This window comes from Anarrhichthys ocellatus, unplaced genomic scaffold (assembly GCF_004355925.1).
Source record: "Anarrhichthys ocellatus isolate YVR2014 unplaced genomic scaffold, GSC_Weel_1.0 scaffold19, whole genome shotgun sequence".
NCBI classification, from domain to species: Eukaryota; Metazoa; Chordata; class Actinopteri; order Perciformes; family Anarhichadidae; genus Anarrhichthys; species Anarrhichthys ocellatus.
In genome coordinates, this window is record NW_022280049.1 from 2,645,789 (window position 1) to 2,771,137 (window position 125,349).

General features: G+C 41.7%; 10 protein-coding genes across 14 annotated transcripts in view; 6 read left to right on the forward strand and 4 right to left on the reverse strand.

Moving 5' to 3' along the window:
* The first annotated feature begins 35,885 nt into the window (after positions 1-35,885).
* On the forward strand, positions 35,886-47,682 carry eda (ectodysplasin A). Of its 2 annotated transcripts, none has more exons than XM_031858147.1 (8): positions 35,886-36,332; positions 42,503-42,608; positions 44,584-44,622; positions 44,936-45,106; positions 45,452-45,486; positions 45,615-45,666; positions 46,144-46,274; positions 46,560-47,682. In XM_031858147.1, the coding sequence occupies exons 1-8, from the start codon at positions 35,925-35,927 to the stop codon at positions 46,818-46,820; spliced, it is 1,203 nt and encodes a 400-aa protein (XP_031714007.1). In that variant the 5' UTR covers positions 35,886-35,924; the 3' UTR covers positions 46,821-47,682. The 2 variants fall into 2 exon arrangements, with proteins under 2 accessions (XP_031714007.1, XP_031714008.1); XM_031858148.1 differs by having other exon boundaries at positions 46,144-46,268.
* Positions 47,683-47,926: 244 nt separating this feature from the next.
* On the forward strand, positions 47,927-50,513 carry LOC116389444 (tumor necrosis factor ligand superfamily member 13B-like). 2 transcript variants are annotated; one of them, XM_031858128.1, is made up of 6 exons: positions 47,927-48,149; positions 48,275-48,362; positions 48,487-48,543; positions 48,627-48,739; positions 48,830-48,974; positions 49,750-50,513. In XM_031858128.1, the coding sequence occupies exons 1-6, from the start codon at positions 47,964-47,966 to the stop codon at positions 49,863-49,865; spliced, it is 705 nt and encodes a 234-aa protein (XP_031713988.1). In that variant the 5' UTR covers positions 47,927-47,963; the 3' UTR covers positions 49,866-50,513. The 2 variants fall into 2 exon arrangements, with proteins under 2 accessions (XP_031713988.1, XP_031713987.1); XM_031858127.1 differs by having other exon boundaries at positions 48,627-48,974.
* A 248-nt stretch (positions 50,514-50,761) lies between these two features.
* Positions 50,762-53,631, forward strand: LOC116389405 (transforming growth factor beta activator LRRC32-like). Its single transcript, XM_031858073.1, has 2 exons — positions 50,762-50,884; positions 50,997-53,631. The coding sequence occupies exons 1-2, from the start codon at positions 50,795-50,797 to the stop codon at positions 52,857-52,859; spliced, it is 1,953 nt and encodes a 650-aa protein (XP_031713933.1). The 5' UTR covers positions 50,762-50,794; the 3' UTR covers positions 52,860-53,631.
* Positions 53,632-56,061: 2,430 nt separating this feature from the next.
* Positions 56,062-62,384, forward strand: LOC116389372 (uncharacterized). The gene is made up of 8 exons (XM_031858016.1): positions 56,062-56,447; positions 56,903-57,038; positions 57,460-58,591; positions 58,783-58,916; positions 59,064-59,227; positions 60,424-60,578; positions 60,884-60,969; positions 61,099-62,384. Exons 1-8 carry the CDS (start codon positions 56,328-56,330, stop codon positions 61,173-61,175), a joined length of 2,004 nt encoding a protein of 667 aa, XP_031713876.1. The 5' UTR covers positions 56,062-56,327; the 3' UTR covers positions 61,176-62,384.
* Positions 62,385-62,662: 278 nt separating this feature from the next.
* Positions 62,663-67,059, forward strand: LOC116389326 (gap junction beta-1 protein-like). 2 transcript variants are annotated; one of them, XM_031857952.1, is made up of 2 exons: positions 62,663-63,104; positions 63,947-67,059. In XM_031857952.1, the coding sequence occupies exon 2, from the start codon at positions 63,961-63,963 to the stop codon at positions 64,786-64,788; it is 828 nt and encodes a 275-aa protein (XP_031713812.1). In that variant the 5' UTR covers positions 62,663-63,104; positions 63,947-63,960; the 3' UTR covers positions 64,789-67,059. The 2 variants fall into 2 exon arrangements, with proteins under 2 accessions (XP_031713812.1, XP_031713811.1); XM_031857951.1 differs by lacking the exon at positions 62,663-63,104 and adding an exon at positions 63,119-63,640.
* Positions 67,060-67,105: 46 nt separating this feature from the next.
* LOC116389325 (gap junction alpha-3 protein-like) lies at positions 67,106-70,489 on the forward strand. Of its 2 annotated transcripts, none has more exons than XM_031857949.1 (2): positions 67,106-67,657; positions 68,368-70,489. In XM_031857949.1, the coding sequence occupies exon 2, from the start codon at positions 68,392-68,394 to the stop codon at positions 69,472-69,474; it is 1,083 nt and encodes a 360-aa protein (XP_031713809.1). In that variant the 5' UTR covers positions 67,106-67,657; positions 68,368-68,391; the 3' UTR covers positions 69,475-70,489. The 2 variants fall into 2 exon arrangements, with proteins under 2 accessions (XP_031713809.1, XP_031713810.1); XM_031857950.1 differs by having other exon boundaries at positions 68,374-70,489.
* Positions 70,490-74,287: 3,798 nt separating this feature from the next.
* Positions 74,288-76,425, reverse strand: vma21 (vacuolar ATPase assembly factor VMA21). Its single transcript, XM_031857953.1, has 3 exons — positions 76,241-76,425; positions 75,830-75,939; positions 74,288-74,505 (listed from the first exon to the last, which is right to left on the reverse strand). The coding sequence occupies exons 1-3, from the start codon at positions 76,294-76,296 to the stop codon at positions 74,366-74,368; spliced, it is 306 nt and encodes a 101-aa protein (XP_031713813.1). The 5' UTR covers positions 76,297-76,425; the 3' UTR covers positions 74,288-74,365.
* Positions 76,426-82,070: 5,645 nt separating this feature from the next.
* mtnr1c (melatonin receptor 1C) lies at positions 82,071-91,070 on the reverse strand. The gene is made up of 2 exons (XM_031857961.1): positions 90,776-91,070; positions 82,071-83,647 (listed from the first exon to the last, which is right to left on the reverse strand). The coding sequence occupies exons 1-2, from the start codon at positions 90,984-90,986 to the stop codon at positions 82,788-82,790; spliced, it is 1,071 nt and encodes a 356-aa protein (XP_031713821.1). The 5' UTR covers positions 90,987-91,070; the 3' UTR covers positions 82,071-82,787.
* Positions 91,071-94,297: 3,227 nt separating this feature from the next.
* neurl1b (neuralized E3 ubiquitin protein ligase 1B) lies at positions 94,298-104,006 on the reverse strand. The gene is made up of 6 exons (XM_031858150.1): positions 103,726-104,006; positions 99,653-99,897; positions 99,233-99,566; positions 97,305-98,045; positions 96,275-96,400; positions 94,298-95,514 (listed from the first exon to the last, which is right to left on the reverse strand). Exons 1-6 carry the CDS (start codon positions 103,754-103,756, stop codon positions 95,267-95,269), a joined length of 1,725 nt encoding a protein of 574 aa, XP_031714010.1. The 5' UTR covers positions 103,757-104,006; the 3' UTR covers positions 94,298-95,266.
* A 19,971-nt stretch (positions 104,007-123,977) lies between these two features.
* Positions 123,978-125,349, reverse strand: part of dusp1 (dual specificity phosphatase 1) — a 3,583-nt gene continuing 2,211 nt past the window's right edge. Inside the window, exon 4 of the mRNA XM_031857956.1 lies at positions 123,978-125,251. Coding sequence (XP_031713816.1) covers positions 124,896-125,251 — 356 coding nt within the window. The 3' untranslated portion in view covers positions 123,978-124,895. The remainder of the gene's footprint in view (positions 125,252-125,349) is intronic.

Below are 125,349 nucleotides of genomic sequence, written 5' to 3' on the forward strand. Positions count from 1 at the left end.
AAAATACATTTGACATGTTACAATGAATGAGAGAACTAAAGCCATCATTTGCAACCCTAAGCACACTTTGAAGTGCCAGAAAGACGACGAATCTTATATAACTAGTGTCTAATTGGTTTCTTGTAATCAATACGATCAGATTACTCTTCATCCTTCTGCTGCCAGATTTTCACTGGTTATATGTGTTCAAGAAATTTTATTAGATCTATTCAGTGCACTGTAAGACACTGCTTAGTAGACTATAGCTTTTATACTGCTGTGAGTCACTTATAGTGACCTTGTACTTGTTTTAAAACACAGATTGATCTTATTGGAGCGAGATGCCATTCAGCCCAAAAAACAATTACAAGTGTGTTGTTTGTACTCTAAACTCTGGTGCTGCTGCCACTGTCTTCTGAACGTTTAATGGGACTCATGAAAGATGAGAAAATGACCTGGTTTGGCTTTTACGCACTACAGAACCAGGTCATAGTTCACACTTCCAATACTGCCAAGAGTGGGTTTTGTATGACAAAGAGTGTGTAAAGCAAAGTATTCATGTTTGAGTAAAAAAAAATAATAATCTGTTTGTGATCTCCAGTTTGTAAAATATCAAAGGAGCACTGACTCACTAAGGTTCGTCTCTTTTCAAACAGTCTTTCCCTGAAGTCTAGAGTCATTCAAGTCTCCTGTACATGAAAGTAAAACCAAACAAAAAGGGTAATTCAATTGTAGATTAACTGCAATCCAATTAAAGGATAACAGTAATGGCTTTTAAACTAGTATTTTGGATTACCTAACCATTTTCTTTAACAATTGCACATTTTACAACGAGCTGTGGTCTGCTTTTAATTTGATTTCCTTTAATGAGCATTACTGTGTTTGGTGACTTCACTTAGTAAATGAAAATTAAAAATATATGAATACAACGGAAAATAGATTTATACAAGGTTATACCAGGGAGAGCCCTGAAGCTTAGTACATTTCCATATTGCTGTAATAATTTCCTTTCTTTCAAAACGACTGTGATTCCATAGGATTTAGGAAGGTAGTTATCTAATCACCTGAAACTACGGACAGATAGTTTTATATATATATATATATTAAAAAAATAAACTGACAATGTGAAGAAAAGTAAAGAAGGAGCTGAGGACGATGTGTACATTCAGATAAATGAGGATTATTTATATTACATGATGAAAGATTGGTTTTCCCTTTTTTTTCTAAGAAATTGCATGTGAATTCAGTGATGCTTGACGAGCTCTGCTACTCACAAACCGACTTATGGTTAACGTCCAGCCCAGGTTATTCTTTTGTGAATGAGTTTCACATCTTTTCTTTTTTGTATACGCCTCACCTTCTGCAACAACAAAAAAAAAACATAATCGCCGGGCGTAGTAGTGGGTACAAAAGAGCAAGAGATGCATGCTTCATTTGCTGAACCTCATTAGTGAGGCGCTGTACAGAGAATTTTAATACATTTTTGTAAATAAAATGTACAGAAAGGATTCAGTGTCTTTGTTGATGTCATTTCACAACACTATCTCAGTGCTCAGGTTAAACACACAGCATACTTTAACTCCAGTATGGCGGAGTGTCGGTAGCACCTCTGCAGACAAATATACAAAGTAATAGGTCCAATATTGAGCCGTTAGTCTGTGGAAGTGTGTGTGCATGTTTGGGATCAATAGTAAGCACCATCTGCTTCACTCTAGGTCTCCTGCCTTGCCTCCACTGATTGAGGGCTCCATTGACAGCTTCATCTGGCATGTAATCTTTCTCTCTCTCTCTCTCTATAAAATGTGACACGATCAATAATGCATTATTATAACCAACATACTGCACATGGATGCTGTGTCGATTATAATTCCAGCACAAGTTATAATCTTTAAAAACGATGTTTTAGGGAGGATGTTTTCATCAGGATTTGCTTACAGCAGAGGGGACAGTTAATCATTTAAACCCTGCTTATTCCCACAGTGTAAATGCTCACATACAGGCCTTCAGTAAATGAGCACAATGCTCAATAGATTGCCCAGACGGTCTGTGTCATTTCACTGGTCTCTGGGTCTGCATTGTGTGGTAAAATGAATTCCTCCTTCCAGAGATCCAGCCTGCCACAGCTCAAATAACAAATCCAACAAATGTGGCAAAAGACCAGTGGGGTTTTTGTTGTTTTTCTCTTTCATTTTTTTGGATGCAGACACTATGATTTAGGATTTATTCACTGCACCAGTCCTGTAGAACAGACACGGGCTGTATAAAATGCTACTGTACGACCAAAACAACCCATTTCTGACAAAGCATGAAAGGATATTGCTTTTTTGTTCTTCCTTTGCTTCACTGGCTTTCCTTTTGTGCCTTTTTTTTTGTCTTTGTTATGCCTGGACTGCTTTCAAACAGGAGCAAGACAACGTGGGGGAGTGGTGCGTGAGGATGGCACTGCACTGCAGCACATGATGCTCATGAGACTATTCTCTGGAATTAGTTTAGGGTGACACGGTGGCGGTGTTTGTCCTGCAAGAATGGGAGAGAGAGAAAAAAAGAGGCACCGAGCAGTTTGGATTAGGCCTTTCTTTGAGATAGTGACACAATGAGAGGATCTGTTAATCTAATCACAGGAGCAGACGTAGAGCTCACTTCCTTCCACCAGAGGACAACTACTCATCCAACATGCATGTGTCGAACTGTTCAACTGCCGACTGGCTCGTTGTGCTCGCTGCCTCCTCAGGCCTGTGAAAGCTAATCTGATCTAACATGGGCTCTGTCACTAAGCGGACAGTATGTGTGTGTGTGTGTGTGTGTGTGTGTGTGTGTGTGTGTGTGTGTGTGTGCGTGCGTGCGTGTATAAAAGAGAGAAGAAGGGAAAGACTGTGCTTGAGAGAGAAAGAAAGAAAACTCAAAAGGCTGAAGGAGGACATGTCATGGGGAGGATACTTTGATTACCGCCACAGAAAAAAAAGAAGAAGCTTTCTGGTTCACCAGCTCCCTCACTTTCCCGCATACTGCAGTCTTTCACCCTCTCTCTCTCTCTCTCTCTCTCTCTCTCTCTCCAAGGACACAATGAATAAATCTGATTCCAAGTCACTTGTTCCTTTTTCCTCTTTTCTCCACTTTAGCTCCTTAGCTATCTTCAAGTGCACCTGGAGAGACCTGCACTTGACATTCAAGTTCAGTTGACATTGATCAGCCTCCCAAACATGTACCCTGTTGTGTAAAATTTCAAAGAAATCTAAAGCGAGGGATCTCCGTCTGTCAGCGTGTGTACGGGCTTGTCCTTTGCACAGCTGGAGAACTGTTCATTTCCATCTACTTCACGATTCTGGGGTGCAATGCTGGGGACCCAAGGACGTGGAGTGTCGAAGTTAGTGCAATTTGCCCAGATGCTGGCGCTGTCACAGCAAAATTTCATTTTGGCCTGTAACTTTTAAACCGTATAAGTCTCGGAAACAAAAGTCTGGTCCAGACGAATCCACCCCATAAGCCACGTCCATTTGCTCGTCCAAGTGTGGAGGTTGCTGCAATTTGGACACGTGACACGTTCAATATTTATAAACTTGAATTAAACAAGTGTCGACGCCTATTTTAATGAACTGCATAGATAACAGAGATGTGGAGAGATGACACATGGAATTTATATGTGGAGCCTTTAGGGCATGACCGAAACGATGAGATATGAAAGAATATATTTGCACAGAAACACAATTAGCATTCTGCATTGAATCAGCGATAACGGTATACATGAACCGGGGCCCAAGATATACTCTTTAACATCATAACTGTTAAATAAAAGATGTGTATTTGCCGTTTTGTCGGCATGTCTCCTATTTATGCAAAACCCCACTTCTTCAGACTGTGACTAATGCAGGTGTGACTCAGAAGCCGCGCAGATAGCGAGAGGAGATCCTGTTACTGTTTGACTAAACCTGAACGGGCAAGACTCATGATTCGACTTTGAACACAGCTTGATTGCTGGCGATAGACGTGCCAGATCCAGAATCTGCAGAGACAGCTGTCCTTGTGGGAGGTTGGTGCACCACAGATTCAGGGTCTAGAGCTAATAGAGAAGGAAGGCTGCAATACACAAAACAGATTGTTCTGACACCAGAAAAACAAGAGAGGTCAGACGAGAATGGCAAGGGTCGCCCAAGCTTACAGGCAGACCACACTAGTGGCACCTTGTACAACAAATTCTTTCTGCTGAAACCTTCTAATGAAACAGTAAACCCGCACTTGATCTTTACTTGTGATTAAACACTATTGTTTTGCATGTGGACTTCTTCATGGCCGTCTCTGTCAGACGCAGCCATTGACTCATTGACTGAACCGAAAATGTTAATGAGGTAAAAGTATGTAAGTATAAGGAGGAAAAAGTCCTAAAGGTATTCAAAGAAAAAGTGACTGTGATAATTAGATTATTATTACTCATGCATTCATGTAAAAACAGCATTTTACTGTCGTAGTTGTTTGACATCCATAGGACTACAGCCAATGATTATTTTCAATGTGGATGAATCAGCTGATTTGATTTGATTTTCTCATTAATCAATTCATCGTTTGGTTTAAAAGAATTCTGAAAATAGTGAGAGGTGCTGTCACAAATCAATTAAAATCATTGAAATAATTTATCACAGTAACTCATCACATCTGAGAAGCTGGATCCATGAAATATCTTTGCATGAAAAATAACTTTAACGACCATTAAAATAGTTGCCAATTAATTTTCTGTCAATCAACTAATTAATGAATCTACTAAACTTTTCAACTGTACTAGTATACTGTATACTGTTGAAAAGTTTAATTTATCACAAAACATCATATAAGCTCCTTGTGTTTTTTGTGAGCAAAAACCTTAATTTGTAAAGCAACTAAATTCAGATAAATAAAGAGCAGTACAATATTTTTCTCTGAGATTTAATGAAGTAGAAGAAGAAGTGACCTGAATAGAAAAGACTAAACTACAGTATAAGTACCCCGCATTTTTAGTACTCGAGTAAATGTTCTTTACATTCACTTCAACCAGGGTAAGGTCATCACGTCACAAAGCAAATGTTCTCTTCAATTTTGCGACTGTAGCAGTGGATTAAAGACGCTTCACGTCTCGCTCTATAACATATTTTAAGAGTTGTTTTCACTTCCCCTCCACCTGCCTCAGTGATGCACCCAAGGTCATCATTTCCTACATTTCTCTCATTTCCATCCAAAAAAAAAAAAAGTGAAAGTTGTGCTCAGGGAGGCTTTATAGAACATGTTGAACCCATTGCTCAAAACACAAAATATCTTCTGGCTGCATTTCATTATTGATTGTTGAGTCTCTGTGGAGGAAATGGTCTGTCTTCCTCTGCAGCAGTTTCTCTAAGTATTAGTGTAGGAATCCTTTGCTCTGTGATTCTGAGGGACAAGCAGTAAATCCTGACGGTTAAACATTGCTGTCAGATTAAAGGTCAATGTTGCTGTGCTGTGAGTTGATCGTTTTACATTACATTTCCCTCTTATCCAGGACACCAAAATAATAATACAAATGTTCTGACAATTGCTCCTCAGCTTTGGCTCAGGAGCTCAACGGGACTTCTTTAAATTACAAGGTTGCTGTTTCGATCCTCGGCTCCCCCTGTCCACACCTCTTAGTGTCCTTGAGTGAGACACTGAACCACAAATTTGCTCCTTGGGTGATTCCCCGCTGCCCACTGCTCCTAAAAGAATGGTTCAAGTGCAAAGGTCAAATTTCATGTTTCTGACGATTTCAAATAATGTAAACCTGTACCTACGAGACCCCTGAAACAGCCGGATGAACTGTCTGCTTCGTGGTGGGATCGTGCCAGTCACCTGGATTGGTACCAGCTCGAACATATAATATACTTAGAGAGTGCACTCTGACTCAACAGACTCTGACAGATCAGATCAACCTCCCCTGTGGTCATAAGACGCTGAATAAGACCTTCTTCAGCAATCAAAATATTAATGAACTGAAAACACACCGTGGAAGAGTTCAAGTTGTAAGGTGAAATTACGGAGAACTCGCAGACCGGATAATGCTGTGGTAGCGGCCACACCCTAAAACATACACTGCTTTATCGTCTATTTGACTCTAAATGGACCATATCTTACTAAATGGACATCATGCTGCTTTGAAGAAAACTTTGAACTAGAGATTGAGAAAACTCATGTTTACAATGTTTACTGAGGTAATAAATCATGTGAGAAGTAGGGTCATTTTCTCATAGACTTCTATACAATCAGACTTCTTTTTTCGCAGTAAGAGGAGTCGCCCCCTGCTGGCCAGTAGAGAGAATGTACGTGAGAGAATGTACGAGAGAAGTTGCTGGCTGGTTACACTGAGCTATTCTACAGATGCTGGCTGTAGCCTTATATTTAATGTAAGGATACAAGAGTGGTATCAATGTTGTCATCAAACTCTCTGCCCGAATTTCCCAAAACTATCTTTTTTAACAGTTAACAGTTACGACATACTTAGGTTGATTCTTCTTTAAATTGTCTCCAATGGTTCCCAGATCTTAACCAAACAGAACGCCTTTGGGATGAGATGAAAAAAAAAGATGTTCACAACGTGGATCTGCAGATTCCGCACAATGGTCTCAAGTCAGCGTGGACCAACGTCCCTGTGGAGCATCTCCAGCATCTTGCTGAGTCAGCGCTTTGACGATTTCAGCTGCTCCGAAACTAAAACGAAGTACTAGCAAATTCTAAGTGAGCCGTTGAGTGCATTGAACTGATTTATGGCAGCTTTGATTGTTCATGTATGTAGCTATGTACTTTCACGAAACATGTGGAGGACAGAGGACTGGGCCGAAGCGAATGAAGCAGCGTTGGATCAAAAAAGAAATGAAGAAAAAGTAGCAGGGGTTGAAATCCTGCAGAGCTTCATTAATACGCCCCATTAGAAGTGACAAGTAGCTCCGTGTGACTTCACATCTGGACATCGCACTTCTTCGTTACAGCTCAGGGCAGCAGGCTTTTATACAGAATACTTAATAGATTTGCCATACAGCTGACTGCAAAAATATTCCCTTTGAAATATAATTCATGGTGACCCAAATATATCGCACAGTCCAGAATAAATGTATAATTTGAAGCGATCGTCAGTCATCAGCTGCCACCGCGCTGTGAGCTGTTTTTGTTTTTCCCAAGGAGGAAATTGCTTTGGTAACTGTCTGTTTGTTTGGGCTGTGCTGGTCACTGGTCTTCAGCTCGGGCTTTTACAGTCTAATGTGTAATTCAAACATCGGAATAGATTTTCTACGCCGTTGTAATTGCTCTCCACAATAACAAAAGGGAGTATGAGTCAGCTGCGGTCCATCCCTAAAGAAACCCTTGATTGGCTTTTGATGAGAGTTCAATTGTATGTTGTTACTCAACTGTTACTGTCCTGATGAGGGGGGGGGGGGTGATACAAGATGTTTTTTTACTAAACTGTGGCGAATGATGTGTTCTCTCATTCTAAATAAACAGATCAGCCCATAGAAAGGTCACTACATCATTTGTTGACTCATCCGTGAGTCATATGAAATAATGTCTGAGACTGATCTGGGGCATGTTTCCCAAAAGCGTCTTGAAGCTAAGATAATTGCATCACATGACATACAATCATAGATAATCGCAGCCTTGAAGGAGTAGTTTGACATTTCGGAAGATAAGCTTATTCGCTTTCTTGCCGAGCGTTAGACCCCTTTTTACGATCGATCGATTTGTAGGGCGAATAATTCACAACATTTAAATAAATTCACTCCAAGATTGATTGTTCTCCTGTTTTTGACAATAAGGCAGGTTCAGCCAATTCAGGGATGTTACACATGGCAACTTAACCATATTATTGACTTTTGACAGAAGCTTGCGTTCTTGTTTTATTTTAGGCTAAATGGACGATAAAGAGGTGCATATGTAGCCTATACTTATACCGTAGTTATAGAGCAGCCTGTCCTGTGAATGAAAGTACTTTAACCATCTTCTACATAATTCAAAACTAGAACAGTTGTGGGTTTGCCAGTGGCACAGCCTCTGTGGATTTTATGACTGAAGACAACATCAGTTAGCCCAGAAAGATGGAGCCTTTCCACAGTAGATCTGGGCATGTCTCTCTCTCTCTCTCTCTCTCGTCCAGTGGCACACTTACCTCTCATAACAGGCACAGTTCATTAAAGAGGGGCTCTTCTCAAAAGCAGGGCTTGCAACAGACATTATTAAACTCAATATCATCAACTTTTAATTGATTTTTTTCTTGCAAAATCTTGTTTTTTGGCAGACCTGTCTTTTTAATAGGAATTGCGGTAGATGTGAGCACACTACACACACGTACTACAATTTGTTTTCAGTACGTTACTCTCTGCAGCACAAATACATAAATGGACAACATTAAACAATCATGGCATGTCAGTGGTGTGTGAGGAGGGAGGAGGTCAGAGTCCTGATGGCTAAGGGGGAAAAAGCTGCTTGTGAAGCGTTTAGTCTCAGTGGACCTGTGCGCCTCCTCGAGGGAAGGACCTGGAGAGGCGATGAAGAGGAGGTGAGGGGTTGAAGATGATCTTCTTTGCTGACTTTACAGTATATAAGAATTCAACTGTGGGAAGTGGTTTGCCTATGATTTCGTATGCCTTGTTAAAAATCTGCTGTAGTTTATTCAGTGTTTGACTTTATCAAGAGGTTGTTACTTGATCTAGTTTTTTTCAAGCTTTCTAAGAAAGTACAACTGTTGTTAATTTTTTGCTTAATGTTAATGTGATTAACTGGGGAAAAAATGGATTCAAGCAGACGTCAAGCTCTTGCTGTCGCTCACTCTTCTCATCATAGTCCTTGCAATAAAGCAAATAAGCGTAGCGTCAAAAGATGTTAGGTGCTCAACAGATAACTGGTTTGATTTGATTATGGCAAATTATGGGGGAAATGCTGCATAACCGCATTTCCGCCCTTTCCCCAACTGTTCACCTTGAACTATGATAGGAACAACAGTCTTCTTGTTGCTTTGTTCTATGTTTAAATTAGATAGCATTAAATGCAATTATGTTTTTGTCTAATTGACAGTGTATTCCTGAAAATCTTTTGATATTAGGATCATTTTTGAATATGGTTCCTGAAGGAGAAAGTAATCTACTGATTATATGTGATTAGATAGTTAGAACTCAACTTCACACACTTACAGTTAGTTGATATAGACTCTTCTTCTCAGCATTAGAGTCGGCCAGTCCGCTAGAAGTTCAGTGTGAAAGCAAAATGTTCTGTCAGTACCTCGACAGTGCATGAAGTCCCTTCTTTGTTTTAAAATACCAGACTTAAACTAACACTCAGGTGCAGGCCTAGACATGACTTGAATATCAAGGATGAGCAGAGTCAGAGAAGTAATTTCTCCGACTGTGTGACTGTGAATGTGAGAGTTAGAGGAAAGGACGTCGTAATATCCTGGTTGTTTGATGTTTCTATTCATAATTGACAGTAGTTACAAGATAATATAGCAGTGCTTTTTTTCGAATTTGACAAGCCCTTGAACAAATAAATAGGATGTACTGTCTGAAGGTGAGGATGTAATAAACAAAACCTGAATCAGGCAAACACAGAAAGGATGTGCCCAACTCATTACTGTCAGGAAGTGTGTGTACAGTAGATGAGCGACATCGTCCGTGTCTTTGAACAGAAAGTGATGCTCTGTCACAGCCGCTCCTCTGGAACCTAATTAGAGCTCTAAAGGCAGAGCGGCTCTTTCTTGTCAGGCCAGGTATGTGTAGGTGTACCTCAACACACCTTTGAGCAATCATCAAAAGTCGAATCAAAGCTTCCATTTGAATTGCTTCTCTTCGCTCCCTTTTAATGACACTCACTAAGTTACAGTAGATTAGATGCAAAGTGCAAATGCCATCTGTGCTTTTGTGTTTTGCATACAAAACAGTCACTAATGAATCTCATTGCAAGCACATGCATGAAAAAAAAAGGATCTATTACAAAGAATGTCTACATATGTGTTTCCAAAGTCTGCTCTGCCACCATTATACAAATACACTGGCTTACACACATACACTGGTCGTCTTTTAATGAGATATTTTAGCCTCTGCAGGAACGTTGCTTATTGCTAAAAGGCCTTTGTTTTTCAACAGGAAATTAATGAGGTGCTGCTTTATTCTCACATTTTTAGCAAGTGACGGGTGTTAAGGGGCTTTTACGTCTTACCCTAATAGAAGCTTTACAGTTCTGTATCTCAAAAGCGTCAGAGGTCAGGGTAACAGTGTTCGCCAGGAAATGTGTGACTTGAAGGGGATGTGATGGAAACACTGTAGAGTAGAGTCATCAGCATATTTTCAAATTCACCGTCATTTCCCTCATTGACCGTAACAGCAAAAAACACTTCATCTGCTCTGCTGCTTGACGGGCACTATTCAACAGGGACCGGCTGAATAGAATCAGCGAGCCTGCAGGAAGGCCTCGTCCAATCACGGTGCACGGACAGGTGTAGCAGCCCGAGAAAGAGAGAGCCAGAGCAGCGGGGGAGATGCCGTTGTTCAGAAATTGCATTGCAGGAATATGTGATATAACAATAGTAATAGGTCTGGCTGGTGTGCTTCTCTCTAAATGTCGGAGAGGCATTCTTGGTTACCTCATGCAAAGTTAATAGTGTAAAGAGTTTAGAAGAAATGAGGCTGCAGAAGGTAAAATGTCTGCATAGCAACTACTTCAGCTAACCTTACATACGATAGAGTTGCAATCCTTTCTCTTTTTCCTTAACACAAAAGCCTTTCCTGCACTAATGAAGAGAGAGAAACATATCTTCAAAGAAACAATCCTTTAGGAAAGAATGTTTTACAGGGGCCAAATTTATGGGATTTTTCAATTGTCTGCTCATAACACCCATGTCTTATATAGGGAAAGCTATATGTGAGCCATCTCCCACAGCAATAGCTCAATTTAATAGAAGAGCAACGGGATACTAGCCTAGAACACTGTTCAATTTGATTACGCAGTTCATGGGGACTGCGGACTTTGATAACGGATTGATTTATTTTGCAGGGGGCTTGAAATAATAATCCTCTGCTAAACCTTCATGGCCTCCAGGCTCAAACTTTTAATAACGTTATGAGAGAGATGAGAATAGTGCATCACTCCAGGCCTGGTGCAGCTCTACTCAGCCGTCTTGCACAATAGGCTCTTCTCGTAGCTGTTGGTGCCTCTGCATGATGGGTTGTTTGTTTTTGTTTGTTGGTAGGCGTATAAGCCATCCAGGAATTTGCCCTTGGGCTTTATCTTAAAAGTCATATACGCACTTAAATTGCCTGCGCCATGAATCATAGTGGTGTAGAGTGTTTACAAATACGGTACTTCTTTGTAAAGGCTACACGGTCCCTCTACTAGTTGTGGAGTTTATTAAAAAACCAGAAGAGAACATAGGGGTTATAGGCTTCACTGGCTGCAACCAAATGCAAAATTAAGAAAGGCTGGGATGAGGGCACATAAGGGAGGTTGTGATATAAACAGGCTGAAACCGCCTTGAACTGACACTGGGGGCTCATAAAAACTGAATGGAGACTGTGCTTTGTGTGAATTATTTAAATTGATAGAGCAAAGAACATACGGATGCTGCATTCTCAATGAGCACATGTGGACATAAACATAATTGCTGACATGACAGTCAACCTGTAACTATAGAAAAGGTCAGTAGAGTCCCAGTGAAGACTTTGTGATTTAAAAGCGAAAAGATATTTAGATATGTAGGTTAATTCTGGGTACTATATTTTAGAAGATTAAAACAGAATTTAAATAGTTAACATGCTGTTAGGATATGCTTCACATCAACAGTCATCTGAAGGAATGTTTCGACATTTGGGGGCGATGCGCTAATTTGCTTTCTTGCTGAGATTTAGATGAGCACATTGATCCCACAGACATGAAGTCGGGATGATGAATATGAAGCTACGGCCAGTAGCCGCTTAGCCTAGCTTAGCATACCATAAAAAGTGAATGAATTATTCATGTAAATGTTGTTGGAACGACAATGTAAAACCAAATCAATGAGCTAAGCAGTGGTTGCCTAAGACAGGGTTGTAAACATTCCGTCACAATCTATTTTTTACGTGTCATTTGTATTTAATTATTTTTATTATAATAAGACATAAGCTCAATTTAAATTTACTATTTAAAGGCAGAGTCTGTGATTCTAATCCAAAACACTTTTTGTCAATTTCAGCGGAGGACTGAAACTGTTTTTTTTAATGATTAATATACAGAACAAGCTTATAGAATATGAATTTATAAGGGCATGGTGAGGAAAACGATTTACAGAGACAGGACAACAGCCCTGTGGTTATTTTTCCTGTTAACACAGGCAAAGCAAATCAATTATTATTTTTCTGTATTTGCCTTGGTCAGCCGACTTCTTAGAGCTGTTTTAATTTTGTTCTCAAGGCTGAACTTGCTGCCACAATGGAGACTGAACTGCATTTTCTCTACGTGGGATTTCAAAGATCCTTCAAGCACCTGCTACACCGGGAGGAAATTCCGCAGCATGTGCTCCATCTGTACCAGGGGCATAGCTGCATCGGTACTGCTGTATGCATTGTGTACTATTGATGCGCTCCAAGGCCTCCGATCCTTAAAGGGGAGAGACAGCCTTCAGACTTTTCCGTCTTTGTTAAAAAAAAAACTTGGTTAAGCGACCTCTGGGACTGAGAGATGCTACTGCTCAGTAGAGCTGAGACGGACTGCAGAGGGTGATAATTCTCTGTGGGTTTGTCATTGCAAGTGACCCCTTCATTGTTACACGTAGTCATTTAATCCATTGTTCATTTAAATATATTGATTATAGCCACTACAGGGAAATTAACTCACATATGACTTGAGACTGTCAAATGAAATATCATGTAACTCAATTCAAAAGGCATCAGTGTGCTGATCGGACCAGTGCTAAGCTATGAGATACTGTTTGCCCATACTACCGCCCCCACACGTCATATCATTAGGTCGGGGGATGAGATAGGTGTCTGGCCTTATATCATCAGACCAAGATGTTATTATTTCACCACCCGGCGCCCATCTCCCACAACCACAAAAGCTCATTACGATTGATAACTGATAGCATCTCTTAATCATGACTGGACAAAGGCCATGGCCATCCAAACAAGTCCCCCGATTGAATTAATGGTATGCATTAAGCCCCAATGAGAGCCTTTACAGATGCCGCGACCTTATCATGCCACTTCATCTTCTTGGAGATTGACTGAGGTAAAATACAAGCTCAGGGAGGGAAAGGAAGAAAGAGAGAGGGAGATTGAGATTAGGGGAAGATGAGAGAATGAGCCCCCGGAGAAAAGAGAGAGGAAAGTGAAGTATAACAGGTGTTCACTTCACTGCAGGTGGATTGCCATGTTTCCACGTGGGGAACGGTTCCAGTACAGATAGTCGCAGAGCAGATTACCATCAACGTTACAGAGACTAGAGCATGCTTGGACTAATGGCCCTCCGATGCCATTTTTCATCAGAAGTCTCCTGAAACATATGTGAACAACATTAGACATTCCTCATTAATAGGACTAACCTGAGGCATTATATCCACTTGGCCTTGAGTTAGAGGACATGATTCGGCTGCTGCTTTAAAATCAGCACTAGCATGAATGTGCCTGCCTGTAAAATATGAATAATTTACAGCCACGCCCCGACTGCTTGCTAACACGCTGCCGTGCTCTCGGACTCCCCGAAGCAACCCTGAACCAGCAGCTCAGGAATACACAATGATTTTGACCCCTGAGGTCCATGCACAGAAGAGATGTTATGTGGTTATGGCAGCATTGCACACTGTTCACCCCATTGGTGGGGCTGGGTGTTAGGTCGGGGCCGACTGCACTCTTCTTCTTGTGATGGCACTTTGGACTTGGTTTAGGCTCTGCTGGTTAGGACAGATGCACTGCAAGTTCTGTGGTGGTCTTGTCACAACTGTGCTTTGTGATCGCAGGAAATGGACCTTTTGAGAGCTCAAGGCAAAACCAAAGATGTCTAATTCTTTAAAAATGTACTCCAATGCAAGTTTGTTTTTACATACAAATGATCATCCTAATACTGTGATCTAAATCTAAATATTTCTACAAACTCATATTTTTACAATAGAAAATACTTTATGAAATGCCCAGTTTCTTATGCATTACAGTTGTGAACTGCATTTCCCATGTGAACCTTGCTTGGAAAAGCACAGACTCTGGAAAGTTTACAAGTTGGCCCTTGTTTTTGCAGCATTTAAATTTTTTAAATGTTATGACCCATCCCCACAAAAAAAATTAATTATTCAATTGACCCTTCGCCCCTCGCCCCTCAAACGCAGACTGGCCAATCATAGCATAGCATCGGCCAGCTCTGACCAGGGTCCGTCAACTACTCCATAAGTTCTCATGCAATTGTTTCAGGGTTTTTTTTTTACCCCGAGAGGTTAGGAGGAGATATACGTTCCTAAAAAATGCACGTTTCTACGCAAAAACCTGTGGAGTTAACATTAGCATCGTATGTTAGCACTTCTATGCTACGCTAGCTACTGAAGGTAAACTGAATGTATATACGTGCTGCTTTTGCTTTTTTCAATGATCGTAACAGTGAAAAAAGACCTAACAGGCTTTACAGGAACAGTGGTGTTCCTAAATTTCATTGTCTTTAATCTGTGATATACATAGCATTAAAACATGAGGCAGGAGGGCGAGTGATTACGTATACAATCAGCTTCATTATTAGTCTAGTGGCTCTAAAAACCACTCGAACAATCAACAAACGCCCACAAAAACATGCCATCATCACCGGCCACTGTGTGTCTCAGAAGCGAGTTTAAATTGGAGACATCTGTACTTGCATTGTTGCACATTACACCCATGCTGCGCCTCTACACTGGAAATACAGGGTTAATTCAAATGAGTGTGAAGCACTATGCGCCACACATTTGAGGAACCTCTCGCTGCTGTGTGGCACCCTCTGTTAAAAAAGTGTCCCCGCTCTGCTGCCTTTGTTTGAACAGTAATTCTTTGAAGTCAATAAATTCCTTTTTTTATTATGCTCTTGATGTACAGAATTTCACACATGAGAACAGAGAGGGAGCATGTGTGTGACAAACAAGCACACAAGTCTGTTGAGTTGCAGAGTGTGTGTGTGTGTGTGTCTGTGTGTGTGTGTGTGTGTGTGTGTGTGCGTGTGTGTGTGTGTGTATTTACAATTTAGGCTGACACTTAAATTCTAGATTTAAAGTTCGTGGACAAATTGCCCAACTGCTGTACACTATAGTCATCCATCATTGTCAGCAGTCAAGTCCGTGCTCAAATGGCACTCCCCCCTCGTGAAACATATTGTTGACTAATGCATGTATGGTAAACACACCATTTCTTTCATTTAGTCACAGCTCAGTTTGTAATTACACAGAGGGATAGCTATCAGAGTAGCACTCATTGTATAAAGCGTTAGTGGGTCATCTGCAGTGAGACAGAGAGGGAAGGAGGGACAAAGTCCTGTATAAACCTTTCAGGGTATCAGATTTGCAAGCAGCAGGGAGTATGCAGAGGGGAAATGAAAGTGTGCGAGCCCTGTGCGAGCTGCTGAATGTGTTTGTAATTATCTACTGAGTGGCCAGAAAGCTGTCATTAATAAACAAACATGCTTGGAAAAAGTCAGTCATCTCTGGGTGCAATTTTGTGGAATTTTATAGTTTAATCCCTTTTTCATGCACATGAAAGTTAATGAGTCAACCTACCGTTTCTTAAGAGGCTCTGAAGTTCACGGGTCAACCTACTTTATTTTTGCCCTCTCCCTTTTTCTCTCTTCTTATTCGCCCTCCTCTACAGAGACTGGGTAAGACAGCCGCGAATCATCTGTGAGCCTATTAATTAGTCCAATCACTGGCAAACAGGCCTGTGTTATCACTGCAGCACGACAGTCTTTCAGAGCTGAAATTAAACCATGCACACTACTGTTCCAGTGCCAAGGGGAGTAGAGATTTAGCTCCACTGGCGCCGCGCATGGATAAATCACCACCACTAAGCAGCCTGTAGCACTGTCATGGCAAAAAAAAAAAGGAGAGGGCAAATGAAATGTGCCGCTGTTTATGACAAAAAGACCATTATATGTGATGACAAACTAGTGATGAGCACTTTGGTTCAAAGAGAAATCTGTCTGCAGCTTCAAAAAGAGGGCATGCCTGTCAGAATAAAAGTGGACAGACAAAAGAAGAAAAAGGAAAAGACCGAAGAACGTGTAACTGAGAAGAACAGAGGTGCCAAAAAAGATCGTCGGCAAACAAGGTCTCCTTTTATTGAGAGAGAAAGATGAATAGCAAAAAATGTCAGAATTAAGTGACAGAGAGAATGACAAGGAATGGGAAAAGGCAGTGATTGGAAATGTGTGCAGTGGTGTGTGTGTGTGTGTGTGTGTGTGTGTGTGTGTGTGTGTGTGTGTAGTAGGCATGTTAGTGCATTGGTGTCTATGCGCACAGCTGTGTGCATGCCCAAATGTTTCTTGCCCAGACTTTGGCTTGTGGGAGTATCACGAAACTGTGTTTCCCAGCTTAGGCCCTGTTTACTCTCCTTAAAATGCAGATGTTGGCAATAAATCCTGCGCTTGCTCATTTATTTTGGGGGACTGCACCTTGCTTTATTAAAGCCATCTATCACTCACAGCTCCTGAATCAATGAGATGCAGAGGAAAGCGGTGTCAGCACACAGGCACGCAGGGAGAATACCATCAGCCTGTACCAGTCGGAGGAGCGAGGAGTATTGAAGCAGGAATAGATCAAAGCATCTGTCACACATTGGGACTGTGTGGTGACAGAGGTCAGGTTCTTGTGGGCATTATTAAAAGAAAAATGTGCTCATGCCATCCACGATAAGAAATATAGTTTAAATATTGTAAAAAAAAAAAGGTGCAGTATGTACAGTAAATAAAGACCTAAATTCAGCCAGGTAATTAATTTCACTCAATCTGCATTTAGTATTCAGATATGCAGTGTTATCCCTTGTGGGCTCATTGAGGGGAACCAGGGGTGAACCGCTTCAAACCGAGCCCATCTGGAGGCTCCCTCCCTGGGATTCACTCTCCTGTGGTAGAGAGGGCCACATCAACCTCTTTTCCACAGCTGCCACATCCACCGCCCAGCCTGCCAGGCACTTGTTAAATAAGCCTGTCTCAGCCCGCGGACCTGAGCAAAAGGAATATGGAAGAGATCTGGCTCAGCAGAGGGAGATTAGAGAGTGGGGAGAGAAGAAAGTTGGAGAGCAAAGTGAGAGTGGGAGGGGAGGAATGGGCGGGAGGAAAATATATGGTTTGCGGTGAGAGGCGAGAGAAAGAGTTGCTGCGAAGGGGGACATCAAAGGCTCACGATTGTTCTGTACTCTTTAGTGTTGCTGCTAATCGGCTAACGGAGAGACGCAGCCGCCTCTTCAACTGGAGGATGTTAGGAAAGCCTCCCTCCATAATTCCTCTAAACTGGGACTGAGCTGTCCATCGCTATAGTCAACGGTCAGTAATCTGTCCACCTGAGTCTGCTTGTTTATTTATCCAGAGTATGGAGAGAAACAAAGAGGCGCACACTTTCACCTGAGGTGGAAACTTGAGACTACACACTCAAGTCAGACGAAATATGCATTAATAATATGATTGTCTTTTTTTTTTGCTCACTAGGGGGTGGCACAAAAAGCTGTAAACACAAAATTGTGATATAAACGCCTTCTGAAGTTCATATGATGAACATGTTGGCAAACAGTTCCACATCCAACAGACAGAGCAACATCAACATTCATTTGGAGTCGTGTGTCTGGTCAACTGAATGTAAGTCCAATATTCACTCTCTTTTTAATCTCTTGTTTTAACTTCTACGATCTCCTGAGGGAAATAATATGCCTCATATGCTCCGCCATGTTTACCAGCTAGTCGCTAACTTTGTTTGTCTGCCGTTCGGTGCTGGGCAGGTAGCGTACAGTTGATTTGTCCTTTCAAGCAACTGCTCAAAACAATAAACTAACTGTACGCTCAGCCCTGTCTCCTAAAAATTGCGTTCCTATACAACGAAGCTGCATTATGAATTACCTTTAGATGGAAATGTATTTTGTCGTGGATTACGTTTGCTTCTGCATATCAAAAATACGTTTTAAATGAGTCCGTAAAAGTCTGTTAAAAGGAGCAGGTCAGGGTGGTGAATGAGTCAAAAAACACAAGCCCTTCACCCTGTGACTGCTGTTCCTGTCCCATGTCAACCAGTTGCTTTTGTTGCCTGAACCCAACCAAGTTGTTGCATTTTTGTGTCATTTGAAGCCAAACCATGATGTTTTTAGCTAAACCTAACAGAAAGATTTTGTCGTATTTTTGTTTTGATTCGTTTCAATTTACAACCTTAACCACTATGTTTGAGACTGTTTAAAACTGTGACTGTCATCTGGGAGAAAATCCATTTCCCTGGAAACATAATTGAGAATACAGTTTTGTTGTATGGCAACGTAATTTTGTAGGAGACCAAAACAAAAATATTGAGTCAAAAAATGCTAAGAGCTCCATAGAGTTGTGGGGAACTTCCAAACTTGGTGGTGTCTCTGTAGGTTCATCACTACAAGTAACAGTAACGTGGAGTCAGTTGAGCCATGGTTAATATATGAAAATATTGATTTGTGCAGGTTAAAGTCACAAACTGAGTCTCCCACTGTTGTGGGACATGCTATCCGAAGATATGGACAGCAAAGACATTCAGACCTGAACAATTTTGAGGTGCTTGTAGTCTACATTTATAGGCCAACCATATTATTAATACTTAATCTATTTATTTAGATTCATTAATATGTGCTATTAAAAACTATATGTAGTCTACAATCAGTTAAAAATATTCTGCATTGATATCGATTGACCTACGAAAATGTAAATATTATTAAATATTATAAATATATTTCTGCATCATTGATAACAATCTAATAATACTCGGTGCTGCATAATGAGTACTTTTGACAGTTAATTACATTTTGCCGTTACACAACTGCAGACAACAGAGTCATGTGGTTGTTAGTAAAAGGCAGCAACTGTGGAACAAACTTGGTGGGAGGTGTAAACAGACAAGTTCATCATCATCTATCAGCGCCAACAGGAAAACTCCGGGGCTTGTTGCAGAAGCCACACACACTGGGGCTGACTGGGAGGTCTGTGTTTATCGAAGGGTCAGCACCCTCGTGGGATGAGCTCACTGGAAGGTCAGTGCACACGTCACTCCTGTTACTCTCATATAACCATCAATCACCGCCCTAATTCAAGTCTATTGCTGGCAAGTCAGGCATTTACGACAGCCTAATTGCAGGTAATGTCAGTGAAAGCCCAAAGTCAACCAGAGACATGCAACAAACTGAGGACTGAATGTGGACTGAAAGCAACATGGTTTACAACATGGTTCCTAATGGCTCTGTACAAGCATTTGGTAAATATTCAAACAAACAAGCCACTCTTATCTTATACCTCCATGTTAAACACTTGTTCAGTTGAGTTCCGACACATTCAAGAATGGCCCAGTGAGAGAAGCAGTGGAGTGCCCGAAAACAAACATTTTGAGAACGGAGACAAAAGCTCTAATTTCAGAATTTCGAGAACTTCTATTTGGCGGGATGGTCTTAAGGTGCCATGACGCTCATGCATAAATCATGCAATCATCATCCATGCATATTCAGCGAGGCTGCATCGCTCTGCGTCTCTATGGGAGATTAGAGGGAGCCCGGACTGTGACAAAACCCAGCTGATTGTAATGAGCTTTTTTGTGGCTTCCTGCGCTGACAAAACAAGCCTAAATTAATCATGATACAACCCTCCTACTGCGGCAAGGGAGCCTTAAGCTTTCATCGGCAGTCCCAGTTGTATATTGGACCCTGAGACAGACATTTTCTTTGATGCAAAGTGAATTAGGCTTCAAAACCGCTTTGATTTAAGTCATTCACAGCAAATCGGTAAAAGAATATGTTTTCAATAATTGGCTTGCCTTTATGAAACATGACTCAAATTGGTGGCAGTTTGTTTGTTGCACCATCTGCAGTGAAAGGCGTTAGATAAGTGAGAGGGATGAGGGAATAAACAGAAGCAGAAATACACGCGTAAACCTACAGCTGGTATCACAGGAAGCTAAATGCCGTGTGTGTGTGTGTGTGTGTGTGTGTGTGTGTGTGTGTGTGTGTGTGTGTGTGTGTGTGTGTGTGTGTGTGTCTGTGTGTGTGTGTGTGTGTGTGTGTGTGGTGCGCTGAAATGTGCGGGCAGAGATTTATTTTGCATTGACTTTCCATCTCCTTCTGACAACTTAAGCTCCATTCATTACTCCAGCATAAATGTTGGATTTTCAGGTAATGACCAAAGTAAAGTATTGTAAATCTAACTTCTCAGGTAGAAGTCATCATCTGTTGGTCACTTTGAATACTTTAGTTTAGCACATATTGCTTCATATATTGACTTAATACACTGTTTGTTAGCCCCGTCCCTTCGTTACTGTTGCTACGCCTGTCAAGCTTTTCGTTCTCACAAGACACAGAAGGCAGTTTACAGTGATCAAGGTGGCAGATTTACCACTCAGTTCTCAGTAGGTTTTGAAACAATGGCTACTTGATTTTAGACTTAGGTAGACAAAAGCAGGCTTCTAATTGATTTCATTGATTTTTGCCGGCTGATACGATACTGCTGCCATCAGATTTGATTAGCCAGCTAGTTAATAATCTAAAGTTAGCTCCATGAGTTGGTGGAAAACACTGTCTCCGACTGACTTTCCAATGTTTCTTGCTGACTTCCCCTGAGTCCTGTAGATGCAGAGTATCGCTCTTGCTACAGGTCGCATGCACACTGCATCAGCATGGGGAGAAATCCAAAGGCTGACGCACCTGCCCTGCCTAGGTTGCTAAGCCATGACTGGCAGTACAATCACTGATCGTGGGAGGGGGTTTAGTGAATGGTCAATTCACCAACATTTTGATTTGACGCCAGTGTTGCCCAGCTGTGCGACAGCAGAATCTCGTCCAAAATAAGCACCGACTGCATTATATCCTGCCAATAATAGCATTCAAATGCAAACACAACTGAAAACCCTTGACAGCATTTTAATTGCACTATTAAATCACTTCCTAATTGTGCTGCAGGGAGTGAGAACTGATAGTCCAAAGTTAAAATGACGGCAGCTGCTTTAAATTTGTAAAATGTGTTATTTCTTCGAGAACATCATCAGATAGGTAATGACATTACCATATGGGCTTATTCACCAGCTGGAGGTGTCCTCCTGGTCAGGAATGATGACACTGCGGGGGTTAGGATTTGACAGGAAGCCAAGGACACGTCTCATCAGACTCTTTAGTCACACTGAGAAGAGACGCTCACATCCTCTCTGTCTAACTACTTGCCTCATGATTCCATTACCTGGAGTGCCAGAGGGCGCGTGGGACAGGAGCCATCTACACGGGAAGCCAAGAAGCAAGTGAAGGCAAGGACTGGATGAAGGCAGGTGCTCTGTGGACGAATGGAACATGAATATATCAAAAATATTTGAATGTCTCCTTCTCTGGCAAACAGATTGCCTGGGTTGGGTGGATTTCATTCCAGCCACATGCCTCCAGGACAAACTGGGTCTTCTCATTTTAAGGCACATCTTCCCGTTTGTGCATGTTCAACATTTTGTGATAATAGAGAAACTGGGTCAAACTAGCACTCTCTCATTCCAATCACATAATTTCAATGGAGGGAGAACTTTTGAGCATTTTGCATTGGGGTGATGGAAAGAAACGAGCAAGTTTTAATTCAGCAAGTGAACTTTGGTGACTGCTGTATTCCCACGGGATATGGAAGGATTTCGTTTTTGACCACTTACACAACCGGTATGGGAATAGAAGGAGGGGAAAATAGTTGTACGGATTACTGAAGACCATTGCCTTGAGGACAGGTTATCTAATCCAAAATCTCACAATTGCTGCACAATTTGCTGTGCTCAACACAGAACAAAAATAAGAGAAATATACACATCCTGCTGGTTCAATATGAGAACAGGGATGCCCCGAAGTAATTTTCTTCGAATGACCTGCACTGTAGCACATGAATAATGTACAAAAGCCATAAAATGGCAAAAAAAAAAAGAACTTTAATGGTTTTACCTCGTCTTATACAAACTATCCCAAGAGATGTCACATTACCAAAAAAATCATATGGAAACAGCAGCTACCCAAGCAATATAAGCCATAATAAACTCGCTGACTGCAGTAAATATGACTCCCATCTCAGCATACAGTTTAAGTGCTACTGAAAGGCACTGAACTGTAGACTGGAAGCTGAAGTGTCAAGGAACTCGATAACCATGTTGATCAATGCAGAATCGTTGTGGTTTTAACAAAGATTTCCCAGAAAGAGGGAGCAGGAGTTGGGGAAATGAGTGGATGTGTGGGGGGGGGGGGTATGTATGGAGACAGTGAAAACATGGGCACTCGGACTGAGCCATTCTAACTGAGTGAAAACTATAGGCAGCTATTTGGATGGCACCCAGACACCTGGAGCTGTTACCAGGTTGCGGTGAGTTGGGCCTTTCAGAGGGTTGTGAATGGGAAGCCGGAGCTCAGCACTAACAGGCCTTTCAAGGCTCTTTTCCTCTGATAATGGTGGCGTTTTAAAGCAGGTCAAGCTGACAAGGCAGCAGCCGGGACCCCTGTGGTCACTCCTCTTCAAGGAAATTTGACAGAAGGGACAACTGGACTGTTTAACCGCTAGCGCTGCTCCTGGAGCTGGAGGATTACACAACAGAACAGTTTGTTCCAGCCAGTGATACATCTGCAAGCATGCGCATCAAGTATAAACTGTAAAGAGACACCTACAGTAAATAGCTGTGCAAAACAAACATAGATATTCTTTCCTTCTTTCAACATTAACCAATAACCATGGCGCGTGGGCACAAAAAGTTACTCACGGCACCAAATATCCCCTGCACAAGTATACGTTTTATCAGGTCTCTTGAGAATTAGACTGCGTTCACACCAAGCTCGAATTCGCGTTTTGTGTGAGCACGGCTTTAGACAAAATACCGGTGTAATACAAAACAAAATCCACAAACCACAAACCTTCGCCAAGCAACGTAACATTTTCACTAACATCCTGATTCATTTGTGGCTTTTAGTTCAACATTCTACAAAAACAGCAAACAGTTATTGATGCTGGCTAAACAATACGTCGGGGCTACTGAAATATGGGTTTACTAAACCTACTCAAGACCTTACAGAAGAACCAGAAACACAAAAGGCGGACGATGAAAAAAACGAAACGGCAAGTAAAATTTAGGAGTGAATAGAAGCAGGAGTTAAAGTGATTAAGAGACTGAGAGAACAAAGTAATAGTACAAAAAAATAATTACATGTCTGCATTCTGTTAATGTCTTTTCATTTCCTGAAGTGTCACAGTTAAGTAAGTTTGTGTTAAGTTGCGTTAAATTGCATTCTCTGCATTTATTTACATACGTAAGTATAAGACTAAAAATGTACTTTGGCCACCAAATGTAGTGGTTAAGTGCTTAAAAATATGACTTGCTTTCTCTGGTATGTCTTTCTGGTTTGCAAAGAATAATTCTGGTTGAAGTTGATGTGGCAACATAAATTAAAGTTACTGCATCAAATGAAAACACCATATTTAAACACAAGCCTTTCAGGAACAAAGTAAACCTGTCCTGTTGTAATGGAGTTGTAGAAAAAGTGTTTAGATCTTTTATTTTAAGTAAAAGTAGTGATACCAGAATGTGAAAAATTTGGACTTAGGTAACATTACTCACAGCAAAAATGTAAAATACAAAAATAACTTCCCCTTTTCAGTGTGATATTATTATGAATAATATTATTGATAATTAACTAATGGCGATGAATGTGCACAAATATGAAATCCTTGGCCCAACAGTGATTCCAGCTAAAAAGGACCAGGCACAATGAAAGCCTGGCAGTCATTCATCTTCAGCTGATGCTCTGGCTGAGCACAGCTGGAGGGGAAAGCAGAAGGAGGAAGGGGAGAAGACGGAAGATTTTTTTATACTACTGAACATTTGTCCTTGGTTCTGTCAGTCAGTGCTGATCCAGCCTTTTTGTTTCCGAGCTCATTCCTCTTCTATTCCTTCTGAAATGCTAATATGGCAAGTTAGTGCGCCAGCGTCAGCCTTTCTCAGCCTTCGCCTCACGCCTCAAATCATTATATCTTCTGTATGAGATCTCTCTCTCTCTCTCTCTCTCTCTCTCTCTCTCTCTCTCTCTCTCTTGTTCGGTCCCAATGTCTCCTCTTCTGCACAAAAGCAGAGTTCGGTTCTGGCTTGTTTGAAATATCTACAAACTTAGGAGAAGGTCAGCGGTCATGTAAATCTTGCATCTTCCAAGACGAGAGCAGAAAAACAACAGCCACATACTGTTAAACACTGCTCCTCGTCACATTTCGCCAACGCAGTGACCTTTCTTTGTAGCGTTCTGAAAAGAACCAATTTCAGGCACCTTTTAGCCGCATTGTGTGTGGATGAAAGCTATAATTTCAGCTGTTTCTCAAAACTTCCTTTGACAGTTCTTTCAGTGGTACCTGAATCCCCGAGGTGCTCACCAGAATACGAGAGAGACTAGTGCCTTCATAAGCTGAACACATGGTGCCGAATTATTCCTGATGGAGATGCACATATCGCTCACATCCTCCTGACAGATAAATCAAACTGTGTCAGTCATCCAAGAAAAAATGAATGTGGTTTCAAATAAAAAGTTAAAAAGCCTCTGTGTACGAGTCAAAACCAATATGCACAAGGAGGGGCGGAATCAAAGATCTGATGGGGCCGCTATCTAAACCTAAGATCTGACTGGCCGAGGAACTCTCAAAATTACACTTCACGTTATGATTACAGTGTGCCATGACTGCACTCTATCGGATATGCTCTCTGGTTGGCTGAGTCCTTTCCCAGTATCTATTCTAATAAGCGGGAGAGTTAATCGAGAGCATAGACCAACACAGCTCCCCCCCCCCCCCACCCCCCGGGAGCAGCCAGGCAGTGCTGCTGACTGTAGCGCTGACAGCCAGAGAGCATTAAGCACAGGGGTACTGCCGCCCAGTGCAGGCGCTCAGTGAACCATGACGGTGTCATTTCTTTTAATAGGGCTTCTTTCTTTCTCGTTCTCTCGTTTTCGTTCTCTTAAAGTCTGTTTCCTTTTCTCCCTTATTTTACAGCTATAGTTCCTTTCTCCTCTGTTGTATACTGCCAGCCGTGAACCCTTCCCAGCCTCCTATAGACATCCTCTTTGCCAGATCGCTCTTCCTTTCTTTCTTTAATCCCATGCCCTCCTCTCGCCTGTTTAGAATGCAAGACGTCGGGATGCGGTTGTTGCCGAAAAACCCCAACGGCGTGTGGGGAACTCTAATTGGTTTGCTTAACCTTCAGAGCACAATGAGCAGGCTGTAATGAAGGCTCGTGATTCATGGCCAGGTAATAAAGCTGAAGAGGGCCGTTTACCCAACACAACGCACACACACATACCTCAAGATGCTCTGAGTAATACACAGCTGCATATGGGGTTTAACACAACATCAGGAGTGTGTTGTCAGACAGGCGTATGGTCCCTAATAAAGCCCTAAGCTATTCTACTGAGAGACTATTGAAAGGCATTCCTCCTTGGCAAGTGATTTTCATCAAAAAACGTGCAAGCAACGTGGCAACCAGGTGCGGGTAATGTGAACGCTGGATACCAGAAGGGAAAATTATCAGGCCGTGTGACAGTTGATGACATAATGTAAAAGTTTGCGGGGTCAGCGGCTCTGCTTGTGACAGACCAAAGCTGCACAGGTTGCTCGCAGGTTGCCGACGGCACACTCTTTCCATATGTACAGTAAATGTCTTGTCTCGCGGCTGAAAGCCAGGCTAAATTGAACGCGGTATGTTCACACAAAGGCCTTTCAGGGGAGACGGCATTTAGATTGTGCACCCTGATTAGACACAATACACGAGAGCTAAAGGAAACTTGTTAGCACGACAGGGCAAAGCTTCACAGAAAGCTGAATTAGCTTGTGCGTGTGTGTGTGTGTGTGTGTGTGTGTGTGTGTGTGTGTGTGTCTGTGTGTGTGTGTGTGTGTGTGTGTCTATGTGTTGGTGTTGTGCATGTTTGATGAGGTTTTTTAATGAACTGGCGGACTCCTGGTGGATATTGCTGTGTCAGGGTATAGTCTGCCTTTTAAGGGCCTCTGAATAAGTTATGATATTTGAAGAGATAATGAGATGGAGGGAGGGAGATAGAGGGTGTGAAGGAGCTGAGATCATCAGCAGAAAAGTCTGAACACAAACTGACAGCTGGAGGTTTGAGGCACTTTTCAAGGTTAAACTGAGATATCCAGAGCAAAAAACTTGCCAAGATTCTATTTCTGTGTTCAATTTCACTGTTTGTTACAGGCTTTGAAAGGCACTGCTAGGAAATGTATTGATGTCTTCTTGTCAACGTTTCTCGTTACCTGCTCCATCTAATGTCAACATATTTGCATCTGACCTAACCCCAAAAGCATTTGAGCATACAGCACATTGCAAAGACTGCATGACATCAAAGCCCACTTCTATTCGCTAATGACTTTATAACAGTCTGACTGCTGTGCTTCCACCTGAGCATCAAGGCTACATTTCAAATTTACTCCCCTTCCAGCCTGCGTTTCCACAGACACACTGCAAATCAGAGGAGCCCCGATGCTCTGGTGCACAGATGTGCTGTGTCATATAGGTGCAATGAATTATGGTCATTGTAGTGTAACAGGCTTTCAGGGCTTGGCAGCATTAAATCTTGATAGTTTGAAAACCACATCATTGGGAACCTCAGGCTTCATGTATCACGGCACCTGTAATAAATCCAAAACAAAGGTTTACGTATTGGATTGTTAATTTAGCTGGTAATACATCCTGTGATGCATATAGTCGTCTATAAATAACCATGCCTTTGCTGGGTCAGATTTAATAGACTACCTGTTTCCACTAATCAATACCTGTAAAGAAGAATGTAGAAGTAGCCTGCCCTACGTAGTGTGGGGTGATCCGAAACACTCGAAAACACCTTTGGACAATCGACACAAAGGTGAGATTTATGCTCTCTTTTATTATTGGGTTTTAACTGGCTGTTATTCGGTTTTAGAAGGGGGCAGAGTAACTGGTTGGTTTGGAAAAGGTAGGTGTGGTTAACTTCCCTACCTGCAACAAAGAGCACTGCACGGCCGCTTCCCTCAGCTTTTCTATGGAAACCATCCAGGACTATTTCCCATGCAGTGGATTAGTTGGATGAGACAGCCCAAAACAGTTCTGGGGGATTTCTGCTTGCTATTTTGAACTTTTTTTTTGTACAACAAAAGTCATATGGCATTGTAGCTGGGCAGTTCATATGTATAGCCAACACATACTCACCCCAAACGTGTCAAATAACGTTTCTTGGTCAGTCTAAGCTTCAATCTATGACGCTCTGTAGCTTCATGTATCTCTGCAAAGCTTTGACTAGTTGGTTTGCGTACAAGCAGTGTACAACCAAGTGCACAACACACTGAGCTGACCGTAAAGAGGCAAAAGGCTGTGTGGCTGTGTATCGCAAACTGCTATACATTTCCCAATTAAGTGCATATTCAGAATGGGCTGTCTACATGTACAAAGAATGCTCCTAAAACCCGAATAATATCGACATATCCCACATGTATTAATCAGAGAGAAAAAAAGCATCATTCTGTCCACTACCACCATAATAATGAAATGTATTCCTCATTCAAACAAAGTGCCAGAGAGGACCTTATAATGCTAAAGTCAAAGGTTATTTTAGGACCTTTTTGCATTTTCATGACAACATAAGTGGTGACAGTAGGCCATATAATATCCAGGCCTTGAACTTGTCTCATTGTTGGAGATGTTCCTGTCTTAGAGGAGGTATTTTATTTATTGGAGTCAATGGAATGACTTCACAATGATGAAAAACCTGTTAAAAAGTTTAATTTCCTATGTCTTCATTACCAACAGCTTTATTTCTGGGCAGGTTAAACCTCATGCGGGCCCACAATGCCATGTTGTCATACTAATAGCATGCACCTTGCTTCTTCACAGAATTTATCACCGACTACAAATAATCCATCCACTGGCTTTTGGTTGAACCCCAGACTCCATTCTTGCCCACCACATTTCTTCCCAGACACTGCATTTATGAGTTTCTTAGCGATGCATACAAACAACATGGAGAGACACCAGTTGTGAGGCCAGTGGTTTTTAATTGTAACCTGGTGCTTCTGAGGTAACTGGGGATTTTCCACTAAAAGAATATTCAAATTTTAGCCACGCTAGTGGTGCGGTGTTTTCAGTCCACCACTTTGGTCCAGACTGAAATATATCAACAACTATTCAATGGATTGCCACAAAATTCTGTACATGTGTTCATTGTTCCCAGAAGATAAAGTGTACTGATGTCGGTGATCTGCTGATTTTCCTTCTCGCCCAACCAGCAGGTTGACATTTGTGGGTTTGAGTAAAATGTCTCGACAACTACAGGCTGGACTGCCATACATGTTGACACATCCAGGGAACCCATCCACTCTTTGTCTGACGATGATGAGCGCTATATTTCTGGGGATCCGGTGTAGCCAGCAGATATCCATGTTAAGACTTCCTTTTTCCCGACTGCTCATTGTTTACAGTCCAATTAGCAGCTTCAGATGCAAGACTAGAGTTGGAAATGAGAGACAACACGTACCGGATTGGTTCAAAAGTAGCCAGTTTACAAGCTAATCTAAATCCTCATCAGACGGTAGCCGGTGGGTTCCCAGATTGCATTTTGACAAATGTGTTCCATCTCGTTTGTGCTCCACACGAACTGTTTACCTGCATTCAACTAAAGACTGCTCGATCCTGATTAGTCACAACTACTCAGAAACAGAAACAAGAACACTTCCGATGCCAAAATGATGTCCCTTTGCCGACAAATCCTAATATAAATCTAGAATCTTTTGATAGAGATTACATTCAGGGTGAATTTTGAAAACTTTCTGGCTTTTAATTTATCAAGTCAAAATTCGTGGTTTACGACTAAATGCCTGCACAACAGCTGACATTAATTTCAGCCTCAGTTGTATTTTGTGTTTAGTGCTGATTAGCAAAGGTTAGCATGCTAAACTAAGATGGCGAACATGTTTAACGTTAGACCTGCAAAACATCAGCACGTTAGCATCGTCACTGTGAGAATGTTAGCATGCTGCATTGGGCTTCAAGCACCACAGGGCACAGGTCCAGCCTCACAGGGCCACTGGCATGGCTGTTGATTCTTCGTAGTCTCTTTTTATTAACCAGTGTTGAAACTAGCATGCACCAAAAATTATAACTGACAGCAATAACTTTTGAACACTTAAATAATAAGACCTAAGTTGTAAAAAAAAAAGTTATTTTATGTGGCTGTGGTTCATAATCTTGCCGACTATAAACATAGTATGGGAAACTGCCATAAGCCCTAGAGAGAGGCATTTCTCTCTGTGAGAACCTGTTAATGTATTTTAAGCACTCACTGGATTTCTTTTCTGGCCAAAGCAAGTAACAACAAAACCTTTGAGGTGAACACAGGCCCTCTACAAGATATCTGAGCAGGAAAAGCTGGACTTACCAGTGTTGGATCCATCCCCTCCATTGTTCCTCTGGTACAGTATATAAAGCATCACAGGTGAGCCAAGCTTGTAAACCTGAGAGTGTTGTGTTTAGTTTACATTATATAACATGATGTCTGGGTATCGAAGTACACATTTTTAAATGGTTGTCTCTTGCTGACTTTTAAAGTCACTAAAGTGTGAAGGTGCCTGGTGCGGCAGCTTTATTAATACTGCTCTTTGTGTCGAGAGTGTGAGACTCAAAATACCTGAGAATTCATGTTTTAAATGAATTAATGAGTTCATTCTGGCTGATTGAAGCTGTGCCACATCTGCCTGGGCAATTTGATACGTTGCTCTCAGGTTGTGCTTCAAACCACTTCTTTGTAAGTTGTTGTCATTCTCTCTGTTGAACACAACAGCAATTACTTTCAGTGGTTGGCCTTTTCACACCTTCCATTCACTATTTTTTACCCTGCCTATTCAGCTGTTTGGAGGAAGGAGTGGATCGTTGTGTTTAACTGCAGCCATTTCCCAGTGTGAGTGCTGGAGTCGTTCATCGTGTAGAGTACAGGTGAACTCGCCCCATGAGGGGAAAAAAGATATGAACACTGACCTGAGCATATTTTTCTTCCCAGCAATGACTGTGCTGGGAAGTTGAGAATAATAGTGCAAAGACAAAAAGAAAAGGTCACTGGGTCCTGGATAGGAAATGGAAAACCCTGGCATATGAGAGTGTTAGATTATCATGGCACGATACCGTTGAGTCAAATCAAGGAGATGACACTGCAAAAATATTCTTCCAATTCCAAACCAGGAGAAAAAAAATAAGCAAGTAAAACACAATAGAGAGAAATAACAAACAGAGCAGCGCAGAGAGAAAAGGCTGATGGGTAGATTACCTCTGGGTTCAGCCCAGGAGTGCCTCTTAATCATGCTGTTGGTCTGGCTTAGAGGTTTCGATACGGGTAGTGACTGTTTATTGAAGCTGGCACAGGTTGTGCTCTCGGAGATGGCGCCTCACATGAGCCACAGGAACAAGCAGCGTAAAAAAAACATCCAGGGAACAGGAACTTTTGGCCTCGATGCTCCCAAGCCATGACTCAGGCCTGCAGCGAGGGTTTTCTGTTTATTTTGAGTGCGTGTGTGAGACTCTGGGTGCACAGTGTATTGATGTCCGCATGTAATAAATGCCAAACTGTTTTTCTAATGCCTTTGTGGTATATTTGTCAAAGTCACATTCATGTTTTGGTAAGAGCTTAAAACACAAGATAAAAGGACTTAATAAGAGGCATAGACCTTTTATTTTACTTCCTTGATTCTATTGGAGGCACCGCCAGTTATTTCAGTTTTCATAATAAGGGAACAAGAGTTGTAAGAATAATTATATTAATGTACAAGAACAGGTAATCGCCCCATTACGTTCAAAACTGTATAGCCAGGGCCCCGCCCATAGTACTACTACACCTATAATACTATATAGCTACATGGGACGGCTGTTATATGAATGGATGCAGTAAACCATCATCCTGGCACATATAAAGGCTCATATAAACATGCATCTCACTCATATTTCACCTGTTTAGTGGACTTCATACCGTAGCACATCCGAGGTATACAAGTGTCTGTAAGAAGATAGTGTAATTTCTCCCTCTATCTCTGTACCTGCTCTAGGTTACTGAGCAATTTGATGCCCAAAAACCCCAAAATATAGGCATTCTTTCGATGATGGAGCTGGCAAGCACAGCATGACAAATCTGAGGCTCAAAGTATTCCTATTCATATCTTATGAATGCTTTCCGTTGACATACTTACCACTGTCATTTTCTAAATGGATACACAATAGAGCCAGATAAACTGCCTTTGTGTCAAATCTTTTTTTGAAATCTGCCTTTTTTGTATGAACCTTTTTTTCCATTTACGATGTTGTTAACCACAACCTAGCTTGTAAGTTAGCCAGTATACTTTACTTGGCAAATATTTTAGGTGGCTTTAATCAATACTTTTATATTAACAATGGATGTGAAAGGGTCACTCATGAAGATGAACTCACGGATAATTATCTCTGACTTTCCCCTCAGCTCTAAAATGTCTCTCAGCACAATGTTTTGTGTTTTTTGGCCCTCATCTTTCCTGTTTTGGTTCACTCTCACGGCTGACGCAATGGCGCTTTCGGCTGCAGCCAGCAGTGAAAACTCTCTGATGAACACTCTGTACGCTTCAGCACCAAACAGCAGATGCAACGTTAACAAAAATCTGGTGAACATAGTGGAGCATTTAGCAGCTAAAGTGCCAGATATTTACCTCCATCTGGCATTGAAAAAAAACAGAGCTAAAAAGAGACTAAATATTGGTGTTGCATTTATCGGGGGACCAGAAACACGGCTAAATAATTGTTACGTTGCTCCATATCTGCTGGACGTTTGAATAGGCATCTGTTTGCTAACAAGTGCTAACAACTTCAACAACTCAGTTATTGCAGGATAAAATACTTAAAAGCAGAAGTAATTGATTTTTCTAGCCACCTGGGGACAGCATACCAAAAAAAAAACACAGAGAAATGATCACCCTATTAAGTTTGTACGCAAACAGTTGCCTTTGTAAGTGTAATGCTGATGAATATAATGTATTCTTTGGAAAAAAAATACACTATAATTATTAACTATTTTAGCTAAGCATGAATAATGCATTTTAACCAATAAAAACCTACAATAATTCCTAATCAGTGATGTGTTACTTTTGATTCTTTTGTGATCCATTATGTAGTTGATCCATAGCCTGTCTGTATTCCTCTGGGGTTTCCTCAGCTCGTCACTCCATCATGTGAGTGTTCTGTATGTCTCTCAGGTCCCCTCCTTTCATTAATAAATACAATTACAGAGCCGTGTCTCTGCTGATGGTGCTGCAGTGAAACAGACAAGGTTGCTCAAAGATGAGTACTGCTGAGCTTGAGGCAAGGCAAGAAATTACAGCCTGTACAGCAAAGCATCACTATTTAATAAATTGCCTTAAACAGTGAAAAAGTGGCACAGGGGGAAAATAAAGATTTAGGGACAGAAACTTTCAAACTTCAAGTATGAAAAGAAAGTTCAGATGTTAAACTTGTGCAATTTGTCCAAATGACTATGTGTAATGTGAAAGGATAACCAGACTGGTTATCCTGTGTTCACCACAATCCTACAGGGCAGTTTAACAACTTTCTGCTCGTTGTTTTGGTTTTAAGGCCAGAAGCTGCTCTGTTTTCAGTCAAACTGCTCTCATCATCGTCACTTCCAGCAGCAGCAAGCAGCTGTTTTCAGAGAAAAAGCTCTAGAAGCCACTGATTTGAGGCACTTGAGCAGGACTATTTCCATTTTATGGTACTAAATACTACAACTCCACCTTTTAACTGGAAGACACAGTGCTTTTTACCCCCGACATTTATTTAACAAGCTACCATATTGTTTGATTTCAATTTTTACATATAAAAGCGTTATTATAGTATAATGCATATATTGTATATGCCTGTGTTCCCTGCCTGTCCCTATTCAATAAAGACAAAAAGCCCCCCAAATATAATATTAAAACAAAAACAGTTCATGAATAAGTGCAACCCTACAATGGTTGTTGTTTACTAATCAAAAATCAATTAACTTTACCCAAAGTGTTTCTGTACAGAGTTCCACACAACAGTCAGCAAATAGATGGAAGCAGAGAGAGCAACTTGAGGGTACAGAAGCAGCCCAGTGCAAAAGGAAAGGCAGGGAGAGGACTCTCGGATCTTGATAAGGACTCCTCGTAAGATAGACACCCACGGCGAGAGTGAATTCATCATTGTCTGGGGAAATGGGAGACATTGTCCAATTCACAGGAGATTTATAGGTGAATCAAATGCCACAGCATACCAATTAGCCAAGGTTACACCTCCGCAATTCAATGTGCAGGGACAATGAGGTAATGTAAGGGGTGGAGAAGTCTGAAACAATTTATTGTAATATGTGACGGTATTATTCTGTTAGTTATGAATCATTTGAGCTCTTATTTGATTCCTTATGATTGATATTGAACGTTTAATTGATCAATGGTTACAGGAGAATGGAGAAATTTACAGAGAGCACATCTTTATTCAAGACCAAGCAGCCATCATCTTCCAACAGCTTGTAGACGTCATGAGCCTCAGCTCTCCATGGTAAAATATAAGAGTGCCTATTCCTCCTGCAAAACTCTATCATCTGGCAGGGAAAGCCTGTAAATCTTGTTATAAGCTCAGAGAGGATAGAGTGGCACACCATTTATGAACGCTGCATTGAAGCCCGGGGGATGTTATATGAATTATTCCTGCTTTTTTATTTTTTTTTTGTCGATGCCAGAAAAACAATCACAACAACCAAACTGGTTTTAATTGTCACAGGCTTGAAAGTTGTGTTGTCGGAAACGAGGCAGCAGATTCAGAGGTGACTCAGACAGCATTGTTTGACCTTCGCCTCAAACAATGCCAATAACCTCCTCCTTCACACAAAACAACGACAAATTATTTCAAATTTGATAGAGTAAATAGCCTCGAGCCCCTATATATATATATATATACAAACCTAAAAACATTTTCCAAAAATGGCTTTTTGAAATCATTGGCGATGCATGTGCCTAACTATTCCAGTCCTGAATTATCTGCTTCTCAAAGTCATTGTGCCTGCTGCTTGGAAGAAAAGCGTGGCAAACGTGCTTAGGCTGAGCCCTCAGTCACAGGCCCTATGAGGGTTACTTTGAATGTCTTTCTCTCTCTACGATTTCACTATCGTATACTCTAACAATGGAGAAATGACTTACAGAGAGAGAGAGAAAGCATGCTTAATATTGATCAACACTCCACAGAGAAGTTATGTAAAGATACATGCAGAATATGAAAATAAGATGTTCTTTAAATGTCATTATTCACCCGATATGAAGCTTTTTAAGTTGGAGATCATCAGGACACTGGCACGCCGTGTTATTGATTTATGGCTTGGCGATGCTGCCCTTCAGTGGCAGCTGACTAGAATAACTTTTTTTCTGTAGATGAGTTGGAGGAATGAAACATATTGCGCGGAGGAGAAATAGGCTGTGATGCAGTGGTAGCATGAGCAGAATCAATCCCAAGAAATATAGCAATACATTCTCACCTCCTTATAGCAATCAACTTTCATGCTGACAACATTTCACGGTGATGAAATACCCATATTCTGATCCCCATTTTTCTCCCTTATTTCCTTTCACAATGTCAAGTGAGAACCAGCGATTAGTCAGTGTGACAGGGTGAGCTCATATCATGAAAGAGTGTACCTCCCTGTAGGTCAAGTGCACTCAGATGTCAGGTTTTGTCCCAACGAAATAAAGACAGATGTTTTGTGGCACTTGCCTGAAAACAAATCTAAGCTGGTGATCCATCAAGCCCCCAAGTTTCAGCCCCGCTATGTGCACCTGTTTCATCATCACAAGACTCAAGGACGGACTTTATCCACAGGCTACCTCTGGTTCCTTGCCTCAGAGATCAAAGTGTCTCCATTTCAAAAGAACTAAATGAATTTTGGCTTGGCATGCTGAAAACGTAGAAACCAAAGTGCCACAGTCAATCTTCTTAAAGCGTTGTCCTCAGCCGGCCTTTTGGTAAATGTCAAACTATTCCCCCAAGTCCAGCTGAGTGACAGGTGTTTAGAGTATTTGATGGTGTTGTACACAGAGTGATGCTGAGCTCATTGGGACGTTGACTCTCTTCCAGGCCCGCTATCATGCTGCTCAGCCTGCCCCGGGCCCAAATGCAGATAAATGTAATAAAACATGTGTAGTTTGACTATGATTTGCAATACTTTTCCACTCTTTGATGAAATGATGAAATCATCAACCGCTTCAGTAACATTGCTGGACAATATTTACCGGGGTTCTGAATGAATTCTTCGCACAGGACCACCTCTCCGTGTGCCACCCACATAACAAAACAAAGGGCCAAACAAACTACACATGGAAAATAGCATGCCCAAAGCCTAAAACATGCATAACCAACGTACATTACATAAGTGACCCTTCCCATTGAGACCCACATCAAAATAAGACGCAGGAGAGGGTCACCCACGAAATGTGTTTTCCTGCCTCAAAGTGCTGAGTAATAATGACACAACCCAAGCAGATGTAAAGAGGGGAAGATTCTCACACACAGGTGTTGCAGCTGCCCATTTTGTCCATTAGGTGTCACTCAACTACTGCACCTGACGCATCAGGCTCCTCACCCTCTGGCCCGGATTGTCTGGGTTCGTAATTGCCACCGACCAATCACACGAGAGGTGGGCGGGTCTCTATTGTTACTACAGATACTCGAAGAAGTTTGCGCCGACCTGACGCTGCTGCACCTATGAGTCTTCACGTTAATGAATAGCCGCGGCCCGCGCGAGACAAAACGAGCCGATTATGCCGAGATAAAGAGCATCTTCACTCGCGCTCGGTCCGATATAATGGCACGCGATGGTTCACCCGCGGAGGATTTCCCGGACAAAGTGATGCCCAGGGCAGCTCCATGCACGTGCAGCAAGAAGTGCAGGAGCCGGAGCGGCAGCGTTGTCTTCCTGGGATTCTTCCTGCTGTCGCTGTCTCTGCACGCTGTCACCCTCGTCTGCTATTTGGACCTGCGGTCCGAGGTCAAAAGGGAAATTATCCACCAGAAGCGGGATTCAATATTGACACTTGCGGGGAGTGACCTGGCTGACCCGGCGGCGGTGGTCTCACTCGGACACCCGCGACTGGACTCCCGCATCAGCCGCGGCGCAGAGGGTCATGAGGTAAAACATTTATTTTTTTATTTTTGTAAGTTTACAAAAAAAAAACTAAATAAAAAGCCACAGCAGCTCATTTGCAGGCGACATTGTTTTCATTCCTCACACGGAGGCTGTTCGTGTTCACTCACCTCCGTGCAGTCCTCCTGTTCCCGGATCACGGTGTCGGGTTCTGTGTCTGTGCTCTGTTATGGCTTGTTTCTGGGCAACTTATTTTACAGTAGCCTGTCACGACGTTTTGCCAGCTCGGTTTCCAGACAAATATGTTTGAATCAGCGCTCCCGTTGCGTGATTCAGCCTTCTTGGACGAAGATGCACAGGAGGTATAAGCTTTAAAGTCTGTCACCTGGCCAAAGTCTCCTGTTCAGGTAAACACACCCAGGGAGGAAGTTGGAGATGTATGGTGCCAATTGTGCCTTTTTATAAAACAAGGGGGAAAAAAATCCCACAGTGATCTAATTTACAGACATGGCTTTATCTTTCCCTAATCAAACCACATTTAACCCAATTCATCTTGTTTCCAGAGATCCCCAAACACACAGAGGTTGATGCTCAATACTTAGCCTGCCCAGTTGGATTCCCGGAGACTGGTCAGTCAATGTGCTGGAGCAGGTGGACGGAAAAATGAACTGGATCACCAGCAGGTGCAAAGCCCAAGGGCTGATGTAAATTCATCAGGACTTAGATGGAGCAGTTGGTACTCGGAGCTGAGCCAGCCTCGCCTCACATGTGTTTTCCTTTCTGGCAGCGGGCTGATTGAATGTTCGTTGTGTTGTCTGTGGCTTTGGCAACAGCTGCCGCCCTCTCCATCCCCGCCACCACCACACAATCCCCTAATTTCATCAGTACAAAGGGCCCACCCGTAGGTCTGAACTTTGCAGTGCTTGCTCAATTAGCTCACATGTCACCCGGTTGTGTAACCTTTTTTTTTTTTGTTGTTGCAGAGAATATGATCCTCTGTGCGGGGGCAATGGGCTGGACATTTAGCATTCATTTCTCTGTAGGAAAGATTATAGAGATCACTTGCTGGTATTGGTGTCTGCTCTGCAACATTTTCCTCTCAGTGGGAAGCTCAGCCCATTCATTTAGTCGTCAATGTGTCCGTTGCTCAGCTTATTTTAGTTTGGTTTCCCCAGTTAAAGCCGAGCCAAATGGGCCCGGTATTCAACCCAGATGGTGACGCTTCATGAGGTGAAAGACTGTGGCCCAGCTGTAAATATTTAACAGCGCTGTGATGCTGTCCTTGCCAGATGTCTGCATTAAACAACTCTGATTACACATCCCACAGTTTACATAGTTGGGGAAACGGGAGCATGTGGCATTTGGACGCAGCGGCCGCACTTGTTAGTTTTTCGGGCATTTGCTTTGAAGAATGTCTTTTGGAGGGATCGAAACTGTTTGTTGGATTTCATCAAAGCAACTTCAGCAGCATCCGTGCGATTTGATGCGATGTGCAGGTATACAGACAAGTGTAAAAGACATGGAAGGTCTTCAGAGAAGACCGAACAACCAGGAACAAACATACACACCGCATAGACATGCGATACAGCAGACGTGGGGAGCATTATGCGCTTAGTCGTGGTAAACATGTAGTACCAATGGGGAACCTCAGGTCGGATGGACTTACTCGGCTTTGTGGTTGAGTTTTATTTTGACAAAGACAAGTGTTCTTTGTGTAATAACAGCTTTGCACACCAAATTAAGTGTGTGTTTTTCAGTCTTCAACTGGTTCTGGTCAGTGTCGAACGTCAAACATTTATTTTTGTTTCGTGGCTTCTTGAGTCAAACCGAATGGAAAGAACTTTTGATCAGTTTGATCAGACTGTAGCATTGAGGGAAAACTGGGTTTGTTTTATCTGGAAAAAAAAGAGTTTGAAGATGTTGATATCTTCTCTTAAGTGCTCATGGAAACAAGCAATGTTGTTTTTCTTTGTTTTAATGCTTAAATTTCATTATGAAAAGAAAACACCGCCCTGTGTTTATTCTGGCACCACGTTTATTTTGAATCTAGTAATATTGTAGTTTATTTTTTCATCCAGGTTTAAGTTTGGTCACATTTTGGATGCGTTTCTATCCCATCGACGTCATCTTGTACTTGTATTACATCATTTTGTACTGAAATGATATAGATCCGCCACTGATATGAAGACGGTGATCACGGCTATAACTCCCAGCGAGTGATCGAGGCGACACAAGTGTCTGATCGGTGTTCAGAATCTGTCTGTGAACAGAGAGGGGTCACTGCGGTGTGATCCGAGGCACAGAAAGAAAGTAAGGCAGTAAAAATGCTGTCATACCATATTTGTAACAATATAACACAATTTGAGCCCATAAATCTGTCAGCGTGTCTATAAATTTAAGTAAATAGACGGAAACAATATTGTTGAAAGGTTTATATATCTCAAGAGATTTTCCCAGCAACAATATGCAATAAAAGGAGGAAAGGTTTGGTGAGAACTTTGATGGAGAAATGCACTCATTCCTGACCTGCACTTCAAAGTAGCGTAACATTTCACACTCTTTCCAACCCGAGTGGTAGCGTCTAAATGAGAGCAGATAATCTTGCCGAGTATCATCTGGGACAAGACAAACAGTCCTCCCCTCAACAGTCACAGTTGGTATGCCCTTGAGCAAGGCAGTAAACCCCAGCTGTGCTGCAGATCTGTGAAGTTCCCAACAGTATAAAAAAAAAAAAAGCCCCTCCCAGGTGTGTGTAGCTCTTAGGTCTGAAGGGTGTGATGCGGGGCATTACTGACTTACAGAGCAAGTGTTGCTCACAGCCAGCCTGACCCTCATTCACCTGCCCTAAGTGAGTGACGCGTCGTAAAAGTCAACCCGTGGAATACTTAATTGTGTTATAGCTCTGATAGCGTTTTATTCTTCAGCCCAACATTTTTCTTATAACCATTATATGAAATAATTTTCTCCTCTGATGTATGCCTTCAAAGTCTCCCAGAGAACAGATGCTGAAACATCTGGAGCCTAGTTAACGGCTATTAAAAAAAGTCAGTTTGATGGGACACAAAGTCCTCGGCGGCATACAAGCTGTGGGGCGCCGCGGTGGGCTGTCACCCGCATCTACTTTAAATTGTGACCAGTGCAGGATTAGTTAAAACAAGCAGTATCATAGGTACAGATGGGAGCGAGCCTCCGTGGCATGAAAAAGCACAAGGCAAGAGGAGGTTGAAACATCAGAGGTACGAGGCCTCAAACGTTTCCATATAAGACTGAATTGTGTTGACAGACGGACGGCGTAGACGCCCAGTAAAGATCGAGTCCACAGTCACAAACATCCACCGAAATAATGAATGCTCAAAGCATTCAGCGAGGACTCGCTTTGCCAGCGGTGTTGCAACAATCCGAGATGTGATTGGCTGCTGACAGGCGACATTTCCCTTAGGTTGTGTGCTCCACAGCTTTCAGATCGCAAGTTATGGTTTGAAACACATGGCCTTCCAGAGAGCAGTGTCTGATATTGGCTGAGGAAAGAACACTCCTTTTTTTTTTTTGTTTGGTAAATTGAAGAAGAAAACACGCCGTCTCATTTCTCAGCGGTCCGCATGCCGCTACAGTTAGTAATGCTTGTACAGCCGTGATGGGCACCCGAGTCCGCAGCATCTGGCACCCACAGCCACCAGCCCCGAGTTTCACCTCCTCAACTTCGTGACTCCACGATCTCCACCGCAGTTCAGTCATTTAGACGCTGCTAGTCTGAGCTGTAGAGGCGTTGCTGCAGCCAGCATGCTTTGGAAACGGTATTGGTCAAAAAATACACTTGAGCTGGAGCCTTTTTTATTTTCATAAACGAGCTTTGAAAATGTCTGAATGTCTGTGGTATGAGTGCAGAGATGGGAAGAGATACAAGCTGTTGTAATAGTAAGTACTAATGGGGCAAAAGACAAGAAGTCTTGTGATCGCTAAATTACACATCCCTGGGGTGACTGAATTTTAGTCATATCCTCACGGAGCAACGGGGAATCGCGTCGTTTGCGCGCAACAGCACACCCCGCGCTTTGAAGATTTGAAAGCCCTCTAATTAATAGCATTTTCCCCTTGTGCTGAAAAAGAATGGTTTACTCAATAGTTGGCACTTGGCATACATACCAACACGTTGTCATCCTGATTTACTGTAACCCTGCGTGCCTTTGAAGGCAGTAAATGGTGTAATGAAGTGAAATGAAGCGAACAAGGGCGCAGAACCATTTCTCATAGTCGTATAATTGAATAATGTATAATTATTATTTTTTTTTATTAAAGATCACTTTGTTGCCTTCACGTGTGACAACAGACACACCAGTTGTGGTAGTAGCCTAGCAGATTGCTTGTTTGTTTTTTGTCATTCTGCTTGAGCTTAATCCCGGGCCAGAAATTGGCTGTTGAATCGTGTTTGGCTGACGAAAGTGCAATGCCATATGCCTGAACATACACCCAGAATCCTTTGAGAGGTAAAAGCCCCTTATATGCCAACAGCTGGAGAGGAGATGTGGAAGACACCTGTGCACCAAATGAATGGCAAACGTCGCTGCTCGCGGGAAACATCTGGCCGTCTGTGTGTCGATGAACCGCTCCAACACGTACTCCTCCATCGGGATGGAATTCCCGTGCTTATACGGTCAGACACGGCTGGCAGCTGGTCGGCGATGTAGACTTTAGCTACTTTGAGCTTGTCCAACACAGCCAGCGGGGGGGGGGTGTTTGACATGATACTGCTCATCCCTCACCACAGGGGGGAGGGATCCCACATCTGAGACGAGGTATAGAAGAAACTCGAAACATAACTTTCCCTGTCTGTCTTCTTATGGTCTTTCAGTGGCTCTGCTTGAAAACCACACAAAGAGGCACTCGGAGTTCACGCCGCTTTGCCGGAGAAGGAGATTTCTCGCCGTCGGGGGGGGTTTGGGGTAAACATAACAACTATGTTTATTTGAGCGTCACAGCTGGAAACATGGAGTATGTCGTCTTGTACCCAACTGGGATTTGGCCCCCATGAACAATAAGAGAGGTCAAAGTGTCTGTCAGTAAGCTTGTCTGATTCGTTCCCAGCAGTGAGAATGAATGATCCATCATTATTTATTATCTCGTGATCCATGCTAAGGGCCTGCACGTGTCGGTGCTTTGGAGATGTCAGTTATCCGAACTCCGAGCAGTCCGGCACAATTATTGGTCGTCTGGTCGTCTGTCCTCAGCCGTCGAGAGCCCGCGAGCCTCACACTCTGCCCATTATTCACGCTGACACTCCAAAGTGTGACCGAAAGCGATCTCATGTATCGCGGGGCTCGACGAAAGGAAGGCTTTGGGTGGTCTCGGTTGTGTTTCCAATGTCGAGTTTCTTTGTCTATCGGATTTTGGGAATCCTCCAACGATGTGCTCACAAACTGCCTGTTCAAACAGAAAGCCACTTTGAAACAAAACTGCGTTTTTAAAACTCCTCAGCACGAAACATTTTTGTTGTCGGGGGACCGGGCCCCGTCTCCAGCGTACTACAGTCAGGTCAGCGCGTCCTACAGAGTTCATGTGAATGTAGGTCGACCAGAACCAGTCACATGAGAACACAGGCATGCAGTTTGTCCCGCCACTCACTCGCCCATGGGAACACCCCACCACTGTAGCATAGCTTTTCCTGTTTTTAGGGATGAGCTCAGACCAGCCTCATCAGATCGTTTTCTTTGACTTTTTTGTTGCTTATTCATCTTACCTCTGAATAGGGCTGGGGACCAGGTGCCACATGAATGGGTACTGCTCTCAGATTAACCACAATCCCCCTCCTTTTGTATAAAAAGGTGAATTTCAGAGCAGTCGTGTCGAGGTGACCGTCTCAAACGTCAGAAACGCAGACAAAAGTGACTTGGGTTACAGGATGTGTTACATCCCCCAATGGGACAGACAATGACTAGGCCACAAATGAATGTGCTTGCTGATGGTGTCTCGCATCTTTTCAAATGCCCCAAGTTGTGTCTGTGCAAACATTATAGCCCAAGAATAGAAAAGGCCACTTGTAACTTGGGTTTCCCTCTCAAATACTTGTATCGCTCATTCCTTTTGTTTGCATCACGGGATTAATATAAGGTGGCATTCATGTACTGGGGAGCGTCTCGGTGTATGAAGCAAGTGGCCCTCTTGAATTTCCTGCCATATGAATTTTCCATACTCAATATTTTCTTTTGTTTCTTCGCCAGGACAAGTTACTACCGGTACACAGAAATAGTGAATTCCATGCCACAGAGGATAACAGGGGCATAACTCAGCGGGCGAAAAGAAGTCCCGGCAGGCAGTCAGAAACAGGTATGTTTATTTATCATAATTTACTAATGCTTGTCTTGTCCTTCCACCTTGATACAGAAGACGTGTACTGGCCCTTTCATTGTCTCCCCGCTCACCCCTCTGTATTCGTCAGGCTCAAACTCCAAACTCAGTTCCCTTAATGACAAAAAACACAATTGCTTCGCCATTGCTTTCGGGTGCACCTGCATCAGTCTATTTATTGGATATGTAATTGGCGAAGGCCTCGTCGTCTGTTGAGCAATAGTTTCTGTAAGTCTTGTTTGTTTGGAGGAGATCAGGTACAGTGTAAATAACCTTCGGTGGTCTTAAAGTTAATACATTTTCAAAACAGTTTGTTAATGTTTTCTCACTTTTTGTGGAATTGATTTTATTTTTTCTTTACCGCTTTGTGCTTACTTAACAAAGCAGCTCCACCACATAATGTTGCAGAGTTTATAGAGCAAAGGATTAAATGGCATTGGATTGATTATTACTTGGAAAGCAAACAAGGACAACATGGAGTTTGGGAGGGTTTCACCAATTTGAAACAGACAGCGGAAACCCGCGTTGATTTTCCCCGTCTCGAAATATTATCAGGTCCCCCGAAATATCCTTTATGTCTGTCAAATAAGCAGAACTAGATCTTCAGCATCCAGCTGTGCTCTCAGTCAAGTCTGAACCTCTAGAAAATAAGACAGAACAAAATCACTTCATAGTACATGCATTCATTTTAAGGAACCAGGTGACCATTTCTCAAAGAGGTTATCATCCGCGTCTTTGATGGCTTACATTAATTCCACCGAATTGATTTATCGTAATCAATGGCTCCGCAGAAAACCATATGTCCAATATGTCTGAATTAGCTTTTGTAGTTTTTGTTTAGAATGTGAGCTATGCAAATAAAAAAAGCCAAGCCTTTGAAGTTTCATGTCTGAGTGGAACAAGTGCAGCATGATCACAAGGCATTCCAACGTCTGTGGCGTGACACTGAATACTTGGGGGGGAGTTTAGTGATTGTGTTTGAATTAGAAGAAAAAACTCACCTTTGAGACTTTCTACATAAATCAGTAAAGTCCCGAGCCTCTAAACACTAATCATTCCCAGGTCTCTCCTCTGCGCTCAGCGCACAGACAAAAGCTTTTGTAATCTCAGCCTTAGATGTGTGTGTGTGTGTGTGTGTGTGTGTGTGTGTGTGTGTGTGTGTGTCCGTGTGTGTCCGTGTGTGTCCGTGTGTGTGTGTGTGTGTGTGTGTGTGTATATGTGTGTGCGTTCTGGGCACTCCTAACGGGCACCAGATCCCAGATAGGGCTGCTCGTTAAGAGAAATCTATGCGGATGCATCCAGTCATTTAGCCAGAGGAGAAACACTGGCCATATGTTTGAGGGGGACTCAAACTGTGAGGTTTTAAGGTTAAATGGCCTTTGTAGTTGTAATGACATGGTAAACACAAGAGCAGCGAGACGGCTTTTTGAAAAGGATTCTTCAGCTGCACACGGAGCATAAACACGGACACACGCACACCAAGTGCATTTTGTCTTTCAAACACTGACATGGATGCCCCACCAAAATCCATCCATCCATGCATGCATGCACACACACACACACACACATGGTTGTAAAGCATGCACACACACACACACACACATGTAAGCACACTTTCATCTGCATTCGCCATCTGGGCTTAATTCAAAGAAAAGGATTTTGGCAGGATAAAGTATCTCTCTAATGATCTTCTCCAGTTCCACTGCCTGTGAATGCTTAAGGCACTTGTTCATACAGAGGAGGTGAAACCACACTTACAAATTACTACACTAGAAGATACCACAGACTGACATACCTCCACTCCAGTGTTCAGTGCCGAAACCCTCTGAATCTGTTATTTTAGCCCGTTTAGGATACCTACATGGAATGAGCTGGATAGTCCAGACGTTATCGGAGATGATAATTGTTCAGGAGACCATTTCAAGCTTAATCACACTGTTTGTGTTTCTCACAGAATCGACTGGAAGGGAAAGAAGGAAAGAAAAGAGAAAAGGTAATGAATAATTCCGACTAAGTTTCAGTGATCTTGGTCATAGATTCGACTGCTACCTGCTGCCTACTTTCTGGAAGTATCTTTGAGATGTCGTCCAAAATACAACAACCAGGTTGAATTAAAGCGATTCTATATTTGATTCTGTATGTCGGCACATTATTCCTGCCTCTATCCTTTTAATAAAATAATTTACATTCTGATTATAGATTTGTGATGTCGAGCTATATAAATAAAATTGACCCGACAGTCAAAAGATGTGTTTAAGTTTGCCAGTTTTTTAGTTTGCCAACCATTTTGCTTTCTCTCCTTACAGGGAAAAAACGGTCTGTGCCGGGGCCCCCTGGTCCCCCTGGTCCCCCCGGCCCACAGGGGCCGCCAGGCATCCCCGGAATCCCCGGTATTCCAGGAAGCAACGCTGTGGGGCCCGCAGGACCTCCTGGACCCCCCGGGCCACAGGGACCTTCGGGCACTCAAGGTCCAGCAGGTATTAAAACCGAAAATAGAAATGACGCGATAACGCGCTGAGATAGCCAATAGTCAAGCCAGAGGACTGGAGAACACCCACGAGTTGAGAGATCTGTTCTTAGATTTCAGTTATTTTCCCACTTGTAGACACGTTCCCACACTAGAAGGGGGCTCAAGTTGTCAAAATCAATGAACTCACTGTGAGAGTTTCTGATGCAGGATGTCAAACACGGTGTGGGAGATCAGTGATCGTTCTTTAAACTATGTCAGTGTTTGTTTTTGTTTTAATCATCATCATCTCCTTTGTTTCCCAGCAGTGTTGAAGGCCAGAAATTGATCATGTCTCTCTCCCTTATTGTTGCAGGGGTTCCCGATAAGACCAAAACAAAAGAATTCCAGGTAGAGCATGTCGGCTATTGAAATTCAATTTTACCCCACACACAATCCCTGATGAAACAGCTGTTCTCTTGTTTTAATGTGTGTCATGTATTACTCACAGACATCTTTTTGTCTCTTTTGCATTTCAGCCTGCAGTGGTTCATTTGCAAGGACAGGAGACAACCATCCAAGTGAGAGAAGGTGGGCCTTCTGTCTATTCTCTGTCTCTTGTAGTTGCACCGCTTGTCTTTGACACAAAATGATTGACATGTCAACACCCTTAAGACAAAGAACTGGGTCTGCAACTGTTCTACTATACACAGACTTCCACCAGAATAAATATCTAACATTTGATGGTTTAGAATGTTGCTACCAATATTTACTTTAAGATTATGTACGATTTTTAGTTACCCTAAAGTCATCTTATAGCTATTACACGATTAGTTTAGCAGGCTTGTATTATAAATTAGACACGCGTTAACTCGGGTCAAGAGCTGAACCCTCGCATGCTAGCAGATTTAAGTCATCCTGCATCACTTTGTGAGTCTAAAAGGAGTGTAAGCATCATTAGAGGGTTTATATAGTCTGCCAGCACTGAGCTCTGGTTGTAGTTAAACACTGCTGAAAGCTGTTTATGTTGACTGTTTGCCTCTTGTTTGTTTGCTGTGACATGTTTAGATCTTTCTGAAGGCATCCTTCGGAACTGGAAGATGGTGTCCATCCATCACCGCGTGTTTAAAATGCACTCTCGCTCTGGAGAGCTGGAGGTGCTGCTGGACGGTGTCTACTTCATCTATAGTCAGGTAGAAGTGAGTACGGTCCTTGACGTAACTCTTATAATTTACAGTTCAGAGTCAAAAGAACTGGCCGTTTCGCTGTAGCCAAGCGTAAAAGCCGGTTCGCTTTGCTTATGTTTGAGTTATAGTATGAGAAATATTTCTTTTCACTCTCCCTAAGTGAACGTCTATAACTCAAAGCCTTGTTTGCTACTCTGATATTCCAGCTGTTCGAGCTTTAAATAAGCTCTTAAATCTCGTGTTGGATTTGTTTTGACTACCCCTCTCAGTCTTCTGTGAATTTTATGTCTCCACCAGGTGTACTACCTCAACTTCACCGACATTGCCAGCTATGAGGTGATGGTGGACTCCACCCCGTTCCTCCGCTGCACCTGCAGCATCGAGACGGGCCAGCGCAAGTTCAACACCTGCTACACGGCTGGGGTTAGCCTGCTCCGCGCCGGCCAGAGGATCTCCATACGCATAGTGTACGAGGACACACTCATCAGCATGACCAACCACACCACCTTCCTGGGAAGTGTCAGACTTGGAGAGGCTCCATCTGCTGGACAGAACTGATAACTACACAACCACCTGGCCTCTACATGAAATGCCCCTGTCTTGCCCCCTGTTCAGAGGAAACTTAAATCCTCCCGAGTTGTTAACATTGAGGAGGCCCCTGGGTGACTTTTTAGCTCACTTTCACAGTTCTGTATTAAAAAGGACAATATAGACTGTTACACTTACCCCTCACATTGGTTCTGTGCAACGAGATCAGCCTTGATGAGCTTCACCAAACAAAAGTTTCTATTTATAGTCAACACAGACGGCATCTCTCTTTATAACCAGGAAGGACAATGCGCTGACATGTACTTAATATTTACATGTTGTCAAGTGCTGTTGAATGATAATATTGTATCTCCAAAAACACCAGCTATTCAGAATGTTGTAGTTGCAGTTTGTATACTTGGCCATTTTAATTAATTTAATTATATTAACAGTTATAAGTAAGTGGTTCAACATGCGCTTAAAGCACCATATGCCCCGAGGTTTTTAGAAAAAAACAAGTTCAAAGCAAGTATAAAGGTATCTATGCAAAGCTGAGAAAAACCCATTTAAACTGGAGTTATAAGGTATTCACAGAGCAACGGCACTATATATTTTGCACACATTTGCACTACAGCATCCCCGCAGAATATCAGTGATATGTTTTGTTACAGTGCTATTGTTTAGGTACCGTATGAATGAATCCATGTGGAAAAATGATAGTTGTTTATACGTCTCTGTACATATTGTATATAAAAAGGGATATACTTTTGTAAATGGAGTTGATTGATGGATTAAAATGTTTCATTTTCTGTCTAAATACATGTGTCTGTCTCGTGTTTGTGTAGCGGGTGGTATTGATTTAAAAGGCTAAAACTTCTCTCCCATATTGGACTCTGCTGGCACGGGATTTGACAAGAACGAATGATGCTCTTTGAGGCCTTTGGCTTTATTGAAATGTCGCTTTTACTTTGTAAGTTTCACAATACACTTCAACTTTGGCTGTAATCTTCATACTATCTAAATGAGTTCCATCTTGAGAGGCAGAGAGAGAGATAGTTCCTCATTTGGAAACTAATTTTGAAACTGAACATTTGGGTTTCCGGGGTTAACTGATGTGTGACCTCACCCGTTTGAGTAACTTGAGGACATCCAGTCTGTCTCTCCAGTCTCACCATGCTTTACAAAGCTTTATTATCACTAGCAGCATTTATGTTTTGTCTTAGTCTTTTCCTGGTGCACAGAGCCAGTGTTTTAGAAAGTGATTTTCGCAAACTCCAAGGGGATATAATTCTACAATTAAATCAGCCACGTTCTGAGGGAGTCAATGGGAAAATGGCCAAGATGTCTCAAACAAGGGAGGTATGTCACTGATTATGGAGGATGGAGTCATCTTGGACATCATACTACTGAGATTTATGCCATTAGTGAGTATTCAGATAACGCTACAATAATAAGTTTTGTCCTAATGCTTTGTTTTCTCTTAGGACATAAAGCCGAGTACTTTGCAGAAAGCTCAGAGTTCTCTGAAGATATCTTCCAGGAGAGTGAAACGGCAACAGGGCAGCTGCAGAGGTGGGTTGGAGCAGAGAACTGAAAATGTGTCCATTAGTTACGGTCTAATCTGGTAGTGAGACCATAAACACTATATGCTAAGTTAATTACATTAAGTATTATGTTTATTTCTTCCTCTTGCCAGCTCCAACATCATTCCTGCAGTTAACAGCTAACACTGACAAACAGCCAGACATAAGAGGTAAAACTAAATGCAAGTGTTTGACTGTAGCAGCGCACCGTATGCCATTATTTTGAACAAGTGTGTCTTGCCTTCTCCCAAAGGAAATATAACAGTGATCCCTTGGACTGTTTCTGCGCAGCAAGGAAATGCAATTTCACAAAAGGAAAACAGAATTATTGTCCAAGAAGATGGATATTACTTGGTGTTTGGACAAGTATGGTGTCACTGTAACTCAAGCATAACTAAATTGATATTACATCAGATTTGTTCCAACTGGTCCGCTAATGTTCTCCTTAATTCACAGGTTTTGTTCAGAGGCCCAAGTACAGTTATGGGTCATATCATTCGAAGTTTGGGTTCCACTAGAACAGGGACGACATCAACAGAGCTCTTGCGCTGTCTGCAGGAGATGCCCAGTGAAACTCCGGCCAATACATGCTACACTGCAGGTCAGTGAGGCCCTGCATTGTGGCCACTTACAGATATAGTCTTCAACAATTAAAAAAATGATACGCTTATTTGCTTTCTTGCCAAGAGTTAGATAAGATCATTGATACCACTCTCATGTCTACACGGTAAATATAAGGCTACAGCCAGCAGGTTAGCTTAGCTTAGCACACAGACCAGCTAGTCTGGCTCTGTCCAAAGCATAAACAAAATAAACACCTATATTCCTTGTTTGCTTAATTTGCACAGAAACCTGGGTGTAAAATTGACACCTTGTGGTTGTACGGTTGATTTTGCTAGTTTTTGTCCAGAAGTAGTGATTTCCTGGAGTCTCATCATCACCCTGAGGTTTCCCAAACTGCTTCTGGACATTTACACTTTGTTTTTTGTACAGATTAAACAAATTAGATATTATGTGCATGAGCTTTAGACGTGTTGGAAGTAGGATTTAGTTGCCTTTGGACAGAGCCAGGCTAGCTGTTTCTCTCTGTTTACACTCTTTGTGCTAAGCTATGCTAGTTAGCTGCTGGCTGTAGCTTCATATTTGCCATTTAGGCGCGATTGTGGTATCGATCTTCTCACGAGCGCTAGGCAAGAACTTGTGTTTGTGTGCATTTCCCAACCACTATATCTTTTGTATACATATGGCTTTCATCTCTCCAGAGACTATGCCCAGAAGATTTAAATCTGGCCTCACTAGGAATCATTATGTCAGTTTTTCCTTTTATTTGTCACCCATCTCCTCTGATGCCTCCTTCTACGTATCTTCTGCTACAGGCATTGTGCGGCTGCATCAGGACGATGAGCTGGAATTGGTGATACCATACAGGCCCCATGCCCTCATTTCTATGGACGCAGAGTTTACATTTTTTGGTGTCATACAGCTAAACTGAAACAAGACAGTATGAAGATGATAATCATGCAGCTTGTTCCTGCAGGATGTAGGAAACTGACACTGAGCTGTGTGAGGGGATGCTGATAAAGGACAGAGTGGCTGACAGCAGCAGGAAAACCGAAGGGACTTTTTTAATGAACTGCCTATCTCTACTACTTTTAAATGCCTTTAGCTTTAAAGCATTGTAGTGTATTTTTCAGGTAGTCCACCTGGGCTGTCCCCGAAGCATTGTTTATGTGTGCTTCCACCTCCTTTCATCAGTCTATTTTAACATGTCTCTTTATACATTGCTCCACCTCCACTTTGTCTGTTTATTTGTTCCTGTCGTCTATTTTAGAATGGTTTCCGTTTTCCAAAGACTATGTCAGAAACAAACAAAGGTATAAATTTATATCGCTCTGCTCTGGGGGTGTTTTCCTGGTGGACACAAACTGCTCAACGCTTTAAATAATTAAAGATGTCATGATGGAATTTAAGTTGTTATAAATGGGATAACATGCCTTAGTACAAATAAATTCTCATTAAGGTAATTTTGAATGTATGAATCCGTATAACTGGCTGCATTAAACACAGAAATATGACCATCTTTGTCTAAAAGCCTGTTTTTATCCAAATGAAAAACTATTCAGATGTTTTCTTAATATAAGAAACCAGAAACCATTTTTATTGTCATATACATATACACGAAATTTGCCTTCTGCATTTGACCCATCCCTGTATATAGGGAGCAGTACAAAGTGATGTATAAGTGGCCAAGCCTTTATTGTCTAAATATAGAATGCCCAGTGTCTATCTGGTGTCCACAGCTGTTTTCTCTCTCCCTTTTTTTTCATGAAGCATGGCTATAAGAGGGTGTATGTGTGTGTATGAGCTCTGACAACAGTGGTAGTACAGTTGAACAGCAGCAGAAGCAACAGCAGAGGAAGGATGGTCAGACATATGTTCTCTAATCTCCTGCTACTCTGGTCAATCGGCCATGACCTTTGTATAACTGGACTGACATATGACGAGCCGAAGGTAGGCTCAATATATATAATTGAAATGTTGTGTAATATCATTGCAATTGTTTTCCAAGTTTGGTTTCCATGGTTCACTCTTTGATTATGATTAATGTTCCTTTCATTTCAAGGAGCAGTCCTGGAACAACCACAGCCTCTATTCTGTCCCTCTGGATTTGGATGTAAGGCTTAGGAGACTAGACCTGTCCAATAACTTCATCAGACAGCTGCACACACTTGCTTTGCCATACTTGGAGCAGCTGGACCTGAGCTCCAACCAGCTGGATCTCATCTCCGAGGGCGCTTTTGAAGACCTGGCTCGACTTGAGGAGTTGAATTTGTCCAGAAATGCGCTGAACGACGACATTGGCAGTAACGGCAAAGCCCTCCAATCCATCAGTAGGCTGAAGAGTTTGGACATATCAATGAACGACTTGAGTGACGATGCAGTGGAAGTGTATCTTCGAAACAAATCGTGTCTTGATCAACTTAAGATGACTGGTAATGCTTTAACAAGACTTTCACACAACTTGTTCAAAGAGAGTAAAGGTTTGAGGGCCATTACTATTGATGACAATCAGATATCGGTGATAGAACAGGGGACATTTGAACCATTGAGCCAATTAGAGGTGCTAAATTTGGCCAGAAATAACCTTGCGCATATCTGTGATTTTAAACTACATCAAGTTAAATATCTGAATCTTAGTCGAAATTCAGTTGAGTTCTTTGTTACGCGTGAGGATGACCAGTTGTACAGGCTTGAAATTCTTGATCTGAGTCACAACAAACTCCTTTATTTCCCAATTGTTCCAAAAATGAACAGTTTGAGGTATCTACATTTACAGAATAATTTGGTCGGTGCCTTAAATTCAGAGGCTACAATGGTATCGGAGGCCAATGCTCTTTATAGTGAGATTATGAGCGAGAAAACAGTTAGAAAAAATATCCTACACTCAAACTGGAGGCTGATGCCACTGATTTATATCGACCTGAGCTATAACCACTTCAGGTCTTTCCCACTGGAGACTTTGAGCCGTCTTACATCATTAGAGACTCTGAATTTTAGTTTCAACTGTTTGCAAAACATCACCTGGAACGTAAGAAATGACGACGAATCAGGATTCCGTCGGCAGCTTTTCTTTCCCTCCTTAAAGTACCTTAACATGCAGAGTAACGGACTTGCATACATTTCTCCACTTTTTCTCAATGCGCTCACACAAATAGAAACATTAAATCTACAAGACAATTCTGTGCAGCCTTGTGCCTCAATTGACCAATCAACACAGCAGATGAATCTCAATGCCTCCTGCGTTGTCATTGGCCAGCTAAGGACGCTGAAACACCTCAATCTTAAAGAAAACAACATCAAAATGCTTCAACCAAACACGTTTCTAAAAACCTCTTTGGTTTCTCTGAACCTTGCAAGAAATTCACATATGGTAGTGCGAAGGGACGCATTAGAGGGTGTGCAAAAGACTCTCCAGTCCTTGATCATTAGTGAAATGAACATGACCAGCTCTGATCTGTCTTTACCCTGCATGCCAGCATTAACTGAGCTGAACATATCTAACAACCACCTCGATGTGATTCCCAGCAGTTTGAGCTGCTCTCCTCTGACAGAAATAGACATAAGAAATAATCATTTTGAGTCTTTAAACAATTCTTTGATCCTTGCTTTATCGGAGCGCCTTAATCTTATGTATATAAGTGGAAACTATTTTAACTGTTGTGACAGTAAGTGGCTGATAATCCTACATGAGCTGAAGATGAAACTGCCTGATGTCAATGACGCCGTATGCTTTACAAGCGATAGACACATTGCGATGACAGAGTATCTGAAAAACCCTTCAGGGTATTGTTTGTCTCATACAAAAGCACAGGAAGTTCACTTTGGAACAATGATCATCATTGTTTTATTCGTATCTGTAATATCGACAGTGCTCCTCATATTTACCAGGAAAGGGTGTTGCACACAGAGATCATTCATAGTGTGATATGTTAAATCTGTTGTCATCGGTTTATTTTGGACATTGTTCTATCTACGCACATGGGTTACATTAAGTAAGCAACTCAAATACAATAGTGAGAAACTGGATGGCAAACTAAAGTAACTGAAATTAATTTGAGCTTCATTTTGCGTGACTTTTAGTTCGTAAAATTCAGTAGAATCTTCATCGTCTAACACAATTATTTTCTCATCTCCATTCAAAGCTTTCTTTTATGGCTCCTACTGCACACTATTAATCTTGTAGAACATGCATCACGCTGTGTGACCTGTGCAGCCAAATTGCTGTGATTAAAATTGACTCCCAAGGTATTTGGTTACGATATGTGTGCCAAATCGCTAATCAGGCAGAGAATTTTTGCCCATCCTTCATTGTGAAACGTTTGCAAGCAACTAAAAGTTTAGCCTTGGCTCAATTTTTTATGACGTCTCTGAGGCCTTGCACAATGTTCCCAGAATTTGAACTCCTGAACAATTCAATAAAACGCCAATAAGAGACCTTGTACACTTTAATATATTTCACTTTCTGCATCTGTTTGTGTTTTGTTATGTATAATCGGCTCTGGCCCTGGTAATGAAATACAATGTGGCATCAGTTATGCTGAACATAATAATAAAAATGCTGTACCTAATAACTAGAATATGTTGAGAGTATTCATTTTAGAGTACAAGTACACCTTTTCTATACCTGCAAAATAAATCACTGTAGTTCAGTGAGGATGAATTGTGAATTTCTGTTTTTAGTTGAGCAACTATTGTAGGCTGGGGCTGTTTTTGTTTGTAACCACTGCAAATTTGAATAAAAATATATTGGAAGAAAAAGAGGTTACACTAACAACACATGAACAATCTTTGAATTTCATCCCACAGTGCTGCTCCACAGACGATGAGGTGGGCTGATAGTCTGGTGAAAAATGTGCAAAAGCCTAATGACATGTTGCAGTGTCAACTTAATCAGTAATTCTAAGGATTTTATTACACTCTGAAATAAAGTAGCTCAAGGTTCACCGGGGAGAAACTGCTGTTGCAGGAGGATATCCTGTTAAGCAATCCTCTTATTGTCTTCTCATGACACATCCTTCTCCTTTGAAACTGATACAAAGCGTAATTTTGCAATTCTCGTGCCCATTTCCACTTTGTCCAGCAGGTACAGCCAGGGCTGCGATGCCAGCGTATAAGTGCCGAAAGAGCCAGGATGCCTATCAATCTGCCTCTTGAGCAATATAACTGTAGGAAATGTCTTTGTTGCCCCACCCACAAGATGTTGGTACTAGATCAAGTAGCAGCTTGACAAGTTCAAGCAAAGAGCACTCTGGAAGAAAAGAACACTGTGTGGTTAGTATTAGGTGTAAAACCATAGGAATGCAAGTAGCAAATTACATTCATTCTTCTACTTGGTGGTTAATGGTAGCTGGCATGTAGACATTAGCAGCAGCTTGTTTGTTAGCACATAGAGCAAGTATTAAAAACTATGGCTGTCACACTCTCACTCAAATTGTATTTCCAGTAAAGCCCATCCTTACAAGTAAAGGATTGTCATCATTGCCCAGTTATAAGCCTGAGACTTTGGAAGTGTCTCTTAATAAGGATAATTTTATCTTACATCAAATGTAGCATAAGCCACTGGCATTGCTATTAATGTTTCACATATCTTGTTAAAATCAGAGTGAAATCCGTTGCTGTATCAGTTCTTCTGTAAACCCATCCCTTGATAAAGTTACTATCTAAGCATCTAGCTGTTTGTTCTGCTCTCCTTTTCTTTTTTGTGCTATTCATAAATCTGCTGACCTGGAATTGCAGTTTTCTTAACAAATGCATTGTGCTCCTCTACCAATGTGGGCACGGTCCATAATGCAGTAATCCTCATAACAATATTATTTACAATGCACATGCAACTTCTTTGAATGCATCAGTACACACTTCAAGGTTCAAGGTAAATCTATTGTCATTCTACAACATAGGGTTGCACAACAAAATGTAGTTGAAGTCCCTTTATGCTACATAAGTAAAACAAAAAAAGCAAAACAATTTGTTGTGGTGCAGTGAGGTGGATAAGTTGATGAGTCTCACAGGAAGTCGCTCTGTAGTCTGGTTATAAAGCAGCTGATACTTCTGTTTCTCTTGCCAGACGGCAGCAGGGTGAACAGGCTGTGGCTGTGGTGGGTTTTGTCTTTTAATATCCTTTCAGCTCTTTGCAGGCAACTCTTCTCACCAATATCACTGATTCTCAGTATGGGTAGCAAAGATGTTCTGGGAGGTTTTATCTATCGCTGTAGAGCCCTCCTGTCCTGGGCCGTGCATATCCCATACCACTTTGTAATGTTCCCAATCAAAATGCTTGATACATGGCTCCTCTGTACAAGTTAACAAGAACTTGAGAGGGACATTTTTCTTTCTTAAGTTTCCTTAAAAATACAGTTGTGTTGTTGTTTTTTTCACCAGGATGGAGATGTGTGATGACCATGTCATGTTGTCTGTGATGCGGATTCCCAGGAACTCTAAAACTTGATTTGTAATCCCTTGTGCCCATGGGCCCCTGTGCTTGTAAGGCCTGTTAAGTAATTCATACATGTCCACAGAGGTCCCTGCAAAAGATGCCTCCAAGAATCGATCATTGTATCAGGCTAAGCAGTCTTAAATGCGACCCATGACATGACATTTCATCTGTACGCATTCAACCATGTGGGTACTTTAGGTTACAACCCCAAAAAATGGCACGAATCATGCAAGTAACAATATGTTACATCACCTTCATCAGATATGCTGAACTAATGTTGGCCATACTTATTTTTATTTGATTGGTTTATTTAGGGACAGTGCACATTATTGAAACATTCCTGTAAATGTGAGTTAGCCAAGAGGCTATTTTTCATCTGTAGTCCCTTGACAGATGTTACAAATTCACATTGGCTTAACTTTAGGATCCCCCACTGTTTTTGAATAAATTCAAATTTAAAGTTTGAGAATAGGTTGAGATCGTTTGATCCCCGAGACATCTAATCATTGGCTTTACCAGATAAAGATAAACTCAGCGCGCCAGCTATCCTTAAGTGCTATATTTAACATTTTAATTAAACTGGAGGATTTTTTTAGATACGATATTGTTTTTGCATTATTTTGCATTACATTACACTTTGTATGATTCTTGGTACACCGGTCTGGCAGCAGCCCTCTTCAACGTTTCCAACATGGCGGATGCTGGTTCGTCTACGTCTGTCGGAGGCTGAAGAAGGAGCGGGACACCTTTCACCCACAACCGCGGCTGGAATTAGAAACCATCGAGGACGAGAAGAACATGAACCCCCAGTGTCTGAAACCTAACGCTGTGAAAACTGGTAATAGCTAACAACGTCATTGACATTTTGAGCCTAGCTAACACTAGCTACACAATTAGCTAGCTAGCTAGCGTTAGCCACCAGACGTGCAGCCCGGCGGCTCCAGTCCGTCCCAGACGACCATGACTCCTCAGCAGCAGCCCTTCATAATCACCCAGAAAGTGCAGTTAACTTTCAAACTCTTCATGCTGGAGATTGCCCGGAATACACTCGAACAAGAGCTTGTTAACCTCACCAACAAGGTAAGTTAATGTTAGCACTAGTTCCACATCTTCAGGTTATCAGCACCTGTAGATTCATTGAAGCAGCTAGCTAGTGCACAAGCCACATGGTCAAACCCTGCTAACGTTACCCATAAATGTACTTCGTTGACTGATATTGCAACATTGTAATGAAACAAAGCACTGATGAAAATTGCACGAAAGTGTTGCCAGAGCTACAATCAAAGTCTATTTTCAGTATTGTTGAATACTTTTCCAACTAATCGATGAGTGTTAGCTTAGTGTATGTTAGTGTAACATGTCAGAAATTAAGGCCGTTAATGAGTTGTCACCGTTTCTCAGAGCCCAAGTTTTTTGGTTATTAAATTGTCAATTGATTACCAGAAATGTGTTTATTAACTGATTATGTTTAAATTAAAATTGAACATGTATATTTTTTTTTGCTTACAAAATCACTTGTTTCCCTTTTCCCTCAGGCCTATGAAGACGTTCAAGGTTTCTTGAATTCAACTGTTCCCACTGTTACTGTCTTCAGTGATCTGGTTCAGTCTTTGGATGAAAAATATCAAACCATTGAGAAGCTCAACGGTTTATTAAAAGACCTCGCAGTTGGTAAGTCAAGAATTAATAAAACAATTTAAGCTGCAACTGTGACATCCTGTATTCACCATTAATCACAATTACAATAAAATAATATAATGAAAAATAATATAACCCAATTTAGATAAGTTAAAAACAGCCATAGCTAAAATCAACCAGGATTTGACTAGATCTCTGAATTCAAGCTTCAAGGTACAATTAATTCCAAATGCATGTTGCAAAGAATCTAAAAGTCCCGTAAGCAGGTGTTATGTGTTCCAGCTCTCCAGCCAATAAGTGACGTCGGATATAAGTTTTAATTTCTGGAGAGGCCGTTCATGAATACATAAAAGCAAATGCTGGTCTCCTCTAATAGAACGAGAAGGCCAACCCACCTTTTGATAAATAATACAGTTTGATTTAACTCTCTTTTCTGCTTTTCCCATCTCTGCAGAGCCACACGTTTGTGTCCAGCCTTCTGTCAGAAATGGAGCGAGAGCAAATCAGCTCCAGCCACTCGGAGGCAAAAAGACCCTAACGACCGATGTTCTCAAGTTTGGGCCTATGTTGCAGAACTCGCTCATGGCGAGCTCCATAGCCAAAGCAGTCCAGGTGCTTGGAGCCGCGCTGTCCCACCAGCAGTTTAAATATTTCCTCATCTCCCAGCCTGCAGCGGTCCAGCAGGACGACGTGTTATGCGGCCTCTCGTCCCGCTACAACAGCGCCGCTGCGACTTTGAGCTCATCCCCTCACTCGCAGGCTGAAGAAAAAGAACACTCTGTTATTTCAGAGGAGAAACGCCCATCAGATGCTGCGATTCTTCCACCTGCGATTACTGAGAGACCCGAGAATAACCCAGAGAGGCCAACCCTACTACTGCCTCCCATACAAGCTATACTCCCAGAGATCTGTAACCCTAAACCAATGAAAATACCCCCGCTAATGAGCTGGGGATGTGAGGAAGATGTCCAGGTGCAACACCAAAAACAAACATCCTCTCAGCTGCTTCACTTCCTCAAAGCTAAAGCTAAAAACATGGGTGCACTAGATGTCACTGTCATGGAGTGGAGTAAGAGTATGTGCACGTCAAATTTGCCACAGTGGCCTACCATCAAAACACAAAGCTACCAATTCAGACACGTTGTGGCCGACGATCTGATCGATGCACTAGCGCCGAAAACATTATGTGCAGACTTTGAAAACCAAGCCCCAGTCTTCAGAGTAAAGAGAGTGGAATCGAGTGGCTCTCTGACCTACACTTGTGTGATCGCAACAAAGACTGAATTGTGGGATATTGGAGACATCTTAACAGAGGTGGGACATGGAGAGTCTAAAGCTCACTCCATGGATAATAAAGACGGCCCAAATAAAACGGCTCAAGAGGACTCCTGTCTAAACATCCAGTGGAAAACCCGACCTCTGCAATGCACAGAACCTGAACCAGCGATTAACTGCATTACCATTCCTGAGTTCCAGATCCGGAGGTTTGAAGAGGCTGAAGTTGTGGTGTCTCATATTGTCAGCCCAGGTAACTTTCACATACAACACGGGGACTCCACCGTGACGCTGCAGGCCCTATTCGCAGAGTAAGTCCTTCAGCATGGATTCTGATCTCAGCTTTTTTTAACCCTCACTGATTCCCTGATCACATTAACAGAACGTAGAGAGAGCCACTTCTCCCTTTTTTTGTTCATTACTGCTTTCTTTGTAGATTTTTATTATTATTTTTTAATAATCCACATGTTTCTGGTTGTCATTATTTCTTTCTCATTTGCAGCAGCTGGAAAGCCAGTAGTTCATATGCCGAGCAGAGCTGCATTCCAGACATTGGAACTAAAGTAATGGGTTGGTTTCCTAAGCAAGAACAATGGTGCAGGGCTCAGGTGACGAAGATATGCGGAGTAAGCGGAGGTGCGTCCTGTTTTGTGTATTGGAATGGTTTTGCAGATGCGTACCTCTAGGTGGTAGCAGTGTCACTTTGCTCGCCTGCAGCCACTTGGGAATTCCTTCCTGGATTTTTTTTTTTTTTTATGCTCTCTTGTCTCTTTTGGATGTCAGATAATAATGCCGCTGACGGTGCTGGGAGTGGGATTTCCATCAAGATGGAGGTGAAGAAGCTGGACTACGGGGACACAGCCTGCCTGTCACTGTTGAACATCAAAGAGCTGACTCCAGAAATGGCTGTCCTACCACTGCAGGCTGTCGAGGTCTCGCTGGCAAATGTGAGCGGTTTCCTCCTGATACTGTTTGGCACACCTAGCGAGAGTACCACCAGCGTTGGGAGGGTTGAATTAGAAATGTTTTCCGTTTACAGCGGCGTGATATTGGAAAAGAAACGGACATTGCAACCTTTCAAAGCAAACGCATCAGTGTGGTTCACTTTGAGAGCAAATGAAGAGGTTAGATCTATTAAAAAACATTGTGCTCTTTTAACCAATTGTGTGTGCTAGTAAATAATTTATTCTTATACACATTGGGTGTATAGATATGACTGGTGATGACACACCCGCGAGCCAACCAACAGCAGGGAAATGCCCAAGCTGGGGAGACAGATTCTCTCCCCAGCTTGGGCACACGTTGCAGTGTGGACGCTGCAATGATTTATCCTGCAGCTCTACTTCTGATACTATTACTAATGTTAAAAGACGGCTACCTAATCCAACTATCACAATATTAAAGTGATTTAACTTTCTGTTACTTGTCATCACAGTGCAAGTTATGCTTTCTAGCTGTGGAAATGAAATTTGGCACATTAGTGTTTCCTCATGTTACTTGGAGCAGCCGCATTATCCATGTAAGTTACATTAAATTAACTTGCATGCAAATGTCCCCGTTGGTCCTGTGTTACGTTTGCTGGACCAGACATTTAAAAGCGATTCGCTCATTGCCTACGAACCGTCTTTTCACTCGCCTCTCGACATGTGATAACTTGCATTGTTTAGTCTTTTCTACTTTAAATATACAATATTAGTGAAATTCCACTATGTGAAATAGTGCTAAAAGTCCCCATTTTTACTGAATGTATCTGTAATCTTTCTTTTCTGCAACTCTAATGGAACACAGTGGCCTTTCTTTGGTATCCTAATTACATCACGCAGTTCAATGTATTCCGTCACTCGGACTGGCGTGCAGATTTTCAATCAAATGTGGCTTTATTGGCATGAAAGTTTCCAAAAAAACAACTATGCTAAAGCATCGAAATTATCTTAATATGAATAATAACGTAACATTATTACGTTATTGCAGATTATCCCTCTCAGAGTTGCATACGTGAAAATGTTTCAAAATCCTGTGCTCTGCTGTGAGAGTGTACACTCAGTTACAGTACTGGCGTTTGTCCACATGATTAGTCACAGCCTTATCTATTGGGCAAAGGAAATAAGTTCACGGTATTTATTGCTTGTTTCCTTCCCCCTAGGTGACGCCTGTGAATGGGAGTGAGTGGTCCGAGGAGGCAGTGGGCTGGTTCAAAGCAATGGTGCACAACAGAACGCTCTATGCCAGACTGTACCCACAGGGGCCCGAAGTTACAGTCGAGCTGTTCCTGGAAAAGGGAAAGCTCGGAGCAATGAGGTAATTAATTAGGAAGCAATCAGTTAATTGTGAATTATACATTTAGAATTAACAGCAAGTATGCCCCTTACGTAATATTTTATTTTACTCTGTAAATTGCTGCTGCTACAAACTAATTTCCCCCTGGCGATGAATAAAGTTTATATCTATCTTAGTTGTATTTTACCTGCTAATGTTGTACAAATGAAATGTTTTGTTGCATTAAGAAGTAGAACAGGGGCTGAAAAATGCTTGTGTTGGCCTTATGTGTACGTACTGTACGGTCATGAGGACAATACTGTACAATGGTATTATGTAAATTTCAGGAGGGGTGCATCACTGTCTTTGAGACTGGCCCAGAACGGACATGCAAAACATAGCAAGCTGAAGAATGTTGGCCTTGTGAAAAGAAGTAAGTTGACTTACAGTTTGGAGATCGTTTACCTCAACTTGTGCATCTACAGTAGGTGGCAGTGTCTCCTCTGTATGACCAGAAGAGCACTCGTTATCACTGCAAATCTTGTGTTTTGCTTTTCTTTAGGCACAATTCAACTTAACAAGAAGAAACAGGAGTGGGAGAAGTACCTCATCTCATGCTATACTCAAAGTAAGAAGTAATTCAGAGAGTAGGGAATGTTCCTGGTTTTGTTTATGTGGTTTTGTTTATGTTGCTTTGTTTGGCCATGTCATGTCAAACGTAAATGCAAATTGCAGAGCTGCCATGAAACACAAATCCAAACATAGACATGTAATGATCCTTAGATCAGAGACAAACATACGGTGGTCTGTCAGGTTACACGGTGACAAGCTGCTGTGATTTTCACCTCGCAGTACAAGGATAAATCAAGGATATTTAAATCTAATGTAATATAAACATTGAATTAAGACTGAAGGCTTTTGATTGGATCAGCTTTCTTGTGTATTTTTACGTCTTACATTGCAATTGATAAAGTCAAAGCTCTGTGTAGTGATTGTGAGTAAAGCTAATGTGACACTGTTTACACAAAAAAGTTGGTAAACTCAGTTCGTCCTTGAAGCATTGTTAAAAATGTGTTTATTTTTTATAATTTTTTTTAAATGCATGTATGCTGTGTGGGGACATGAACGTTTCCCTTTGTACTCAATACATTCATATACTCTAGCATTTCCTAAAAACAAGGAAGTGTCGCAAATCCTGTTTTTCCTGCCGCTAGACGGTGCCAGTCCAGTTTAATTAGCTGCCCTCTATTAAGTGATACTTGATTTGTCTGTGTGCCACATGCAGTAGGTCTGTTATCTTTGATAATAATCATCATTAGAGCCATGTTGCCTTAGTTAGTATTGAGCTCTTGTAAAATGGCAGATCTATGGTTTTGTATTTACAGTGTGCGTATTTGTCTCTACTTTCATAATAAAACTGTTCTCTACAAGTGTGTGTGCTCTGTCTGTATTGTAGATGAACGTGTTCTCCATAGAGGGAATATAAATGAGGTTCAGTTCATTCAAAGAATTACCAGAACGCCCAAACCCTCCCAACTGCAGTGAAGCTCACGGCCGGCATAGTGAACTGCTGTAGGTCATCTGATGCATGACAAATGACCACATTGTGTTCACTTGCATTCACTTTGTTGCTACTGTAAATTATTGTTTCTACTGTTATAGGGAGGCGTCTGACCACAACAAAATGTGCAATCTCAGCTGATAACGGCAAAATGAAAATTGTCAGTGTGTTCAGATGCTGTACCGTAGATCATTCATAAGCACGCGTGTGATTTATAGTAGCAGGCAAAGTCATAACTGTGCAGTAAGCTTTAATGACTGGATATTTATTATAAAGACATTTGTATTTGTGCCCACAAAAGGATATTAAATCAATGGAAGGAAATTTGAAACAAAACTAATTATTGCTCAAAAATAGTTTAAGCCAAGTTAATGAGTGACCATGCAAGAAATATATATATATATATATATATATATATATATATATATATATATATAATTGCTTATTTTACAGTATAGCAGCATTTACATTATTAGTTATGTTACAAAAATCAGCTTGATCAAATGAGAGTACTGGTTTAGTTAAAGCATGTGTATAAATAATTGTTAGACTGCCTCTCATTTTCTACCACATTGGTATTTTGCATGTGTGTTTTGTGGATGAATCTGCAAACCTGTTGGTGTCTCTGTGCTCTGAATGACAGTGACTCAGGGCAAAAGCTTCCTTCACTTCCCCGCCCTGCCAAGCACAATAACTAATGTGGCAGGCTGAGGCCTTTTGTGTCCACACAGATTCCTCCCTTTGCCCGGGGTAGGCGGAAGTCGAGGCGTTTGATCTGAATTCTAAAGAGTCTTGTTGCAGCCCAATAAAGGCCGCCATTGTATGTAAATAGTTTATATAAGAGCATATGACCGCTACGGTGCAGGGCACTGGCTAGTGGCGGAGGAATGATTAGCATTTTGCCAAATGCATGCTTCTCAATCCAGCCTTCTGGCTCGCTAAAAAAAACACAATATTTTAATTCATTTCTTCTTCGTACACATTTTTGTGTACCACCACAGCTGAAGGTAAAATGTTCTCTCATTCAATTCTGTTTTATACTAACATTCAGATGTTGTGTGTGATGGCTGACATGCCCCATTGCCTTGACTCGACAAATACATCATTACCATTTATAGTAGTAATATTTGAATGAATCAGCTTTTTAAGTGTTTATTCTGGTGAGTTCTGTAGCCTTTCTTCCAAACAATGGAGGTCTCTCAGTTCACCTCATAATGAGATGCATGTCTTGCTTGTTCCTTGGAGAAATGTGCTGGCAGTGTGTCAGTCTGTCTGCAACTGGGCTGTAGGTCAGTTTGGGAGTACGGTATTAATACAGGGTGAGCGAATCACGTGGCGCGGCCAATGTTTGGTAATTGGTTTCGTCCCGTTGCGTCTTGTGACGGTGCGCGATGGTAGGCCATCTCCCCTGCTCTTATACGGCCAACTTGCGACTGGGCAATTCTTTCCTGTTGCTCCTCACTCTGCCAGCTTGATGCTCAGGCCGCACTTCAAGATGGTCACCTTTGGACCCGGCGCTGCTTCGCCTGGCTGGCTGAGCCTGGTAAACCTCTAAGAACTACTGTTACAACAGTTAGACTTTTTACTAAATTACTAAATTGTTGTGGACGACGACAATAACTTAAGTTATTTAAACTGATAATCCATTGCTACAAATAATACTTTTGCTAAATGCGCAGAGCTTAAAAGTGCATGTTTTTTTTTAAGAAAATGGGTCATTTTATTTTTCCTGAGAGACATTCTGATAAAGTTAACTTAAATGTTGATATCATTATAATTGGTTTTAAGAGTGGACCTTAAGCTATAGATCTAGCTTAGCCTTCATCCATGTAACCTTTATTTTTTGCAGACCTGGAGTCGAAAATGAACTGGGGGAGCTTTTATGCCGTGATCAGCGGCGTAAACAGGCACTCTACCGGCATCGGACGCGTTTGGCTCTCCGTCATCTTCATCTTCCGTATCCTGGTCCTGGTGGTCGCTGCCGAGAGCGTTTGGGGAGATGAGAAGTCCGGCTTCGTCTGCAACACCCAGCAGCCCGGCTGCAACAGCGTCTGCTACGACCAGTTCTTCCCCATCTCGCACATCCGCCTGTGGGCGCTCCAGCTCATCCTGGTCTCCACCCCCGCCCTGCTGGTGGCCATGCATGTGGCCCACCGACGCCACATCGACAAGAAGATCCTGAAGAGGACGGGCCGCAGCAGTCCCAAGGAGCTGGAGCACATCAAGAACCAGAAGTTTCAGATCACCGGAGCACTGTGGTGGACATACATGATCAGTATCATCTTCAGAATCCTCTTCGAGGTGGCTTTTCTGTACATTTTCTATCTGATCTATCCTGGCTTTAAGATGGTGCGTTTGGTAAAGTGTGACTCGTACCCATGCCCCAACACAGTGGACTGTTTTGTCTCCAGACCGACAGAAAAGACCATATTCACCGTGTTCATGCTGGCGGTGTCCGGGGTGTGTGTGCTGCTCAACCTGGCTGAGGTGGTGTACCTCATAGGCAGGGCCTGTAAACGGTGCTTCGGAGGCCCCGAGGAAGAGTCCAAAGTAGCTTGGATAAGTCAAAGATTGCCGACTTATAGGCAAAATGAAATCAATCAGCTGATCGCAGACCATTCTCTCAAGTCTAAGCTCACTGTGACCAAAAAGAGCCCAACTGAGAAGGGGGAAAGGTGTTCCGCTTTCTGAAACTCTGCCTCTCCTCTTCAACTAATCAACAGCAATTGGACCATGGGTCATGTTGCTCTGCATGAGTGTCACATATTCTGTACACATTTACACCATCTATTTACATATCATTCAGACAGACGCTTAGTTTTTTCTTTTACTGACACAAGTGCTAGTTGCTGTTGGAACTCGTCTATACTATTTGGAGCCTGTCGGTAAGGTAAAGGACCACACCGGTGTTGTTGCATGTTTTAGACCATGTTGACTTTGGTGTCAACAATCGGCCAAAGCTCATTTTAGTGGTTTTCATTTGACTACAGTGTGAGAAGCAACTTGCAGAGATGCAAAGTATCTTTAGCTGAAGAAGCCATGCCTGTGTGAGCATCATTTTTTGTCAAAGTTGTCATTATTGCTTGATAATACGGTTCAAACTATAGATTTGTTATAATCCTACACAGTTGTATTTACAAGATACAACTGTGTGATGTTTGTAAATCATGCTCATCAAGCAAACATTGATTTCCAAAAGATATTTTTTAATGTATTCGGCATAATAGGTGGTCTGTTTGGGGAGAGAACTTGATTCTTGGATGACATTTTCTCACCGTCACCAGACTTTTCACATTCAGTTTCCTCAATCATCATTGCAGTTGCTTTATCACGCGTCTATAATGTAGCTTTGACACAAAAAAGGGAAACGGGCTGCTGTCCGGTAGGCACGAAAAACATTCAAACTGAAATACGTAGTAGTAGTAGCGGCATGATTTCTGATGATTAAGCCAAAATGTGCAAAAACACCAGTGTGGTCCTTTTTAAAGGTGCAAAGATTACAGTAGAGATTAAAATGCTGGATAGAAAGCAAACCTTTTATTTACATCAAACATGTTAATATGTACCATATCTAATTCCACAAAGCAAGGAACTGGACAGGGCAGTTATGTGAGTAAATGCCATTAATTTTCAGTAACAAGCAGACAGCTGTACAGTGTTCTGTAAATCTGTTCATTATATCATAACTAGTGTTGACTGCAGGGTTTTCACAGACTCGTTTTATCCAAACATTTACAACTCCAGAGCGTTGTAAAGTCCAAAAGTTTAAATGTGTTGAAGAAAGAAAGAGGTAATCATTTCCAACATTCACAGCATGAAAGAAATATGATTCTTCAGTCCAAATTTTCTCTGTGGTCAAAAAGCTGTTTACTCTCCGGCTTGCCGCGGCGCACACAAAGAAAAGCTCACCCTGACAACATCTGCTACACATTCATAAATAAAATAATATGTAAGATAATGACAAAGCTCTTCTGCCCTAACAATGCAGCATAAACACTTTTATAACTGGGATATAGGAGCTCTGCTGAGTGGAACAGGACTCTGAATTCAGCAGAAGACCTCAGTAATGTATAAAGAAGTCTGTTTTGTCAGGTTATAAATATTACCAGTGAAAGATAACCAATAGTGATAGACGGTGAGTCTGTAACACAGCAGCCAGGAGAAATATCCTTCTGCAAATTCCGTTACAATATTATGAAACTGTCTGAGAAAATTACGACTAAAACATGAACTAAAATTTGACTAAAATTAAAACCAAGTTCCAATGACTAAAAAAAATCCCCAAAGAATACAATGTGACTTTAAACCAAATACAATTTACCTACAAGTCAGCAGCTGAGGCAAAAACTAAATTTGCTATGGAAATATTACAATATAAAATACTGTCCAGATGTGGACAGCTGTCATTAAATATCATTCTGCAAAGGATGAAAAACTAAATTAATTTGAAAACACAAATTTTACACAAACATATCTTTACTACTGACCTGTTATGTTATCTCAACAGTAGTCAGAATGGTGGACAGAGCAACGGTTTATTTCAGTAAACCATGCAGAATCTCAGTACTGTACTTATGTCTTTGTATATCTTTGTATTCAATTGTAAGTACTGCCTACTTCATTATAGCTTCTGTTTGAGGTGATCTTTTTTTGTTTATGAAAAATGTTTGCGGTTGACCTACTGTTTAACAGAGACAGTCACACGTTCTTTCCTCAATATTACTCTGTATAATATTATTCAGTATCTCTCTGTGTGTCCCATACGCTGGTATCTGTTTATACAACTGCTCTATTATACAGTTATACACATTGTAGTGCATTCAAAAACCCTGATGTCAATATTTATGCCTAAATCTACATATATGAATTTACACCCATGGTAAACAACCCAGATAATGTATAACTAGGGTTAAAACTGTGTATATTATGTAATATACTGAAATAAAGTGCTTGATAATTTGACATTATTTGAAGTTACTTAGCTTAAAACAGAACTTGTTTCCCTCCTGTCTCTTCCTTGTAACTTGAGGATGCAAATGGCTCCTCATCTCCAAATCATGCCCCCCATGATAGGAGAGACCCTCGTGCTATATTTAGACCACTTGTGGCCAGACAGACTTAGCGGACACCGTCATTGGCCAGCTGCCCTGTCACTCACTGTAACAAGCGAGTAGAGGTGCTTTAACAGTTTACATTAGAGACTGTACCCTGTGCCAAATTTAACCACAGAGGGGAGCGGGGTGTTTGAGGGAGGGCAGGCCGGACATGGTTCAGAGTGGGTCCAGCAGGTTATGTGTGTGTTGTGGTCAGTGGGAGACCCCGAGGCCTGGATCCTGATTCCTGCCTTCGCTGTATTTGGAAACGGAAGACTGAGTCGGTGGGTTTGTCGGTGTGGAACAGAGGTTGTGGCCGGCAGAAGTCCACTTTTCCTGTCCATTCAAGGGCATTGCTGGGGGCCCAAAGATCAGCTTTGCACTGAGGCCTGTCGGCGAAGCAGGCGGCCTCATGGACCCTCGAAGACGCGTAGGGCTTCACTGCATGGGATGCATAAGCTGACAAGGTGGGTTTATTCTGTAAATGTGACTTCTCTGTGAAGTAAAACCTTTGTGGATTGAGGTGTTTTCGGCATTATTTATTTGTTATTTTCTGATGTTCATCATATTATTATCTTTTGTCATTGAGGATTACAATGTCTGAGCGGTTTGATATCGTTTGTTTAAAATTGCAACCCAGTCTACAGGAGTTAAAACACAAGCTAGATTTCTTAGTGGTGGCTCCCTAAACATCATTTCACCAGTAAACAGAATACATTATCCTTCGCGGTAGCATACTATGTGTGCTGAATGTGCTGCCCTGCTAGTGTACAGTACAGCCATCAGAAGTATATATATATATATATATATATAAAATGATGAGTTACAGTAGCTGATGGTACCGATATGACTCAATTGTTTCTAGTTCGCACTTCCCCCACCACTGCCTGGTGTTTCATTTCACCTTGTGTGTGGATCATGTTGCTGTGGCCCGAGCCATGCAGGCCAGGAGCCACAGAATCGTGACTGGAAGGTGCCTTCCCCCCTGTCCGCACTTGCCAAATATATACCCTCCTAAAGTAAATATAATCCTGTCTGTGTCGTGGGAAAAAAATACTACCTGCTCAGCAGCAGAGTCCCCCAGTCGTACACTCGGTTAGCAGCTCGGCTCCTTAGAGAATCGTTTAGTCTGAGCTCTGCTGAACTATTTTTGGCCTTTTTTTTTATGTATCTCAAGTCACAGATCTGAGCTCACACAGCCATGGGGGACTGGAACCTGCTGGGAAAGCTGCTAGAAAAAGCCCAGGAGCACTCCACTGTGGTGGGGAAGGTGTGGCTCACCGTCCTGTTCATCTTCCGCATCCTGATCCTGAGTGCCGCCACAGAGAAGGTGTGGAGCGACGAGCTCTCGGGCTTCACCTGCGACACCAAGCAGCCGGGTTGTGAGAACGTGTGCTACGACATCACTTTCCCCATCTCCCACGTCCGCTTTTGGGTGCTGCAGATCATCTTTGTGTCCACGCCTACGTTGATCTACCTGGGACACATCGTCCACCTGGTGCGGATGGAGGAGAAGCACAAAGAGAGGGACGAGCAGAGGGAACTCGCAAACCATTCAGACAAGCAGGCCCTTGTTGTGGATGCTAAGCACAAGAAGCCTCTGGTGAGGAACCAGAAGGGTCGAGTGCGCCTGCAGGGGGAGCTCTTGCGCACATATGTGTTTAATGTGGTCTTTAAAACCCTGTTTGAGGTGGGTTTCATCGTGGCTCAGTATCTCCTGTACGGCTTTCAGCTGAAGCCCATGTACACATGTGACAGGCTGCCCTGCCCCAATGTGGTAAACTGCTACATATCACGTCCCACGGAGAAAACCATCTTCATCATCTTCATGCTGGGAGTTGCTAGCGTGTCTCTGCTCCTCAACCTTGTAGAGATCTACCACCTGGGCTTCACCAAGTGTCGCCAGGGCATCACCTTCAGGAGACGTAATCGGTCCCCTGTGAGTCTCCCCAAGGAGCCCAAAGAGGCTGCGGTGCCATATGCGCCGTGTTACGAAGACTACTTCCACCAAGTCCAGCCAGCATACCCGCCTGTACCGAGCTACAACCTCTCCCCTCTGTCTGAAGGCACAGACTCGTCCTGCCACCCCTACCACACCAAGGCGGCCTACAAACAGAATAAGGACAACTTGGCGGTGGAAAGGAGCAGCAGCAAGCCAGAGGAATGTGACCTAAAAGGAAAGAAAGGAGCGGGATCAGCCCCTGGTTCACCTACGCAGGCCAGGCCCGGCCGCAGTGCCAAACACAGCAACAACAAGACTAGAATAGATGATCTGCAGATATAAGGGGGTTTATGTTTCGGTGAGGGTGTCTTAAAATGCTGTGAGGGGATCATATGTTGTTTGGAAGCATTCGTACATGCGGAACTGACTCCCCTCTTTAAGATGGCACACGTTTGACTCATTCCAACTCAGAGGGGAGTGACATTCAACAGAGAAGCTGCAGGTCTACAGTAAGACTGTAGGTCTAATCAAATATCGAATGAGCTCAGACCTCTTGAAGGAGGTTCTGCTCCACTGAGAAGTGTCCCGTAGCTGGCTGTTCTTTTGAAAAGCTTAATTGGATTTCACATTAGACAGTAGCATTAATGATATGCGGTACACATTTTGTGACAACACCATATTTCTCAGTCAGTGTCTCCACTATTCACTATTGTCACAGAAAATAAAAACAAATTCAACAGAAAGATACAGTCTGCTCAGGTTTTATATGAATGTGAATGAACCTGCACTTCTGCGTATAAAGTTGTCCGAACTTTGGAAATAGAATCCAGGACAGAAACTTCTTCAGCTCTGGCTTGACCTCATTTGAGGGAATCAGATAGTTAAATTTAACTTCCCTTAACTGTTTTGAGCATAGTTCACTTGCTTAGACTTGAAGTGGAAAGTTGTGCAATACCTGACAACACATTGGACACTAGGATCTGGTGTACCTAATTCCAGGAGACGTCTCAAAACACATTGCACTGCTCTCCGGAGTTCTGCCTCTTTTTATTGCGACAGCCATGCAAGTACATAATTCTAAGCACATTGTGTTCATCCTTGTTTGTATCTGTGCTTGTGCCGTTTGTTTTTCTGTCAAGCACTTGGTGACAACCATATTTGTAAAACTGCCTGAAATAAATCTGTCTTAAATTTGCAAAGTAAACAGTGTGTTTATAATAACTTCATCAGGAAAATGGCGGATCATCTCACTGGGACTCATGTTGCCACTGTTATTCATATTTCTCAAAAACAAGATCACCTCAGGAGTAGAAACAATGACATAGGTAATATTTAGGTTCAGTAGCTACAACATGTATATTATAGCTCTGCATCTGAATCTTTTTTTATTTTTGAAACACTGAATTTCTGAAATTAGAATCGCCCGGGTGTACTTTGAGTCATCAGTATCCACCCACAAACATGTCACCCTGTTCAAAACGGACGTGCTCGAGCAGGAACAAACATGTCGTGTTAAGTCTTTGCTGTCTGCATATCCCCACACACGCACATCTTAATTTTACACACACGTGTGCCGGGAAAACGCAGCACACGGGCACCCCTGGTATGGAAACCTTGAAATGAATGACATAGCATGTTCATGACGAGGAAGCTGTCTCATACCTTTTGACTACATTCATCATTTTGTGTGAATGCTTAATGTGCCAAGGGAAGAACAAATATACTTTTTATTTAACTTGTATTAAAGCTAAAAAGATAAATGACTCTTTTAGCTGAAGTTTAACGATGTGTTGAGATATGTGTGAGTGTAGTCTGTGCATACGATTCCGTACTTTAGTGTGTTGCTGGGCCATGAAACAACGTATGTCAGATCTCCCAGACAAAACTGTCGGGAGTGTTATTTGAAATGTATGGCCCCATAAATCAGGAAGTAAACCAGAACCTCTAATTCTAAAGAAATGTCACATAACAAATGAGAATAAAACACGATTACCCAGAGTTATTTTAAAGCATTCATCATCTCAAGATGTAATAAAGTGATCATCTCTGAGAAAAGGGATTATGAAATGCTGACAGATGAATTGATGTGAGTTATGAGTAGAGCTGCATATCCAGCACTTTGAAATACAATCCTTTTCGTGTAAGGCCAGCATTTGAAATTGTAGTTGCTTTGTAATATAAAGGTTTCTATTTTGACTGAATCACGGAATGAAAGTATGTGATATGTTAGCATTAGATGACATGATGTCGTTTTCTTTGTAGAAAAGCTGCCATGATGTTGATCAATGGTGGCTTTCTTATTACATAGCTCTGCAAGTGAAATTAATAGCAGCATCCTCAGCTCTGACACATTTTCGACTTTACAAGAATAGTGATCTCACAGGAGTTTGGTGGAGGGAGGGGCTGAACATTCTGTTTTCAATATATGCTATCAGTGTTTTCTTTGTATCCTCCCCGTGACTTAGAGAACAATTGCAACACTCTCCCCACTATATACAGTAAAGTTAGTGAACACTTTTGAACTGGTTAAATGAATTGTGTCATTAATAAAATAATTTAAGACATGGGCCTTAATTTAAACCATAATATCTTAATGAATTAATCATTTTCACAAAACCACCAAATCGCATTATAGAATTAACAATATAGACTATTAGGACTACTCTCTCACTTCAGGAAACAAAAAGTATACCCACATAACCCTAAGAGATAAGGAGCTAATTAGATAGCCTTCCAATTACCTTTCAGTTAAATTAAAAACTTGAATGCGCAAAATAGATTATGGCATAATAAAAAACAACACAATATACAATGCGAAATTGAATACAGCAAAGCACCTACACAAACAAAAAAGAATTAAAACTCTCAATGTCAGTTATGATGATGATTCTATAGTATATGGGGCTTAATTAGATATATTTAAATACGCAGTGTAACTATTTGTAACCTAATCAAGAGAGTCCAGACTGAGGACACTTTTAACTTCTAAATGTCGATACTTTTAAAATACAAGCTGTACAAAATATTTAGCGTTTGATGAAGTTGTTTCTTTTGTGCTGAAGCCATTACTTATCCTCTCAAAAGCACCCGGGCAGAGTTACATGGCAAATAACAGCACAGATTATTACAATGAAGCGCTTCCTTGGTTATGTGTAATGTAATAAATGCATGTGCCCACATGAGAATTCTATAACTTTATGCGGTTTTGTTCCCTCTGGTGCAATGCTTTGCATTATCTTCCACTAGTTGAAGCACAGTCCTCTACTGCCCTCTCTCTTTACTTTTACTCAAACACTGACATGCTGCTCATCTGAGGGTTGTATCTGCTGTGTACGCCATCTGCTGGGCAAAGGGTATCCACGAAACAGAGACACTTCAGTTTTTTGTAATGCATAAATAACTGAGTGCATACAAGTGAACATATATTATGATGCATTACTGTATATCTGTCTATTTATTTTCAATTAGGATATATTCATTCAAAGAGTCTATACTGAATGTGGAATGCATTTTAGGATAAGAAGGGCACGGAGAATAGAATCATCAAAATGTTGTAGTGTTTATTTATTGCCTGATTCAAGTAAGTTCAGCACTCTCTGGCCTGTTTTTTCTTCATCACACTCACGCTATCACCCAACCTGCTAATGTGTGACAACTGACAAAGAGCCAGAAGCAAAGCCTGCCCTTGCAGCAACACAGCTTTAATAAATATCAGCCAAAAGGCAAATGAGGCCTCTGATGTTTGCTGACTGAATCAGTCTGATTGCTTGCAGGCCTGTCACCTCATCACCAACACCAGCCTAGTTAAACTCAGTGCTGACTGCACAGCTCCAACAACATACCAGAAAACACAGTATGTGAGCTACACTAGAGAGCATGTTGAAAAGAGACTCACAGGGATCAGAGGGAAAAGAACAGAAACATCTGATTTCTGTTCTTTGTTTCCTCCAGCCTCGCTCCTTTTACATCACATGCTCCATATGTCTTTATGAAGCAGGTTCATTGGGCAGCTTTTCCTGCTGAGTTGCAGACACAATTAATTATTTCCAAAAAAACAAACATTCAACTCATGAATGTGTTGAGTTAAGAGGCACAGTGGTGGACATACTGCGCTTGTTTGAAATAACATGTAGAAGATAACAGCAATTCCACAATGCCATCTTCTATGGCTTGCAAACTTGAAGACTTTTACATTTTTTTTATATCCCGAAATGCTCTCCCTATGAATTTTCATTATGTTAGTTGACTTAATATAGATCGTCTTAAGACATTGCTCGCATTCTTGTTTACTTATCATTTCTGCTGAGCTGCTGGCTGGCTCTTCCTACAGGTTTGAATGAAGGTATGACATACTGCTTTTCTGAAAAAGTGTGGGGTTCACATCCCCTGTGTACCCCCCATAAACTACGGCCTTGAGACTGCTTGTATTATAAACTTTAAAAGAAATAGCATATAAGAAACCCGAATTCCACCACATCATGGCATGTTTGTATCATTAATGTAACGTATTCCTAAATTGGAATATCAATAGTAAACGTTTAAACATTTCGATGCACAACTTGACACGTCAAAACATTAAAAATCTGCATTGTGTTTTAGTGAATTAACAAAAAAAAAAAAAGGCTTTCGAAAATATGTAAACTGTGAAACTAAAAAGTTACATTTTCAAGTTTATTTGAGCATGAGAACCTTTTCATCTGCATCACTGAGAACATCCTCAAATCTCCAAACATCTCCGAGTACAAACCATTCCTTTCAATACAAATTGATCTCGCAAGAATTTTCGGATTCAAAGTTACAAAAATTTCACTGAGCTACATTACACACACTGAAAATTAAGGACAGGACGTCGTGCAATCTTTGCTCCACAACACAGCGTGAAAGTTAAGCACATTACGAAGAGTCCTCTTTAAATGTATGCTGATAAGAACTGAAGTCTGAGGACTGAATGATGAATTCAGCACTGCAAATTCTCACAGAATGGATGTAGAGCATTTTGGAATCAGATTCTTTATACATGAACATGACAAGGACATACAGTGCGTGTGCGTGTGTGAAAACGCATCATCCAAAACCAGATCCCCTAACTGTCTGGTTGGTAGAGATGGCGCTTTGTTTAGTGCTGGAGCAGAGAGGGGGGGGGGGGGGGGGGGGGGGGGGGGGGCGGGGGGCTGCGGATCCATGCCTCTATCTGCCCATCTCCTCCAGTCTTATGAGCTGATAAGCACATGCCTTAATCGTCTTTGCCCTTCCCTTTAGGTGTGCCTTCGTTCCAGGCCACATAAACAAACAAAGCCAAAACCACATGCACAGCGAGCACTGCAACGATGGCCGCATAGAAGTAGCTGTCAGAGCTCGACATCTTCATGGAACCTGGGAAAAGGAGTGGGAGAAGAGTTAACAGGGATGAAGAGCAGCTGCAGTACAGTGACAAACGTGTCTACATCGTCTTACATGTGAAAATTAACTCCAATTTAAAACTTGATTTTATGGCCATTAGAAAAATAAGAGTAAAAGCTGTTTACTGTTAGAGAGTTTTCTATATCGTTTATGCTGTGCTACCTCAACCTTTAATATCTCCAGTTTTATAAGGTCAATATTATAAACCATTGAGTACGCTGTCAGACTTGGATTTATGGATTTAGGCATGTCAGTAAATAGAATACCTACCTATGATCCCTAAACATTTTGTAATTTGCCACAAATAGACTCTCTCGTCTGGTTAGATTATATTATATATTTATATGGTTTCTCAATCAAATGTCAGGAAAATGTACTGTAACCCAACACACTGGTGGACTCGGGGGTAAACCGCTCCTCTTGGTGCCCCCGTGTTTGAAAAACAACGCTGCACCAGTGCCCACTTCACACTTCTCTTGATGCACGTGTGTGTGTGTGTGTGTTCCGAATTGCACTTATAAATGAGCCCTTCTCTCTTGATTTGCCTCAGATGTTTTCTTTAGATACAGTTACTTGCAGCTACCTGGATTGATGTCCGTTGCTTTGTCGGGTATTCTGTGTCGAGGTGGTGCAAGTATTCTCATACATGTCTAGTATCTTCACTGTCACTTTATACATCAATAACACTATCTATAATTACTTTTTGTCCACATCACATAAATTAGAACAACTAAATAAAGTTATCAATGAAATGAAAGCCACTATTCAGACGATGAAGTTCTGCGTATGATTGTCTTGATTTGTTATTGTTCTGATGACAGTTTCATTAACAATGCAGGGACGAATCATGCAAACCATCTCTTTGCCTTACTGTTGCTATTGGAGCCAATAAATTGGCTTTACTATTGGCTGATATTCGTATTTTAGGGCATTTTATGCCGTGTACGATGACAGGAAACGAGAACAGAGAATTTTTTGTGATAATTTACAGACAGTAATGCCATTATAGTTTTTCCACCACAAAGCACTGTTTTTAAATTCCCATAGTTATGTTTATATATAGCGGAAATATTGTAATTGGCTTTTAAACTCCAATATCAATATCTGTATTGTCCTAACTAAAAAAAAAAAAAGAGAATCCACATCAGTCAGACTGTGGGAATTACCTGGAACGAAAATAAGAGCTGGAACAAAGTGAAGAGGGCATATCCTTCCATCTGAACTAGTGGAACAAAATAAAGGTTCGAGAGCTGACTTTGCTCTGCTGACACAAACAAACCAGTGTTGCAGACCTTACCCTCAAAGAGGTACGCCTTTGTAGCAAAGTAGAGTCCAATGGGCAGCGTCACCATCAGGAACGTGAAGAACAACAGTGTCTTGAGGGCTGAAACCAGGGAGCTTTCATTTCTGCAGGAGTACAAGATCTGTCAGTCAGCGCAGAGAAAACCCAGATAGTGACAGTACTGTGAAGAAGCTACGGGTTACATGCTAAACACTGATGTGGGCATGTCCCTTGGTGGTGATTAATGCACGTGTTCAAGGATTACACCACATGGAATACAAGTATTTTGTAAACGTGGGCACATGCTCAACATCAAGCGGCACAGGGGGGACGGGTGGTTTTTAAAACAGGCGTCACTCCGCGGAAGCTAAGCTAGGAAGCTAGGTTAGCTAGCTGTTGATTTAGAGTAGATTACGGTTTTCTCACCCCCGGGAATAAGCCGGCGGTCCGGTGTCCGAAGCTGCTCCGACAGATCCGTCCATTGCTGGGCTGATCGGAGACGAGGTTAAGATGAAAAACGGGAAATATAATCGGTTAATGTTAGCGTTTTCCCCGTCTGTGTTGTGTTGTCACACTAGCTCAAATCCCTTCTTCCGCATAGGATCACGGGATTGTCACATGACCACGTTTGACGTCAGTTTGTCTCGCGCGACCAGACTTCAGTGGCAATAGTTGAACCCATAGATTTAGCCTGGTTCATGTCCTGCAGGAATAAAGGATATTTTGGGATAAAATGTATTTCTTCAAAATATGGAACTAACGATCAACTTTCAAGCAATATGTACTTCCTCTGTTTTTGTAGTTTCCTGTGAGGGCTGCAATTTGAAATGTGATATTCAGTGATAAAGTGTTCGGATCCTTTACTTCTAGGCCGAGGAGTAGCAATAAGCCTCAATAAAGTAAAAAAATACTCCATTACAAGTAAGGGTCCAGCATTCAAAATGTCACCCAGGTAGAAGCAACCAAAAGTACAGATGTAGGCTACACATTATTATCAGAATTTCCCCTTGAAAAGTTATATTGTTGTTGCCCATATAGCTATGTTGGATTATTATTAATCCTGCACACATTTATAATAACAAAAACAATCAGATTTTTAAGATTTTAATAACTTTTGTTTTATCTGTAAAGTAACTAGAATAGCGTACAACACTTAATACAATATTACATCCTACTTAAGTACAGTAGACATACAAGAGTAAATGTACTTAACATTTACTAAAGTAATTTTTAATAGATTAAACAGATTAGATTCTTATGAAACTGTAGCCTATTACAACCCGGGGAACTACATTTACAAGATCAAGCATGAATGTATTTCTTGCATTTCAAAAAGCCCAACAAATGTTTAAGGCTCTTATAAATGTATTTTTACTTTCTGTTTTATTTTTTACTCTGTTTGATTGCTTCCTGTATCATAATGCTGCTGAACAAATTTCCCCTTACAGGATTAATAAAGTATCTATCTATCTATCTATCTATCTATCTATCTATCTATCTATCTATCTATCTATCTATCTATCTAATGTACTAGCAAATGATCAAATCAGCATCACATCCCAATTCAGTCAAACTTTGATATTCTTTTTCACAGTTTTTGAGTGAAAATGAAGTCTACAGCTTTTAGAAACGAAGTCAGCAGCTGTACATTCATAACCATTGTCTTTGCAGTCAAACACATCTTATTTAGCTTTTTTAACAGTCAAAACATATTATTCACTGTTTAATTGGTTCCCATTCCCATAACCAGGCTCCAAAAATAACAGCAAAGAAAGGATGGATGTAAACTTGCAAGTTCGTCATTCAACAATCATTTATGGATGCCTTGTGTCATGTAATGTGCTCCTACATTCCTGAATAATTCAACACCGTAGACCACTTCTTGTTTAATCGCAGATGTAACAGAGAACCATTTAGTCCATTTCGTGCCGACTGTATACATTTAGTGTCGTGCTCTGTCTGTGTTTCTGTTTGAAGTCTCGCTGCCGTGGTGTCAAGGAGTGGCACTTTCTGCTCCAGTTGGCTTTGTTCTCACCGGTCCCTCGCTCAGCAGGTTCCCCAAAACACATTTCATTTGAAAAGACTCTCACTACTGATGTGTGTTCAAAATGATCATGTCACTTTCTGTGGCAATTTCACTCCCAATTTGTTACCCAACAAAGAGCACACGATGACATAAACAATGCCTCATTGAATAGTATTCTCTAATCTGTTGCTGGATGAACCACTGAGTGCAATTTTATAAATACAAATTCTGCCTTTTTTTCTGTTTCGTTAGACAGTGAGCACGAGAGTTGAGTTGACTTTTAACACTTAAAACCAAACACAGGTCTTTTTGTTAATCAGTACTGTATGCAGACATCACGAGCACAGATGTTAAGACCTCTGTTCATATCAATATCACAATAAAGGCACGGTTTATATAGAGTAGTAGGCCTGCTGATAATATTCTTAGGAACCTAAAACTTCAAAATACAATATATTTAGATCAGGGAATTCTAAATTAATTTAATTAGATGTTAATATATATACAACATGTACTTCACAAAACAAAGACCTTTTTTTTACAGAAGCCAAGGCACATTATAATGTATGTTTTGTGATTGTACAGACACATATCTTAATTTAATAATTGATAAATAATCATTAAAGCTGGCAATAATTCTAAAAATAAACAGTGACCTTTTTTCATAAACAGGTCATCCCTAATTATTCCAGATCAAAGTTACACTGGACTTTTGTTTTCTCTGGAAACAAATGCAAAACCCAAAAAGTAATTAAATGGTGTATTGCTGTGCGCTTTGGGAATAAAGCATAAACCACAGAAGACATGTTCATCCCGTTATGGTAAGATTATGACATTTAATTAAACTGCATCTAAAATTAAAGCTTGGAAAACGTTTCATTCTCAGTGGAATAACAATGTTTATATCTGGCCAAGTGGTCTTTTGTTTTAATTTCAATACGGTACTAAATGATCCTTCCTCAAGGAGATTGACCTCTGACCTTCCAGAAGTATTTCCCATGGCTCTCTCTGTTTCATTCCATGTGTCACCAGTGCTCTATGTTAAACATGAGGCCCCCCCACACTGCACACCACACCTGTTGTTTTGACCAAGCGACAGTGTCAAAGTGTTGTAACTAAAATGTAAATGAAGTTTCCATTCCAAATGAGAGTACAAATAGAAAACACTTTAAAAATAGTGCTGTGCTGTTCTTAGCTTTGTCCTTCACTTTTACAACTGCTGCTAAAAGTGAGAGGATTGTTATTACCAAGTAATCATGTATTCTTTTAAGTACTGTACTTTATTGTACTTTTTATGCACTTTATACTTCAACTTGACTAAATTCCAGAGGCAAATATTGCAAAATGTACCATTTGTCTATTGCATATATTTAATAGTTAGAGTTACTACGTGCTTTTCAGATATAGTAAGAAATGTTTGATGAGCTACGAAAAAGACACTGTCAAGTGAAAAGTTCAACATTTTGAGAAACATGCGTATTCACTTTATTGCTGAGAACTAGATAAGAAGATTGTTACCAATCTCTTGTATGTATGGCTAACTTAGCTGTATGCTAAACATGGCTAACCTAGCTTAGCAAAAAGACAGGGGGGAAACAGCTAGCCTGGTTTCTGCAAACGTCACAAAATCTGACAACCAGCACCTCTTCAACTCAACAATGAACACATTGAATCTTGTTTGTTGTTCTGCTTTATGGAGGCTTATCCAGACTATTTCTCAGTCAAGACCAGTTGCAACTTTAATCCTCTGTAAAATGTCAATTTCTCATTTTCACACTTCTGTTTGTTGGATTAAACAAACAAGATACAAGATGTAAATACGCTTTAGAGGTACTGGTGGACGCTGTCTCTTTTGGACAGAGCCAAACTAAATAATGTAATATTTAATCAAAAATATATATTATTCAGGTGACATTTTTCAGTGGATGGAGTACTTTTGTTTTTGGCACTGTATATAGCTGATAATATTGTCTTTTTCGAAAGCAGGACTCTTACTTACTTACTCGTAATTAAGTATCTTTTTTGTTCATACTTTTACTTATAAGGTCTCAGTAATTATTCTCCCGCTGGTATCATGGCAAATTAGAGGTCACTGTCAACAAACAAGGAACATTTTGCAGAGTATATCCATAATCTATAATACCCAGTGCTGTATACTATTCAGACTAAAAATAAATGAAAGAAATCTGATACAATAATCACCACATTTCCTGCTGTCATTGGCTTCCTTGGACCCACGCCACCTAAAACCTCCTGGTAGTATTGTGACCCACAGCCCATTGGGACATGTAGGAACGCATCATATGCATGAGAACACAGGCAGCGCTAAACCCGATGCACAAATCCATTAGGAGACTTGCTATTGGGGCAGCAGGCTCACTGTGAGACCCCACTCTGTAAAATGCAATGATGTGCAAGAGCTGTAGAAATTCCTCTGTGCAAAGAGGAGCTGCGTCTGGCTTCATCGAGCGAGACAAAAAACCATCACGGCATGCTATCGTTGGGCCATGCGATGCCTCACTCTTCATGCATTGTGGAAATAATCCTTATCTCACATACCTCTAAGAAGGACAATAAATTATCTCTGCCATCATGTGAATGCTGCAAGGAGCACTGCACATCTCTAGTTAACAAAAAAATGACATGTCTTGTATCTGACATCTGACAACATGATATCATTTGTGATTCCGACACATGTCTAAATGACAGTAAGGATTTATATGTGGCTTGGCTGTAGAAAACTTACCTGAGACTCAGGGTATCGACCAAAGCAAATGGAGCTGACGTTACAGAGAAACTGGGGAGACAGTGTCACATATGTGAAATTGTCAGAATACAGTCACAGCGTATAGCTCTGTCCCTGAACATACCAAAAAAAAAAAACCGTCTCCACAAGCCATTGCCCTTCATATTAAATCACAGGCAAAATGACAGACAGTGTGGGTGGATAGACTAGTCATCTCAACTATTCATCCTAGACTCTGGTTTGTATTTTAGATGTATCCACTGAGCAATATGTTGAGTGTAAACATGACGACTATTCATTTACAGAGACACATATATCTTAATCATAAGGTACCCAACATTGCTAGAATTAGTAGGAAATCAAATGTATTTGCTAAACAAAGTCTGCCTTGTAGTTTGTGGTTCAAACTTTTTTTTTATAATGTCAAAATGGATATTTTGAGTAGCATGAAAAAAAATCCTTTCTGCACTTCAATGCGTAATAATTTACACTCGATATGTCAGACTATTTCCGGGATTTCTGTCCCTCTGCTTCCAGTCTTTACGCTAAACTTAGCTCACTGTCTCCTGGCTGTAGCTTCATAATTAGTGGACAAATACGGGTATCGATCCTCTCATCTTACTCTCGGCCAAGTACCAAAAGAACGTATTTCCCAAAATGTCAAACAATTCCTTGGGAGATAACAGGATAAATAAATACAGATAAAACAAGCATTAAAAGGAGAGAATGAAGAGTGGAAGGTGAGAGGAAGAGGAAGAAGGATGGCCCCGGCATTATTCTGTGACTCGTCGGTGTGGTACAGCCGACTCTGTCATCTTCCCTCGAGCCCCTTTAGCCGCTCATCTGTAGCTGACCTTGCACTGGCATGTGGGCTGCTTCTTTCTTCCACATCAGAGTACTGTGTTGTAAGATTGCAAGCGGGATTGAACAGTTTTGTGCTACATTGCTGCTCTGCAACTTGATAGCCCCTGATCCATCAAGGATTGAGATTCTATAATCGTCCACTGAGGGTTTTGATTTAGTCAGACATCAGGCAGCCTGTCCACGCTTATCTGCAGCAAAGCACAGCAGGAGGGAAAAAAAATCACAAAACTGATATGAAAGTAAATGTTGTGCTGAACATATTTATGAATCCTTTGAATTAGACATGGTGAATGTGCAATCGCTTCAATATTCCAGCCATGCATCATATCAAGAATGCGTCACATTGGCATCTTGGAGCCTCCCTGTGAGGTGAACTGCTCACAGTTTGTTTGCTGGGTTGAAGTTATGCTGGGAGGCTGTCAGAGCTCATCTCAGCTAGGGTGACATGTGCTCAGGCGCACTTGCACTAACACGTAATTACATCTCTGGCTCCTGATGCGCATCATGTCCCCCAGCCATTTCATAAACAAGGAGGCTAGCTGTACTTATCATCTGTTCATCCCCTCTTCAAAATATATACTCTAAATCTTTCAGGGTCTGAAAGGGGACGCCTGGGGCTTTGATCATTTTAGTCCGATAAATTGATCCATGCAATAGTTGAGGCAGTTAAAAGACAGTTTTGTTTACCAGAAAAAAATGACTGAAACTGAGAGAGAATAAAACTTTACAGGCAACAAGGCACATATTCTTCCATTAACACACAAAGTCCGTTTCAGACATTTCTTCACACTGTTTTTTTTTATGAGGGCATCATCGCTCAGAAGACAAGCCTGAGGGTGAACCAGCATCATGGTGAATTAATACAGGCTACATTCCCAGTGAGGAGGAGCCTGAGATATTCATACGCACTCAGGATGAAATACGGAATGCGAACTTCACCTTAGCTTTCACAGAAGCTACAGTGTGTCAGATACAGGGGTACTTTGAAGGAAAACAACCAACCGTTAGAATCTTCCACCATTAATGCTGCATTTAAGATAACAAATAACAAGCTATCCAGTGTGAAGTGACTGAAATACAGACAATTTCTTGCTTGTTAAACAGGTGGTCTGTCTTTAAATAGAGTGCAGGATCACAAAGAGAGCACAATGTAGTGGTGATCAAATGTTTTCCTCTTAACACGAGGGAATGGTGTGTCATGTTCGAAAAGGAAAATGAAATCTTTACAACTAGAAAAATCACACAAATCTTATGAAAGGCACTGGATGAAATATGGCACACATCCACAATGAGGCTCCGCAGAAACTTAATCGAAGTTTCCCAGTAAAACTTCAAGATTATACATTTTTCTCTGCTACATTATTGTTTGTAAAAGCTGGCGTAGGCTTACTCTTCAGTCCCTCTGTGGCACACCTGGAGGTCTCCACGAGGAGCAAACGTGGGAAGCAAAGAGCAAGAAGAATTGTCTTGTATTCTTTGCGGAAGTTTTGGTTTAGCAGGCCATATATGACGGCGTTGAGGCAGCTGTTGAAGTACGCCATGAAGTAGCTCATGACAAAGAGCCACTCAGGTATGTTGGGTGCAACTTTCACTGGGTTTATAGCTACTGCCAGACCTATGAGGTTCAGTGGAGCCCAGCACACTGCAAACAACACAAACACCATAAACATAGTCAGGAAGTTCCTCACATCACTGGGTTTGGTCCTTTGCTCCGGTTTAACTCGATGTTTCACTTGAATCACCAGCACCCATATCCTCATGTAGCAGTAGGACACCACCAGCAGGGGGATCAGAAAGTGAATGACCACCACTGAGATGGTGTAGTATGAGCTGACCGTCTGGGCGAAGGTGCAGGAGTAGATACGTGGGTCGTACTGCAGCGAGCCAACAAAGAAGTTGGGCACTGTGGCGAGTGCGGTCAAGAGCCAGGTGAGGCCCACGTAGCAGCAGGTGTTCCTCAGACTGTACAACCGGTCGTAGTGGAGGCTGTGGCAGATGTAGCAGTACCGGTTAATGGCGATGGCCGTAATGTTGAAGATGGAGCCGATGACGCTCAGGCCCATGATGAAGCCGCTTGCCTGGCAGTGCAGGTCACCCATGGTCCAGTCATCATGGAAGATGGCTGTCAGGACCAGAGGGTAGGGGTACAAGGCCACCACCAGGTCTGCTATGGACAAACTCACCACGAAGATGTTGCCTGGAGAAACAGAAGAGGTTTAGATAACAGAACAAAACATGACCCAAACTGGTGAATGATTTAAGCATACAGCAGTCCCTTTTCACTTTCTGCACCGGGTTAGAATAAAGTGGGTTACTGGAGGTTCGACTGTGTTTACCACCATAAAAGAGCAGTTTCATTGTGCCCTCGGTGGCTCATTTTGATGAGGCATTTACCATGTCCTCTCCACTGCACGGATATGGATCCAGGTACATTTGTTCTCACAGTAATTGTTTTTAAAACGAACAGCATTTTTATTTATTCTACTTCTATGGATGGCAATGGTGGTCTGCGGGTCGGTCAGTCTACCACTTTGGTCCAAACTGAAATAGCCTTAATTTGGTACAGATATGCACGGTGCCCAGAGGTTGAATCCCACTGAGTTTGGTGATCAGCTTTTTCTTTAGCGCCACTATGAGATTCACGTTTATGGTTTTTAGTTAACTATATCTTGGGTGGATGACCATAATTAATTGCACTGACATTCATGTCCCCCTCAGGATGAATTGTAATAATTCTGGTGATCAGTTCACTTTTCATCTAATACCATCAGGTCATCAATTTAATATCTCCAATACTTTGGTTTAGGACCAAATACCTGCAAAACTAACAACATTACCATCAGCCTCAGCTGTACTTTGTGTTTTGTGCTAATTAGCAAATGTTAGCATGCTAACACGCTAAACTAAGATGGTGAAGGTGGTATTTATCAAACCTGCTTAACATCAGCATGCAACATGTTGACATTATCATTGGGGGCAAGCTAGAGCCGCTAGCATGCTGTAGAATATACTCTGGTTTCTAAACTATGAATGTGTTTCCCAACACACAAATATATTGTGTCACAGAACAGATTTGTTGTATTGACAGAGTTCTATTTGGCAGGTCGATTCCAATAAAATGCATCAATCAGGCTGTTAAGTTGAGCACATAAAAACCAGGACATGAATGATTTTAGCGTCAGATTACATCCAAACAAGTTCCCGTTCTCCTGAGGCCAACGCTGATGGTTGTGTGACACTGGATGTCCTTGGAAGACATGAATCATAGAAAATGACGTCTAATGTTGTTACAGTGCAGCTGCTCTGGGTGTGGGTCTGGGTGGGGGTGGGGGTGCTGGGGATAAAACAATAAATCAAATTGTAATGCGTAAGATAAAATGATAGATAACAAGAACATGCAGTACAGTGGAGCCACAATGCAATTTAAGTAGTGTTTTGCAAAAGATGCATCAGCTTCCCGTAAATTTTGAGTTGACATTGTGCAATAGAGGGACACACAGGGTGTGTGTGAGTCAAGATTTGTGATGAAGTGGAGATTTTGCCCAAATAAAACCAGCTTTTTCTGCCATTAAATACAGTTAACCCAGTTTTTTACTGATGGAACTCTTTTATATACTTATACATATTTATTTATGCAATCTCCATATAGTGAGTAGCATCAAGCAGATCAAAATAAACCAGTCCAAAAAGTTGATAAATGCTGTTTGTCATGACAAACTCTGCCAGTTTCTCGTGCATCATTACATCACTGGTAAGAATATAAACATTCATGCTCTCTGTAAATAATCTGTAAAGGATTATATATAACGTGCCTCATTTTATCAACATTTTTGTCAGACGTTGAGATTAGTCAAGGGCGGATATACCATAAACTACCTTCTGAAGTTGAAATCTGAAGACTATTGCTCATTCCCACAACAGCTGAAACAACAGCGTTGATTGGCAGATATGATGGAAGTGGATTTAAAACATGTGTTGGCCATCAGTCCTCTGCGTTCGAAGCTTGTTACAATCCCTGCACCCCGGGGAGAGCGCCGCTACAGAATGTCCAATTAGAATTTACTTGACTGAACTTGATTCATTGAATGTGGTAACAAAGAGAATAACAAACAACATACAACATCCTAATTATGTCATTCTATTCCTACCTTCCTGACTGGGGGACTTTTCTGATATGTTTTATTTTTACAAGAAAGTCAGATGTTGGTCTCATGACATATTATTATATTATATTATTATATCAGCACGAGCCATCTCTCAGGCCCACTGAGATAAAAAATAAAAGCATTTTCTCTTTATCCTCGAGTCAGCTCAGTGGACAAATCTGTCAGATTGTGTTTGTGACGCTCACACTGCTCGCTGTGTGCATTTGTCATTGTGCAAAGGTTTGGATCCTCGCTGACATCATGCGTCTCAGTGCTATCATGTGCTCTGGCTGGACAGGGCCTGCTACAGCCTCATAGCTCTCTCTGGCTGAACCCTCTCACCCCGTTATCATCAGGAGGATGAGGTAAGTGCTAAAACACCGCTGAGAGGATTGCTGTGAAGCGGCCAGATGACTGTCTTTGTTTTGTTGGCATCTATTATTAAAACATTGGCCGAACCACTGCCTCTCGCTGTTTAATTAAACAACTTGGCCGGCCCGATGCTTATCACACCCAAACTCACAGCACTGACAACCATTATTGTTTCAGTGTAAAACAGCTGAACAACAACGGTCTCGCCTGCTGACATCTTTGGGAGCTATTATTATCAACGAGTGTGGGTTTAATAGAGCTTAACCTGAATGCTGATTGCTTACAGGCCGTCAGAGACAGCTGACTTGCATCCATCAACGTTTCTGACACCGTTGGCTCTGTAATCATCTGATCTTACAGTACACTCTCACAAAACAGTCGTGTGAAAAGTTGCATCAAGTCAACTGAGTCTTGCTTGAAAGGGTCTCCTTCCCGAGAGTTGAGCGACCACCCTGTGAATTCCCCGAGTGAGTGTCTGTCACATACGAGATTTTGTGGCATATGAAAAATACATCACAACAATACATCAGGGAACTTTTCAGCTCAGCGTGAATGGAACAAGATATGTATGTCACCAGAAGCATGCAGCACACACCAAAATATATCAGACGGAAACAACCTCCCACCCGGCATATAGAGCTGCATATTAATACAGGCTCGGTATACAACATATTTATGGCACATTGCGTTATTTTAGCTGAATAGTTCTGAATAATAATAATAATAAAAGTAGAAGTAGTAATAAAAAAGGGCGTGATGCGGGAGCACAATTAATGAAGATGTATGTGCAAGAGATAATCAAAGCAAAAGGCGAAACAAAAGGCGAGTCATTGTTCAATCTGGTGAGTTGCATGGCTGTGTGCACAACTGTATCTCAAAGGCTTAAGTTCCAATGTCAAACCCACCGTCTGTATCCCATTACTCTCACTGCTCATACAGGAAACGTGATATACTGCGCTTTGATTCACCGGGATATATTTATACACCTTTGAAAGACAGGTGAATTCATAACAATGTGTAGGAGGGATGGAATCACTTGGATCCGGCTGAATATCAGCAATGTGAGGCATATTATGGCCTACAACAAGTGCATAATCCAAAATTTGATTACACTCGACTCCGTCAGTCTTATCATAAATAAGCAACAATAACCTTTCAGCAAGGGCATTAGCGCTGATGAATTAATAGTGACTACTTCATGAACTCGTCTTCAAGGGGCCAGAGAATGTATTCGAAGAAGACTAACATTAAAATGACACAAGCTGCCTTTTGGTGATGCGGCCCGCTATGAGCCAAAAACATCATTGTCATCGTCAAAGGCCGTCTACCAATCAGATCCCTCGTGGCTGAGAAAATAAGGCCCTGAGAGAAAGCAGACCATCAGGACACAAGCAGCATCTGGTCTATCAGCGCTTCACTTGTTCGGCGCAATTCCGCAAAACACGAGGATGATAGTGAATTATGCAAATTCGAAACAGAACAGCCCCCAATTCAAAGGAGAGATTGGATGTAATTTAAACATAACAGTGCATTTACCTTATCTATGTATGGTTTAGTCAAGTAGTCCCAATCTGATAAATTCCTGCCTCCATGCTGACCACATTAGAAAACTAAATGTCATATACTATGTTGTTGTCGGGAAAAGAAGACATGTTTAATGTAGTGTGCTAAGTGATATTCCCCCTGGATCTGTGCTTTCAATTTAAACTGGCTTCTGGTTTGACTCACTAACTCCACTGACTGAACGAACCCCCCTCTGGACACACCGTTTTATAGGTTTTATTCATGATTGTAGAGTGACTGAGGGGATGCGGCCCATGATTTGACAAAATTCAATCTCCAATCCTTACAAACCGCACAGCTCCTGAGATGGAGGTGCAAGCTGCACACACACACACACACACACACACACACGCACACAAGCACACACACACACAGTCAAGCTCATTCTTTCGTTATTACCTCCATCTGCTCCCCATCATCTCTCTCTCTCTCTCTCTCTCTCTCTCTCTCTCTCTCTCTCATGAGTACATTTTCAGAGTGTATTTTTAGTATGCTTAACCCCATTGGGAAACTCTAATGTTAACACCCCATTGGCAGTCCTATGCCATGCTCTACCCTTTGAAGATTCACTGGATAGATCCTTTTACATTTGCACACTTGAAAGAACCTGCAAACCTTTGAAAATGGAACACATGGTACCAGTTCTCTGCAAATACATGAAGATATCAAGGACAAAATCCATCACTCAGATGATGTAGCAGCATCTTAAAACAATGTGCACACATGCATGTGCATTTTTGGGGGGATAGCGGAGGGATATATGGAGGCCCGGCGAGTGTGTTGAAGTGAAGCAGAGTGGAAAGGTCCTGCTGCAGTGTGTGTAGAAGCAAACCAGCAGTCTGAATGGTGTGTAATGGAGAGAGGAGATGGGATGCTTTCAGCACTCTACCTGACACACAGGATTCCACAAAAATATACGTCTGAGTGTAGCCTTTACCTACTGTAAATCATACATTATACCTCAGTATATCACTCATGAGTCCCAGATATGTTATTGTACTCAACCCTTCACAAAGCAGCCATCCATCACAGAAACAGATTTTTATGGTGAACATATCTTCTACAGCTGTGTCCATGCTTTCCTTTCATAGTCTGTTTAAACATTCATAAAGAAAGTGAGGCAAACCTATAAATAACTTGTTAAGAACAGAGAGGAGATTGATAGATTGATTGAAGTATTTGAAATTGTAATTAAAAGCTCATTATTCCAAACACTTGCTGATCTAATCCCGCTGCCTGGTTCGCATGTGCTCATTAGCATTATGTTGTGATCACTGGGTTTATTCTTTTGGCTCAGCGGCAGGCTTTCTTGACTTCACTTTTAATTGTAGAGAGCTGCATGGGTTTAATGGTACATGGGGATTGAGCTCCCGTACCTTTATGTGCAAAGCAGCACAACGTCAAACTGTTTTCAGCCTCTGAAGATACATCTCAGTGTTCTGTTCAATTATTTTTGGAAAAACAAAATCATGAGGTTTGAACATTTAATTGAAATGTCCTTTCTTTTAATTCTTGTGACTAGAGAATAAAATATTCATTATGTGTCTCACGACTGCTTCTTGTGTTATAAACCCAATGGCTTGTATGTTTATTGCTGAGACCTTCCTGTGACTTTTTTCTTTGATCATTTTCTTTGCCACTATGTGCAAAAACAAGCAACAGGCCAAGAGTATCAAGACAATCAAGATGTTATCTGTTTTTTAGATGAAGAAATGGACAGCAACACACACAATTTGCAACCTAAGATATGACTGATAATTACATTTTTTTTTAGGAACCATCGTCAATATTGTCTTTGCAACAGGCAGACACGGCTGACAAAACCTCGCAGCTAAACTGATTGATGCGGCGGAAACTTATTGAGAAAGTTACTGTATGGCTCCACAGCAATGCATGCAGTGGTATCAGGTGCAGGAGTGGTAGTTTTACGGTTACGAGCACAAGTGCATATAGCGTACTGGAATCGGTATCGTTGCTAGATAAATCCATTGAAATGTTTATCTGTGACAATTGGAGAAGAGTTCCAAATTGACTGAATTGACTCAGTCAGTGTTTAGAATACATACTAACATCTGCTTAGTCAGCTAAAGCTACTGCTCATTCGTGAACGAATAAGGCTTTAGCGGCAAAATATATGAGAACTGAATTAAGCAAGGGTGCTTGTGAATTCAAAAATGTGTTATTTCTTCCTTGAAAAGTTACAAGGCCTATTTGCTATATTAATGTACAACATTTTTAATTTGAATTTAATTTGAAATATGAATATTTTCAATCACTAATAACCAAAAAGATCCAAGTGTATTATGTGTTTCTTAAGAACTGGTGTTCTTGGTCAGGGAGTTATTTTTGCTAGTCGATTTTGATGAGGAAAATAAAACCCTGATAGATACAAGACTATTGACCTCTAACTTTGTGTAACTTAGTACATTGCAAGGAAAGGCAGACCCTACTCTCCTTCCTTCAGCCGAAGATTTATCGGTCAGGCTGCAAACAGAATTAAAGAATCAATTGACAGACAAATTTCCAAATGGATGCAAGACACTGGAAATGACAGGAACTAAGTAAAGGCAGGAATTGATTGATGATGGCATATTTGTCAAGAAAGAAAAATGGCATAAGTGACCATAATAAATATCTTCTTCAACAAAATACGAGGTTGTGTTCAACGTAAAACCTGCACAAAAGGGCGCTGTAGTACAACCGCATTTCTCACCATGGTTGCTCATGGGACACCACAGGTATCACAGATATAAGGAGGAATGTGATTTATTTGGGATGGAGAGCCATGGATGAAGCCAGATGGAGGGAAGAAGGTGTTATCATTTATGAAGAATTATGAAGGCAGACAGGCAAAGCTGTGGAAACTCCAGCCCACTGAGACTGGAGGCTCACTTCAGATAGCAGCCTGATTGTCAACTACAGAGCAGAGATCACACGCTACAATTTATATTACATAATTATAGTTATGAATGAAGAGAGGAAAAGCAAGGCATCCCACATACTGGAGGTCATTGAGACAGAGGTTTTTTTCCTCCTTTTGAGCAAATTAAAGAGTCTGTTGATAAACAGATTTTCTAAAATAACAAAACACATTCTTTCACATTAAATTTGATGAAATTAAATGTATTTTGTTCGTCTGCCAGTCCCTGATGTTGACACATTTCACAATTAAAGCTGCTAATTCCATCAGCATATATCTTAGGCTCGATTCCAAAATCAAAATCAATCGTTTCTTCATCTCTCACCTGCATTCCTGAGCTTTTTGTTCATGTACACGGACAGGATGACCAGGACATTGCCCAGGATGTCTACTACGATGGTGAAGATCAGCACGCTGGCCAGTGCAGTGGACACCCCGGTGGAAGAAGCGCTCATCCCGCGGTCGCTCTCATTCCGGGACAAACAGTTCGACCCGTTCTCATCCACCACCTCTCCAAAATCCAGATCCAAATCCATCTTCCCCTCAGGGTGCAGCGGCCATGGTGGGAATGCTCCGATGTAGCCTACAGCTGGAAAGAAATTAAATAAATCTACATACACAAAAAGTCAAGAGGACTTTACTGGAGGGAGTCTTGAACTTTGTGATACTCCTGCTCCGCCTGTGGAGTATAGTGGGAGGAAGACGCGAACTCTGTAGACTGCATGCATGGGAATCTCAGAAGTTAATTTCAAAGGTGATAAAAGATGCCAGGAGCTCGTGTTTCACTGCCGTCCTCAGTGTGGTCCCCTTGAGTCACCAAGGCTCTTCCTGCGCGCGGCGGCGTTCTGCCCGCGAAGGCTCGTCCAGAAGGCATGTGAGCGGAGTGCGAGGCTCATTTACAGAGCGACAGAGAGTTGTGTTTGTTGTGTGTTTTTTTTTGGGCGCATTAATAAAGACAGTATCTGTGTGCAATTCTGTCTGCAGGCAGGCTTGAGGCGCTTGTTAAAAAGCAGCCAGTGAGCTAGCTGTTTCCAAACTACAACTATAGTCTGCAATCTTTGTGTCCCGACCCTCTTCTCTGTAGGCGACTAATCTCATCAAATAACAACACTGAGATCCGACTAAATGTGGGGTTGTGGAGAGTCGTACTAAGGATACCGTAGCTTATTAATTGTGGGGTTCACAACTTGTCAATGGTCTTACTGATCTTCATTAAAACGCAGAGCCTCTCCTTCCATGTGCATGGAAATGGCGCCTTCAAGTGTCCAATAGAGACGTCTGCAGACAAAAACATACGGTTAATAATTTACAATTTACAATTGATTCATTTTATGAATTCTGCATCACTAATGTTATATAAAGCTCTACATTTCGTGCATTTATGCAATAATAAACCAAAGTGGGCAACTGACCCGGGGAACCCAAAACCGCAGGTTCAGTGTGTGTTAGCTGTTGGGGAATTTACAGTTAAAGTACAATATTGACTTGGTTCTGCATCATTACGTAATCTTGTGGCCTGGTGCAACCCCGAGTCAAAATCGGATTCTATCACTTTCTTTATTTTGTTTTGTGCTCACATGGTGCATTTTGCCAAATAGTTATGTTTAATCAAATTACCACAAATAAGCTGACTGGTTTGTGTACAGACTATAATTATGTGTGTTTGAATTCATCCGACTATTTTTGAAAAGTTATTGTGTGGAAAATGTTGACATAGTGCGGACAGAAAACTATAATGGAGAGAAAAAGATGCTTTTCCAAATTTGCCGTGAGTGTGGTCTGACAACCATCATGTGAACACACACACAGGGAGGGTACACAGTGGAGGTTTGACCTACTGAGACTGAGCAGAGTAACATGACTGTAACATGACTATCTCCTGACCGCTGTGTACAGCCTTGTTATTTGCTGGAGAAAAGAGGAAGAAGAAGACGAGATCTCACTGTTTTGCTGCCTTTTTGTGGTTTCAGTGTGGATGATATTTACAAAAACTGAAATTAATAGTGTGGATGCAAGTTCGATTCCTCTTTGTTTACCTTTATGCTTCCACTAGTTACTGTGTTTAACGTCACATTGCAATGATTTGTGGGTCATTTCCTTGGGCAAAGTCTGCATCTCATGCTGACTTACAGAAAGGCTTCATAAAGGGCTCAAAATGTCTTCGGGAGAGCCCTCAAACATTAGATGATTTGGCAGTGGGACAGCACTAAACCCTCACGGACTTTACAGGAGCGCGCCTCGAAGTCTGTGAGTCTGAAAGTATGGAGAATGAGATTGAGCCACAAAGAAGGCTGAATCCCAAACCATGGAACAAGGCTCAGTCCAAAACCCAAAGAACAGTTACTTGCAAATTGCTGGAAAGCATTTAGTTCACCAGGTAGAAGGAGAAACCAACAGGGTCACACAAGCACTGTGGCTGTGTGATACAGTAAATTGTGACACGAGTCAATTTGCGTGAGGAAAAACAACTTTACTTTTAGCCCAGGGGATAGATTTTGCATAACTCAGCAGAACGTGACAGGTCTCCGGGAAGTGCCGACATAAACACACTCAACGATTACAACAGAGGCGCCCGAACTGTCAAAACACTGGGGCCATGTTGGTAGTTCTGGTTCTGAAAAGCATGGGCTCACTTTGTGGATTTCACCGCAGGCAAAGATGTCCTCATCCCGGGATGTCAGTGGTCGCACACCATGTGCGATCATAAAAAAACCTCGACAGATGCAAACTGCAGCTGGAAAAAATAGGAATGTTTGTTCTTTTTAAGAACACTTCTTGATTTCATTATGCTTTATGTTGCCGGATGCTTAATATTTTGGAAGGATAATGAAGCAAATTGCTTTACTTCCACACGATATCCATGACTGTAAGAAAGAAAACACCCCATAAGTCTTTTCACTATGAGCCGCTAATTGTAATTGAGGAGGTAATAATTATAAACTGCCAATAAATTACCTTAGTTATGCCTCACAACCAACACAATAGTGTGCCTGCTAATAATGGTCCAAAATGGTCCGCATCACTTATTTAGGTGCACAGCAAAACTTTGCAGAGGTTCAGCATTGCTGACTCAGCTTGTATTGATTCACCAAAAATATTGAAACTTCCAGGCACTAGCATCATGCTACAACAGCTCTGGAAAAAAAAAAAGGGTTTCTATGGTATGGGCTGTCTTTCACAACTTTGCTGTATTTATTATTTTTTGTTAGAAGCAATAAGCTAACAGTTACATTTAGTTCCCAATGACGTACAGCTAACAAGTGAAAGCAAACAGCCTGTACAGCAAATACATGAGAAACTTTAGAATCCCATTGAGGCCAAATCTAGTCACCTGATTAGGTCCGATGTGCACTCACCTTCCACAGGGTTTTCATTTCCACATGAGCTTTCTATCATATCAGATGATCTTCATCACCAGATCCCCCCCAGTGGTCGTGGAATTAAAGATTTACACATTTCATTTTTTTATGACTTCTCATCATTAAAAGTTGAGTTTTAAATTCAACTTGACCCTGGAAACACTCAAGGTCAGTCATGGTCACTCAACGTTTGATCACGTCACATGATCGTCATCAGATTACAAGAAAATACAGCCCTTGATTTAGCAAAGATTATTGTGAAAGATATTCTGTTAATATGTCATATTTTTATATGTGATAACCTTGAATTTACAGTACACACTGTAAGCTTCATTACCCATCATGATCATCATGATCCTGATGGAGAAAACATGTTTCTTTAAAGGCAGTTTGTAGGATTTAGGGAGATTGATTGGCAGAAATGGAATATAATATTCATAACTATGTTTTCATTAGAGTATAATCACCTGAAACTAAGACTCATTGTGTTTTTGTTATCTTAGAATGAGACCTTCATACCTACATAGGGAGCCAGTCCTCTTCCTGCAGTCCATCATGTTGCATGGCCGTGTTTCTACAGTAGCCTAGAATGGACAAACCAAACTGGCTCTAGATGAGTCTTTCACATTGTTACATTACCTGAGGGCCATCGCAGTTCTGCAACACTCTTAGAAAAGGAGAGGCGATCGCAGGGGTAGTAAGTTTGTTGCTATCTTCAACCTCACCACTAGATGTCACTAACTCCTACTCACTGGTCCTTGGAATGTTATTAAATGAAGTCTTATTAATTAAACTACACACATTTTAATCATACTTAGTCCACGTTTATTAATCTCTCAAAGTGCAAATCCAGATATGTCTTTTCTTAAAGCAAGCCATTGAACACATTTACCATACACTTACATCTTTCCACTTACCATTACACCTTTTATTGCATGTATTCTGTATCTGCGTGTCTTTTTCGCCACAAGCTTTCATTACTGTACATTGAAAATATGGCTAGGATTGTTAGCATGATTACTTGGACACACTATGTGACAAAGATCTAAGGCACTATAAGTCACTACGGTCCACATATTCTGCTGAAGCACACATACATTTAGGACAATATCGGTTAAGGACAAAATATTGACAGCAGGATATTCAGCAAATACATGTGACGTAAGAGACATCACATTGAAAATACAAAACAGGAGCACATGAGACAGCTCTTCTTTTTCAGACAAAACAAAGGAGCTCATGCATCAGTCCATGTAATAAGATGAGCTCCATCATAGCTCTGCATACGAAGAGCATCTCCAGAAATGATTCAATGGAAATATAGGCACAATAATGTTCTGGTGTGGCTAATCTCCGATCGGGACCAAGAGCCCTGTCCAACCAAGCCTGAGAAGGGGACGCAGGTGGCATCCAGCAGGGAAAGTCATGTCACCTGTTTGTGTAAAACATCTGGACGTTCACGGCCGATACGTTTTGATTACATCTTTGATAGGCCTCCTGCATATCGGACAGCACGCATTGATCTGTCTCTTCAGCTTAAGCCCGCAGTCATTGCACAGACACATGTGTCCACAGGTGTAGATGACCGTGTCCACGTCCTGGTCGAAGCAAATGGAGCATTCTCCGTTTTTACCAGCAGAGGGCAGTTCTGAGGCGGTGAGAGTGGGAGAGACAAGGGGACTGAGAGGGGAGCTGGGAGCAGTCACTAGATGAGAAGAAAGAAAACACTAGTGTTGGAAATGGAGCAGACGTGGATGTATGTACACAGGTAACTATTCTGTTCTTTTCGTTGTTGTGGGAAGAGTAGGCCAGGTTCAGATCTTCAATGGTGTTGCTTTTATATATTCTGTATTCTTTGTGTTTTTGAGCGCGTTTTTTGTTTTCATTTTTTATTAGCCATGACAAATCCTAATTTCCATGTCAGAATCTAATCTTTGATAAATTATTCAAACTTTTAAAAAGCAGCATGTGTTAGGGCTGCAACAAACGGATATTTTCATAATCAATTAATCTGCTGATTATCTTCCTGATTAATATATGTAACATCAGAAAACAGATGAAAATGCCCACCACAATTTCCGAGAGTCAAAGTTGACGTCATCCATGTGCACCCCACGGCCCAAAAGCATTCAATTCAATATAATGTTCCCGCAAGGAAAAGCAGCAAATGTTCACATTTCAGAGGTTTAAAAAAGAGAATGTTTGGATGTTTTACTTTAAAGATGACTTGATTGATGATGAAAATAAAAATTTTGGCAGTTGACCAATTGATTACTCAAATAAACTTTGCAGCTCTAATATGTACCCAATCATCGAGGTATGTCATATAAGAACGGAGATCTGTTGTTGCCATTTCAAAAGTGAAACAAAATGTCTTTCCCTCTATACCATAACCGCCTTCCTGTTGTGACCTCGTGGGGTTTCTACATACACCGAAGGCCTGCTGTCAACATGAGGGAACCTACCCAGAGAAGATTCAGAGGCAGAGGAGGATCTGTTGACACTGAACGCCAGGTCTGAGTCACTGTCGTCTGGACTGCTGCTCTGAGAAGTGCTGGGAGATGTGGAGGGAGGACTGCACTGCAGAGTTCCTGTGTCACAAACATAAACAAAACCCAGATAATTAAGTCGTCGATATCATTCCAATACAGAGACATTGACCTGTTTGAGTGTAACGCTAAACTGTAAGGCTGCAGACCGAACCTTATCAGTCTGATTAGATATGCATATTTGTGTTTCTAAGTTTCATAGAGTGATTTTCTTTTAGTTTCTGTTTGATGATAATATTGAGCTGATGGGAGTTTATGTGGGAATAGTGGGACTTTAAGACCGATAGGTCACAGCTCGAAACTGAAGAGGCACACGCTACTCAAATGCATTCCTTTAGTCTGGGAGAAAATAACTCCAGGGGCTCCCCAGACTCAATAATAGACTGATGATGATTGATGTCCTTTTGGGGTTTTTATCAAATTTATTTTTCATGCACTGTTCAATTTTGAGATTTTGGGCTATTTTGCTTCCATAACATGTCTTCTTTCAGACTGGTGGAAAGAAAACATTTAGCTGTTTATTTCACTACTTTGTCTATTTGTGAATGTAGATTTCTCCCAAATTCAACAAGAGTTAGCTTAAGTTAAAGCTTTATTTGCATGTTTAAACATAGAATTTCTAAAAACGTGTAACACGAAAACATGTGTTAATGTAAGTAATCAACTGGGGAAGTTTCATGGTGATATATATTGATTTTTTTTACCGTATCCACCTGCAGTGTCTTCAAAATATGGAATTTTACAAAACATATCTTTAAAGGGCATTTTTTCTCAGACTCTGAGCCTGAAACCTTCACTTCAGTACACCAAACATTCCAGTTTCATTCCTATTTATATTCTAAAGGTTTTCACAGAGGGGTTTGACCAAATCAAACCAAATAGGAATATTTATGGTTTATATTCATGATATCCACTCTCTGTGTTGCTGTAAATGCACTCAGCTTACCTAGTATCCTGAGTCTGTTGACAGCCCCATGCAGGCTGAAAAAGGCCCACAGGACCTGAGAGGAGTCCACACAGAGCAGCCTGCCACGTCCCACTCCGTTCACCCCGTGGTGCACCTCTCCGCTGGGCAGCAGACTGAAGCTGAGCACGTCCCCAGAGCAAGGCATGGGGAAGCCCCGATGCACTACCCAATACTCTTTACGGTCCAGGAGAACTTCAGGGTCTGCCGGTAAGTCCCCGGCATGTAGACTAGACGGGTCACAGGATGTTAAACCAAACAACAGCGCCCCAAAGTAGGGTAGGCCCAGGTGGCCGACTTCCACGTACAAAGTCTCACCTACATGCAGCGGCCGGTCACTGAATACCAGAGTCCGACTGCTGTCCAGAAAGTGGATGCAGGCGGCCGAGCGGTCTGCAGAGAGTATTACGTCAGAGCCGCGGACGGGGTGAAAGTGCAAGTCATTGTCAAGCGGAGAAGGAAGACCCCGGACCACCCTAGGGGTGCTGAATCCAGTGGAGGCAGATGAGGACAGTGTGGAGGAGGAAGAGGTGGAGGAGCAGCAGGGGGTGAGCTGTGTGTAGTTATTGATCTGGAGGTTGGCCATCTTGGCAGCAGCAGCCTGGTTGTTCTCCAGTTGATTGTTGCTGTAATTGGCTGAGTCGTGGCTGCTCTGGGGCAGATAGGCACTCAGGCGGGCCGCACTCAGGCAGCTGGATCCCACACTCTCAGCAAACGTGCTTTCTGTGGTGGAGAATATGAACAAACAAGTTTGTGACATAGTTTTATATGATCTGTCCCAAGTAAGCTCAGGACACTTAAAGTGCTTTTTTCTTTTATGATGCCTGAGGAAAAGCTGGATGCTGAGATGCTATCTACATGTTACCGCAGCCTCTTTGATGTCTGCTTTTGCTCTATAAGTGCTTTTGTTTTTATAGGCATATCACAGGACTGCAACTAATGAATAATTTACTCCTGCTCTCTTCCCAATTGATTAATAATCTATAAAACATGAGAAAACTGTGATGTGAAGTAGTTTTTAGTAAGCTGTGTTAGCCTGCAGTTTATTTGAAAGTAACCATCAAATTTCTTCCTTAACATGAGCTCTCTAGACTTCCACGCTTTATGCACAGACCTCATAGTACAGCTGAGGGGCTGATATAAAGACGTCTGGTGCTAGTAGTCCCCCTTTGACTTATGATGCATTCCTTTATTACTATTTCTAGTGATGCTGGAGCAGTTGAGTGCACTGGCCCCTCCAAAGCTCCTGGGATCTGCCGCCTTGACCAAACATGGCCATAGCTCTTGTCAGACTGAAGATAAACACACCCAGTGAGTACGAGAGGGAACCACAGGGGAGAGGGTGATGGAAGTGAAGGAAGAAAGTGACAAAGCGAAGGGAAAGTGATAGTAAGAGAGTGGAGAGCGGTTAGGAGTGAGATGTTCAGGGTGGATTGAGGTCCGTGGTTCACATCCTGTTTATGGTTCTGGTTTTCCAGACAAACAAGTTTAGTCACAGATAGCATATCATTGAGCCACCCCAGGCCTTACTACTTACTCCCACTATATCATCGGCCTCTACTGCTGCAGAGCTTCATGTCAAAGCTGCTTAAATTAGCCGTGAATCTGTTGACACTATAAAAATAGGTTCCTGAGGTTTTGGGTTTTTTAAAGCCATGGTCAAAATACACGGCTTTTTATCTGACTCTGTTTACAGTAAAATATATATATATATATATGTTAGATTTATATGAATTGTAATGATGTATTGTGTACAGATTCATGACCAGTCAGTTGTGAAATGTGTTCCTCTCACTTCTCTTTTGAAAATGAGTCAGCTTCTGCTCGCCTCTCTCGGCTGCAGTCATGACAAAAACAATAAGTATTTTATCATTTCGCAGAGCAAGTAAACACCATAACAAAGTGCTTACCAAGCAGTGTGACCTCCTGAGTGATGCCATAGATATCTATGATGGCCCAGAGTGGACAGCCGATGCTGAGCCCACAGTGGAAGAGGATGGGCTCTCCTTCGTTGATGCTGTAGAAAACTCTTCCATGACGATCAGCCCAGAATGACAGCACGTTGTCCCTCAAGGCCAGTCTCTCAGGCAGAGCTTTGGCCCAGTAGCCGTGCCGTGTTACCAAGTCTGGACAAGCGTACTTGGGGATGTCTGTAGCGACCAATTCGCTGGGGTCCAAACTGGTGAAACCAAAGCGTAGAGCTCCACTCCAGCCAGTGTGCACACCACTCAGGCGAAGACGCACCTGAATAAATGTTAATCAAAATGTAACTTCTATTCTTCTCATGCTTAGCATTTAAAAGAGCGAGTATCACAGAGTTGAAAACGAACCTTCTCATAGAGGTGGACAGGCCTGTGGCTGAAAGTGATGCCATTACAGAAGCTGTTCTTGCGTGTGGCACGGCGAAGCTGCCCATCCAGCCTGATGTTCTTGCCTTTGGCGTGGGGGTGAAAGCGAGGTGACTCCATGTTGATGCTGACCGGAGCAGCAGACGTTCTCCTCTCCACTCCGGCCCCATTGTTCGGAAGATTGTAGTACTGCCTGCTGGCCACCGGACGGGGTTGCAGAGTTGCATCTGTGGGCACCAACATATCAGGGGTGCAGTGTAGAGAAAAGAAAGCCATCAATGATTCAACCTGATCAACCAAATTAGACAGCAGCGTGGTATGTGAACAGCAGGTCTGCTTTTGTGCGACTCAGACAAGGTCAAAACAGGAATGCTAGTGACAACAGCAGCTGGAAAAAGAGATGAACAAATCAGCGCAAAATAACTTGTTTGCAAGTGGTCCATGGCAGTTACTTTAGAGGGCAGAGGCCAGTTATGTAAAAGAGCCCACAGTCTCACGCACTTCCTTTCCAGCGCTGACACCATAAAGCCTCTCTGCTTCTCTCAACAAGTACATTAAATAGTCTCTTTCAGTATGTAACCCACATTTACAACTGTCCCAAATCAGTCTTCTTACCACATCCATATGGGACATTTATATTACAGAAATAACACACGGTAAATTTAGACAAACCCCATGAGCATACATCAGTGGCAAACATAAAAGGGATATTTGGCTTATATAAAATCCTCATATATTTGAGCCGTGCTATTATTAATAGCATCAGTAGAGAGAAAATATAACAACAACGAAAATCAACAGAAAGTCGACAGCAGATGTGATAAGCCCTCCTCTTATTTATGGGGTACACACACCCTTGGCCTACAGCATAAACAAACCCTGAATAGCCCCTTTCATTCCTCCACAGTGATCTTCAGAAGTAGAATGAATCACACAGCGCCAAGTCAGTGAAGAAACTCCCAAATGAAAGGCTTAATCTTCGATCTCATCTTCACAAGAGTCAATGTCCCTCTAGGGAGAAGAATTATTCACGAAGCATCACAAAACAAATTAACAAGGATCAGAAATCAAATGAGACGAAGTGGACATTTGCTTAAAAAAGACTGTTTGGGTTTTATATTAAATCAAATGAGAGTTGGAGATGGGTGTTTATGGTTAAAAGTCATATTCAAAGGGAGGCGTTGTTTCTACTCGCCTCCAGGGCCACAGAGTGATTACATTTCTCTTTAAAATTCACTGTGATCTGGTGTAAAGACAATAACTCAGTGAAATGTTCCACAGTACATTTCCTAAATTAGACATTATCACTGATTATATTCTAAACTATGAAGCAGCAGGAAGAACATCTGTAACATCTCAAATGATGTGTGGGTGCCCCTCTCCTTTCTACTTCTTGGAATTTGCCTTTTGGGGGAGTAGAATACTGATACTTTAGGTAAAGATGATGGAGAAAAACAAGTTGAGGTTCAGCCGACAGGCTTCAGGCTCAACTGCCTCGCTGACAGATGGACGCACTGGCACTCAGCAGTTAAAGGATCTACAGTGAAGACAGTTATAGGCACTTGTTTTCCATTATTAGATGAAAGGCATAGCCCACCAGGTCATGTACTGAGGAGTAGCCCAACTACTTCTGCTGTGAAAAAACTCTTTTTACTTTCTGGTTTAAAAAAAAATGGCACAGCGTAAAAGGATTTTAGCCAAAAATGTCTTGTTTGTCTTTGCTTGTTTGTACAATGTAAAACAAACTTGCAGAGGTTTTGACCTCTAGCAGCGCCGTGGAACTGTTTTTTAAATTAAGTGAGTCCCCATTTTGTTTGCCTGGTGCACACACACACGCATATGCAACGCGCAGCCCTGCCAATGGTTTAACACCATGGCGGTGGTAATGTGGTAAATGCAGCAATGTGTCAATAAAGGCAGGGAAGAAGAAGACAGCTGGCAACGAAACATGGATGATTGGCTTGCAAAATATGCTTATGTTGTATGGGGAAAGAAATGCAAGATTACACATGATTACGAATGTAAATGTTTAGTTTTTTTCCAAAAACCTTTACAGAGCATTTTAAATAATTTTGCTTTTTAATTGATTAAAGCAAAATAAGTCTTCCAACCAAAAAAAATCTGTTGTGGCACAAAAAGAGAGAGGGTACAGGTCATTTCCAGCTTCCTGGAGAGGAAATATAGTTTAAGGTTAATACTTTTTTTATTGCAGCTCAGACCAGATGGTTGGAAGAGTCTTTGATGATTCTGGAGGTACTGTCAGAAAAGCTGTAAGCCTTATGAAACAACTTTCTGGATGATTAAATCATCAGCTCTGTGACTTGAATGTAAAGGTTAATACATGACCTTGGGCTTGAGCTAAGTTGATGCCAGAGGTAGATGACTACTCAGACCTCCTGCCAACAGCAATGTGATGCTTGCATGATGGGCCACCAAAATCATAAGAACAGCAAGAGATAGGAGACAGTCAGAAACACACCCTTTGAAGTTAGGACTGGAAAGTGACTGAAATTACAGTGGGACCACACAGAGACCTGTTCAGGATCAGAATTTCAATTGTGCATTATGGGAATGGTCTCTCCTGATGAAAGAAAAAGCGCAAATAAATGCAATCATAAGACTCCACAAGGCAAATGCCGTGCCAAGGAAGGCTTTTTGAAATGTGAAACTGATTATGTGCATCCGTCAGACTTTATCTTTGATGATGAGTCTATTTATTCTCTCATATCTCTAGGCTGTATGTAAACTCATTCAGTGAGCAAGACATGAACCTCTATGGATTTTAGGGTCTGTTTTGCTTCTAGAAATCGTAAAACATGAATTTCTGGGGGGGGGGGGGAACTCCTCGGTGACATCACTTGATACTATTTTCACAGCTGATGACTTCTTCATCACACATACGCCTGCAAAAATGATATGCTGTTTGAGATGAACCTATGAAAACCTACTGTCTGATGTATTGTGCACATCTCTAACAGACCCAGTAAACACAGATATTCTATTAATTCCATGTTAATCGAAACCATACAGTGCAAGCAAGGACCCACGCTGCGCCTGCTCCTCTGTGACTAACTGTTCTCAGTCCAAACCCTACGTCAGCTGGCTCTGGTGGCAGCAACCACATCATCCAGCCACTGAGTTGGTCTGTTGGGGGGGGGGGGGTGCGTGGGAGTGTGACAGATATTAAATCAAAGTGAGATGGGGAACTGATTGTCAAGTGATGTGCTGTCGGTGTCATGACAACGTGATATTCTGAGAGCTCATAATCACAGCTTTATGCAAAAACGTTTTGCTGATGATCACTTCACATGCAGGAATAATTACTCAGGAAAACTGCAGAACATTATATGTATTAAAGAATTGTATCGTAGTGTTTGATCAGTTTCAAGTTAAGATTCCATGTTTCTTATGTGATTCATGTGTGAATTTCCCATTGGGATTAATTAATTAGCCTGCTCCATGTATGACACAATGTTGTACAGAAAAAAACAGGCGACACTATAATAAATCATAACATATATTGTATAATATATATTATATGAAATATATATTTACATGCTGTAACAGAAACAATCTGATTGTGCAAACAGCAGGAACTGAATGCACAGGCTGCGGTCTTTTCAAGTAATTTAAAAAATGGTAATTACCATCAGGGATGCATTTAGGAGTAGCATTTTACTGCTAAAACAATACTCAATATCAATTCTCAAAAACCAAACTAATGTGTTGATGATGATGGATCTCTGACAATAGTAACAAAGGAGCTTTACTGAAACATAGGTGATGATGATCATAATTGTCGCCCTAAATGTGCCTACCAGCTATATTCATTATCATGCATATCCCTACAATTCTATACTGAGTAAAAAAGTGCATTTTCAGAGAGCGCTTGTTTTGGACTCGCTCCCAGGGAATCGAGCACAACTCTCCGTGATGGGAAGCGCGTCCGGACCAGCCATGTGTGTCTCTGGCTACCAAGCGGTTTTTCGCGCAGACGCCGCTTCGTGTGAGCGCATTGCAAGCCTCGTGAATGACACAATGATAACAAGTCTCACCTATTAAAGGTTTGGGTGTCGTATTCCCCATTGCATCCAGAGATTCCTCGCACCGGCTGACAAGTTAATTCTGATTGCACTATGTCTCCGTCCATCCATGTATCCTCGGTCTGATGTGTATCTGCCTGGAACCAGTTCAGTCGGAGTATCAGCACCTTCGAAATTGCGACGGATCTCCCCGCTGAAGCATGGACGCGCTCTTCTTAATGTCAGCCCCAAGCCGCTGCGACAGGCTGACACCTCCGACTGGTGCACAGCAGCCCCCTCCTTTCTTTAGTGGAGCTCCCCTCTGCACGACTTTAAAGACACAGTAAGCAGAGAGCCCCCTCAAGAGCAAAGCCTCTGAATAATTAATTTAATTATTCACTCAAAGCCTGTGATGAAGCCTAATGAGTGTGTAGCCTATAGGACAAACATCATGCTTGAGGATGTGTATAGTCTAAACGGTTTGTCAGTACATTGCGTATATAGAGGGCCATGCAGATAGCATGGTGCAAACTTTGATACGATTAGAAATGATTACAAGATCCCTGATCATGTAAAAAAAAACATTTAGCTTTTTACACCCTGAAGGGGTTAAACTGATCTGACCACAGAAGAGATTAAACTATTGATCCTTTCTGTCAGATGTTTCAATCACAGATCCCACAGGCCATCATGGCGGGTTATCAGACATTCATTAACCACCTATTCATATGTTGGACACGCAGACATGGATTGCGCACTTTTAATAAAAGTCCAAGCACCATATGAGGAAATCCTCTTATTTCCCACACTATCCTCTGCCCTCCCACAGCCTTGACTGCTGGGCTCCTCTCAAGCTGTTTCCTGTCTTCTGGACTACTCTCTGAGGAGCCATGGCCTGCAGGGTTTATAGGCCAGGGAGTGACGGGACAGCGTATCTAACCGCGGTGAATTGGAGAGGCCTGGGGCAGCAGCTATGTTGTTCATATTGTGACTAATTGGAAAACGCATAGCAGTGTAGGAATTTACTTTCTGCTTTGTGTATGCAGGTTGACTACACAGACGTGATCCATATCACACACAGAGGAAAAGGGCTTCTGCAGCGGCCACCACGGTCAGACATGATCTACCTCAGTTTGAGGGCAAACAAGTCTCGTGAGAGACGGCGTTTGGGTGAAGGCAGGCAGCAACTTAATATAACTCAAAGACAAAAGCATTTGTTTCTCCGTCCTCAATGCTGTTTGTTTAAGCAGGATATGGTGGCTCTTTATATGAGCCTTGGGTGAATGGTGTTTGGGGTGAAGCAAAGCAGAAGTGAAATCCCCCCCCCCCACGCCCTCGCAGTTGCCTCAAAAGAAAGATCTGCTACAGCAAAGGGGATTAACACAGGAAGTGAATATGAGGCTGCAATGGAGTCTGCAATCAAGCTTTCCCTGTAAACACAGCAGAGCTGCAGGAACAAGTGCTACTTCCTGTAATGCTTGCTTTACTGCCTGAATGCAGACGATGGGGTGTTAATGAACGCATAATGATTGCATGGGCTGAATCTATTTCAAAGAGAAGGAGCTTGAATGTTTGAGATATTCAGCAGAAATCAAGCCACTGTTGAATGTTTGCAGAAATGTTAAAAAGCACAGAGAAATGTTCAAGGAATAGTTGGACATTTTGGGAAATACGCTTATTCAAGTGTGTCAGCATGACAAAGCCCCCTAGAGACTGTCGAAATGATCAACAATTGTTAGATACAAACAAAGCATCTGATTTTAACACGGGAGAGTGCTTTTCGTTTTCCCGTTTCCAAACGACGGTCAATGTTGTAATTATTTTTAAATGCATGACCACCATTATTTACGAAACCATGAAGCTCGACGATGAAGCTCCCCTAACTTTGAGAAAGTCCTTAAATGAAACAAAACCATGATTGTTGCTGCTGTACCTAAACCTAGCCAAACCTTAGTCATTGAGTTGTCACATCATAAACATAAAATTTGTAGGCATAGCGGTTTTGGAGGGCACAGACAACCGGCGACCTCATAGTAACACAGATAAAACATGTTAATCGGTGAGCTTTAGAGGAAGCCACAGCATGCATACTTTGTTACCTTTGGACACAGCAGGCTAGCTGTTTGTCAGTCTTTGTAATGGCTGCCGGATGTAGCTTCATACTGCAAGTTTACCATGCAAAACTGAAACCACTCTCAGATGTCAGACTATTCATGTAAGATTACCGGCTCTTCTGTGTTTTCTTGTTTGTTTTGTTTTCAGTGTGAAGGTGTAGTGAGTGGGATTTGGCAGCATCTAGCAGTGATGATGCAGATCGCAACCAACTGAAACTTCTCCCGTGTGCCAAGGAAGTATTAGAAATGTGATGGCCTACGATAAAATGTGTAAAGCGAATGGTGAATCTAGAGCCAGTGCTTGGTGTTTCCCTTCTGGACTGCAATAGAAACATGTGTACTTTAAGAAAATGCAAAGAAATAACATAATTTGGCACACACAATGGCTTCAACAATGGTCAAATTTAAAATATACAACACTATAATATACATATATAAGTTTATACTATATATAAACGCTCAAAGATGAACTATAAAAAGCATGAACCCTTGATGCACTTAGACCACTCTGATGTGCAGTCAGAACTCACTCAGTGCATTCAGACAGTAGGATGTTAAACACACAGTAATTTAGAGAGCGTGTCGGTGGAGTGCTTCATACTCAGCCTAACCCTAAATCACAACCCAGCATCCCCCTGAGCCCTGACCCCTGGACACTGTTAACACAGATATGTCAGCCTGATTGCATGACAGCGTGACAGAGGCAGAGACGCCTCTGGAAGATGTTGCGGAGACCAATTAAGAAAGAGCCCACACTTTTGGTTTGAACTCCCATTTAACAAAATCAAGTCATAACTTCCCACTGCAGTAGAGAGCCATGCATTCTGGCAAGCCTGTGTGTGATTAGTTAGTATGAAAATAATTGGTCCAGAGTGGTGATTTACACCAACAAAACTAGGTGAAGGACATACAGTACAACACACTGTCAGAAAGCTGCATCTATTTTCATTTAACTGGATGCAAACAGGGTTGCTCTGCTCTAAAATGGACCATAATGCATACTGCCCCCTTTTTGGGTATGGAGCATCTGTGAAGCAGCGATCTCATGAGGGCCCCTACAGCGGATAAAGTTATTTCCAGAGAAGGAGGGCAGACATGCCTCGTTTGCTCAAGGAAACTTGGCCCACAGCAGTGTGACTGCTGCCATGCAGAGCGGCGCAGTGACTGTGTCTTGGACAGCAAAGTGTTACATTTGCAGTATTTTAATTCTCTTTAAAGATTCAAAAGCAGTGTAGCAATGCTGAGCAGATGGCTGTTTGGGAAAGTTTGTACGCGGTGGCCTCAGTATCAGGGGAGGGCTGCTGTCCAAACCCCAGTCACTGATCTAATGGATGAAGTGAGTCATACCCACCTTCAATGTGAACACAACCATCTCCATCAAACACACATGGGCCAGCACAATGAGCCACATTCATACAACAATGTTTTTCTGGTCACCTCTCTTTGTTTGAGCACTGTTTTCTACGGCGCATTCACATTTGTTTTTAATAAGTGCTCCTGTCTTCTCATTAGGTTGACTCTTAAAGGAGCAGCGTGTAGGATTTAGTGGAATCTAGCGGTGAAGTTGCAGATCGCATCCAACTGAATACCCCTCCGCTCGATCATCCATCAACAGCCGTGTCGGACAATCACTGTGGCCTTCAGGTAACGTAAAAACGCGAAGGCCCTCTGTAGACCTTGTGTTTCATTCGTCGGTCCTCTGCTTCTGTGGGATCACGGCGGTGCAACATGACGGACTGAGAGAAGAGAACCTGCTCACTATAGATATGAAGGTTTCATTCTAATATCAGGTGATTATGCAACACTGAAAACATAGCTACGAATATCATATTCCATTTATGTTAATAGATGTGCTGAATCCTAAACAGCGTCCCTTTAAGATGCCATTTGAGTCAAGCACCTATACTTTTTAAAATCACAGAAAGAAGTCAAATGTTGCCAGAGCCATAGTATATAGATGATGAAACGTACTGAGTTGAAAAAGGTTCAAAAGCATCAGTGCAGCATTCGTCTTTAATTGGAGCCATTTACGGGGGAGTTCTTGCCATGTGCTCGGTGCCCTCACAGATTGTTCTCATTTCTCAAATCCTCAGATCATGAGACTGAGTGCTGTGGCAGTCTTAAGCTGACAAAATGCATGCATGCTCAATTTCACTTCTGCAATTTCAGATTTTATTAAATTAAAAACACCACCACGAAGTGAATCGCTGGCAAGTGAGAAAGCAAAGCACTGCCACTGGTAATGCAGTATAATTGACAATTGGTGGAGAAGTTTTTACTCATGTTCTCTTCATAATTTAAGTTTTTTCAGTGCGGAGAAAACAAAGTAAACACTTACAAATATTAGTGATTACCAACAGCAAGCAGGCAACGTCTAATATTAAACCTTATAAATGAACTACTTGTAATATGTCTATTGAAGTATATGTCAATACCTCTTCCATATCTTAACCGGAGAACATTTCTCAACATGTCATAAGTTAAAACAAGTTTTCTGACAAAAAGAAAAAATGAACTCAAGTCCACTTACTAGCTTTTTCTTGAGCTTTCAACCGCATCTCTTCCACAGTGCTTGGTTGTCATGGAGAAACAGCAGATCGGTTGTACAACAGAGCAAACTTCATCCACGGAGGAAGGATGTGATGCTTTAAATGCAGTTTAAATGTCGGGATAAATCCAGTATGCGGACGATTATTTTCGGCAAAATATTGTTTCCAAGGTCAATAAAGAACTTTGATTTGATTCAACACTCTACTTTAGTAATTGCATACAAACACCCAAAAAGCACAAGTGAAGATTACAGACATTGTCAGATTCTGATCATCCTTCAAGAATTCGTTTTCCTCAATTAGTATTTTGTTTTTCGAGTTCTGTCTTCTTGTCTCAGACTGATTCAGCTCTTCCTGTTGGTAGGCAGGTTGTTAATAATAATGGTAATGACAACGGACACGGATATTGACTGTGATATGAGGAATTTCCTGATTCATTTTCCATTGAAGGAGTCTAAATCATGACATTACGTAACACGTCAGCCCCGCACATTAAATGACCCCTGCTATGCTAACACAATGGAAACTGTCAAGGGGCTGCATTGAAAAAATGTTTTGTCTGAATGTCTTTTCAGCTATAATTGAGCATTTCAGAGTTTACTAAAATGTCAGTAAATCAATGTTTGCCCTTTGCTATAAAGAAAAGAAATTTCAGTTTGTGCTAGCGAAAGATGAAATAGTGGCACGGCTCCACTAAAATGTTGTTTTAGGCCTCTCTGTCAGTGGGAGACATGCTAAAAATGGCCTTTCAATCCACTTAACCAGATGCACGGACAGTGTTCTTCCTCCATCTGTTCTATTGTCTGGGTTTTCTCTGGGATGAAGAGCGGATGCACCACCGAAGGAGATGCAGGAAGTGGTTTTGGCCCAGAACAACATAGCCAACTTCTTCTAGCCTTTTGCACACTGGCTTCAGATATAAGCGCAGCTTAAGATAAAATAAAGGTATTCCCTAATGCATAATCGATAATGTCGTCTATTGTTTTACAAGATGGAGCAATCAATCTCCACATTTGTGATCCAAAAGGACAAACATTGTTCCACACAAGAATTCAATCCTCATTTCTTCCTTTTTTCTTTCATCTTTTCAGCAGTGACTAGACAGTAGCATGCTTGATGCAGTGGAAAATTCATGGCATTGTACAGTCGACGGAGAGTTAATCACAGCTCTGAGCGGTGCCGGTCTCTGGCCAAAGAGGAACAGGAAGGACTTACGGGTGTCTATGTCAAGGTCTTTGTCGTTTTTAACATGACTCCAAACAAACAGCAGCAGGCTCGCTCAACACGGCCTGTCAGGCACACGCCAGAAATAGACATTGTGGTCGAGCATTCAAATTTACAAGTTGAAGCTGTATATTTTTATTCGCTTTTTAAAGACTTGTAAAGAGAAGAGGTGTGTAATGCTAAATAAAGAGTGGTGTGTGGTAAATATGGAAGGAGTTTCATGTTGGTGTGTGTATAACTATACAAATGTGTATTTGTGGGATAGTATTTTAAAAAGGATGGATGCTGACCCACAGCATTTCACTGCTGCACCGCAGTTGTAAAAAAAACAGTCTCTTGCCATATTCACATTAATCCTGTCAGGCGTACGGGGGGGGGAAGCAGGGAATTCTTGTGGTATACGTTAAACAACGAACCTATAGTTAAGAGGATCATTATGACACAGTTCAAAAGGAAATCGCTTCCCAGGCAATTTCAGGCTTGTCAGAATTTGCCTTCAGGGTCCAAAATTCTAACCCCTAAATTGTTTCTGCAAGAAAAGAATCCAAAATCTCATTAGCGAAATGGTTTTGGGGAACTGCTGAGCAGCTCCGTTTTGGGGTTTTCAGCTACAACCATTTTCACATTTTAATGAGTCTCTTTTCATGTGTTGATGATCATTTCTCACCAGAGCTAAGCCAGCAGTTTATTGAAGATAATGTTCCTGAAAAGTGGAACAGAGTTTTCGGTCTTCACTGTATTATAGTGTGAGGGTGAAAAGTTGTTTTTTAAAAATTCCCACACCGCTAAACACACAGAAGCAATTAAGCATCAACCAACATACACAATCAAGTATTTCGTCTGCAAACCTCAAATTACATCATGAAATATCTATCACAAACAAAACAAAAAGTACGAGATGAGAACAGCAAGATGTAAAACCCAATTTGGCACTATTCCAAAAATCTAATATAAACAGATTTGAGTCTTTCCAACATGTTGCTGGTGGTAACAAAATGTTTACACACAGCCGCTCCCCATGGGGTTACAGACCTTGACCGCGAAGCACTCAGCGACCCGTTGAAGGCTCTGGGGTTATGGCACAAAATACTTCTGCTATTATTACCCTGTGCTGTCACTCAGCACGCTAAAAAAGACATTGAAGCCCACTTTGAACAGCAAGCTCGTTTCAAGTCTCGCTCGGTTCGAGAAAAGATTCCAATGTTTCCAAACGAAGTGAAAGAAGTTCAAGAACAACAGCCAGCAACTGTCACATCGTATACTGACCATTTGTGTGTGCCCGTTTTGTCTCACAGTCCCAAAGGAAAGGGCATATAGGGATAACAGAGAGCTCCAGGTACTACATTACATAATAGCATATTTCTTTCCAAACCTTTTTTTCCATTCCTCTGCAGTTGGTAGCTGGAGACGGTGAGACAGACCTGAGCTGTATGTATGGTAACCTTCTGCTACTTGAGCTTTCCTGTTGAGTGTTTTTCTACCAGTTGCCCCTTTTCTGCCCCTTTCTGGAGACTATCAGGCTTTCCAGCTCCAAATGTCCCATAGAAGGCAGAAACATCAGACCGGACAAACTGTAGCGGTCTGCCCATGTCAAAGGTCATGGAAGTTACTTTGTTAGTCTCGTCAATGCAAAATGTATTGGAGTCTGAGCCTTCAGGATTATCAAAATAATGTAATTCCCTATGGTTTCACCTTGCGGCTGATGTTAGATTCTTATTATTTTGCGTGGTATCATCACAGTCTCTGCACTCTCATCATGGCAGGCCTCCAATAACAGATGCCCAAATGTCCAATACAAATGAATATGTGTGCAAACTAAAACAGTGGCTGCAACACAAAGCAGTTTTTGTTCCCCACTGGACTCTGGACTGCGTCGTTATGAAGGACATATAATCGACACTCTGGGGGGGGGGCGATAATCGAGCTTCTCTTTCCAAAGCTCTGGGTGCACAAGTCCCGTCAACTGTCATAAAAGACATTGAAACCACCAGCAGCAGTATACCAGCAGGTTCGGTAATAACGTGCTGCTCTTTTGGTGTCAAGGGCGATTTCAAGGCCTTCAGCTCTCTTTGCATAGGCTTCAATGAAGGCGGGCAGTGTGGCCTCACTTCATGTAGCACGCTAACAATCATGTTCTGTGACTTCAGGTCAATCATGCCGTGAAGGTGACACAGTCCTTCCACCACCTGTCCTCAGCAAAACAGCACTTATTTTCAAATGGACCTGTCAGCTTAGATCTACATTCATGGCAGCATTGCCTCCCACATGCCTGTGTCGTTTCCCTTCCAGCCCTCGTGTCCATCGCTGCTGTCCTTTTGCCTTTACGCATCTTTCTTTCCCAAATAATTTAGAACAAAGCAACAAGACGTCAAAGAGATATCAGTTGTTTCTGTGCTAATGGTCTTGAGCTGAGGCACGCTCCCTGCCTCGCTGCTGACTCCAGTGGGCGTAGGTAATTAGAGAGCAGGTCATGTTAGTCCCAGGTCTCCGGGGAAACAGCTGCCATACATCCCTGGTTCCCATGGAGCAGCTTGAAGCCGACTCCTCTGCTATAGCTACCACTCTGTTCTGGGCCGATGACCTTCACTGAGCACATGAAGGCTTCCTTCTTCCCAGCTGAGGTATCACTTCAGGATCACTGAACACCGTCACAAATTCCGACAATATGAGAGGGAGATGTACACCGATCTGTGTGAGTCCATCATATGTCAGTCAATTGTAAATGAAACAAGATCTTGTGTATTTCTTCTCTCTATAGCTCAAATAGTCTGTAAAAACACTTCCGTTCTTCTACATCCTGATCTTTTAATTGGTTTTGTAAAAGCTGATGTTCAAATAGAAGACATTTGCAGAAAAAGAGGAGACATAGGGAGCAACTCAGCTGTGTTCCTGTCTTATCATTAGATTTCCAGACTATGAATAAGAAAAATAAATTGAGTACAGGGAGAAACAGCTATTCTTCATGACGGATTTGCAGGCTGCAGCTGAACCAGGAAGCAGAGACAGATTAGCAGCAAATGACCAGGCTCGCTCTGACTGCGAGACAGATTATTGATGAGGCTGATGAACAGAGTGCTGGTCTGATTCATTCTAAGTACACTAAAGTGTTTCATAGAAACAGATGAAATCTTAAAGGTAGAGTATACAAAATTGCATGTACGCTGTTATCCGAGCTTCTCCATTGGTGCATGTTGGTGCATGTAAGCGTGACCCGCTGACTAGCTGACGGACGCCACTCTGCACTGCTCTCATACGAAGGTTACACCCATCCTCCGGTTCCCCCTCAGGTAGAGACTGTGTCCGACTTTCACTGTCGCCATGTTGAGAGCCGGCAATTGAAATTATGGATGTTCATATGCAATGCCTTTATGATTTTGCTTAGAGAATCCCTGCAGACATGGTTTAATACATATAAAATGAACTGCCTGGAATAATAATTGTGTGTCTAATATGGTTTCTCCACAAAAATAAAGTTAAATGATCTTGTTAAAATGTCTTAAAGGACACAAGATGTCTCCTACTTCAGTGAAAGGTCAGTTTTCAGGGTATGTTTGTGTAAGTTTCATCCTGGACCACGGTTGGCTTCCAAACTAGTTGTCACAAAATGCTTGTGCTAAACTTTCCCCCTTCAGCAGATGAGAAAACAGCCTTCTAATGTCCAACTCTGCATCGCTCTTCACTATGAAGGTCAAACATAAGTGAAGGAACAATAATCAAAACACATTTTTGACTTTAATCTAAGGCCTTATACGAGGGGTTTGCCAGTAAGTGACATCGACTGCAACTGTGATAATTCCTGTGCTGTCAGAATCCAGCAATGTGTTGCATCGGGCACTATCTGCTGTCTAGAGGCTCACTCCTTAGACGGACAGCATACCAGACATCAAAGACAACTGCCATGGGAAGGACATGGGCCAATGGGAACCCTGTAAGTTGATCTTACGTCCAGGACACGCTGAGATGTTACAATGTACAGTATGCAGCTATTATGTTCAAATAGGTAAACAACTGGGAAAGCAACAGGTAAGGATTACAGCTCTGATATCCGTCATCAATGGGATGAAAGACGAAGCTGTGGGGGCCATAAACACGCCTGTTACATAACCCTCACATTTCATTTGAAGGGGGAAACAGCGGGGTCAATTTCACAGACACTCGGTTCACCTTTCGCACTTTTACACTGCTGAGTGCTTCCGCCCATCTGGGCCCCTTTTCCTGTTCTCCGTGTCCCTCCGCTGCCATGAAGTCAACCACCATCCACGCCCTTTAGACCCCTGTCTCCTTCTACCATGAGTTCTTATTTATCTTACTCATTATTTTCTTTGCCTCTCCTTAAAGCTAATCGCGCCTCCTTCCCATTCCCTGGCCCTCTTCCTCTCCCCCTCGCACTCTTGTCATGACATTGGCCTGTGACACGTGTGGGAAAGTTCTGCGGGGCCCCCGCTTCGGGTAGGACACTGATATACTGAGAGTGCTGGGTGACAAGGCTATTTTGGGAACTTGTAAATATGAGAACTTCCTTTCCTAAAGTGTATCTAATATCCCAGAGGATTATTAACAACAAGAAGCAATACAGAGGCAAAATTGCTGCGTGTCCATCGTGACTTCTAGTACAGCTTCGCCTTCTCTTTGTGTTTGAATCAGGGGTATATAAGAGTGAGCTCCAGAATAGCGACGACCACCTTGTTTTTAAACACTCTTACCTTTCACAAAGACACATTTACAAGGTAAAGAGACAATAAGGTACTCATTTACATGCTGCTTTTTTCAGCAATTGTTCTTCTGTCTCTATGACAGCATTTTCATGTGCTTCCACACATTAGGCCACATTTTGTTTGTTTATTTAGGGAGCATCCGGCTCACAGCTCTATGAATGCCAAAACCCTCTCCCGGAGACAAGACAAGAAACAAAACAGGGAGGAAACATTATTGAACTGGAACTTCAGAGGAGGAAGCTGAGATTGTGATAAGGGAGATCTGGGGTCCTTTAAACTGCAAACAGATGAGATTGGATATGAACTGCTGAGCGCTTTGCTTGCACTTCATTGTAAGCTAATGCTGGATATAGGGTTAGGTTTAGGTAAACCATACTGAGACCAATAATAATAATGCAGTTAACAAAGGATGAAATTACTCAATATTTAAAACTATCCTCAGCTGAACGACTACCATGACCTGTTCATTAAATTTAAATCAACATTAAAAATGTATGTCAAGTGAATATTACTGATAATAAAATGTCTCATTTTCATTCTCATTTGTTTCTCTCTTTCACACATCCACAAAAACACACACTCTCACACACTTACACACACACACACACACACACACACACACACACACACACACACACATGCACAAAGTCAAGCAGCCTTGAATAATTAAGACGGTGCTGAATGATTAACTGCCTCTCCTTATGCCACCCAAGAGCTTCATCACATGTGAGAGCAACGGCCGAGGTCGTACTCACACTCACAACGGGGGCATCCTTAATTTACTCTCCAGACGTACAGATGTGCTATATAGATAATTAACGCAGCATGTAACTTGAGATGAACTTAGCAGGGATGTGATCTGAAAACAGCAGACGACGCCCTCGTGATGATGGATCCTTCGTGCAATAAATAAATTCTGACCTGAATGTCTACACTCTGCTTTCTCAACCACTAACTCTGTTCTCCACTCTCATCCTCCTTCAAAGCACTCCCTCTGTCTGATGGTATCAGGTCTCCTGGTGGAAGTGGGGAGTGCTCTAACATATACAATAAGCACTAGCGCTCTCCAAAGACAGGCCCTGCTTTATAGCTTCAGATATAGGAACAGGTATAAGACGTGACACACCTGCTGCTAGGACATAAGCGACCACTTCCACTGAACCACAGAGGAAACATGTCTTGTAACACTGTTGACTCACAGAATGTGAGTTTACAATTTGGACAGTGGATGTTTAAATATAAACAATGTGTAGTGTTTTATACAAAGATCTAATACAGAAGAACAGAACGATGAAAGATTAGCTTGGCTTTGCTCCAATAATCCAGTGAATTCATCCCTTTTCTTGCCAAAGTCAGATCATGAATGCTGAGCTCCCTATTGGCTCTCCCCCACGACATCAGTATGATATAGTGGCGCCACCTTGTGTTGCACATTGGTATGTATGAGAAGAATGACTTCCAACATGTCAGTACACGGACACTTAAAACATTTAGAGAGAGTGAGTGAAAAACACGACTCAAGTACTCAAGACAAACGGATGATCCCTCGAGGAACTAAACTGTCTGTTTAATGTGTTGTTTAGTTTGGTGCTGAACATAATACACGTGTAGTTATCACAAGAACATGACAGGATTCAAACAGGAAGAGTGCTCATGCTTACTACAAAACAGCTTTTTTTTCCCCACACTCCACCACTGTTGATTTCTAAAAGCGATTTATAATGTAAGAAAATAATAACGCTACCTATTTGTGAACAGTGACGACAATGTTGAAAAGAGTAAAAGAGAGGAAACCGATAGGGAGCATCTGAAAAAAACTGAAATCGTTTGTTTTCTTTTCTTCTGGATTGAATTGGTTCTTGTCCTGTGAGTTCCTTTTCTATTCTCACAATCATTTTGTCTTTTTCCCACCACCCAACAGGGGGTCTGGGAAAGCTATGACATCACCAGAGGCCTCTGTAAACCTTTCTCAGCCAATCAGGGCTCGATACAGCAACGACTGAGTGACAGGCATTTCCTGTCGGTCTAAAACAATAAATAATAAAGTTTCATTAATATGAGATGTGGCAGGACTGCTCGGACACTAGTTCAGGGTCAGATATTTGAGCAATAAAACAATTGTACAAATCACATAATCATTGTCTTGCCTTTTTAAAAACAAGGAGATGGAAGTATTAAAATATAGCCTACAGTTAGTCTGAAAAAGGCCGGGCAATTATTATAATAGTGTCATGTATTATATTTTACTGAGGTTAGAGTATAGACGAATAATAAGCTAATGTTATTAGTATCTCAGGGAGGAATATCTGTGATGTTTCAAGTGTTGCTCTGATAGCTAGTCGGCTACAACAACCACTAAATGCACCCGAGGACTAACCTAACTTCTTCCCCATCATTTTGAATTAGGTGAAACATAAATTGAGTCAAAGGGTGAAGTAAGAGTCTGACTTACCCTCTGTGGTGCAGTTTAGTTTCTTTTCTTTGTTGGAAAGAGGCAAATCGCACAAACCAAAGGGAATGAACACGTTTGAGGACTGGTTGTGTCCCATGTTGTTTCCCAAACAAAACGTTGTTATTTAAACAGTAAATTCTCCAAGTTGATGACGTTTACTAAAATAAGTGTTAACCTGGTAGTCTCGTGTCTTCCAGCTGGTCTTTTCTTGTGTTCTCTTGCTGTGAGACAGGAAGCTGTTATTTTAGCAACAAGACCAAATCCCGCCCGAAATTTGAAGAAATGTAAATATGAGCACGTGGACATTGTTATCTCTTTATTTCGTCCAATAAAATCAAACCTGAGAGGGGAAGGACGTTGGCGCTTGGGGGAATTTGTCTTTGTGCGCGCGTGTGTGCCCGCGGATCGTTAAACACAAGACATTAGGGGGGAAGGCTGCTTACTTTTGTTTGAGCGGTTTCTTAAAAAGGTGAAGTGGGCGTGCTTGGTAATATTCCTCTCCTCGAGAGGTGAGCGCGCGGGCCACTGGTGTTTGCTGTGGCGTCTTACTTTTATATGCCCAAAGCCGACATGCCAATCGCCAAAAAAGTTAAACAACGGTAAAATGAAAAGATGAAAAGGTTTAGTTAAAATACTTTGCATTGACAAGAACAGCTACTCTGATACTTTTGTAAACTTCATGATACTGTAATATGGTAGTTTAATCAATAATAATGCATCCTATTATATAGTGATCACATGCTTTGTATGGGTGTAAAGGTACAAATAATTATAACTGATGGAGTGGACGTATAAAGTAGCAGAAAATGGATATACTCAAGTAAGTACATGTAATATTCAATACTTGAGTCAATATATTTAGTTACATTCCACCACTGTGGTGCATCCTGACTCACTGCTACACTGTCATGGCTAACTGGGCCATTGCTCATGTTAGGAAGACTGATGCTTTATGACAAGTCAAACTCTCTGCTTTGAAACAGCCCTGCTGCTGAATTTTGTTGGATTGCAAGTCAGTTGTTCCTTTTTTATTTTCAGTAATTCTTTCGCCGCATGTGCTCTCCTTTTGTAAAGGCTACTGTGAACTGGTGAAGAAACGTTTTTTTGTTGGTTTCACTATCAGTAAAAGCACAGGTGTAACTCTCTCTACCAGTGTCACAATGGTCTATTGTACATTTCACTACTACTTCATCCAGTTGTTAATAAAAGCTGCATCTGGATTTTAATGTTATCATCATTTAAAGCTGAATTATTATCTTTTATTCTAAACTATATATCAGTGTTGCGGTTCAAATGAAGTCAGTGAATATAGATTACTCATGTAAACAACAGCAGCCCTGTTACTCATTAACACTACTGGTCAAAAGTCAACCGTCTGAATCAGAATTACTGGAGTTTGACCAATAGTAGCCCAGTCTGTCTCTCAACTTATCCTGCATAGCTCAGCAGTTTTCATCTATTGGACCGAGGGTATTTGTTGGACTTTAGAATAAATTTGAATAGCTGATGTAACACACTATTGGCTGAGGTCATAGGTCATGTTAATCTAACATCCTCTGGTTCCACTCATGGAAACTCACTTGTCTGTGTCTGCCTGCGGCCTGTTGATACGCCCACACTGATCGTTTCATAAGCTCTTCACTGTCAACAGAGACTTTGACAATTTGGACTACCTCAACTATCTCATCACGTAAAGTCAATATGAAAACCGAATTGTGTAATCAAACTACACTGATGTGTTGCTGCCTGAATGAATCATCCTCAATGCTTCTATATGCTAAAGGAAATAGTTTTAACCGCAGGCTGTCCACTTCATTCATTCCCATTACAGATTGTATTTTTCATATTTGTAACACACTTTATCTTCCATAGGATGGCGCTCACACCCTATGAACTTGGAAGAAGGCGTTGCTCAGTATCAATGATCCTCTGTGGGGATCCATCCATCCATGTGGGACGCTCTACTGAACATGTGTTTAACACACATTTGATCCATTCATCTGAGAGTGCTGCCGCAACTGTGGTTCTCCAGACAAAACTGCTAATGTACCGCATCACATCAAACAGAATGACACAGAACTACATTTCATAAATCATACATCTTTTTAGGAGATCTTGTCTTGTGTGTGTTTTGCACGGGTCACACAGCACACATTAACCAGTTAACTAAAACAAACAGGACAAATGTTTAATGAATGATTTGACTAAAGCTTCAAGTTAAAACTTGAAAATAACATAAAAGCTGAATATCAATAGAAAAATGATGTTCTACATTTTTACACAAGAACTATTTGTGTCAAATGTTTGAAGTAGATGTAGAGGATAATGTCGAAACACAAGTAAATTAAACCTCAAAAATATAAATATAAAGCATGGTCATCACATAATACCATCTCACAACTATCAAAATCAAATAAATGTAATTAATAATAAGCTTTTGGCTGTGTTTTTTCATCTGAAAAACGGCCTCAGTAATGTTGCAAGTGCCACCAGCTAGACCATATGAGTGATCATTTCTCGGGATGTCCCATGCTTGCTTTTGCCAACGGCCCTCAAATCTCTGCAGCAAGATTTTTGCTTTTAGTATCACTGCATAACTTTAGCACTGAAAAGGACAAGAGTACCGATCCTTTCCTTGACTTGTTTCCACCTTGGGTTTGACCAGAACGGCGTGGCGTTTTGGTTTCGTGATAGCAGTTGATGATACTCTCATATCACAGTTCTCTGATAACAACCAGACAAAATAATGTGATTTATGTCTGCTGATGTATGATCTTTGTGTCTGACATCATCTGCCCAGAGTGCAGTCAGTGCAGAAGACAGGATACCAGACATTCCTTGAATACTCCACACAGGATCTCGCCGCTGCTTGTGAACACAACCCCGTACCTCCTGTGAGTGGAAAAATACAGACTCAGCTCAGACTCAGGGTGGTGAATGAGGCTCTGGAGGGATTGATGGGTGCCTTACACCTGCCTTTCATTCAAATATGTGATGTGCTCTAATGATTAAAAGCAATTAAAAGTTGTTACTTCTACACATTTTTTTATTTTTATTCAACTGCATATTGTTAGAGAATGAATGACCCCATTTTATACCAAGGCGTAGCAGAGCTCTTTTATCTGAACAAGTGGAACAACCACAAACACAATGGGAGATAAATATTATAGGACTTCTGTAGAGATGCCCTGGTTGATAAACCAGAGCACACCGTTAGAGCCGACAAAGTTTCTCTTCCACCGTCGTCTGACATTCCAGATGGGGTTGTTAAAGCAAAGGGAGTCCTGCTGGCAAGGAAAAGCCACTTCACCGTGGCCAATACGTAATGTCCTGACATTCCTCGAGCTATTCTTCTTTCGGTTATCATGCCACACATCTGTCCATATCTGGGCTCCTGTCACGCAAAACAGCAGCATGTCTGGCTTCATTTGCAGGACTTAAAACAGAAGGTTTGGGAGAGGGGTGTGGTGGGGGGGGGGGTTGAAAATACGAAGCTGCTTTCCCTCTCTTTCTTTATTCCCTTTTAAATGTGATACCTGCAACATTGCTGGGTTGATTTATCCATTCAAAGTTGTTGTTCTTACAGGAAACTTCCATGTTGCCGACAATACCCAAATAAGACTCAACGTCTGGCTTGACAGACCGTGTGCCTGCACTCTGCGTTGATGTAAAGGTTAGGACGAGCCAGCCCAAATGCCACAGTCCCGGGACGTCACAGAGGCCTTTGCCGTCCCAGTCCTAATCCTTTTACAGATTTACTCCAGGTGAGTATTCTGCCATGACATCAATGTGTGTAAATCTTCTCACTCAGGATATTATGTGTGTTTGTGAGAATGGATGTGTGAGTGTGAGAGACTTAATCCAGTTTCAAGGTACAAGGAAGTGTGAGAGGTGTAATTACCCAGCATCCTCCAGCAATCAGACTGGCAGGACACACTGACAAGTTCACACTTAAGCCCTTCTCACACAGGAAGTCGGGTTGGATTTTAGTGAGTAAGGTTGTGGCCTTTGTTGTTAAGTCTTGTATACTGTGTGTGTCTGTGTGACATGTGTGACAATAAAAATGATAAAGATAAAGTTGTTTATCTTTGTTTGGCGATGCAGCTGGAATTGACTTGAAATTTCAGCTGGTGTGATGCATTCCTGAACATATTATTTGTTTTGGCTTGCTTGATTTATATTTATATTTCCCTGTTTGTTTGCTTTTGTTGATTACACAACTTTTGTATTTGCTTATAATGCTTATTCAGTTGGGATTCCTTGAATAAGCCTCTAGGTTTTTTTTATTTTTTATCTTTTGTTGTTGTGTTTCCGCTGCTTTGTTTTATTGTGCAAATAAATAATTCAAATCAAATAAAAGTTCTCTACTCAGACACATTTTCATTGCAGAAAGTAGTCTCCATAAAAACTCTTCTTAATATACTGTATGGACTTATCGGTTCAGCAAACTCTCTCCTAAAGAGAGAATACATGTCAGGCCTACATATTTTGAAGAAAAGATGATCTGACGTGTGTTAAACCTGCCTTGAAAAAGATCAAAATCAACCAAAACGTTGGTGAGATCAGCTTTTGTTTCTATTGGATGTTTTTGTTTGATGATATATTTAAACAACATGGAGCAAGGTGGAAAAGGGGGCTACGGTTTTACCTTTTCAGTATCTGCTGGACGATAGTGTGCTTTGTGATCTTTGTGAGCCATCTGCACTTTAAACTGCAAACCTTCTGGTCACAATTATTACTATTTTTTTCCATCACAAAGTGAGATGAGACACATAATGAGACACATGAAGGCAGAACATTCCCCGATACTGCGCATATGAACTCATTGTTAAGGTGTTTTGACAATGCAATGACAGTGTTGTATTCTAATATAAATCACTTCTACTGAGAAGTAGAACTGACAACATTTATAGGTTCATAGAGCTGGGTGTCATGTTGTTTTATAATGATGATGGTGAGCTCATGTTCTTTTATTGCAACCTTGAGAACAAGCTTCGAGCAAATCTTTCAAATGAGTCATTTGATTCCATATTAAAGTCGTTTAAACTTTGACAGGATTCCATTTAAAATGGGTATGTGTCACATATCTCATGTGGAAAAAGTCATGAAACTTGCATGAACTCCCACATATTTGATCCAAACTGGATTATGTAAAAAAAGGAAGGGTTGGGGTTGTGCTTCTTCCTGTCGTGGCAGCAGTGTCTGACACATTATATATCCATCGTTTGCTCTGGATTGTGTCAATTAAAATGACTTTGAAGCTGAGTCGGAGCTCAGTTGCTAGATGGAACAACCAATTGACAACTTAGTGACACTGGCAAATGTTGTTACGGTCATTTCTGACTGACTGATAGTGACTAAACATTTAAGGATATGATAAGAAAGATATATATCAGAAATAAATAAATGTATGCAAGATTGTACTTTCATTTTTGAATATAATCCAGTCATAAAGGGAGAAAACACTGCTCGCCTGGTATCAGACCTGGCTGAGATGCTGGAGCTATAGACTATCGAAGTTAATGAAATACAGCATCCTGTCTCTGACCAAAAGCTCGCTTATTAAAAAGATGTTTGCGCAGATAGCACCTTGACATTATCTCTCACACACACACACTTGAAATCACAATGCTTTAATGTCTCTGACCTGGCTGAGGGCTTTTTTCCCTTCTAGGCTCCCTCATCAGATCATAAAAGATGCCCAACAGCTTTCACACACACACACACACACACACACACACACACTCCTGCCAACAGGACAACAGGAAGTCTAAAGACACAAAGGCGGATGGGCTAGTTTGGGGGGGGTGGGGTGAGTCGCACATATGTCACCAAAACCCCAGCTTGTCTGAGGGAGCTGGTGAGGTAATGAATAAGCCTTTCATCACAGAGGCAGCGTCACTTGTGATGTTTCATTTCAGAGACAATCATTTGCATTGCTGTTAGATGAGAAGTGGGTGTCAGTTTAAAGAATACATTTTGTCATCTGTCAGAATCCACGTATTCAAAGTGAAAGAGTTACTAAAATGTAAGGCCCCCCCCCCACCCACCCCAAAACCTTAGTTTCATTAAATGTTGTTATGTAAGGCCTTAGGGTATCATCACATCACGTCTGGAGAAAGTTGTTTCTCCTTTTTCTCACACCCCACCCAGGGTCAAAGCCAATGTTTTGGCTAATTTGCAAACCAAGCATATTCCTTTCCCTTAAGGGCCGTCTCTGTCTCCACCTCCCCCATTGGTGTGGGAGGCAGGGCACACAGGGCCGGTGCTTGAATGAGCCCTGAATGCTCTTTAGTTGTCACACTTTTCCCAAACGCCTTGCAGCTGCTCCTATTGTGGCCGCAGAGGGAGGGCTCCTTGGCTGATTCTTTAAGCCTCCTGCTGCTGCCCTGGTCTCAGATGGGTTCATAGAGGGGGAGTGTGGCCCGAACAATGGCCGACGCCATGACATCATGCCTCTAATGTGGGCAAAATCCTTATGCAGATATACGATAGGATTCCAACACATGGAACAAAACAGGGAAAGATGTGCACAAAGATGTGTCTGACAGGCCAGCAGGCCAGTTTTACGTCGGCTTTGTTTCGTCCCATTGCAGTCGTTTTGATTCATAGACATTCAAATTAAGAAACTTTCATTTGTTGAATACATAAACGGATCAATTTTTACAACTGAAACCAAGTCGGACAACAGAAAATGTAACTGTTTTGATGATAGATGAATAAAAGTAATTTTTTTAGAAACACCATCATTCAAAATGTGGATATTTGCTGGTTGTATTAGCCTTCTATTATATTTAAATGTCTGGGTTTTGGAATGTTGGTCACGAAAAACAAGCAATTTGAAAGACAACATGGGCTTTGGGAAATTGCGATGGCCTTGGTTAGTCAGCTGCAACCTTAAAATGTTTGTACTAATGGCCACATACATGAACACATATTTATTTGAAAGGATGAAGAGAATTCAATTACTTTTGGGAGACATTAAGTTTATATATTTGCTTTTCATTTTGGACTTAATTGGAATAATTATAACCTGAAGATGCCATATTGTTTTATGTATTAGCTACCTCAAAGTAGCTAGAGTAAGTGGTATATGGGTAGATTGTGACAGTTATTATACAACTACATATGTGTTGTCTTAAATGATTTGCAAGTCAAGGTGCATTATCAGCCACTGGTGAATAAATCTTAAGTCAGACATAAGATGTAAGAAAGTGAACATTCAATGGAGTACAAAAGTCAGGTTAGATTTATTAAATGTATAAAAACAACATTTCAACAAACGTATGCAAAAATATATTACTTTAGTTCAATAAATATGTCAGAATGCAGGCACAGAGGACTACGTGTCCCCATTTGAGTAGTTTCGGGTTCCGTCCGTCGCAGCGCTGCAGTACAGAAACATGAGGTATTTAATGGTCCATTTCCACCAACGCGTCAGGATCGTCAAGGTTTCATGGCGTCTTTGAAAGGCAGGTATTTGCATTTGAATTGTCAACCAATTCAACTCTCAAACTGAGCATGAAGATTCCTGCCACATCTACACTGAAAAGAGGGGGGGGATACATTCATTGTTCGTCACGTGGAGGAGTAACTTCCATGCCATGTTGGGCAATGGGTTGACGTGGCTTTCTTCAGCCAGTACAAAAATCAAAATGGACATGCGAGAGGATAAGTCAACATTCCTGAGACAACTGTCAGCCCTCTCCATTTTGTTAAAAATGATACGATTATCAAAAGCATTTACCTTCATGAAAAAAAAAAAAAAAAAATAATAATAAATCGATCCATTGAATAAAGAATACTCAGATGCTTCTTAACTTCCTCTACGGGAATAATCTCAACTACCCTTTCAGTCATTTCCCAAGTCATCTAGGATTACAACTTTCACATTATGAGGCACATGTGTACTGCCTGCTGGTAGTCTATTCTCCCTTTGAAATGATGAGGCCAGCCTACAGACATTTGGCCAGCAGGTCACAGAGTCAAATGAACTGACCCTAAATACTAGCTCCCATTCTGTCCAGTGATACCAGTATCACGATTAAACGGCTGATAATCAGGCCCGCGTTTTTGGCAGTGCTCTTAGCAGAGGCACTTGTGAGTTTCAGTTCAAGTCCAAACAAAATCTGTACTCCCCACACCGTCCTCAGCAGCTGGGAGAGGTGGTGATGGGACTGTGGAGGAATGACAGCTGACCAGCTGCGGTGTGTACAGGGATCGAGACTGGGAAATTGAAGACTGTGCTGTTGTTGCCGATTGCTGGACTGCCCGCCTCCGAGGAGCAGGTAGACGAGGCCAGGACCTGGGACTCGAACTGGAGGAGCTGACCCATGAAGCTGAAGTTGGGGGAGATGATGCTGCGGCGCTGCTTGACAAACTCGAAGGCCTCGTCCAGCTTCACGCGGTTGGTCCGCATGAGGTAGGCAAGGCAAATGGTGGCGGAGCGGGAGATGCCTGCTTGACAGTGCACAAACACACGGCCTCCTTTATTTCTCACCGAGTCTGTGTGGAGAGGGGGGGGGGGGGGGGGATCTCCCGCTCCGCCACAATGGCCCTTGCCTACCTCATGCGGACCAACCGCGTGAAGCTGGACGAGGCCT

What these genes read in the sequence shown, in the direction of transcription:
- LOC116389372 (XM_031858016.1), top strand. Translation starts at nt 56,328, where the DNA reads ATGACTCCTCAGCAGCAGCCCTTCATAATCACCCAGAAAGTGCAGTTA. An exon ending in GATATGCGGAGTAAGCGGAG is followed by an intron (nt 58,917 to 59,063) that starts GTGCGTCCTGTT and finishes TTTGGATGTCAG; the next exon opens with ATAATAATGCCGCTGACGGT. An exon ending in TCGAGGTCTCGCTGGCAAAT is followed by an intron (nt 59,228 to 60,423) that starts GTGAGCGGTTTC and finishes CCTTCCCCCTAG; the next exon opens with GTGACGCCTGTGAATGGGAG.
- LOC116389405 (XM_031858073.1), top strand. Translation starts at nt 50,795, where the DNA reads ATGGTCAGACATATGTTCTCTAATCTCCTGCTACTCTGGTCAATCGGC. An exon ending in TGACATATGACGAGCCGAAG is followed by an intron (nt 50,885 to 50,996) that starts GTAGGCTCAATA and finishes TTTCATTTCAAG; the next exon opens with GAGCAGTCCTGGAACAACCA.
- LOC116389325 (XM_031857949.1), top strand. Translation starts at nt 68,392, where the DNA reads ATGGGGGACTGGAACCTGCTGGGAAAGCTGCTAGAAAAAGCCCAGGAG.
- eda (XM_031858147.1), top strand. Translation starts at nt 35,925, where the DNA reads ATGAATAGCCGCGGCCCGCGCGAGACAAAACGAGCCGATTATGCCGAG. An exon ending in CCAAAACAAAAGAATTCCAG is followed by an intron (nt 45,487 to 45,614) that starts GTAGAGCATGTC and finishes TTTGCATTTCAG; the next exon opens with CCTGCAGTGGTTCATTTGCA. An exon ending in AACCATCCAAGTGAGAGAAG is followed by an intron (nt 45,667 to 46,143) that starts GTGGGCCTTCTG and finishes TGACATGTTTAG; the next exon opens with ATCTTTCTGAAGGCATCCTT.
- vma21 (XM_031857953.1), bottom strand. Translation starts at nt 76,296, where the DNA reads ATGGACGGATCTGTCGGAGCAGCTTCGGACACCGGACCGCCGGCTTAT. An exon ending in CCGCCGGCTTATTCCCGGGG is followed by an intron (nt 75,940 to 76,240) that starts GTGAGAAAACCG and finishes GTACTCCTGCAG; the next exon opens with AAATGAAAGCTCCCTGGTTT. An exon ending in AAAGGCGTACCTCTTTGAGG is followed by an intron (nt 74,506 to 75,829) that starts GTAAGGTCTGCA and finishes TCCTTTTCCCAG; the next exon opens with GTTCCATGAAGATGTCGAGC.
- neurl1b (XM_031858150.1), bottom strand. Translation starts at nt 103,756, where the DNA reads ATGGGGAATACGACACCCAAACCTTTAATAG. An exon ending in GACACCCAAACCTTTAATAG is followed by an intron (nt 99,898 to 103,725) that starts GTGAGACTTGTT and finishes TGGTGCCCACAG; the next exon opens with ATGCAACTCTGCAACCCCGT. An exon ending in TGCCTCTGAATCTTCTCTGG is followed by an intron (nt 95,515 to 96,274) that starts GTAGGTTCCCTC and finishes CTTCTCATCTAG; the next exon opens with TGACTGCTCCCAGCTCCCCT.
- mtnr1c (XM_031857961.1), bottom strand. Translation starts at nt 90,986, where the DNA reads ATGGATTTGGATCTGGATTTTGGAGAGGTGGTGGATGAGAACGGGTCG. An exon ending in CAAAAAGCTCAGGAATGCAG is followed by an intron (nt 83,648 to 90,775) that starts GTGAGAGATGAA and finishes CTGTTTCTCCAG; the next exon opens with GCAACATCTTCGTGGTGAGT.
- LOC116389444 (XM_031858127.1), top strand. Translation starts at nt 47,964, where the DNA reads ATGCTTTACAAAGCTTTATTATCACTAGCAGCATTTATGTTTTGTCTT. An exon ending in GCAACAGGGCAGCTGCAGAG is followed by an intron (nt 48,363 to 48,486) that starts GTGGGTTGGAGC and finishes TCCTCTTGCCAG; the next exon opens with CTCCAACATCATTCCTGCAG. An exon ending in CAATACATGCTACACTGCAG is followed by an intron (nt 48,975 to 49,749) that starts GTCAGTGAGGCC and finishes CTTCTGCTACAG; the next exon opens with GCATTGTGCGGCTGCATCAG.
- LOC116389326 (XM_031857952.1), top strand. Translation starts at nt 63,961, where the DNA reads ATGAACTGGGGGAGCTTTTATGCCGTGATCAGCGGCGTAAACAGGCAC.